Below are 144,179 nucleotides of genomic sequence, written 5' to 3' on the forward strand. Positions count from 1 at the left end.
AATAGGGTTCTAAAGTACAGGCAGTACTGAGAAGCCAGCCTGAGAAATTAGACTATGCAGTGCCCCCTAACCCCCATCCCCTTCATTCAGGAAGACCCACTTCTCATCAGGTAGCTGTTTTGTGGACCTCTGGGCAAGGGATGGAAGAGGGAGTTTTGCCCTAGTCATGAGGGGTGTTGCCTGCAGGTCCAGAGCATTCCTGGGCATAAGCAAATCCCATATCCAACCCAGGCAGCTAAGGCCCAATAGGGCAAACCCTGAAGGAATTTTAAATACTCCTGGATTCTTGTTCAAAATAATTCCTGCTCCCTTAAAACTTTCTTTCTATAGCCACTACTTGACAACACCCTCTCAAGAACCCACATTCTTGTTATTTCTGACATGTTTGATTATGGAATAAAAGTAATTTGTATATATACAAATACTAATATGGTCATCTACCTGGAAAGATGTTGTAACTTTTTGCTTTATCTAAATACTCATAACAAGATAATATATCAAGCACCATATTTTTGCAACTATTATTAAAAGAAAATAGAAACTCTAAAAACCACTCATATCAGCTTACAATAGAAATTTTAAAAATATGTACAGCTTGTTACCCGAGAGATTCTAACCAACACTGAAGCAACTCTCGGTTTGTCAGACAAAAAGGCCCCAGGAATGAAGGAAGATGCTTTTACATCACCAGGCATCTTCCCTGCTCCTTAGTTGAAGCCATTTGTAAGGATGAGAGCCTCATTCTCCAGCAAACGTCAGTTCAGGCAGAAAGCTGTATTTGCACCGCCTCTTTCTCCTTTTCCAAATGTAATTTAGTAACTGTCCACTTAGATACCTAAAAGCACTGCTTGCTTCTCCATTTTCCTCTCCAGTAATTCTTTTAAACTCTCATCTCTGTGCTTGAAGTACAAGTAATCAGGGAAGGAGGGACCCCGCAGGGTGCCCTGCAGGCGCCTGAGGCTGGCACATTCTTCTCTGAGGCCACTTTCCTGGCTGCCCTCCACCCCGCTGCTGTCCTTGTTGTTCTCCTGACCTTCACTCTGCTCATCCTCCTCCTTCTCCTCCTCACTGGCTTCCCCCAATGCTCTGGGAGCCTGCTCAACCTTGGCAGATTGACCCTGGGGTGTGCAAGGTTCCCTGCTCTGGGATGCTGGGCCCAGGCCTTCCTGCTCTTCATCATAGCAATGATCCTCCTCTTCATCCTCCTCATAGCAGGAGCTTCTCCTGGCACTCTCTCGGTCAGACTGGAATACTGACCCCTTCCCTGGGCGCTTCTGAGAAAGGTCGAAGGGCTCCTCCTGTTCCAAGCTTCTCAGGACTCCAGTCTGTGACAGGGCAAGTCTTCCCCTTCCAAAACCTGAGAGGACAAAAGAAGCATTTAGGTCTCAAGAAGATGGACCCTTGTGAAAGATCCAGGGCCATTACAGGTATTTTGATTTCGTGATTTTAAAATAGGACATTTCCTGATAAGGATGGAGAGAGGTGCCTTATCATTCATGAGGTCAAAGGTGATATAGTGCTTTCAGATAAATTGATGACACTCACCAAAAGCTATAAAACATAAACTTATATAGGGGTTAGAGTGCATACAAGACTTGTGCTGAACACTGGTTTCACCCCTGTCACCACATAGTCCACAAAGTATCTTCAGTGCAGCCCTGGAGGCCCCTAGCACTGCTGGGATGGTCTAGATAAGCTCTGGCACCACTGGCTCTGAGGAGCACTGTCTCCTTGGGTCCTACAGCTGACTAGTAGGGAACCCTAGGCCTCTTGAGCACACCCATTAGTAGAGTCCAAAATAAATAATAACACCAAAATAAAGTACGATAAAATAAGCATAGTTCTGACCTATCAATCAGACTGAGATTTTAAGTGGAGAAATCCACAGGCAGGGACAACCATGGATCCAAGTTTTAGGCAGTGAAAGAGGGATCATCTCTCTCTCAAATGAGAGGTTTTTACTCTTATCTGGACCTGTTTCTATGATAAAAATGTCTGGAAGAATGGTCCCCCAAACCAGGAGCGATTTCTGAGCACATAGCCAGGAGTAGCCCTTGAGCTTCACTGGGTGTGGCCAAAACCAAAACCAAACAAAACAGTACAAAAAATGTCTGGAAGAATATAGGACAAAATCTCAAATAAAACTTTTCACTTGAAAAGTTTTCTGTTTTCACAGTGAGCATATACTTTATCAGAAAAATAATAATGTATTTTCATCTTGAATCAAACAACAACCCCAAAATCAGAGAGTTCACTGCCAGCCATTACACCAAGGGCTCCTCAGGGCAGAGAGTTGCCAGGAAATTTCCACTTGCTTCCATCCCTCTTATCTAACAATCAGGGTTGTCTTTGAAGCACAATGATGAGAGAGGGGCTTCTTTTATATTTCTGGGGGATGCCCTGTGGAGAGTTTTTTTAGCAGCCACCAGAGGCTGCTATCACCCACCCAAGTTCTGTCTTGAAGGCCTTACCATCAAGAACCAACAGTTCATATGAACCCCTGAGAAATAGGGTAGGGGTTGAAACAGAAGGTGGGATCCTGGTGCTCACCAACACTACAGCTTTGTGAGAGGTCCAACTAACAATGTGGGACCCACCAGGAATTCTACTATCCCCTCAATCTCTGTGAGACTGTCAGCCCATGTCAGCTTTGATCTTGTCTTGGCCACAGGCAGGGCTTCTAAATCTGCTCTGTGATCCAGACTCCATTTCCAATAGCAGAATAAAAGGAATACTAATCCCTGTGGTATATAAAACATGAAAATTGTTGAAAGCCAGTTTCAAACTTTCAAAGTAAGTCTCTGCTGGACAAAGATGTGCTTCATTTCCTGGGTGATGGCAGAGGTGTTTGATGCCTTTTAGAAACTGAGAGTTTATCTGTGCTCAGTTTTGGGAACCCATTTAGGCTCTCAGGTGAAAATTAAGCACACATCACCTTCTGGAAAATGCCAAGCTCGGGAGTTAGAGGTGTCCAAAAGCAATGCACCACAGGCCAGGAGAGATGCAAAAAACTAACTCAAATGTCTCAAGAATGAAAAAAAGACCCAAGAAGTGAAGGTTCCTGACAATGTCATACCCCCATCTACTTGATCTCACTTTGATTGCTACTTTTAGCTGTGACCATGAGGTTTACTGTAGCGACATCTTAGCCAACTCTTGCTCCTCCAATGTGGCCTTGATGGTGGTACTCTCTGCTTCCACAGTATGAACAAGCCACCATCTACAGGACAGCTCGCTGAAAGCCCGTCTACTTCCAACAGTTTGTCCAGGGATAGTGTTACCTTGAGCATGCAGGCCGCGCTCCATAACCCCATGCTTGACCTTCATGTGGCGTGTCAGGTTGCCCTTCAGTGTGAACTTGCTGGGACAGTAGAGGCACTTGAAGGGTTTGCTGTCAGAGTGCAGGTGCATATGGCCCATGAGGTTGTGCATACGGTTGAACTCCTTCCCACAAAGCTGGTGAAGACAGAGACAGGGAGAACTTTAGTGACTTGAGGAAGGAACTTCACTCCAGGCAACTCTTAGCAAGGTCTGAGTGAGGGCTAACATGCTAAGAATCCAGTTTAAATTGTAGCATTTGATCTGCTTCCCCAGACCAGGGAATGCTTGGGGTAGCCTTGGGCAAGTATCAGACTTGAATCTGAAGGGAAGATACCAAGGATCCATGGCCTGCAGTGCCTGGGTTTTTCAAGTCAAGGAAAAAAGCACAAGCACATAACTTCTTTAGAACAAAACTTCAGAGAAGGAGAAAAGCTTTGAAGACTGGAAAAGATCTAAAAGTAATTGGTCATAGCCTGCTTCACTCTAGTAATCAGGATCCAACAACTTGATGAATAGTTTGTATTCATATTTCCTAAATTTAAAAATATATAAATTAAGTAAATGCAATAGAGAGACCATTGTTCTAAGTCTGTCTTGAAATTATTTCTAGGAGATGGGTGCTTTTGTCACAGCCACTCAACAGAGAGACAAAATGAGGTATCAAAGCCTTAGACAAAAGCAATAGTTGGTGGGTGCTGGAGCAGGATTGAAATTTAGACCCCTGAACCCCCAGACACTGGACACAACCACCACCCCATCTTGTGTGTCTCTAACAGAACTCTTCAGTTGGATGCTATCAGGCATTGCTTTCCTGCTTTTCTCAACTTGTTACTTCTTGAAATGGAGTTGAACATGAAAAGGAAAGAAAGATAATGGAAAGGCAAGATTCAATTGTGGTCTCCCTGGGTCAAGATTTTTAGGACTACAGCATTTTCTCAAACATTCCAAAAATAGGCTTGTTTGGCTCATTTCTTTATAGTTCATTTTTATCTATTGCCAACTAAGTGCAGAGAGTAAATGGACCACCATAGTGAGTCCTCACTATCTTGCTAAGAGTAAGACTCTTTGCAAAGACAGCACAGAAGCAATGACCCTGAGGGCACTTTCCTTCCTGTTTTGGTGCCCAGCCTCCAGCAGAGCAAGGTTTGCAAGTTCACACCCTTCCTTGAGAAAGGTGAAAAGGACTGTGCCAGCATGTGAGGAAGGAGCACATTCTATCCCTCCCCACACTGGATGGCTGGGTCTTGAGAGAGGAATTTGGTGAGAGATTCTATGGAGAGAGGACTCAGGATGGGATCCCTGTAAATTGACACCAGTTTTACTTTCTCAAAAATCTTTCCTTTGGGGTGGGCCCAAGTTTGAGGTTCTAGTGGAATATTTATTAATAAAGATGAGGTTCTCTACAGGAGGCTTAGGAGGTAAGAGTTGAACTGACCCTGAAATCAAGGAGACCTAAAAGTGTCCTTAAGAGATCAGCCTAAAAGAAAGGGATGATAGGAGAAAGCCAGTGATTACATGTGTCACGAACAATCCATGAATGGCTGGTTCTCTATTTTTAAATGATTCATAGTTGGGGCTTTTAAGAACTTTTCTGCTTTTTTAACTTCCTTCCAGCAAAAATGAATTCAGCACACAGTAATCTTCAGAGCACTTGCACCCACATTCATTGCGAAAAAAAGAGGATCCAACTTGGGGAGAGGCTGAATGAGTTGGTTTAATTTCCAACTTCCTCAGGAGACATCTGACATCAAGAATGATGCTTAAATCCTTTGCTTCTAATGAGAAATATTTTATTTGGCTCTATCAACCCTTGAGGAGTCTTTAAGATAGGTCAGTGTGGGTTTTTTTTGGTGGGGGGTTGGGTCACACCTGGAGGCGGCGCTCAGGGGTTACTCCAGGCTTTGTGCTTCGAAGTTGCTCCTGGCAGGCTCAGGGGACCATATGGGATGCTGAGATTCGAACCACTGTCCATCCTGAATTGGCTGCATGCAAGGCAAATGCCCTACCTCTGTACTCTCTCCATCCCCCAGTGTGGGTTTTTCTATTTTAATGTTTTTTTCAATTGCATTCACTCATCCTAAGTTTTCTGGGATGTTTTGGTAAAATACAGGGCCTTATGATATCAAAATGATATTTTCCACTGAAGTCTAGGCCTTTGGCCTCAGAGAATAATACGTCATACTCTGCAGGAATAGCAAGTCAAATATGCCATCATGTGTGATCAGTAAAGGTAAAGCAAAAAAGATTTGTATGTGATTGGCAGACTTACTTTCATAGACCCAAGTTATCCCTCATGCAGTGGCCAAATGGACCAGCCAATGAGTGTTTCCCTGGGCATGAGTGTAGATGTTCCAACTCAGAAAGCTGTCTGGGATACTAGAAGGTGTCCCAGTTAGCATCCAGAAATGCAAGGGTTACCTTCCTTTTTCTTTGTGGCACTCTCAGTATTAAGCCAGGGGTTATGCACATGGTAATGCTTACTGAATCATTAAGAATTTGATTAGCAGAATACATAAACAAGCCAGGACAATATCAGTATCCCAAACAAATAACGCAAAAAAATTGAAATTTGGTCATTATGGGTTTCTTTCCTTTTCCCTATTAAATCTATTCACAATGGCTTGTAGACTCCTGCCCTGTGTTTCATCAGGAGAGAAGCAATAAATTCAAACCTTGGGTACTTGACTTGAACACCACTTCCTTCTCAGTGGGAGTAATCTTTTTCCTCACTCTCAGCCTCTGTCTGATCCTTGGACTCTTTTGTTCCTTATACAGAACACTTGGCCTCTTTTTCTGTCATGGAAGGTTGTGTTCATATGGCAATATCCGGGCCCGGAGAGATAGCACAGCGGCGTTTGCCTTGCAAGCAGCCGATCCAGGACCAAAGGTGGTTGGTTCGAATCCCGGTGTCCCATATGGTCCCCCGTGCCTGCCAGGAGCTATTTCTGAGCAGACAGCCTGGAGTAACCTCTGAGCATCGCCGGGTGTGGCCCAAAAACCAAAAAAAAAAAAAAAAAAACAAACAAAAACAAAACAAAACCAACAAAACAAAAACATATGACAATATCCATGTGTAAATAGTTTATTTCAAGAAATTCAGAGTGGAAACTTCTATTCCTTATGAGTCCTTCCAGTCATTATTGAGAAAGAAGATGGGCCAGTCAGAAGTGGTGCCCTTGCCTGAGGTTGGAGAGGTGAGCTCCAAGCAGAATCACCTTAATGAGGAAGAGGGATTAGACTGGAAGAAGGATTAAAGGAAATAGCCAACCTCATGTTTCTTGTCTTAGATAAAAAGACTAGTTAAAATCTAGATCGAATTAAGGGATGCTGTCTTTTCTCCTGCCAAGGGTGCAGAGATTGAAACAGGGCTGAGTGTTGGTACTGGCAGTTGCTGCGGTGATGTTTTCATCTTGCAGGTGTTGTTACAACTAGTGCACTCCTACATGAACTGTCATTTTTCTCTCTTGATTAGTACTAGTCATCTCTGACATTCAATCTAACTTTTCCTCCCCTCTAGACTCATATTGATACCCATTATGTTTACAGGTGCCACATCTAAGATGTGAGATGGAGAGGTTCAATTTGATAGAGCTATGGGTCAGTGGTGCACAGGCAGGAGGTAATCAGGTGACACTGGAACTATACTTGATGGAACTCAGGGTCTCTGCTGTGCAAGGGACTGTGTTCAGGGTTGTTCCCATGCCACACATGTGCTCTATAACATGAGATAGACCTCAACACTGAGGATAAGTGAGGATAAATGTTTTGAAGTCTTCCTTATAAATAGGTAGGATGGTGGACAGAGAAAGAACTCAATTGACTGGTCATAATGTTTGTATGTGAAAGGCTAGTGTGAGAGAACCTTGGCACCTGAAGGTCCACTGAGCACCCTTGGTTGTAGTCCAAAACCTAAAAAAATTAAGATTAAATTGGGTTGCACTGATCATTTAATTTCAAAATAATGCAGCAGAGAGAAGAGGATGAGGCTGGAAAGTGGAAAAGGGAGGGGCATCTCTCCATGCTTCTCTACTGCAGGTGTAGTTTTCAGTCAGCTTTTCTGATCATCCTAGTTCTTAGGGAAAAGAAAATGAGATCTTTTGATATAAACAAACCATCAAGTAGTAAGAGCTTCATTACCAATATTATTTTATATATGGTGCACCCTTTGACATTCTAGAAAGATCTTTGAAGATTCTTGTGCTGTCTTAACCAAATTATTTGGAGGGGATATAGCAAGAAGAACAAAGGAAGGACGTTGATACAGAAGGCCTTGCCAGGTGCAGTTATGCCAATGCAACACTGAAAAATCAGGATGAAAAGTACACAGCCCTCCTAGACTGGAGGGTTTGGGAAATGTCATTTGGCTTTCTAAGGCTCAGTTGGCTACTTACTTTGTAGGAACAACTGAATTTAGGGGGGCATACCTGGTGGCACTCAGAGCTTACTCCTGGCTCTGTGCTCAGAACTCACTCCTGGCAAGCTAAGATGCTGGGGATAGAACCCCATATCTCCTGAGTCAACCACATGCAAGGCAAATGCCCTACCACTGTGTTATCTCTCCAGCCCCCAACTGAATTATTTTATAGAGCTCACAGCTGGTGGTGCTTGGGAGACCAATGAATTTTAGGGCTCAAACCCAGATCTTCACATCTGTAAGACATGTCCTTCTCTGCCACTTGAACCACCTCTACTTCCCTTCGTTAGCCCTTTAAATGGCTGGCAGATGTGCTAGTAACTGCAGGCCTCCTAGTTCCTTCATCTTCTTTTTGCTATAGCAACAAATCTGTCTGGGGGTTCTCCTTCCAGGTCCAGGGCTGAGGCCTCCTTAGGCCTCTTCCCTGAATGCCTGGCACAATGCAGAGAGCCAGAGGCCAAAGTCTTCACCATTAAGTGGGCTGTGTGGAGTGGGAGGAATGGCAGCAGGCAGTCTCTCAAACGCCAAGAGGAGGCCCGCCGCTTGGAGCCAGCTAGCTCAAAGAGAGCCCGAGGCCTGAGATGCACCAGGAAGCCTGTGTTTTCCAATTTGGAGAGAGAAGGTCAAAGAGCTGCGGCCTGCAGCCCTGTGGAATGGCCTCCACTCCGCTGCCCTTCCCTTCCATTCTTCTCATTTGCTCACCCTCTTTTAATAAGAAGGGTGTTCCTTTCCTCAAAGGGAGAGAGAGGGAGGGAGGGAGAGAGAGGGACTGTAAACTGTCCAAAAGGACCGTGAGAAAACAGGAAGCTTCGAAAAGTACAAGAGAAAGCAAGATGAAATCTATTTGCAGGCGGGCCCCTGGGGACATGTGAGGCATTGTTAAGCAGGCAGTTCATACAGCTATATCCTTCCTTCTGCTGAGGAGGGATTTGCTGCCAAAAGGCAGCTATCTGGTCACTGCCTTAACCCCCTCCACTCCAGCCTGAAAGCCCTGAGCCCAAGCCCTGGACCCCTAGATATCCACACTGGGTCTTCCTCTCCTTGGAGTACATCCAAAAGCTAGGGGGAACATTGGGCCCTGATGAGTAGCAGAGTTGGGCAGAGCGTTTGCAGGGCAACCTTGTCCTCAGTCTTGTCATCTCCTTCAGACTAGGCTGCAGAGGACCTGGTGATTCATAGCTTAGGCAGCTCCGGCTTCACCCATCTCAAAGGAGAATTTGTCCCGGAAATTCTGGATGGTTGCTTTTCCTGGACAGGTTTCCCAAAGACAGCAGCTGGTTCTTTGCTCTAAAAGAGAGTGGTTGCCACAGGACCACAGCAACCCCTGCGTGCTTATGCAGAATAAGGGAAGCAGATTTCTGAGATGAGGCTGAAGTATAGAGGTGCAGCTCTCTGGAGAAATTCCAGATGGCTCTAAGAAACAAAGCATCCAGGAGTCAAACCCAAAGCAAAAGAGCCCAGAAGGGTAGACTCATTTTTATTAGAAAGAAAGGGAAAAAATGAAGCAAAACAGAATGGAAAACTTTCCTCTCCTCTGTTTTCCCATCCATTGTTAATGCCTATGCTCACAATGAAAGAGCAATTCTTTTTGATGTGGCCAGCTCTAGCCACAGAGCATCAGGAGAACCAATAATTCACCTAGCAACAGAGGGTGGTCCTTAAGGTTAGGAAGGTAGTTTAGTGGTGAAAAAAAAGTCTCCAAATCTGTGGCATATAGAAGCTCCTTTTTTGGTTAAGTTACGGATAAAGGACCACTAACTCTGGGAGAAACAAGGTTCTTGCTCCCTTATTCCCATGATAAAGTGTGAGCCTAGTTGTCTGCCTCTTCTCTGACACCACAAAGCAAATGGCGTGTCCATAAATGCTGAACAAAGTCTTCCTTTTCCTTCTCAATTCCTTCAATCAGCATGCAGGACCTGACTTCCAGGAGTTCAGCCCTAACGCAGACCAGAAGTATTTACAAGGACAGGACGCAACCACAGGCAACCCAAACTGGGGAGGAATTAGGAGCTGGTCTCCAGGGAACCTTAGAATATCAATTGAAATAACACGTTTCCAAAAGATTGTTAAAGTTGAGGAAGTATGCTTCTGGCACTTTCCAGAAGACTCTCGACACCTGTTCGTATTTCACAGAGAATGGAGATGAGACCTGGGTGGAAATACCCTTGACATCATTTTGTTTGTTTGGTTCTTTTTCTGCTCTAATGATACAAATACTCTCCTAGGAACCTCTTGACCTAGTGTGTGTTCTCCTGAGAAGACCTGCCCACCAGGAGTAAGTGACTCTGCAGGTCACTTATCTCATTCCTATGCTGGGTTACCAACAGAAAGGACAGCTTGTGCTGGATGGCAAAGCTGTCCTTCTTAGACACCATTTGCTTATGGGATGCAATGGTGTAGCCAGACATCCAGCACCTAATCCATCCTCAATGAGAGTTTCTGAACAGTGAAGTTAACTATTAGATGCCATAGTGCTAGGAGAAAAGGGATCCAAAACATCTTGTCAAAGGTGACTCACTGCTCTACTGAACCGGGAGCAATGTCATGAATATTTGCACATGGTACCAGAAGAACACTAACATTTCCCAGACATTTAATTTATACCAGATATTCTACTGGATCCCCTCTGCCAAGGGCCCTTGAAGATAGAGAAGTAAAACTGTCCCTGGATCTCCAAATACACAGAGCCTGCAGGCCTACTTCTTATAATATTTTTTACCTCCAAACCTCCCTGATTCAAGCACATTTCATCACTAATACTGAATTGAATCACAGAGGCAGAGGAGGAAGATGGCTGGTTTGAGTCTTAAGGGAATTGTTAATTATAATAACTGCTCCCTTCACAGGAGCAATAATGGCTTTAGGTTTTTGGCTACCAGTTGACAAGGTAAAAAGTATAGTTGATTAATGTCATCTAATCAACTAATTGGGTGGTGGTATAATAATACTGCATTTCTAAAGGAAGCACTATGGTCAATTGAGATGCCTTAATTTAAAAAGCTAAAAATTCATGCTCAAAGTGCAAGAGTAAAATGAACACAGGAGTAGAGAGAGACACCTTCATTGTGGGATATAGTCCACAGGGTAGTTGTGCTACAGAGAGGGGCTCCAAGGTTCCACATGGTAGAATGGAATTGAAGCATCCAGAGAGGAGAGAAGCTCTGGTCTATGAGTCTCTGGGCTCCCACTGTCAAAAGTGGCTTACCAGGTACTTGATCTGGCCATCACAGAGGGTCTCCCACTCCATAGGGATCTAACTTTGGCTTAGTGATCTGTTTTTAACTACCTTGAAATGCTTCTTAGCCATTGAATAAGCTCCCACTCCTCATCTTTGCCAATTTCATTTTGCATTAAACTCTAAAGATGTTGGGACTCATCCTACATACAATTTCCTCCTACTTGAGCTGGAATGATTCAAGGTGGACATAAATTGGCTTTCAACTGCTGGAAATGTGAAGGAGAGGAGGGGAAACAGAAGTAGGTGGCAGGAAAAAGGGCTGGAAAGAGCAGCCTCCCTCCTTCACCTCCGGAGATGCCCCCAGGTCTAGGGAAGCTCTGCTGCCTGACCCTGCTCACCCCATCCCAGCATCGCCAACACAGGAAAGAAGTGAGCGTCATAGGGGGTTCCTACACAAGGACATGCTGCAGAGGGATGGCAGCTGTGATAGTCCTGAGAAACCTGTGACCCTATTTTAGAAATGGGAATCAATGGTGTCTCCCCTGTATACCCCATTAGGCAGGGTAAGAGCACAGGGAAATGCTCTTCAAGTAAATACCTGCTTGCAATCATTTTCTGCTCCTGTCCTCAGCACTCTTCCAGGATAGGCTGATATTTATCTGTCCATGTCTTGAATGACACACTAGGGTCCTCCTTATCTCAGAATTAGGGAAAGGAACCAGGTAGGAGGCAGGAAGGAGGAACCCTGACAGCCTGGGTACTTTGGGGTGATTATAGGCAGTGCTATGGACTTCACTATGCTCACACATGATCTTATCTTAGGTAATGAAAGATCCAAGCAAGCCTATTGGACAGAGAGATATGAATGAGGCAGATGCAGCTCCGGTCTCCATGAGGGATGAAGGAGGCATGCAGAGAAGGCTGTGCTTGCACCATTAGCTCAGAGCTACCGTCTTGAGGTTCACTGTGCCTGGGGCTCTCATTCTCTGTGGGGACCTGCTCTCCAATGCTGCCCCTCAGCTCAAGAAAGAGAGGATGAGAAGAGGGGAGACAAAGGGAGAGGAGTTGAAGATCTATCTTTAGCTCCTTATTGAAATATGAGGGAAACAGAGTGGCTACACCCCATCTCTTCTTTCCAGCACATGGTTCTTTACAACAATGCCATCCTCTGCAACCTCCTTCCCAAAGTGGGGTTTTCTGCCATCAGATCTTCTCTGTCGGCTGCCCTCATGCCTGTGTGCTGGATGCACAATGAGACAATCAGGGCAGGCTCTTTTCAGGGACTAGCTGAGGGCTGCCACAAGCCAAGAATGATGCCAAGAGGACAAAGCAAGCACAAGGGCTGCAGCCGGCTCTGGATTTTTTCTGAGTCTCAGTGGGTACCCAGAAGTTCCTCTGTATCAGGTACATACTCATATCTCTCAGACCTTCTCTCTGGAACATGCCTGCCAGACTAATACCCACCTTGCATTTGAAAGGCTTCACATCTGAGTGGACGATCATGTGTGCCTTGAGTGTCTGTTTCTGCACAAAGCTCTTGTAGCAGAGGTGACACTGGTAGGCCCGGATGTTGGTGTGGATCAACACATGTCTCTTCATGTTGGCCAACAGGGTGAACTCCCTCCCACAGATGCCACATTTGTGCTCCTTTACACCCTGAGGAAAGACACAGTGGAAAAACACGAGGGTTAGTAAGTCATATGCTTTCCTTGGATTGGGGCTTTTCAGTTTTCTTCTTGCTAAATGAAGAGTTTGGGGCTCAAATTAAGTTCCATATGCTGTGGCTTAAGCTTTCTTCAGTTGTTAATTTCTTGGAAAGCATTAATTACATAATTTTGTTTCTTCTGAGAACCATTAACTAATCAGACTACTGAAGGAAAAGGATGCTGCTGACAAGCTAGAGAGTAGATTTTGCATGCAGGAGGCCTAGCTTGATTTGACAGCTGAATGGTTTCCTGAGCAATGCTGGGAGAGACCCTGAGTACAATGCTATGAGTAGCTCTCAGCCCCTATGGGTGTGGCCCCAGAACAACAAGAACAATAACAACAACAACAAAAAATCCCAAAACAACATGAGAGCTTTGATTTTTCTTGCTGCTTTTAGGATCAATTCTGTGGTGACAATACTCAAGGATTGGGGTGAGAGAGCACTGTAGAATGAAATGTAAAATCAGTCTATAATCTTGCTTTCAGAATAATAAAAAAAAAATACTCCCCCAACGGATATGATCATCTCCCCATACAAAAACCAGTATTCTCTTGTGTTCTCATTAGCTGAGTTGAAAATTCCAGAACAATTCATAGCTACACTTCAGTAAATTATAGCAAACTCTGTGTGGTTGGCTAAGGAACATTCTGCAAGCCAACTCTTCTACACAGAAATGCAACTGAGGAAGCAAGTTGTCCTAGTTTTACCTCCTGTTTGTGAAGAAGGATTTGCATAAGCATTGGTGTCTCCAGTACAAAGTCTTTCTAGGGACTCATAGCAGGTGCACAGCATTAGCTAACCTTCGAATGAATAATCAGCTTCTTTACAAGATATCTTGACCCAGAATAATATCATGGAACAAGAACTTTTGGATTTAAAGCACACAGATTAAATCATGGCAATAAAGGGAGGGTAATGGGGTATAAAGGTAACTCAAAGGGATAAAGCACATGCTTTGTATACAGAGATACTGAGTTCAATCCCAGCACTAGTTACTTGCCTTGAATCCTACAATACCACCAGGCCTGAACAGCACCCAGTACCACATTAGGTAGGAAAGTCCCACTTATTTGGGAGGGAGGAGTCTTTGACACTCACTGATATTTTTCTGTTAAGCCATTTATTGACTGTGTCTCCTTAATCAACTTTCCTGGTTTCTCCTGGTGAAGACCTGCTCCTCTCAAGATTAATTGGGGTGGGTCACAAACATTTGGTATTTTTTCCAACTGGAAGAGTCTTCTAGGTGATTGCTGAGCATGGCTTTATACTAATGGACAGATCTAAAATTTAAAGTTCTTCTAAAAAGCTAAATTTTTAAGAAGAAGTGTCTATTCAATCAGTGAATTGAAAATCATGACCTATGCAAAAAACTTTTCCTGATGAATTTTTCCATTTACTCCAGTCTCTTCTTCCAAAAATTGACCTTGGTGAGGACCCAGTTGTCCTTATTATAAAATTCTCTGATGAGAAGCCTGTGTCCACATGAGGACTGGCCTAGACTCAAATGTCCAGGAGTTTGAACACTGCTTTGAGAGACAAAGGAAGCTCCACTGTCTCTGAGGGGAACAGAGAAATCACAGAGTGGAAGCTTGCTGAAATTTAGGCTGATGGGGAGCAAAGTGGCCTAGGGTAAGTCTGGCTAATAATGTGCAATAATATTTCAAGTGCTTTCATCTCTACCTAGACACTGCTCTGTGAATATGGAATAATGTGATGTTAGCAGGAATAAACAAGGGATAAAGCAAGTTCGGCACCTGTCACATCAAACATGACCCCATATACTCCAGACCAGTTGCCACTTTGAATTCCAATTCACATTTTTTAAGTGTCACTTAGTTAAGTCATTAGGCTGTTTTTAACATCATGACTTCATGTTTTTGATGGTCTTAGAAAATGTTTGTTCTGAAATGCACCTTTGATTTCTTTCCCACACACGTAGGAGTCCCTGAATACAGTGAACAGTCCCCCGGGGTAGGTGCTTCTCCTCTAGGTTCTTTCTTGTTTCCTGTCTGCTGCAAGAACTTCCTCTCTGGATGCTGTGTATCATCAGGGGCTTTGGAGACACACAGGAGCTATTCCTGCAGAGCCAGAAATTGCCCAGTGTTTTGTTCTTGCCTAACAAATGAAACTCTTTAGAGCAGAGCAAATATGTTATGTTGGCCAGGTAAAAGTCCTCTACTGACCTTTCAGAGTTAAAGAATGTTTCAGAAACTGACTTACGAGAGGCCTCTACTGCCAAGAAAGCCTTTCAAGGTGAGAGTTTGAGGGTAAAAGTGAGTAGGGAAAACTTCTTTCAGAAGTTCTGTGTCAACCCAAGACACCCTCTGGGGTAAAATTTCAGGGATACCTCTGGGGCCTTTTTGAAGTACAAGTTCCAACAATTTCGTGACTTTGGTTGCAAACTAGGTGGAGCTGAGACCTATGAACATGCATTTTTTTTTTCTTCTTGAGCTCCAGGGAGAGAAAAAAAAAATCTTTCACTGTTTTCTCTCTTGATGTTTCTATCAATCAAGAGAAAGATATTCCATTACTCAGAACTTTTACAGTATAAACCACACAACACTGGACTGGCGAAGCTTCACAGAGACACACAGGCACTGCTGGACCTGAGGAAACTCTGCTCTCACGCCCTCACCCCTCCTGCACCTAGCCACCTACATATAATGCAGATCTTACAGTTGAGTTACCCCTTGCAGCAGTCAAAGAAAGAATTTTCTTAAATGTCCTAGAATCTGGTTCTAACTGGTTTATCCCACATCAGTGTTCTAGAATCCATTTCTGATTGGTCTGCCTAGTACCAAATGAATGCTAGTGCCCTACAAGGAGTTTCCAGAAAATGAATTTGAGGGTGGCTAGGGGACTAAGATGCCGTAGCCGAACCACCTTTTTAGTTCCCTTCATCGTTCTTTGCTTTCCTCTCAAAGGTCTCTGATGAGCCAAAATACAGATCATCAGACTTGCATCTTCTCTAGGCCAACCTCAAGCTCTAGTCTAGACAGTGAGATGGGAAAGCCGGCCTCATTCTCCCCCCACTTCAAGGAAAAGCCTGTGGGCCCCGGGAAGGGAAAGATGGGAACTAGGGGAAGCACCCGCCTTCCCTTCCCATCAGAGTTGTGGGCCAAAGCGATCTCCCCAACACTCACCCACCCTACTCCCTCACCCTCAGGCCCAGAAACCCCAGCCTACCTTATGCGTGAGCGAGTGCTGCTTGAGATGATGCGGCTGCACAAACTCCATGCCACACTCGGAGCAGATGTAGGGCCGGATGTCCTTGTGCTTCATCATGTGGTTCTGCAGCTGGCTGGGGTACTGGAAGGTCTTGTCGCACTCAGAGCAGTTGTACTGGATGGGCCCCCGGTGCGTGGTGAGGTGGCGCTTGAGCTGAGCCAGCGTGGGGAAGTCGAGGCCGCACTCCACGCAGATGTTGTCGCGCCCGCTGGCGTGCTTGGCCTCGTGGGCCTTGAGCTCGCTGGGGTAGGCGAAACCGCGGCCGCACACGCGGCAGTTGTGTGGCTTCACCTCGCTGTGCTGCATCATGTGCCTCTTGAGGTGGCTGGTCTGCGTGAAGGCCTTGTGGCACACCTGGCACTTGTGGGGCCGCGTGCCCTGGTGCGTCAGCATGTGCGTGTGCAGGTGGCTCAGCTGCTTGAAGAGCTTGCCGCAGCGGGCGCAGGCGTGCGGCTTGATGCCGCTGTGGCCCAGGATGTGCGTGACCAGGTTGTACTTGGACGTGTAGGACTTCTCGCACGTGGGGCATTGCCAGCGCTTCTGCGTGCCGCCCACGTCCACGTAGTAGCTGTCATCGATCTGCACGTTCACATCCACGCGCTCCACCTTCTGCTTGGCATCCTCGCCCTCCTGCATCTCGGCTGGCCTCTGGGCCCGTGGCTCTGGCGGCTGCTTGGGCAGGAAAGTTTGGCGACTGAAGGGGTATGGGGAGGACGTGGGCATGAAGAAGGGGAACAGGAGGCCCGGAGGGACTTTGGGGTAGTAGGGGAAGGGGCCGGGCAGGAAAGGCGGAGCAGGGGGCTGGGGCCACACAGCGTTGGGCTTCAGGGGTTCCTGCTTCACCGGCTTGCCCCCCAGGGGCTCCAGCGTGCGGTAGAACTGCAAGCCCACGTTGCACAGGTCGATCATGTGCGAGTCATACTTGGGGCGTGGGGGCTGCGGGAACAGCAGCGGGAGATTGGGGGTGGCTTGGGGTTTGCTCTCCTCCTGTTGCAGGGCCAGGCCGCCTTCCTCAGTTGGCAGGGCGCATGGCATCTTGGTGGGCATGCTTTTCCTTTTCCGAGACCCTCCGCCTTCGAAGGCACCAGGGAAGCCATCGAGGTCCCCTGGAGAAGGTTCGTAGCGAAACTGAGGGAAAGGCCCCCGGAGAGTTTCTGGGAAGAGATGTCTTGAAGGGGCTTTTTCTCTGGATAATGCTGGCTGCAGACAGTACGGGTAAGAGGGAGCCCCCTTCACACCCACGGTGAAATGCGTGTCTTCGTCTTTGATCATTTTCATCTCCTTCTGCATCCTTGGCAATTGCCCTTCAAGAGAAAAAAATAATTGTACTGTTTTTTGTGTGTGTCTCTGTGTTTAATTATGATTTATTTGTTGGCTTTGGTGGCCACACCTGACAATGATGTACAGTGTTCAGGGTTAACTCTTGGTGGGTCTTGGGGAGGCATATGGGATGCCTCTGATCAAACTCTGTTGGGTTGATGTCAATGCAAACATCCTACCCTGTTGTTCTATGGCTTTGCCCCTGTGTGTGTATGTGTGTGTGCATGTGTGTGTGTGTGTTTGTGAGAGAGAGAGAGAGAGAGAGAGAGAGAGAGAGAGAGAGAGAGAGAAAGAGAGAGAGAGAGAATCTCCTTTTCTCCTAAAGGTTTTTGTTAGATATTGTGACCCTCAATTATATTGTGGGGTTTCCAAGGATCCCTGATACCTCCATGCCTTTGAAAATTCAGTTATTGATGTAGAAAACACTGACCTTCCAGGTTGGGACCACAGGACAGAATCAAACTAGGATCTAATATTTCAAAATAAATGCTTAGTTGTAAGCCTTGGCTTATATAGGGGATTTGGTAGAGGATTGGGTAGTTGCTAGTAGACTGGATTGGGAATATACCTGAGACTTTTCTGGCTTTGATCTCTGTTTAAGATGAGGGTGCTAAGGTCTAGAGAGACAGAGGGCATGCTTGGGTCATTCAGATCATTCAATCTTTCTCACTGTAGGAGGCAGAACTGAATTCATCTGCTGGGAGATGGAAGTGCAAGTGCTAATGGTGATTGAACATTGTCTGTTAGGGTAATATCTTCTCTAATGGAGTTGATTGCCACTGACTCATCCCATCCTGCCCCTTTGCTGCTAGAGGACAGGGCTATTCAGGGTCACTACATAAATGCTGAAGTCATACCTCATATTTCAGAGTAAGGTGTATTGCTGAGAGCATATGAAGTGGATGATATCAATGTTATTCAGTAAAGCATATAACCAAGGGTACAAAGTCATCTCTACAACTAATCCTTCTATCATAAGCAACTTGAGGTGAAAAAGATCAGGACTGGGAGGCTCTAATTTTGTGCTGACTTCACCCCCTGTATTCAGAGCATCCTGGCTGGTGATCACACAAGCTTGTCTGGGAGGCTGAGGCTAAGCCAGTGACAATGCTTCCTTCTACATGGCTCCTTGTCATTTTTCTATTTGTCTTGTATGGATACAGAACCAAGTGACTAACTCCAAATTTTCAGTGGGCATCCTTTTAACACAAATTTGCTGAAGTTTGAGTAGAGGTCCTCACAGAGCCTGTCATCTTGGCCAGGTATGAGGTCTGGACCCAAGTCACTAAAATAGGGCTGGGCTTGGCCCTGTACTAACCTTGAGCTCTAGCCTACAATGCTAAGCTGTTTAGAGTGAGGTGTGCAGGGATAAGAGTGTTAATAGTGGGGCCGGCGAGGTGGCGCTAGAGGTAAGGTGTCTGCCTTGCAAGCACTAGATAAGGAAAGGACCACAGTTCGATCCCCCGGCATCCCATATGGTCCCCCCAAGCCAGGGGCAATTTCTGAGCATGTAGCCAGAAGTAACCCCTAAGCATCAAATGGGTGTGGCCCAAAAAAACAAAAAAAAAAAAAAGAGAGAGAGAGTATTAATAGTGACTAGGAGGGATTTCCTTGATCCTTGGTGAGGCAAAAATGTTTTAATTGGGGGGAAGGTGCCACACCTACATGTCCTTCGAGCTTACTTCTGACTCTGTGCCAAGAAATTACTTTTGGTGGTGCTCTGGGGTCTATATGTGATGCTGGAGATCAAACCCAGCCTGGATACTTGCATGACAAGTGCTCTATCCACCATTTTATCTCTCTTTAGCTCCTGCAAATGAAATTTTTACAGTTTTGGCTATTCCCAAATTGCATGTGGTCCAAACATAAAAATCTTTTATCAACAGTTAATATCAGTCTGTTTGATGATAATAACTTATTATTATTTGTTAGGACCCCCAACAGTTTCTGAAAATAATTGGCTTTCACTTTTTCAGAGAATGTGGGAGGAAATATTCTCTGGCATCTCACTTTTTCCCAGGGTTGTTTTTATAAACTTTGCTGAGGATAAGCTTATTTGATTATAAGAACCCACAGCAGAGATTATCCATATACAAACTGGGTTTGCCCATTTTATTTCGATCTGGTTGAAAGAGGCAATAATTCTTACTTTCTATTAAAGAGTTTGGTTGGGTAACTAGACAAGAAATGAGCCATGTCAGAATATGAATGGAACAGAATTTACTGAGTTTTTGTTGCTCAGAAGGTATTTAAAATTGCATTACTAATAATGTCAATATTTGCATATATGTATCTTATACTAGAAAGCATTTTATTAAAAGTTTCACTAATTTGGAAAATACGGTTTTGTGATTTTTTTGTTTTGTTTTATTTTTGGGTAACACCTGGCAGAGCTCAGGAGTTAATCCTGGTTCTACGCTCAGAAATCGGGCCTGGCAGGCTTGGGGGACCATATGGGATGCTGGGATTCCAACCACCGTCCTTCTGCATGCAAGGCAAATGCCCTACCTCAATGCTATCTCTCCAGCCCCCAGGTTTTGTGATTTTATATATGCATCATTCTTGCCTTTATTTATTATATTTTGTTTTATTTATGTCACAGTCTACTAATTGATTTATTTTAATGCATTTAGAGTGACACTGCATATAATACTAAGTTTAAAAGTTTAGTTTGGGGCCAGCGCAATAATAGTACATGGGTAGGGCATTTGCCTTGCACACAACTAATCCATGTTCCATCCCTGGCATCCCCTATGGTCTTCTGAGCTTGTAAGGAGTAATTCCTGAGTGCAGACCGAGTAGTATCCCCTAAGCATCACAGGAAGTAGCCTCCCCTATCCACCCCCCCCCCCCGCAAAAAAAGAAAAAAACAACAAAAAACACATGTATTTAGTAGTTTTAGAGTTTGCAACACAACACTGTTAACACACTGATGTGCATTTTGGAAACAAAGTTCCTCAAATGCAGAGGGACTTACATCTATACAATTCAATTTCTTCTCTCTCTTTATTTTGTTTTATTTTATTTTATTGAGGTTTGGGCCAAACTCAGTGGTGTTCAAAGTTATTTCTGCCTCTACACTCAGGATTCACTCTGCCAGGCTCAGGGGACCAACCATCTGGGATACTGGGAATTAAATCAGGGGTTGACTGCATGTAAGATAAGCATATTGTCTATCTGACCCCCATATTCTATTTTGTTGTTGTTGTTTTATTTTGGGGGGCTACACCCAGTGACGCTCAGTGGTTATTTCTGGCTATGCTCTCAGAAATCACTCCTGGCTTGAGGGATCAAACCTAGGTCTGTCCTGGGTCAGCTGCGTGCAAGGCCAACAGCCTTCCGCTGTGCTATCACTCCGCCCCTCCTTCTCTATTTTATTATTACAAAACATCTCTGCATATTTTCTCCTTGTATATATGCATATTTACTCTTCAAAACAGTAGTCTACTTGTTCCAGAATAAAATCAGGGAACTTTAAAAAGAGATTGGGACTCATCTATGTCTATTTCTCCAAGTCTTTAAAACATCATAAAATGCTTTTCTGCATAAAGATCTTAAGGAGCATTGCCAATGCCTGCAAAGATCAAGGAAACCCCTTTGACCCCCTGGGACCTCCTTCCTCTTGGCCTTCTGGATAGAGAACTTATTCATGGCTGCTGCTGGTTGTTAGTATCCTAATCACTCAAGTATAAGAAGCTAGAATCCCTAGGGCATAAAAACACACATTCCCCAAATCAAAAGCATATTGTAGACAAGAAGTTCTGAAAGAAAGAACTAGAAAAAAGGTTTTATTTCTCAAGAGGTAATTTATCTTGATATAAGTAAAAATAATAAGATTCCTAGAAAACCTCAATATGTTCCACCCCTAAGCTCAACCTTTCCTCTAAAAATAAGCCTGGAGTTATCTATGACAGATAAGGGATTCCTTTGCAGGAGGTGAGAGAAACTTGGAAGAATAGTATTTACTCTGCCATGGGAGGTCAGGGGGTAGGGAGTTATTGCGGGGGACCCTCTGTGGGTTAGTAATCTGTGGCTACTCTCAGAAAACCAGGGGATGGTAATTCCCCACTAAGACAATTGAAACAGCAGGCAAAAAGGAAGAAGTGAAATTGTGAACTTAACAAACATGCTTGTAATCATGGTGCTTAAATAAAGATTTATATAAAAAATTAATAAAAAGATCCGTGAATAGTAACAGTTATTCTGAGGCAAAAAGATGGGGAGTATACATTTTCTGACTTTAAATTAAATAATAAACTATTTTATTAATTAAATAAAAATTGTGAATTTAGGGATTAGAGAGTGGTAAGAGCCCTCATTTATAGGCTGGAGATCTGGGTTTGATGCTATCTTTGTGAGAACAGCTGTGAGACTTGAGTAAGTTTATTTTGGGTCTTGATTTTCTTATCAAGAAGTAGAGCTTGGGTTAGCTCCATTGGTCTGTTGGAGACTTTAAAAAGCGTGTTTATGAAAGGGTATTACACCTCAAAACAAGGTGTGCCACAATGGTAAGAAAGAGTAAATGCAAGAGGAGGGATGGGGAGATCAGTGGGTTAATGTCAGCTGCAGCTGTCTCTATTTTCCATGCTGAAGCTCCTGGTAACCACTGGCATCAGGGTTTTGTAAGTTCAAAATCAATACATTACCCATTTATTTTGATTTCATATTATCATAGCAGGGAATGTGAATGAATAATAAGTAAGGTGAGGCCAGGATAGATGTACTCATTCAATATGAAATCAACTGTGTTCTTTCATAATACCCTGTCCCGTATCTTTGAGCTCACATTTTTAATAACTAACTCTTTTAGCGGCTCTATGAAAAATTGAGGGATTGTATCTAGATTTTGTTGTTGGTTGTTTGTTTGTTATTAGAGCTTCCCTTCTCAGAGGTAAAAGGACCTGTTGGTCCAGTGGAGTCTGAGTCTGCAGTAGTGCTGGCTCAACACAGGCATATTGGCTCCTGAGATTCCTGTTAGACAGTGAGAGAAAAAGCACTTGCTGTATTTCCGAGTCCCCAGCTCATTGCCTAAATGCCTCACTTCTCAGTAAACCACTGGCAGCCTGAAAGAAGAAATCAATGGCTTTTGTTTTGAAAGTCTCCAAAATGGATTGCTTTAATTTGTTTTGTTCAGACTGTTGGTACTTGGGGGCATCCTCACCAAATCATCAGCATACTCACGACCTTTTAAAGAATAGTAACTTCATTGAGAAGAACTGGGTAAATGTACCTTGCTTGGCTGTGGTTTACGCTAGTTTTCTAGTCCCCATTCTCAGCATTAATCTGCTCAGAGATTAGGGTGAACCTTCAATCCTGTTTACACTAATATCAGGAAGCCATCTTCCAAAGTGCATGAGGTTCACGAGGTAACTCAGTTGGAAAACAGGGATCTGAAAAGTACAATAGGTCAGAGTGGACAGGAATGGGGTGAGGAATGGGGCAAAAGAAAGACCCCTGGATGGATAATATGAAGTATAAACCTAAGTCAGCAGTTTTCTTATTTTCTTCCATCAAGAGGAAATGTTTGTAAGATTAGCAAAGGCCATCACCCTGTTTTACTAATATGGGAGGGAAGGGCCTTAAAATAATCACACATTTTTATTATTGTGGTGAGAGAATATTCTAAGTTTCTGGCTTTTTTTTCATATGTTTCCAATTACTAAACCCAATAGGTTACTAGTCAGGAAGCAAACAAATAGGTTGAGGAGGAAAATATTGAACAAATTGTCTGAATATTGGACAAATAGAGGACAAATTCGTTATGAGACTGTGGATCTTAAAAACAAAACAAACTCCTCTTTAAACTCCAGTAGAAATGCAAATGCTAACCAAGATGAAACCTCTTCTTTTGGGGGAAAAATGTTTCTAATAATAATGCCCTTTAATTGGGAATTCACCTCTTGCACCCAAAAATAATATTCCCCAGATAAAAATTACTGGTATTTTGTGGTTCTCATTGAAATTGAAGGTCATTCCAGTAGAGCCTATTAGAAGTACAGTGAGTCAGCATTCTCTAGGCAGGCCTCTAGTTTCCACTCAGCAACATGGAGGTCTGTCCACCTGAAATTCCTTAAAGCATTATCACATGTGAACTTAAGAAAGCGTATTCCATATTCCTTGAAGATTGCCATGGTTTTCATTGCAAACATGTCAGATGTTAACTCCTGGAGATACGAGCTTCCCTTTTAGTTCAAGGATAGCACTTTACTTAGGAGGATCTACCCTCCCCCACATAAAATCAAGTTGGCAGCAGTGAAAAGAGAGAAAAAGTTGAAGAATAAGAAGCAGTGCTATGGGAGGCAAAGCATGGGGTGTTGAGGGTTGCTAAAAGGAAGTCAGGATGGAAAATGTCTGAACAGACTGATCATGTCAATCTGTTCCTACAAAAGTTTTATTAGGATTCTTGGAAGTGGGATTTCATTTTACCATTGGGTTCTTTCCAAATCTTTGTTAATAGAAGGAGCTTTGAGCCTTAGATGAAACATTCTGAAAATGCAATATCATTGTTTTAATATCTTTGTAGTGCTATTGTTGCATTTTTCATCGGCAGGTATTTGGCAATGGTTGAATCTTGCATTCCTGTAACTAGTTGATTAATAAGGTCTCCTATGCATCTGACAGGAAGAGAAATCCATGGTACAGAAATTAAAGTCCTGCTTTATCATTCCCAGTATTTGTGATGAAAGCCAGAAGTTGTAATAGGATTCCTGGTAGCTAAAATCCCAATGATTCTTCAGAATGTCCTTGAGGCCACCATTTAATTTGTAAATCGAAATTCTTCCCCCCCTCCAAGAAAAAATATTTATTTGTCAACTCATGACATGAATTGAGTCTCCTAGATCACTGGAAATTACTAGTTGGTCATGAGACCCCAGCCAATTAAACTCGAATTTTTTTGTTTGTTTTTGTTTTTGAGCCACACCCGGTGACTCTCAGGGGTTACTCCTGGCTCTGCACTCAAAAGTCGCTTCTGGCTCAGGAGACCATATGGGATGTCAGGGATCGAACTCAGGTTCGTCCTGGGTCAACTGTGTGCAAGGCAAATGCCCTACCACTGTGCTATCATTCCAGCCCCAAACTCGAATTATTTTAAAAGTTCTTAAATACCACCAAGACATAACATAAAATCAAGTCGACAGTATCCATTATGAGTATATGTAGATACCATTAATAAAAATACTTAAAAATAATTTGGACTACACCTGATGGCATGCAGGGCTTAATCCCTAACTGCTCTTTAAAATTACTCCTGGACCATACGAGATTCTGGGGTTCAAATCCAGGCTGACTGCTCACAAGTCAAGTATCCTTACACTATTTTCTTGATTCCCTCAAGATACTTTTTCAAAAGCCTCTTCACTATTTTTTTTTTTTAAGATTTAGGGTGATATTCAGCAGTTCTCTGGGAATAGTCCCAGCTTTGTGCTCAGAGATTGCTTCTGGCAGTGTTCAGAGTAGTGCTGAAGATCTAACTAGGAACTGCTGCATGCAAAACAAGTGCCTTAACCCATGTACAATTTCTAGGCCCCCAAAAGAAACTTTAATATTTGTATCTATTTTTTTCTGGTGCCAAGGATAAGATCCAGATATGCCTTTTTGCATATAAGGCAAGTGCTTTTCTACTGAGCTACATATCTTATTGTAAAGAACCCTTTAAAAAATGTTAATGTGGGGGGACTGGTTCATGCCCAGCAGTGTTCAAGACATGGTTATGTGCTTAGGCACCACTCCTGACAATGCTCAAGAACCAATATGTGGTGCCATGGATAAAGTCCTGGCCATTCAGTGCAAGGCAAATAACTTTCCTAGTGTATGATCTCTAAAGGCCTGAAGGGCCCTTTTAAAAACAACAAATTCAGCTAATAACTTGTATAGGTTAAATGTGGATGCAGATTTTATTTAGAAATATGCTTAGCACTTAGAACACCATAGTGAATGAATATTATTAAGCACTGGAACAACTTCTAGTATGTTGGGGTTATCTGTCCTTATGACCCATTTAAAGAAGGAAGTAGATATGACTTAACACTTCTCTTTCCCAGTCTTCAGAGCTAATGTATCTCTTGTGAATGGAGCTACAACTGGAAGGTTTTTCCTCCAACTTTTGAAGGAAAAATGCTCTTTTAATGCATATAATGATTCATGTTCAGAGACGAAGAAAATTTATATACTGACTGCCAGTTAAGCAAATATGCAACCTATACATACAACATAAGTTCTTATATTTTGTAAGATATAAGTTTTATTTTGTCCATTTTGGGAATAATAATATATTTGTTTCAATGTTCTATCCAGACAATATTGTCCTCTGTGAGCTAAACTGAGTAAGAGTCAACACATAATGGATGATGTTAGTCATCTGAGGAAAAACATATTATAGAAGTGTAACTCTGGTTGAGGAGATAGTTCAAGTTCTTGGCACAGCCTAGAATATTCAAGACTCTGAGTCTAATCCCTAGGTACCACATGGTCCCTTGAGTGCATTACCAGAAGTGAGTGGCCCAGCTTATGATCCACACTGCTTTAATGGCCTTTATTAAAAAAAAGAGAGAGAGAAATAAAATGTAAGTCAAGGCAGTACTATTGGGAATGAGAACATGTAAAAGGGTTTTGTATATTGGTCATGGTGGTAATTACTGAGCTCTGCCAGAACTCATAGAATTTAAATATTAGTTTTACTGTGTGTGACTTAAAAATTTGTTAAAAAAATGTAAAAGAAATATACAAAAAGTTTTATTCTGGATATATGGGAAATATATGACAACAGTCAAGGTAGTGAGATTCTACCTTTTAATAAATTGATGTATATGGATTTTATTTAATAATATGAATATGGTATATAAAGAGGTTTTAAGAATTTGATGATATTAATTTCTACTCTCTTTAAGGAAGATTGTAAGTATGGCAGATATCAGGCTGTGTTTTGGTTTGGGGTTTTTGTATGTTTGTATATATATATATATATATAATTTTTTATTTAGCAATAATACTATAGAGTAAGGATAATACAATAAGTAAGCCTTCAAGTCTTTTAATCCTTGACACGTTTCAAGTTCAGTATACAATCTCCTATAATTACTCCAGCATTTACTGAAAAGTAAAGCAGTTTCCCATCAGTGGACAAGTTTATTTTGGCCATCATAAAATATATTTCTCTCCTTAGTGAATCAATAGGCTTGTCCATACTCTTGGGCATTATTTTTCTGAACCTGATTAACTGAGTTGTTTTATATGCATCTTGCAGTCTAAAGCCAAAAATTTCAGTCTCAGACTTCACCAGGAATGGCTCTCCTAGAAGAGCAAGTTGCCCCCTTTCTTGGGTATGTCTTTCAGACTTTCCCAAGATTCTGCAGGGTGGAAGATAGAGAGAGTCATCTCTGGAGGCTTTGCAAAGACTTAGGGGTAAAATTCTCTTTCCACCAGAGTTACAAGAAAATGCCTCATTTCTTTGAAGTCACTCATATTTGTTTGATGCCTCCCTTTGTTACCGAGTGTCATGCTTCTAGGAACTGTGTGTGTGTGTGTGTGTGTGTGTGTGTGTGTGTGTGTGTGTGTGTGTGTGTGTGAGTGGGGATGAGTTTTCTCATAGGGTGATTCAAAAGTTGTAAACTTTTAAGTAGATGGAATTAATAACTACTTGGGAATTTATTTGGTAAAAACCATCTAGCTTACTCTTGTTCCATCTTCCCACACAGAAATTTGGTATTACCTCAAAGAAGGAATAACTAGCTAAATTGGCTTGTCCCAAGCTTTTGTATATATTAGTTTCCAGAAACATTCTCACTAAAGGAGGTGTTTTAGCTAGGCTAAAGTGAATACTACTATAGTATTCTTTAGAAAGGATGGACCATTCTAGCTCAGGATACTGGCTAATAAGGGGCATATTTGTTTTACCTGAATGATAGAATATCTTGGTACACTGAAGTCATAAGAATTACTGACGGAGGGCTATGGAAATGCTTATGTGAATGAGTTTCTGAAGAGAGTCTGTTGCTATAATAGAACATATATTCATATTCTAGCAAATAATGACCCAGACAGGTTGGTTATAACCATTTCTTATATTCAAAAATTTGAGTTCTACCATGATCCTGCAAACATATGCTCTTCTTCCCAAAGCCTGATCTACTTCTGCTTTCCAGTGAATGATCACTCTTCTTCCTGGATATCTTTTATCCATTTATAGTTTTTAGTTCAAGATTTTATTATTGATCTGCTCTATGTGGAAAGTTTTTATTGATTTTGCTTACTAAACATTTCTTTAAAAAGTTTATATATTTGTATATACATACATAGTAAGTACCTCATGCTCACATAACTTATCTCTGGGAAGTTATTCTGGTAATGACTAGTAAAAATTCTGGTAATGCAGTGGCCTTTGGGAAGAATGGCTATGACTAGGGGTAAAGGTTGGAATTATTGTTGCTGAGTTCAATAGTATTGTTTCCATAATAGTGTATAGGGAGTGTACTTACAGTTTTCAGTTCCCTGAGTATAGAGGCAATTTATACCCCTTCCACCTATACTTTTTAGTTATCCAAATATTTGTGTTAAAAAATAAAGACCCATTCTGGTTTTCAAACTGTAAATATTCTGTCAGTATTAACTTGGAATTGCTTTTTCTTTTAGCACTGAAAAATTCTCTTAAAGCATTTCTTGGATTACTTAATTTTTATGCCCAGGATCTTTTTGCCCAAGTTCACCCTGGTTTGGAATCTGGACATACAATTTTATGACCCACCTGCATGATGTCATGGAAATAAGTATAAGCATCTACAAAGACTTGGAATGGAAAAATCCTGCCCATGGGCACTCATTAAAAACTGCCTCAGGTACCTCCTCTATACCCACTCTAAGCTTAGGGCCAAAAAAGCAATATCCAGTATATAAAATGTCAGCTACAAACAGTCATCATTGGGAGAAGAAAACAATGAATAGGTGTAGATAAAAAATTCTTTGTTCTACAAAAAAGGAATCTCCAATGATAGATTGATTGACTGAATGGGGAAAAACTAGAAGCAGAACTTTTTTGTTTGTTTGGTTTGGTTTTGGGTCACACCCAGCAGCCCTTAGGGGTTAATCCCAGCTCTGAGCTCAGAAATTGCCCTTGGCAGGCTGGGAGAATGGGACCCCATATAGGGATGCAGTGATTTGAACCACCATTTTTCCTGAATCGGCTGCATGCATACTACCGCTGTGCTATCTCTGGCCCATAGAAGCAGAACATTTTTACTTAATTTTTTTTCTCCAAGATTATTATTTTCTTTCTTATCATTAAAACTTTGGTGAGAACAAAATTAACTCTAGACTTGGGGGGAAACTACAGTGGTTACCTTGGGAGAAAGAAAATAGATGGGAGGAAAGGGTAGAGGGGTGGTAGAAAGGTTTTAGAATTTTGGTGTTGGGTATTAAATTATATATACATGTATGGAGACAAAAAGATGTACTATTGCATGCAGACAACCAGGTTTAATTCTTGGCACCACATATGGTAGACCAGAAATGATTATGGTAGACACCAGAAATGTGTGTGAGAAAAGAAAGAAGAAAGAAAGGAAGGAAGGAAGGAAGGAAGGAAGGAAGGAAGGAAGGAAGGAAGGAAGGAAGGAAGGAAGGAAGGAAGGAAGGAAGGAAGGAAGGAAGGAAGGAAGGAAGGAAGGAAGGAAGGAAGGAAGGAAGGAAGGAAGGAAGGAAGGGAGAAAGAAAAAAAGAAAGAAAAAGAAAGAGAGAGAGAAAGAAAGAAAGAAAGAAAGAAAGAAAGAAAGAAAGAAAGAAAGAAAGAAAGAAAGAAAGAAAGAAAGAAAGAAAGAAAGAAAGAAAGAAAGAAAGAAAGAAAGAAAGAAAGAAAGAGAGAGAGAGAGAGAGAGGGAGGGAGGGAGGGAGGGAGGGAGGGAGGAAGGAAGGAAGGAAGGAAGGAAGGAAGGAAGGAAGGAAGGAAGGAAGGAAGGAAGGAAAGGAAAGAAAGAAAGGGAGGAAGGAAGGGAGGGAGGAGAGAAGGAAGGAAGGAAGGAAGGAAGGAAGGAAGGAAGGAAGGAAGGAAGGAAGGAAAGAAAGAAGGAAGGAAGGAAAAGAAAGAAGAAAGGGAGGGAGGGAGGAAGGAAGGAAGGAAAGAAAGAACGAAAGAAAAAGAAAGAAAGAAAGAAAGAAAGAAAGAAAGAAAGAAAGAGAGAGAGAGAGAGAAAGAAAGAAAGAAAGAAAGAAAGAAAGAAAGAAAGAAAGAAAGAAAGAAAGAAAGAAAGAAAGAAAGAAAGAAAGAAAGAAAGAAAGAAGAAAAAGGAAGGAGAGGGGGGAGAGGGAGGGAGGGAGGAAGGAAGGAAGGAAGGAAGGAAGGAAGGAAAGAAAAGACGAATAAAGAAGTAGATAAAGAGGATAAAGTACATAAAGAACTAGATAGGTCTGATGTGAGGATTCACTAATAACTGAAATAAACCAGCCTACTTCCTCTGTTCTATCTATTCCTTGCTCTTCCTTGACACCTCTCTGTGCTGTAAAAGATCAGAGAGCACTAGGGTAAACCCTTTTAATTGAGGCATAATTTTAGGTTCTCTTCCATAATACTACAATAGTGAGGTTGTTTAGAAGTTGCTTTCAGGCTGAAAAAAAAAAGTTCGAACCTGCTTCCAGTACTATGGAATCCTAAACTGTCAAAGCACAATCCACCCAGTGACCCTGTTTTCATCAATCAGCATGTTGGAGGCCCTCCATGGGGTGATGACTCTCCCCAGAATATTACAAAAGTATTACAGTATTATTATAGTATTACAATTTATCTCCTTACAGTACTGAACTAATCCCTAAATTTTGTTTGACCTTTACTCGATGTACAGTGAATGAGCACTTAATGAGCATTTTTAAGTACTATGTTTTTAAATTACAATTATTTTTAGTGTATTTTCACTTTTATTTATTTATTTATTTGGTTTTTTGGGCCACACCCGTTTGATGCTAGGGGTTACTCCTGGCTAAGTGCTCAGAAATTGCCCCTGGCTTGGGGGGACCATATAGGACCCAGAGGGATTGAACCATGGTCCTTTCCTTGGCTAGCGCTTGCAAGGCAGACACCTTACCTCTAGTGCCACCTTGCCGGCCCGTGTTTTCACTTTTAAATAGTAACATTCATTTGACAAACAATATTTTGTAGACAAATTTCTAAAAAGAAAAGAAAATTCTGATAGTCTTTTCTATTCTTTTTTTCTTCTAGCAACTAGAATGCTTCATTGAAGGTTTGTTTGGGATTACTTGTCAAAAGAATATCCCTTGTTTATAGATTGGTTCATTGCTAAGAAGTGAGTCTGATGGACTGCTGTGAGTTATATTGTGTTCAGGGTCCCCCCATCCCTCAGCTCACATTCCCAGGTTACATTCATGCTTGATTTTTCTGAGCACACCATCCCATCCTTTCCTTCACCCTCACATGCTTGCTACCTTAGATATAGTAATAACCCAGATTTTGGTTTTGCTCCAACCTGTCTGATTGTATATTTTCTTTATCCATTGTTCCTTTCTAATCACTACTCTTCCATCTATACCAAATGTTAAAGTTATACATATGGAAACAACTAATAAGGAGCCAAGGAATCAATTCTCAACACCTTTCATCTTGATTATTCACAGATAAGTGGTTATTACAAAATTTTGGATACTATCAGAAGTTAACTGGTTTTCCATTTCTTTTTATTTCTCTACCTAGAACTATAGTTCAGGAGGCCAGTCCTCCATGACTAGGTTCCTTTCAGCAAATTTTATCTACTCTTCCAGACCTTTCTAAATCTTCCTTCCAACGTTTTGAATTTCAAATGCAAAGCCTGTTCCTTAAAAGGCCATCACTCCTATAACCCTTACTCCTGGATTTTGCTTGTATTGACAATGTATTCAGAAAAGCCTCTTGGTTTTTTGATATCTTTCAGTGAGGGACTGCCTCGAGCCCCTGTTGTGACCATGAGAAGAAAGCAGGATGTTAAGCATTTTTGAAGAAGCTTTTACATTATTAATATAGAAACTTCCTACACTCTACTTTCCTGTTATTTTTATACCCATAATGTGGCTATGGAGTTGGGAACAGCATAGCCAGATGGAATAGTCAGGGAGCCACAAGTACACCCATTTAATACCAGCACCTTTCCCCAAAAATGGTAGCAGGGAATGTGTCAATGTGGTTCTATTGATTTGAGTGGTGCTGGGCTTCTGATTATGTAAGAAAGTAGTGCTCCCCTCTGCTAAGGAAATCACTCCTGGCATTCTTGGGGGGACCAGATGGGATACCAGGATTTGAACCAATGACCTTCTGCATGAAAGGCAAACGCCTTACCTCCATGCTATCTCTCCGACCCCATAAGTGAAGTTTTATGACTTGTAGCTAAGCATAATCACCAAGTAAAAAAAATGAACATGTGAAGTGAAAATTTCTTTCCCTGACTTTAAAAATTCTTGATAAAATATGTTCAACTATTTCCGTTTCTTTCTAAAGTTCTCTCAGTCCCAGTCAAACTAGTCTTTAACTATTCCCTCCCTGGGACAAACACATTTCATACTTCTTTGCCTTTGTTTAGTCTGGTGGACCATCTAGGAATTCAAGTTCCCATAAACATTCAGCTTCTTCCTAGAAACCTTTTTACCCTACTCTTATATCCAAAAATTACCCCTTCCTTCAAGTCCTATTGCATCTCCCCCTACTGAGCCCATGGTAAATGCAGCATTTCCTTCTATTGAACATTAATTTTTCTATGATTTATATGCCCAATCACCATGCAAACTTTCTCTAGCCCTGAATTCATTCTCTCTTCGCACTTTATATAGTAAAGATCATTGTGAAACTACTCAATACAGAACTTCTGTATTGTTTATTGCCTGCTTGGGATTCACTAGGTGTTGTTCTATCTGCCTTTTAAAACATGTTTGTAAATTTAAGAGCATACATCAAGGTCAGTTATATTGCTAGCTAGTAAGATAAGAGAACCATTGGTAGCCAGGTCAGAATTACTATGAATTAATTTGCTATGAAGAAGAAGTTGAAGCATTATACTTGCTTTGACCAATCTGTTGGTTCTCATCTTTTTGGTAGAGCATTTATTGGGATTTTTTTTTTTTTTTGGTTTTTTGGGTCACACCTGGCAGTGCTCAGGGGTCACTCCTGGCTGTCTGTTCAGAAATAGCTCCTGGCAGGCACGGGGGACCATATGGGACACCGGGATTCGAACCAACTACCTTTGGTCCTGGATTGGCTGCTTGCAAGGCAAACGCCACTGTGCTATCTCTCCGGGCCCCATTTATTGGGATTTGAGATCAACCTCAAGGTCCTTACATAGGGGGTTTTGATGTCAAAAGGATGTGAGATTAGGACACTGTGACCCAGTTCTTGACATCTTAGAAGATACCTTAGAAATACTACAAACAATGACTAAAAGACTTGACTGCTTTTAGCTGTTTCATTGAATTGGGGGTGAAGTGTACATTAGGTGGAACCCAGTCTAAAAGTCTCCTTGAAGGGGCCGGGCGGTGGCGCTCGAGGTAAGGTGCCTGCCTTACCTGCGCTAGCCTAGGAGACGGACCGCGGTTCGATCCCCCAGCGTCCCATATGGTCCCCCAAGCCAGGAGCGACTTCTGAGCGCATAGCCAGGAGTAACCCCTGAGCGTCACCGGGTGTGGCCCAAAAACCAAAAAAAAAAAAAAAAAAAAAAAAAAAAGTCTCCTTGAAGGTAAAGAAATTGTTGTTGTTAACTAATTTCCAGAGTTGAATTACTTCTCTATGAATTTAAAAGAAATACTTGTCCTACATTTTGGACTGTTCTGTGAAAATCACCAAATTCAGAAGTGAAAGCTATTTTTTATACTATTTGTATACACTATTTTTCTTCAATGAAATATCAACACATTCATATTCTCTTATTGGGGGAGGCCACACCCAGCTGTGCTCAGGGCTTACTCCTTGCTTTGTGCTTAGGGATCACTACTGGCAATACTCAGGAAACTGTATATGCTACCAAGAATTGAACCCAGATTGAATGAGTGTAAGGCAAGTGCCTTAACAGTGATGCCCTACTAAATTGTTTATATCAATATTACCCATTTCTTTATCCTCTAATACATTTTTATCATACTTTATTTTCTTGGTAAAAATATCAGAAAAATATGGGGCCAGAGAGATAGCTTGGAGGTAAGGCGTTTGCCTTTCATGCAGAAGGTCGGTGGTTCGAATCCTGGCATCCCATATGGTCCCCTGTGCCTGCCAGGGGTGATTTCTGAGCCTAGAGCCAGGAGTAACCCCTGAGCACTGCCGGGTGTAACCCAAAAAACCAAAAAAAAAAAAAAAATTCAGAAAATAGTCCATTCATTCAAGCATACATAAACACTATTGGGTCCAAAAAAAATAGAAAATTCCAGGAGAGCAGGTAGTTTTCATTATTGTACTCACCTAGAGGGGTGCCCCTCTCAAAGTAGGTGAGCACATTAGAATCCCTGTCTATTAAAAAAAAAAAAAAAAAAAAGCAAGCAATGCTTCAAAGCTTCTAGTACCTAAATCCTGCCAGGGCTTCTAAAGTCAGAGCACAAGTATTAGTGTATTTTAAGTGATTTTCCTGGTCAGCCAGGGTTAAGAACTACTTCAGGGAGGTGCCTGATAAAGCTCTCTTGAACATAAATTACCAAGTGTGTATAATAGCGGCAATGTAAGAGGGGCTAAGATGGTTGAGAGAATCTGATGTAAGACTTAGTTCTATGACTGATCCTTTCCTTCCATCATCCATCCACAGTAGTAAGGGGCTGTGGAAGGAAGTGAGGGGTGGATTCTTCTTCCTGCTAAGACTGGAGTTCAGGTAATCTAGGAAGGGAGACATTTTGGATCCGGTCTGTGCACCACATTGTGGTGGCAGTGTGTGGGTGAGAAGCTCCGGGGCAGTATTTATGTACATATTTGTGAGTTTTAGCCTGATAAACCCTCTCCATCCCTTTGCTTTTTTCCAGTCTTCCACCCTGTATCCCCAGGTCTTGTCCAGTCACCTGTTAAGAAACTGGGTTAGAGATTTGGCATTCCTTCCTAGATATTCCATGCCTTGGGCTTTCCAACCTAAAAAGCCTGGCAATGAGGAAGAGGCTAAGAGAAGGTTATCTCTCTTCATGACTATGATGTTTCTTAAAGGTTGAACTGTGGATTTTTTTTTTCACTTCTCTTTTGGAAATCACCTCATTTTCTGATTGGACTGTAGGATAAGACTTCTTCTTTACATTGGGAAACATTTCCCACTTCAGTTAGGCAGCAAAGTAGAACTATCTTCTGGTTGGTTAATTTTTAGTTTGTTTGTTTTGGTTTGGATTTTTAAAAGCTTTCTTAATGGCATTCAATACCACTTGTCAAGATTGGTTTTCTTTTAAAAAATTTTAAGCTTCTAACAATAAACAGCTAAATGAAAAACTCTCTTTGCTTTGATTGATGGTTCACACCTTTTAGAATATCTAGCTTGTATTTTTAGAAAGAAGCAGCTGGCATTCTTGACATTTAATTCCAACAAAATGCCTCATTCAATTCTCCCTCTCCCAGACAGGGTACACAGTCTATTGGAATATTGTCATATTCAATGACACTGCTCCAAATGTCTACATTAAGTGTGTAAGAAAGATGGAGTATGCTTTTTAAAACCCTGGAAACTGCCCTCACAGCATTGAAATGACCAATCTTGAGAAAACATGTTAGTAGCAGGAAACTATTTCAGTCACTATTGATATCTGCAGGGGGTAACCTTTGAAATGAGGCTTGCACAAACAGATTTTTGTTACTGGGCCAAGAATCATTTTAGCCAGTGGGTTTTGTAATAAAGCAGTGGTCATAATAACAGTTATCATTAATAGTAGACTGTAGACTTATTATATGCAAGGGTTTTTTTTTTTACAAGGAATAGCTCTTTCTATTACTGTTATTTCTTTATTTTATACATAGGGAGTTTGAGACACAGTGAGAATAAATGATTTTTTAAAGTCAAGTTGCCTGAAGGGAGTAGCTCTTAACCAGGGGTTGGCAAATTTTCACCATAAAGGGTGAAAAAGCCCATAGTTTGGGCTTTGCAAGTGCTAGAGTCTTTTTGGCAAGAAATCAATCCTGTCCTTGTAATGAAAGCAGCCATTGTGGCCATTTTAACCAATGAGTGACTATGTTCCAAGAAAAAAGTATTTACACCAAGGGGAATAGGAAAGGAAGGGGCTGGGAAGCATAGATTGGACCTCGGGGCTGTAAATTTTCTAAAACCTGCTCTTTATCTATAAGAGCCAACTCACACTTGAGACTTACTGCTAGACTCTTATTTCAGATTTACATATGAGCTGTTGTAAATACTAAGTGGCCTATTGGGTAAATGATCAAGCATTGAAAATGCATCCCATTCCTTAGTGCCAGCAACACTCTAACTGAGATGATGGGAAAGGGCTTTGGATGAGTGGGATTATAACTACACAAGAACCCTTTAGAAGAAAGTCTCTGAATGTAATTTAGTTATCAAGAATCTGTAAATGGGCCTGCTGAAGGAGGAGCATGATTTCTGGAGCATGAACTCCACATTATGCCTTAAACAGTGATTCTCCCTTCTTCATTATCTATAAGCACATTTCAAAGTAATATTCCAAAACACACAACACCAACAAGAAAAAAAGTTGAAGATAACATAGCATTATATAATTTTGTCCCTACAAAATCCTACAAGTCAAGTACCCATCCACTTTATGGTTTTGCTCTGTTTTTTTGTTTTTGTTTATGGGCCACACCCGGCGGCACTCAGGGGTTACTCCTAGAAGGCTTTGGGTACCATATAAGATGCAGGGGATAGAACCTAGGTAATTGCCCTAGTCCCTGTGCTATTGTTCCAATGCCCTACCCGTTATGCTATTGCTCCAACCCTCCATCCACTTTATGCATGAGAAATAGAAGATAAGAAAGAAAATGATTTGCCTGAGGTCAGAGGTTGAGTGTCTGCTTCTCCCTAAGATAGGCCCAATTTTTCTGCCCATTCGCTTTCAGGCAGACCCCTCTGCCTCTTTGCATGGACTTGCATGCCTCATTCTATTTTCCAACTCAGTTGAAAAGTGGGTTTGGAAAGTCAGTTAAATGTATAATTATACTTACTTCTGCTCTGTAAAAAAAAAAGGAGAATAGGAAATCTTGATGTACCCTTTAGGCTCCACACCATGCTGTAATAATCAGACCAGTGGAGGATGTGAAAGATCCTAGCAAAGGGAGAAAACTCAGCAAGATGCAGGGGGTACCCTGTGTCAGCAGGCTCCGACATCTGTGGGCAGGCCCTCTCACCTCTTTTCGACTGAAAGGGTTCCCCTATACCCAAAGCACCTTGGCCACTGAATCATTTAGATGGCTCATGTTTCTGGAGGAATTGTCCCTTCCCAAAATCCCCTGGAATCAGCCTAAATCTCAGAAATTTGGAAAAGGTTAGAATACTGATTCAATTACTAGTCATATCAATGACTCTTAAAAGCACATACAGAGTGACATCACCAACCCTCCATATTCTTCCTTCCTCCTGAGAGCCTGTCTTCCTCTGTCTATTCCTCTAATTTCAAAATGAGCTCTTTCTCCTTGGGAAGAGCATAGACCTAATATTTTCTTCCAGGTATCACACTGGGTGGGCAAGATTTCATCATCATGCTGAGCAATACTGGTCAACTTTGTGAAAAGACTAAAGCTCTCGGGCCAGAGAGATAGCATCATGGAGGTAGGGCGTTTGCCTTGCATGCAGAAGGACAATGGTTCGAATCCCGGCATCCCATATGGTCCCCCGAGCCTGCCAGGAGCAATTTCTGAGCGTAGATCCAGGAGTAACCCCTGAGCGCAGCTGAATGTGACTCAACAACAAAACAAAAAAAGACTAAAGCTCCAATTTATGGCTATGCTTTTGTCTTTTATCTGTGACCTTCCAAACGTTTAGACTAAAAGTTGGAATCTAGGAAATTCTAATAGCTTAATTACATAGGAAGGATTATTTTATAACACAAATTAAAATAAATTTTAAAAAGAAAGGTTAATCTGGAAAAAAGTTGCAATCTGACATAGAAATAGTATTTTTGGTATTCATGAGCTTCTACAAATCTCAGTGACTAAAGTGAAAATTTGAGCAAAAACCATGAAAGCACAATGTACAAGAATAATTTTAAAGACACAGAAAGGAAGAAAACAGTTTTGGCTACTTCCAAGTAATATCAGACACCATGCCTTACTAGTATTATGATGCTGAGACAAAACATGCAGAATCTTTTCTAGTATACTTAAGTTTTGTGTACAGATTGTGTCGGAGTGCACCCTCACACACAGGTCTGTATAAACTCACACTTGCCTGAAACAGTTTAAATGACTGGAAGAGAAAGATAATATAATGCAAGAATGGGACTGAATTTATATTTCAAATGTATGAAAACAGCATACACGTATATAGCCAAGATTTTAATTCTGAGAATTTGGACAAAGGGAGGAAAACAATTTATCTATAGAAAACTATGGAAATATCAAAACTATTTGTTGTGTAACAGTATCTGGAATGAAGTATACAAAGCTTAAGATTCATCAGTGGTAAAATCACAGAAGAGGAAAAAAATTCATTCATGAGATGAAAAGATTCTAATGCAAATGACATTTCATGAGTAGAGACCAAAACCAAAGTGTGAAGGACATTTTCAAATTAATGTAAAAATGTGCAGAAATGGATGGTTCTAAATGGAATGAGAATTGTGTGACAAATTGATAAGCTGGCTGGTAGAAAAAGGCAAATGAAGTTACTGAAGTGTCTTTCTGAGAGTAAATGCTACAAGACCAAGTCTATAAGATTATGAGTAAAGAATATTTCCTTGTAAGGGTTGCGGGAAGGGGGAAAAGTTATTATAAGTGTTTTTCCATGACCTATTTTCTGTTCCTTGGAGCTTGCTGTCTTTTCATGATTATGATTTGGTTTTGCCTAAGCATCTCTCAAACTACAGTACCTGCCTCCCTCAGGAACAAGTCAATTCTGGATGATCATTAACCACCTCTGGCTTTCTTATAAAAGGGCATAGTTTGAGAAACGACCCTTTTTGGTATTTTTCTTTGTGCTTGTTGAAGAAATGTTAATTTAAGAACATAACTAAAAGGTAAGCAATGAAAAAACTTAAAAACATAATGAAAAGGGGCCGAAGAGATAGCATGGAGGTAAGGTATTTGCCTTGCATGCAGAAGGTTGTTTGGTTTGAATCCCGGCATCCCATATGGTCCCCTGAGCCTGCCAGGAGAGATTTCTGAGCATAGAGCCAGGAGTAACTCCTGAGCGCTGCCAGGTGTGACCCAAAAACCAAAACCAAAAACAAACAAACAAAAAACATAATGAAAAAAGGTTCTACTGAAAGTATTTCACCTGGTAAGAGGTAACTCATTTGGATCCATTTATAACAAACAGATTAGAATTTGAACAAACTCAATCTAAAGTTTAGGAAATTACTTATAGTTTCTAAAGGATTTGGATTTCAGAGTAACAGCTATTCCATAAAGATTAGTAGGATATGTAATGGGAGTAGCAACTATTCCTGCTGTAGAATTTCTTTGGGAGAAGTAAGCAAGGCGGGCCCGGAGAGATAGCACAGCGGCATTTGCCTTGCAAGCCGATCCAGGACCAAAGGTGGTTGGTTCAAATCCCGGTGTCCCATATGGTCCCCCGTGCCTGCCAGGAGCTATTTCTGAGCAGACAGCCAGGAGTAACCCCTGAGCATCACTGGGTGTGACCCAAAAACCAAAAAAAAAAAAAAAAAAAAAAAAAGAAGTAAGCAAGGGAATGAGTCCCCAGTATATACTGGTCTAAGAGAAATGGAATGGGTGTTGGCCCAATTCATATCATGTGAATGTTATAGAAAGTGTTTGGGCTTTTAGAAGAAATAGCACCATATGTGGCCCACCTTACAACTGTAGATTACTCAGCTCAGGAGCAATTTAGGCTGCTGGCCAATATATAGCCCACAAAGTGTCATGTTTTGTAGAAGAGAAAAAAAAGGAGAAAAAAAGAGGAGGAGGAGGTAGAGAAAGAGGAGGAGGAGAAGGAGGAGATAAAAGCAGCTGAGATACATAGGCTGTGAATCTAGACTAGGCTGACACCAACATTAGATGAGATGAGCATCTCCACAGTATATTTTCAGAGACCAAAGACAAATTTGTTATCTTAGTAAAACACTAAAATTCTGAATTGTTTAGAAAAGGTCATGAAATAATATCTCCCCTCCAGAACCCAAAGTATTATGGGATTCTTTTAAGTTTTCTATGATATGCATCATATATTTTCCTTTACAAAATCTCTTTACATCTCTTTGCAATAAACAAATAGCAACACAGCACACAATTCTATACATAAATCTTGGTTGAATCATTATCATTTCCTTGGATTAAATTATCTAGGATTGTTAATTAAAATATATATTTTTTTAAATCATACTGCAACTTTCTAAATTGATTTCCAGAAAGGTCAACCTGACTTAAATTACTTATGCTGTTAAAGTTATCTTTTTACCTTGTAGAAATTCTTTCACTTTCCTCCTGAAAAAAATTAAATTCTTAAACTTCACCTAGTATTTCAATAGGATTAAAAGTAAATTTTGTGCAGACTTAATCTGATCTATTTCTCAATTTAAGGAAAAACTTTTATGCCCATTATGATAGATAGCTCGAATTTCCACACCACCCCAAAACCCTCATGAAATGAAAAGCATGCATTAAACTGGGAAAGAGTTTTAGAAATTATGTTCTTTGGACTTTGTCAATGTTTCCATACAATAGAAGTTTAGGAAAGACTTAGTACCTAAGTAAGTGTCTGGAACCTCAGATCACGTATTTTTTCCCTCTACGTGGCCTTAAGTAGATGGTCTCTGTCAGCCTTTGCTCTCTCCCTGCATCTTCTAGAAGGTATACCATCAGTTTTCTCCCTGTAACAAGGATCTGCAGGTAACTGGAAATCTAAACTCATTAAGTGAGAAAGAACCCTCTTTTGTTTTTGTTTGTTTGTTTTTAATTTGTGGGGCAAATCCAGAGGATTTGCTCCTGAATCTGGCTCAGAATCACTCTAACTGTGCTTTAGAGACCACATGGGATGCTGGGAATCAAATCCAAATCAACCACATGCAAGGCAAGCACCTTAACCACTGTACTATAGCTCCAACACCAACAAGGCCCTCTTGAAATGAAGTTTATTTGTACTGTAGCTCAGTGTTTCCCACTCTTTATCCCACTGTGACCCCCTTTCCAAACTTGTTTCCTTCCTTTACCTCAGCCCAATCTCACTAGTTGGCCCCTGGTCTCATTCTACTGCCCCTCATTTATGTAATTTTCATCTCTGACTTTGAATATCTTTGAAGTCATTGAGGACCTTATGGTCCACATTTGAGAAATACTGATGTAGATGTTGACTTCAAAATAATCCCTAAGTACACATGGATGACAGTGATCCAATGGAGCTTACAGTGAGGCTGTGAATTTAATAACCTGGAAATTTATTTTCTAAGGGAAACTGACTAAATAGCAAAAATAACAACTCTTAGTATCAGACTGCTCTGACCACAAGAATTGCAATGTGGTAAAATAAACTGGAATGAATCTTTTCCTTCTGATAATTTTCACCTTCCCATAGAACTTAGATAGTAAGAGTAAGTTCTGTAACTAAATGGGAGGAATCCTCAAGGAAAACCATCATAGCTCATTCCATCCTAAAGATTTGATTTGGACATTCTTTGCATATTTGCAACATCTGCTTGCTGCACTATGGGATTGCATACAGTGTCTAGAAGTTAAACAACTCTCGGTTATGTTTTCTGGTTAACCAAAGCTTCACTATAACCTCTGGCCATCTGTTGTCTTGTTTTCTCCAAGGGCTCATATTTATTTAGGAACATCTCAGTAGTTTTTGGGTTTTTTTTTTTTTGTCTTTTGTGTGTATGCTATTTTAAATTCAGATAAATTAGTGCTTAAAATGCCTGACATTTAAGAAAATCTGGCACTAGATTTCTACCGCTAAAACCGAGTGTGGCATGTGTAGAAAGTGGCATAGTTTAGCATGCTGTGTGTGCCAAATCTTCCTTAAAATTAACATTTTCACCGTATGTTGGTACCCTAAACTCAGTACTCCTTTGGCTAATGCAAAATGCAGAAAAAATGTTCTCTGACTGGATCCTACTCTCTTTCTTTGTAAACACTGTTTCATGCAGACATTAGCAGCCATCTCTGCAAGTGGTTATGAGTACCTGCTCTATCATTGTGAGAGGTCAATGCCAGAAAATCTGCTCTCACAAGGAAGAATTGTCTGATGGTATATGTGCCCCCACCATGATCTGTTTCTTCAGACTACTATTAACTTCTTCATAATGCCATGAGCAATGACTAGAGATAGAAATGAGCTCCCTTGTGATGTTCTAGAGGTCAAGGAGTGAAGAGGAGAAGAGCAAAGATCCCATAAAACTGGGAGAAAATATTACATCAGAAAGTCAGACAGTGCTCAGGCAACCCAAGGGGGGTGGGGGAAAAGACCTATCCTCAGACCTTTTTTGTGGGTACCAATTACAAGGACTCCTGGTCTTTGAGCCACATGTTTTCTGAGTTCCTCCCTCTATCCAAGCTTATCTTCATGGCATATAGGGTTGGTGGCATGAGAAAGAAGCAGCCATGTGTACGTGTGTGAGCTAGGTGCCTACACCCATGTGCTAGTGCTGTGCTTTGTGCTTTGATAATTCAACAGACCCCCGTACCCTCTCTGCTTGGGTTAGGAAACTCGGGGCTCTCCTAGATTCATAAGGTGATAAATGTTGATTTATCCTCCCGGAATCAATGGGAAGATCAGAGGAAAAAATATTTAACCACCAAACATAAAAGGTATTTAAGAGATGATGAAAACTGATTGCCTGATGCTAAATTCTACTGTAGTAATCTATAAGAATTGGATGCTATTTTATTTCATTTAAAATATTAATATAGTTTAGGTAATATATTTATAATGGTATTAGCATTTTTCTATATCATGTTATTTTTCTCCATGCATATATCATTATCTGTTATTATTTGATAATTTCCTTTTTCTTTTTTTCTTTTTTTCCGTTTGACGCTCAGCGGTTACTCCTGGCTATGCACTCAGAAATCACCCCTGGCTTGGGGGGACCATATGGGATGCCGGGGGATCGAACCGCAGTCCGTCCTACACTAGCACTTGCAAGGCAGACACCTTACCTCTTGCGCCACCTTTTCAGCCCCAATAATTTCCTTTTTCTTTCTTTACTTTAAACATTTTTATTACAGTCTAGGTAGTTACTGTAGTCTAGGTAATATTGCTAATGTTTACGGGTTTGCAATTCAGAGTTGCTGCACCCTATCACCACTAAAGCACTTAAGATCCTCTGCTACTGTCCTTCATAATCATACAACCTATAGTCCACCTCTTCATTCCCCCTCTACGACCTGCCCCCCAGAGCTTGGCAGTCTCAGTTTTGTAATGCAAGGCCAAAGGTTGTCATCATTTGATACTGTCTATTCCTTTGCTTTGTTTTCTGTTCACCACAAATGAGTGAGTTCATCCGGTATTTGTCCTTTCCCTCTGACTTATTTCCTTTAAAACGATGTCCTCCACTTCCATCCACAATGTTTATGGCTTTGATGTACAAAGTTACTGCACCTTACTGCCACCAAAGTGCCCATGACCTTCCACCAATGTGAGAAATGCACTTTCTTAATGCTCAAACTTATTTTTACCTTCTGTACCATGAGGCATACACAGTACATAAGGCCCATGTCTGAAATCACTGATTAGTGGACCAGGTATTCAATTTTTAATGTAAGAGAACTTATTGAAGGTATTGAACTTATCTTTTAAGCTACTATAGGAAGACCTGTATTTCCAGTGCTTTTCACATGGATTTATGTTCTTTCTGTGGCTTAGTTGTACTTTGATGGTTTAGAGTTCTTCTGTAAAATCTACTACAAATCACTGTATGTGGTCAAATTGGATTTAAGACATGTTAAACATAAAATTTACACATTGGATCGCAAAAATTTAGTTTAGAAACTGAAATACCACATAAGTAGTCTAATAAATAAATACTTTTATTTATTTGGTTAAATATGTGACTCCATTTAATTTTTTTACTTCTTTTTACTTTTTAAAATATGCCTACTTGAAAATATGAAATCATATTGTCTCCCATTGTATCATGTTACCATTGATCTACACTGGTTTAGATTGTGTTTGCAATGGATTCCATTAAATTTTTCTACAACCAAGCCCCTGAGGGATTGGAGAGCATTGGTCTAGGTAAACTATTCTTTCTTTCATTAAAGGTTGGATACTGATAATATCATCCTGTTGTCAAGCTAATTTTCAAAAGTTGATAAAAAATATATTTCTAACTTTCTCCTCGGCTTGGATAATACAAATAAGTGAACCCTACAAGTGGGGGACTCTTATATTCACTTGTAGAAGTATTTTACTGTTTGTTTTGCTTCTAGTTGGAGGCCATACCCAGTGGTGATCAAGAGTCACTCCTGTTTGTAATGGGGGAATCATGCAGTGCTGGGTATTGAAGGAAGTCCTCCTATATGCAAAGTATGTACTCCTGCCCATTAAGCTATGACTCTAATCCTGTGCATGTATTTTAAACTGAGCAGTAGGAACTTAAATTTTTTATCCCCATAAACCTCACACCTGCCGAGTCATATTTTCTAATCTCAAAATTCTGTGTTTATTCAAATCATATTATCTACTACCAATTCCCTGCCCAACCAACCATGATCTTATTTGAGTGGCTGTATTTTCCTTGCCACATCACTTTTGCCTCATGCCCATAATTTATTCTCAATGAAGCAACCATGGTAAGGTGCTCAATAGACACACATGACCACGTCATTCTTCACTTGAAGGCCTTCAAAAGCTTTCCACTGATTTCAGGTAAAAGTTCAAATCATCAACATGGCTTCGAGTTCAACAACTATTACTCCTGCTACATTTTGTCCACATTTCTGGAGCTCTGCATTTTACTCGTACTGGCATCCTATATGTTTCACATCTATGCTTTACTGTTCCCATCTTCAGAGCCTCCACCCATGCCATTCTGTAGCTTGGAACACTGTTCCCTTCCCTCACTTCCCTCTGTTTGGTTGACATATTTGCTCAGATCTCAGTTCAAGCATCTTTTTCTTCTAACTGCGTAGGACAGTTATTAGAGTTTTAACACTACAGACGTAGACTAGAAGGGCATTCCAGTTATTTATGTGACATTAGAATCCCTTTGTATACTGTTTCATGAGAGCACCAGTACTGTTAACTCGGATTCCCCTTTAGCACAATGTCTGGCATATAATGGACCCTCAGCTGAAGGACAAAGGAATAAAGTTGAAGTGGGTGTTTCAATAAAAATCCTGTCTCTTTTTCTTTCACTACTCTTTAGTGGAGAGGAAATACCCCTTGTCCCAGATCACTTATTTACTCCTGGACAGATTAGCTGAGTAACCCATGTAATAGATTAAAAAATTCTATGACATCTATCTTCTATGTCCAAAATCTAACCACTGTCCCTACCCTGGTCTAAGTCATGATGTTGTTTTAGGAACTTTGGTTTTTACTCTGAAATAAGTAGGGAGAAAAAACCTCTAAATGGCCTCTTAATTTTTCTTCTCAATTTACCTCATATCTTTCTAGAGCTTCCTCAATCTAGAGTTAGACTGATTCTGTCAAAATACAAGTTGAATTTTGTTATTCAAAATTGGAATTTGCTCAAAATCCTCCAACTATCTTTCATCTAATTCAGAGTTAAATCTATGTCCACACAGAAGATAATAAGGCCCTCTAAGATGTACCAATTCTGTTGCCTCATACCCAACCACAGTCTCTCTCCCCTCTTCATGATTCTCTTCCAGCTCCACTGGCCTCTGCTATTTCTACCATTCATCAGCATTCTTAACTTCAGGCATTTGTACCTGCCCCTCCAAAATCCACATTACTTGTTCTTTTGCTTCCTTCAATATTTTGTTCCATATCACTTTTTCAGTGAAGCTACCCAAAATCCAATTTTTGGCTCTCCCATTTAACATTCCACACCATGTTTATTTTTCTTCACAATCTTCTAGATACTAGAAAACACATGTTCCTTTTATTAATTGTTCATTTCCCTCTGAGTGTAAGCTCCATGCGCACAGAAATGTTTGTCTTTTGTTCCTACATTTTACCTAGTATCTGCCAGAAACTTGTTGCCCCATAACCATTTGTTGAATGAAAAGCCAAGGCTCTGAAATGTATCTGAAAATAGTGAGCCTGAAACCCATGTGAACATGCAAACTGCCTGTGTGGTAAGCAAGGCAGACTTGGCTCCACTTTGGAACTAATTCAGGAGACTTAGAGGGTTCCTCCATCCATGCCAGCTATCCAGTCTTTTGGCTTAATTCTGACTATGGGGCCCAAAGAAGCAGTTTAATTCCAGAGAGCATCTAAATAACTTCTCTCAACATCCTACTTTTCTCCCTCCCCCCCCCACCCCCACCATATACAAATAAAGCCCAGCACCATCTCTTTCCAAGGACACAGCTCAGGCTATTTCTAAAACTGAGATTCTGATCCAAAACAGGAGCCAATACATAGTGCATCTCCACGTGCACAGGAAAAGACAGGGGGCCTCTGAGCAATTTCCTGTCCCTCTATTTTTCCATTCCAGTAAGTGAGGCCTTCTTTAGCTCAGGAATCTCTCTCTGAACCAAGTTCTTGCTTTTAATGATGCATGCCATTTGTTACTGCCTGGATTTGCTTCTTTGTTCTTTTATTTTCTGTTTTAAGTGATCAATGTACAGGTTCCTTCTATCATACAAATTTGACAACTATCTCTGCCAGGTACTGACTGTTAGTTAAGGCACTGTAATGCTAATGGACAGTTTCCATCCTAAATAGACTTGTTACTAAATAATGCATGATGCTTAAATTGTGCTCTTTGTCTTCAAAGAGTTTTGAAAACATTAAGCTGAGTAGCATTTAAATTTATATTTTATGGCTGAGAAACCAGTGAGGTTAAACAACCTGCTGAAAGGCATAGGTAGATGTGATTGGACAAAGTATTGTCTTTTTTTTAATAGATAATAGAAAAATAAATACAATAATAGTTTTCTAACCACTGTTTTTATCAATGCATTAGTTTCCAGCTCTCTCCAAGTCCTATTAGGATCCTCCTGGAGGTTTATTGGCTCTTCAGGTCGTCAGATACTGTTTCATGTTCCTTTTCTTCCTTCTCTATTACCCTAACTCCTCTTCTTCTTTATCTGGTTGGTTTCTTTACCTTACTGGGTCCCCATAATTGCCAAAGGGAGCACACCATATGCATAATCTGGCAATAACCTGCTCCCTCTCTATATATAATATTCTCTTAGGTAATAAACATATTGCTAATTAATGGAGAAATCTTGAGATCAGGTTTCTAGGGATGGTGAAAATCATCTATGGTGAATCCTTCTGCCTATTCAGTTTTATAGAGGGGTGCATACTTTAGAACATTACAAAGGTAAACAAATATGAGTTTATTATGGAGCAAATTGCAAAAGACTGGAACAGAGTAAAAGCTAAAATTTGCATGTACCAGTCACTTACAATTTCTTTTTCTGATTTTTCTTTTGCATTCTGACTATTTAAACTAGAAATTTCTGAGAGGGGGCCTGAGCTATGGTGCCATGGTAGGGCACCTTGCACGTGATTGACTCAGGATGGACCATGGTTCGATCCCCCAGCTTCCCATATGATCCCCCACGCCAGGGGCAATTTCTGAGCACATAGCCAGGAGTAATCCCTGAGCATCAACCAGGTGTGGCCCAAAAATTAAAAAAAATTTTTAGTCAGAGGGAGAGAGATAGATAATGAATAGTCTCACTCATCTATGGGTTTAAAAAAAATAAAAGACATTTTTACAATAATTCAGAGAGACAAAAGAGAGGAGGGCTGGAAGGTCATGCTACAACATGAAGCTCACCACAAAGAGTGATGAGTGCAGTTAGAGAAATAACTACATTGAGAACTATCATAACAGTGTGAATGAATGAGGGAAATAGAAAGCCTGTCTAGAGTAGAGGCAGGGATGAGGTGGGGAGGAGGGAGATTCAGGACATTGGTGATGGGAATGTTGCACTGGTGAAGGGGGTTGTTCTGTACATGACTGAAACCCAACTACAATCATATTTGTAATCAAGGTGTTTAAATAAAAATATTAACTAAAAAGCTTTTCTGAGAGAGACTGAGGTAGCTTAGTACTTTGTCTAGGCTATAAAGCAGGGGTCTCAAATTCAATTTACCTGGGGGCCACAGGAGGCAAAGTCGGGGTGAGGCAGGGCTGCATAAGGGATTTCACAAAAAAAAAAACTCCTCAAATGTCATTATTAACAGTTTTAATTATTTCTTCTGAACATGAATAGAACATTGTGTGAAGATCATGAACAGTTCTTCTGAACATGGCATCTTTTGCCTATTCCTTGCTGCCAGAGACTTGACAGCGCTTCTTCTCACAAATCTGAACCACATTTGGCCTTAGAGAGGAAGCAGTTGAGACCCTCAGTATGGCTTGAAGATGATCATCATTAAGTCTAGACCTGTACTTTGACTTATTGAAGTTCAATGTGGAGAATAACTTTTCACACAAATATGTGCTCCCCAAAACGCACATGGTGCACTTGAACATTTGAGAAAGCTCAGGGAAGCTGGGGGGCAATTCTCTCAAAAATTGCCCATGCATGTCTGCTTTTCCACTAATCTCCCTGAACTTGGCTTTAAGATCAGAGTTGTACTGCAGGTCAATGAGCTCCATTTGAAGCACAGGAGGGGCATCTTGCACATCAAAGGGAAAGGGGTCCACAAAAATTTGGAAAGTGGCTCTGTGCTTTTTGAAGTCTGCAAATCTGTGATCAAATTCCTTCACTAGCTTAAAAATAGCATCAACATATTTCTCACCACTGAATGGTATGCCTGCATTCACAAGTTCCTTACATGGTGGGAAATGACAAAAGTTTGTCTGAGAGAGCTGGGATTTCCATAACACAAGTTTTGTGGAGAATGCTCTCACGTTGTCATAGGCAGCACTGATAAGCTTCCCCGGGCCTTGTAACATCTTGTTTAGTACATTCAGCTTATGTGTGATGTCAACAAGAAAAGCTAAGTCCATGAGCCATTTGTGACCACTCAACTCAGAAACAGCATTCCCATCCTTCTCCATGAAGGCTTTCACTTCTTCTCTCAACTCAAACAATCTTTTCTGGACATTTCCCCTGCTGAGCCAATAAACCTCAGTGAAATAGAGCACATCTCCATATTCTGACTCCATTTCCTCTAAAAAAGCATGGAACCTCCTGTGCTTTAAGCCCCTGGATCTGATTTGGTTGATGCATTTTACAACAACAGACATCACATTGTCATATGGCAGGCATTTACTGCAGAGGACCTGCTGATGGATAATGCAGTGAAGAGCAATGGCCTTCTCTACACCCTCCTCTTCAAGATTTTTTTGAACAAGTGCCACCAGTCCATTTTTCCTCCCTGTCATCAATGACGCTCCATTGGTTATTATTCTAACAAACCTCTTCCATGGCAAACCAGCATTCTCAATGGCCTCACACAGATGCCGAAATATCTGAATAGCGGTGGTCTGACCATGCTTTGGAATTATTGTGAGCAGCTTCTCTGTCAATTCAAAAATGCAGTCAACACCACAGACATAAATTGTGAGTTGCACAATGCCTGTTATATCTGTGCCCTCATCAAGAGCAACTGAGTATGCATCAAAACATTTGGCTTTCTCACACAGTTGATGATAAATGTCACTTGACATGTCAGAAATGCGCTCTGCCACAGTGTTGGCAGAAAGGCTGATTTTGCTAAACTGACCTTTCTTTTCCGGACAGATAATACTTGCAGCCTGTAACATGCATTTTTCAACAAACTCTCCTTCTGTGAATGGTTTCCCTGCCTTAGCAATCATCTCACTAACCATGTAACTAGCTTCAACTGATGCAACATTCTCTTTGCTTGTTTTCTTGAAGAAATCTTGTTGCCTCATTAGACATGCTTTAAGACTAGCAACCCACTTGGCTCTCTCATTTCCTTGATATTTTGCACATTCCTCAGCATGTTTAGTTGAATAATGGTGTTTCAAGTTGTATTCCTTGTGCACTGCAACTTTCTCTGAGCAAATAAGACATATGGGGATGCCCCTGTGCTCAACAAAGAAATACTCCGTCTCCCACTTTTCCTGAAATTGTCTGTGCTCATCATCAATCTTTCTCTTCACTGCAGGCTTTGATGAAGTCATGATGAAGGTATGACAAAATCTAATTCTATAATAAACTTCTCTCCCTTAGGCCTCCGATAATGCAAGGGACAGCCGGCAGGAGCAATGGAAATGACATCTGCACTAGGCGCAAAGTATTCGCGATTATTTGCTTACTGAATATTCGCAATAAAAAATCGCATTAGTAAAAATAAAATTGCAAAACCATCCCATTAAACATTTGCATACCCTGAATGAAACTGCTTGGGGTATGCAAATGTTTAATGAAATTTTTTTCTTACTAATGTGATTTTTATTGCGATTATTAGGTAAGCAAATAATTGCAAATACTGCGATATTTGAAGGCCGGCCACAAAATGTTGTATGGAGGGCTGCAAACGACCTGCAGGCCACGAGTTTGAGATCCCTGCTCTAAAGACATCAAATAGTAGAAAGATTTTTTTCCTAATGGTTAGTAGAATCAGTCTTGTCATTTCATTGTTCCTTTTAGCAAGTTGTCTTTTCTTTTCTTTTATTTTTCTGGAGATTTCCATTGTAAATAATGGAGGGAACCCACGGTATCCTTTTGCTGTATCTTGATCATCCACTGTCTACAACTACTTAAGGAGGAATTGACCTTTCTTTACTATTCAACAAACAGAAGCAATCCAAAAGGAAACCTATTACATGTGAGACTGGGAATAAAAACAGAAAAGGCTGGCATGGGTTCAAAGATGAAACTTCTGTTACATAATGATTTCCACACTGAATGTGTTGATATTTTTGAAAGAATAGAAATGTATAAAACAACAACAACAACAATAAAAAATTGGAGCTACCCAGATCTCCAGGGCTTCCCCGGGCCACATGCCTGGGCAAGCCAGTGAGGTGGGTCCCTTGGAGGAGCTTGTACATACCCTAGGCTTTCCCCCATTCCCCACTTGGCTCCTTAGGGAGGGTCTGAGTGGGGCTCTGAACTTCCGGCCTCCCAGCTTCTTGAAGCAGTGGCTGGTAATCTCTTACCAGTCTATATTTTCAAAACTGCACGGGGGCTAGTGCCCCCACATGCACAAGATACATTAATAGTACTCACTATCATTGAATTATGTTTTTATGTATGCAGAATGTCCATTTTGTACTCTGCCCTTTTGCACATCCCTACAAAAGATAGTTTTTCTCTTTAACTCTCTTACCCCTTATATCATTACTCCACATTTACCCTTTTTAACTTAAGTACTGTAGGGTCCTAAGTCACAGACCAAAGTGGTGCCTTGGAGTTAACACCAACCCAACTATTCCAAAAGGCATAAAAAGGACACATATGTCTTTTCAACATTTTATGCGTGTGTTCTTTGACGGCTATAACTTTTGCTGAATATTTTCTTATACAGTGACGATCCCCCCCCCCTTTATTTTATCTTTTCTTCTCTTTGTGAACTGTTCAATAGGAAATTTGGTGAAATAGTCCCTCAGTTTAATGCGTATGTTTGAACCAAGTCATGGGTATTGTTGGACATGTTCTTATGCCCCCATATACTCTGATATCACCATGTGGCTTTATTTCTTGTTTGCATAGGTACACTAAAATGGGAAAATACTATACATACAAATAAGTTCTTATCTAATATTGATGGGAACACACAAATCTTGTAGTGCAATGGGACCTTACACCCTGAACATTGACATAAAGACCTGGCACAGACCTCAGAAGAATGGGCATTCTCCATTCACCCCTGATCTAGGGAAAACATCTACGAAACATCCAAGGTTGTCTATAACATCACCTGGAGGCAATCCTCTACCAGGGAAGGACCCTACCGCTGCTCTGACATCAACCTACTCAAAAGAGATTTTCCTTAACACTGAGAAGACTTAACAACAACCTGCTTACTGGACAGGGCTTTCTGTATTGCCCCTTAATTGTGAGGTGAAACTAGAGGATACTCCACACCAGCCTGACTTCAATGTAGGATGTGCAGATTCCAGGATCTTTAATACAGAAACCTGATGCCAACAATAGAGACTGCATGAAAAATAAACTGTATTGGCACTAGAGACAATGACTTGGATTGAATAAACTAGTTTTCCTGGAGCCTAGAGTTGGTCTTATGCCACGAAACTTCAGGGGTAGGGTCTCCTTGTATTTAGACCAAGGCTTTTCCTTTCCATGTCCCCCATATTTTGGTGGGCCTATGCAAACAATATTTGCCACTCTAACACCGTTTTTACTATGCTCTTTTGTCTAACCCTAAAAAAAAAAAACTCTTAAACTTTTGATGTTAACTTAAACTAATATGCATGTGCATGAAAATATAAAAAAAAATACAATGCCTTCAATGTTTAAGGAGTCACATAAAACTCATGGCTTTAGGTTGCTTTGTGTACTGCTAAGAAATGTTATAATGTACTACAATCTGGAGACTTGTGGACAAAGTAATTGTACATGGGTTCTGCCTTATTTTTCTTAATGTTCTTTGACTGTAAGTTCAATATTTAGGCATCAGCAAGGGTATTTCTTCTGAGAACTCTGTTTATGGATGATTGTCCTTTCACTGTAACTTTACCTTGTCCTTTTTGCATCATTGTTCTCATAATTAAAAATAAAAATTAATTAAAAATAAAAAATTGGAGCTACAATCGTTTGGATATGCCTATCCATATGAGATCTATGTGCAAACCTCTTGAAGCACAGTTTTGTATGTAACATGTTATTGCATGCACCTATTATAGCAAGAGGGAAAAGAATCTGAGATGAAATCTGACACCTGGCTTACATCTCATATCATCCTCCTCCTATTGCAGCTCCTACAACCCACCACCAACCAGCTCTTTCTCTAAATATTTTCCACTTTAGGAATCTACTACTACTTTCCTAAACCTCCATTTTCTCAGCAATACTAACAGAATATTAACATGTTTTGCATCAAATATTTCTAAGTCTCTAAGTCAGATTATGGTCTTATAGCTCCATAGTTTCCTACATGGAAGCATGACCATAAAATTGCTTTGGCCTCCAAAATGAGTAAAGTGGCCCATGTCATTTCTCTGTGCAATCTTTAAGACATAGTTCATGAGTCCAGGAAAATTTTTCTCCCTCTGTTACAGATACCTTAAACATTTCAACTAGTCCTGTCATTCTAGTACCTGACAACATGACAGCCTAACCAAAGTCAGAGCGGATCATGTAATAGATATCTAATAGAAATGATACATAAGTCTTGTTATCTTTATTGTTTGTTTTGGCCATAGAGGTTTGGAGTTTTTTTTTATTATTGAAGCATAAAGTTATCTGTCTCATGTCATGAATATGGACTAAGAATAAAGTATTATACCTAATTAGATAGCATAAACATAAATGCAAATTAATGTTAGTTCTTGGATTCCTTTCCAAATATCTCAGTCTTCTGATTATTCTTAGTCGTTACCATATCTGAGCTATGCTGCGCTGGGGAGTTGTTCTCAATCTGAGAAGAATGAAAATGAACTTTGTTTTAAGATTTCTCAAAGTATTTTTAGCATCCTTTTAAAAAATGGGAAACCTTGAGTGGATAAGAATTAGAAATTCCTAGGATGGGAAGTGAAACTTTTTTCTGGAATTTATAGAATGAAGAACAAAGCATTGTTTCTTGTCAAGGAAATCAATTAACTCTGAAAATGGCTAACCACTTAGAATACTGTCCCCTATAGCATCATGTTCCTCCACTGTTTGGAATGAAGTTCAGATACTTCAACAGATAATATATCCTGAAGGAAGATGCAGCCTTCAAGTTACTTAGTACAATTGCTCCTGAGTTTTCTCAAGGCAGACCTTAAGCTTTTAACCTTTTCCTCATTGGCTCATTAAAACTCAGTACAATGGTTAGGGTACATGCTTAACATGCACTCAACTAGTGTTTAATTACTAGTTCTATTTCAAACACCACCAGTTTGTAGCTTTGAAACCTCCAGCATCATGAGGGTGGCACAGGTGTCCCCAGAACTGCAGTGCCCCAGCACCATAGCAGGACCCCAGCAGCATATTGTCCTAGGACCCTTACTTTAAACTGATGGCCAAGTTGGTCAAGCATCAGTGGTGGAGCTTCCAGCCTTCTGAATTTTCAATGAAACCAACATCCCATTGGCTTAAATTTACCTCTTCCCTTCTCCACTTGACCAAGGTGATGGTATTATGGATCTGAAAGGGAGGCACAGGCATCCTATTGCCCCCTACTTTGGCCAAATCACTTGATGTCAATCTCTTATCAACCTATTCATTAGGCCATCACTCTAATATCTTTTTAGGATGTGTATATCCATTTTGGAGAAAAACAATATGTTCTTTCTTAAAGTTAGTCTAGAAATACATGTCTTTAAATTTTTGCTCCAAGAGCAAACAATAATTGATTCATTTAGTTCATAAGACTTTGGGTCTTTTTTATTGAAAGAGTTGAGAAGCATGGTAGGAGAGAGGAATGGAATACAGATAAAATCTTTTATGTGGAGGCAAGTAGGCTATCTGTCATTATTTCTAGATGGAGAATAGCATGCAGAAAAATAGAAAAGGTGAAAATAACACATTAAAATATTTGTAGTAAGTATCTATGGAGGGACTGACACACTGGTGGGCTTTGAGGGACAGTGATTGGAGGACAGTCATGGCCCTGAACTTTGAGTGTAGCACCTGTTCTGGCTTTTTTGTGTAGATTAATTGCAAAACTTCAGCGTTCTTTCCCACTCTCAATTGCTAGTCACTGTAACAACTGAATAGAATCCATTCATTTTCAAGATACTCCTATGGAGGAATGGACTACCATAGTGAGATAAATAAACTTAATTATGATTATTGTGCAAGGTGATCAGATGAAGCTTTTACAGTTAAAAAGTACCTCAGTGAGGCTAGAAGAAATCAAAAGAAATATACCCTAGATCTTTTGTCTCCTCTGATATGGCATTTACTATGTATCCTCTGACATATGGTCTTAAATATGATAATTTGGCCCGGAGAGATAGCACAGCGGTGTTTGCCTTGCAAGCAGCCGATCCAGGACCAAAGGTGGTTGGTTCGAATCCCGGTGTCCCATTTGGTCCCCCGTGCCTGCCAGGAGCTATTTCTGAGCAGATAGCCAGGAGTAACCCCTGAGCACCGCCGGGTGTGGCCCAAAAACCAGAAAAAAATGATAATTTAATGAAAGATAAGAAAGCAATAACAAGTGCAGTTGATTCAAAAATATTCTTAAACATCCCTGGCAGTAAGTTAGTTGACCTAATGGATTGATAAGAGCCCTTTAGAGCTGAGTCATTTTCTCTTGGGGAAAATTTTTCAGTCAGGTGTTTGGCATATATTTAGCAATTAAAAGTCTCTATTTTCTTTTTCACATTGCATGTGATAAAAAATAATAACCCATCTCATGGGGGTTATGGGATTTCCTGAAACAAGAAATCACCTGGTAGTAATAAAAATGAGCCTTCAACAAACAGTAAAAATGCATTTGGTCTACCTAAATCTCATTGGTGAGATATTATCCTTGCTGTTAAGAGGAAAAAGAAAGACCTAAGAAATCACAGCTGGGGAACTAGAAAAATAATAAGGAAAAAACTCACATCACTCCAAGTTCATCAGGATATTTTCTCTTTATATAGTCTTACGAAAGAAAATTTTTGTAGTTGTGATAACTTTGAAAATGGGCCCCCAGATAATCCTTTTCTCTTGTGTACTGTTCAGACCAGTGGGATGGGGGAAGGGAGGTTGTGGGGTTAAAAGGTATGGACAGAGGCATACTGATTCCACACAGAGGAGTGACTTCTGGTCAGAGTGTACAAAGAAACATTGAGATAGTGAAAGGAACCCAAAATGGTTCAAAGAAGGTGTGTTTTAAGTATAATCAAGAAATTAACTATTAGAAGGGCTTGTTTTGTTGAAGATTTGTTCTATGCCATCTCAGTGGGTTGAAACAGGGACAATGGAAACATATTCATCTCTATTAAGTATACCATTCTTTTTTAGGATACATTTCTAGGATATATATTTAGATACTTTAAAACCTGTAGTGTTAACTCATTCTCTTGCCCACATGGAGCAGCCAAGAACGTTACTAAGATTCTTACTGCCTGGACTTGGCAAAGATAGATAATTTCAGTAGGCTGACTGTCTCATTATTTTGTCCATCTGTCTGAAACTTTTGTTACAAGCAAAATGAAGCAAAAATTACCCAAAACTAAATATCAGAGTTGTCCATCTTTTTATTTTTCTTAATTTTGAGGGCCACACAATGATGATTAGGGACCATCAAGGTTACACCCAACAGTACTGATTGGGAGATAGCCATTCAATACTATTAAACCCCTTAAAACATCCCCAGACTTCTGGCCCATTTTTAAATGTCTTGCAAGAGGTGTTTCCCCTACCTTTACCACCATACCTAAAAACACTAAAAATTAATTCATCTGCTTCTATTCAGTATAAAGTTATTTTTGTAAAAAGCAAAAATATCTACCCATGAGATGATCTGGAAGTGAAATTTTAAGCTATATGAACATTGAGCTTACTATGAAAGGTCATCTTAACTTCCTTTTACCCTCCTATAACTGCGCGCCACACTTTTTTTGGTTTGTGGCAAGAAAGTATTGTTTTCTTCTCCTATTTAGACGGTCAACTAGTCTTGTTTCCTCTTAGAATTTTTAATAAGGAATAAAGTTTGCGTGTCACATCAGTTCCAAAGCCAAACTCTTTCTGCAGATACAGTACATATATGTCCTGATGCAACTAGCACATAAAACTGATGGACTTGTAAAGTCTACTGGACCAGAAAATACAGAAAACTCATTATCTCCCTAGTTTGCACTTGCAGAAGCAAATCTCCTCTATCATAATATTTGCATAAAAGCAACTGTCCTGACAGTTTCCTGTGATGAAGAACAGGAAGATGAGAAATTACACATCTAAATTGTTCTTTATCTCCATTTCACATTCTCATTTTTTTTATTAATTTATTCCATAAAGGACTCTTAAGCCCCATCTATGTTTGCAGAGACAAATGTTGCCTAACTCAGCAACAATAATATTTGCTGAATGTATCCTGTGTGACAAGAGTATGTTAAAGACATTCTGCACATTGCTTCATGTGACTATTCACAGCACCCACTGAAGTAACTATTGCTCTTTCCCCCATATTATTATTGAAGAATCTAAGACAAAAATAAAATAAGCAAATTGCTCAAAATTATACTGCAGGTAATAAGGGAAGAATTTAAAAGCCACAGTTTTTTTCCCCTAGATATTTGTCAAATATGCAAACTGGGCCTAGGTAGCAGTTTAGAGATGAAAATGCTCCAAGGAAGACCTAGACTTCCTTGCACTTTATTAGTGAACCCAGATTTGACCCACTGCAGTGGTTTGCAGCTTTCTCACAATAGAAATTCTCTGGGAAAATGTTTAAAATAAGTACATGTTTAAAATGTTTAAAATAAGTGCATTTCCTAAGTATGTTTGGAGAAAAATATTCCAAAAAGCTTATTGAATTTAATAACATTGTAAAATGTATTTATATTTGATTAATTTTCATGACATAATCAAATTCAAAATATATACATCTATGTCTTTCAAAATATTATTTAGTATGCAAATGTTTAGCACTTGACATCTGAATCTAGACACTTTGGTGTAACTTTATGTCTTCTCAGATTCAAAAAGCTGTAGGCTTTTAACCAAATTATTTATCTTCCCTGTGCCTCAGTGTCCATGATCATCTGTAAAGTGGGGATAATATGATCCTTTCTCAAGGATCTCAGAATTCATGTGAGATCAGCAAGAACTCAGATTGTATGTGACCAAAAACATCTAAGACAAAAATGTTTCATTGAAGCTTGAGAGAGTAAATAAATACATAAATAAATAAATAAGCTTGAGAGAGTAAATAAATAAATGAATGAATAAATAATTGAGGCCTGCTACAATTTAGGCTCTGGAATGAGACTGATGGTTTTTAAGGTTGAGGGCATATGCAAATACCCTTCACTGTCATTCACACACAGTGGAAATGTCTTGTACTTAGTACATATCAGAGATTGTGTGTGTGTTTATGTGGCTCCAGACAGTTACAGGGACCCACATATTGGCCCATCCTTGGCTGTGTGCCCTAAGACTATATAACTGGGGTACTTTTGCAGAGAAAGGGAAGGAAGATTTTTGGTTTGATTTAAAGCACAAGTCATGTTTATTAGATGACTCCCATGGAGCGGAGGTTAGACAATAGCACTAGTTTTAATATTTAATGACTTTTTGATCCGAAGTTGATTTAAAGCACATTTATCATGTAAATTGAAACTTGCTTTCTAACTTAACTGGCTCAACACTCCCCCATTCTTCTTCCCCCTGCATAAATGTCACAATCTCATAATTTACAATCTGCATTCATCACATTTTAAAGATAATTGTCTCTCAGGGATGTAATCTCAGTAGGAGTCTCCCTCAATAATACTGGTTTGTAGAATGCAGGAATTACTCCAGGTACTCCTTTCGGGTTAGGATTTAAAAAACAAAAGGTCATTTCATCATTTCAGTATTCCAATTCATAGTATCAATGAGCACACAAGATAGCATAGGTGCCTCTCTGCCTCCCTTCCCCCAAGAAAAGCTCTAATACTCAGAGCAGGAAGAGTACAGATGAATGAGTAAAAAGACAAACAGAGATTGAGCATCATTTTTTCTATGAAGCAGACTGCTGCCTCACAATTACATGAATGATCACAACAAACCCTAAAGGGATGGAGCTATTTATACCTGGGAGGTAGATGAGGAAATAGCAACTCCCTTGGGCACAGAGATGGAAAACAAGAGGATTAGGACTTGATGGTAAACAGTGAGAGATGGTCACCATTGAAGAATGTCAAGGTTCACAGAATTAAAATTAGATTTATTCTTTCATAAACTGGTCCAACCCTTTTGTTTCATAAATAAACTATTTGCCTATGATCACAGTATGGAGTATTGTCAAACCTGGAACTCGAAACCTTCTCTCTACTTCCTCTTCTTCATTAATTGTTTTAATTGAGTACTTAAATTGAGTGAGAAAAATTGTTCTTGACCCCTGTCTCCTAGCTGACCAAAGGAAAATTCTAGAAGCTGGTCTAGTCCTGAAGATATTCTTATATATAATAAAAATACAGTTTTTTTTATAAAAATAAAAACACAACATAAGAATAATAATAGTCTAAGTTCTTATTTTTAAGAACTTAACAGTTTTTCTTATTTTCTTAAAAAAAATACAACACCTATTTACATAGTTCAGAGATTTTTTCATTATCAGATTTTTCCATTGACAGCAGTGTCACCCCGCACCCATCTTCCTGCTTAGCCTTACCTGATGGTAAGACCTGCCCATTTCTGGGAGGTGTCTTTGGAAGGTAAGAAAAGGATTGCCTGAGGAGTGTAAAGGGGATTGATTGAGAGAGATTCAGCTAGAAGCAGGATGGAGGGAGAAGAGACAGGTTGAACTGATTATGAAGCCAGTGTAAAAGGTTATGATTGAAGCCACACCTGTTGGCTAGGGCCTTAAATAAAGCTTCATGTCTCCTGAAACCTGACTGTCTGTGGATCGTTTCCTCACAGCTACCCTGAACTATCAGACTCACCAGCTAGAAGGAAGGGGTTGCAGGCGCGAGACCCAGAACTCAATAATTAATATGTTATTCTACACGATTCATTCTTATATTTTCAGCAGTTTTTATATGGTATTTTTATATAATAGAAGGTAAATTTTGGTGGGTTTTATAAAATATATCATTTGCAACAATTACCAAAATTTATCTTTGGAATAATTTCATTATACCTCAAAAGTTCCGTGATGTTCATTCCAGCTTCCAACTCCAGCCTTGGGCAACCAAAAATCTACGTTTTCCCTCTAGTTTTGTGCTTTTCAGAAAACTTTATAGAAATAAATAATTTTCCATTTATTGTCTGGCTCTCTTAGAAATATTGGTTCTGGCTTTTTTTTTTCACTTATCAAGATGGTTTTGAGATTCGTTCATGTACTACATATAATAGTAGCTAGGTTTTTTTGTTGTTGAATAGTATTCTATATTGTCCTGGCTCACTTAACATTGAAGATCTAGACTGAAAGTTTTGTCATTTGGCAGTACCACTGCTGTGGAAATATTACAAGGTCAACCTACACAATACCTAGGCTATGGATAGATACCACCATGATTCACACAGTCTGTATTTGCAAGAAGCAATATTTTGTAATATATAATTACTATGTTTTCTTGATCTACTCACCAAAGAATGCTTCTTTTAGTTGTTTTCAGTTTGGGGCTATTAAGAAAGTATGATTCTGTGAACATTTGTATACAGGAATTGATTCTGTGAACATTTGTATACAGGAATTTTATTAGAGGGTAAAATAGCTACTCATAAGTACACATATCATGCAAAACCAATCTAGGTTCAATCCCCAGTAACCCATAGAGTTCCCCAAGCTCAACCAGGAGTAATCTCTGAGCATAGAGCAAGGAGCAAGTCCTGAGTACCATCAGATGTGGCCAAAAAGTCAGAAAAAAAATTTACTATCGAGGCCGGAGAGATAGCATGGAGGTAAGGCTTTTGCCTCTCATGCAGAAGGTCGGTGGTTCCAATCCCAGCATCTCATATGGTCCCCTGAGCCTGCCAGGAGTGATTTCTGAGCATAGAGCCAGGAGTAACCCCTGAGCACTGCCAGGTGTGACCCAAAAACAAAAAACAACAACAAAAAAAAATTTTACTATTACACCAGCAACATATAAAGTACTATCTAGAGCTCCAGAAATAAATATGCTAACAAGGGTTTCTTCTTTTATTCATCAAGTAGGTAAAAAGGGCAATCACATGGTTTATAATGCATATTCTTATTCTGAATTACTTTTTTAGTACAAGTAAAAGTCAACTATATTTCATTCAATATGAAATGTGTTAAATATCATTTATATTAAATTTTTTGGGGGTGAGCCACACCTGTTAATGCTTAGGGGTTACTTCTAGCTATGCACTCAGAATTCGCTCCTGGCTTGAGGAGACCATATGGGACACTGGGGGATTGAACTGCAGTCCACCTAGGCTAGTGCTTGCAAGGCAGATCCCTTACCTCTAGCACCACTGCTCTGGCCCCATATTAATTTCTTTTTATGCACATTAAAAATGGTTTCTTGGGGTTTTGTTGTGGGTTTTTTGGGGCGGTTGTTTTTGTTTGTTTGCCTTTTGATCTTGTTTATGGAGTTTAGGCCCATTGGACATTTTCTATCTTTACGAAATCAGGAGTACCAATACTAAGTAAAACTAGAAAATGCCCCTTACTCCAAGATTTAAAAAAAATAAAGATTTTCTTTATTCTAGGTTTATTGGGGGGGGGGCATACCCAGCTGTCCTCAGGGATCACTCCTGGTGCAGATGAACAAGGCCAGCTATAATACCAAACAAGCAGCTATACCCCATACAATCTCTCCACCCTCTGATCCATCTTTTCTAAAACCTGGACTCTGCACTCCTTCTCCACCATCCCTGGATCCAGTTGCAGTCAAAAAGAAGATCAGGATTCTCCATCCCTAATGACCACAAAGGAGATGGCACGGGATGGTAAGGGGGTTAAGTGGCTGGGGTGTTTATGGGGTACAGGCCACATTGAAGGATATATCAGTTTGCTTAACTGTATAACTGAATGTCTCCTGTGTGTAGGGAAAGACAATGGCCATGATCCTCCATCATGCCCAGCTCTCAGAAACACCCAGAAGAAAACAGGATTATGGATCTATGGAGCTTTTTGCCCACTTCTCACTGATGGTTTAGTTCCTTAATGGTTTAGTTCTTCGCTCTACGTAGTGCTCACTGGGTTTCTCTTAGGATAGTGCTGGACACCATCTCTTCAAACGTGGCTTTATAACTGAAAGATGCCTCTAGGGCTGAGGAGGAAGGGAAAGACACCCCTTGACACTCTGGGAAGGAAAACAACCTGAGCTGGAAACAGCAAGAAACAAAATAGGGGCCTCACGCCATCAGTGTCCACCAGTGTTGGAAACGTGAGGTTCTCCGTCTCCCCACACTTCCCATGGAAGAAAGCCAGAAGGCCCCTGCTGGAGGGAGAGAAGCCACATCTCCATGAAGGCCGAAGCCCAGCAGAGGCCATTCCGGTCCTCTCCCTCGCTCTTATCCGGTCCTGCTTCCTCTCCCCACCCCTCCAACAATAGCCCCCTCTTGATTTCTGTTCCAAGGGAGAACGGTGAGTCCCCAGCACAGAGGAAACTCTAAGGATTTCGGAGTGGAAAGAGTGAGTCGTGTGTCCTGGTCTCTGTTTCTGGACAGTGGGGCAGATACTCAGACCCCCAACTCTCCTCAAGAAAGACACAAAGCAGTTTTCTTGTTGCTGCTTTTTAACTTTCTAAGGAAGAAGCTGGTAGAGGACCTTTTCTCTGCTGAGAACTCAGAGGCTGTCTCTCATCTCTCTCTTTCTCTGTCTTTCTCTTTCTCTGTCTTTCTGTCTCTCCTCTCTCTTATATCTCTCTTTTTAAAATTTTTTTTATTTTTGGGTCACACCCGGCAGTGCTCAGGGATTACTCCTGGCTCTATGCTCAGAAATCGCTCCTGGCAGGCTCGGAGGACCATATGGGATGTCAGGATTCGAACCACCGACCTTCTGCATACGAGGCATTTGCCTTACCTCCATGCTATCTTTTCGGCCCCTCCTTATGTCTCTTCTCTCTCTCTCTCTCTCTCTCTCTCTCTCTCTCTCTCTCTCTCTCTCTCTCTCTCTCTCTCTCTCTCTCTCTCTCTCTCTCTCTCTCTCTCTCTCTCTCTCTCTCTCTCTGTTTTTACAAATTGCTGAAAAGCAAAACGAATACCCACTTGGAGTTCTGTCTCCAAAATACTTATCACCCATCTGTCCCCCGCAAATACCTAATTACAGTCTGCCTCACCCCCAACTTCCTTACCCTGAGCCAGGAGCCCAAAGCCTTGGGCCCCTCCCCAGATTCCTTAGATCTAAGGTTGCTACTAGGCAATCCTGCACACCAGGGCTTGTAAACACCCTTGGAAAAGAAAACACCAGCCCTTTCCCTTCTGAGACTGTCAAGATTCCATAGTTCAGAGTTAATTTGATGGGGAAATCCACACAAGCTCTATCCAGAACAGTGCTCAGAGCGAGACTTGCATAATCACATGGCTGGCTGTCACATTGTATTGGACAAAGTCAGAGTTAACCAATGACTTTGTAACTGTTTAGAACCAGGATCCACATTCTGAAATTCCATTCCGCATACCGAGGTCAGCAGCCCAAGCCAGTGCCGCCGAGATTGAACACGCATGAATCACAAATGCTCAGGGTAAAAGGCTGCTCTGACTCAGCAGAACTGGGTGCGGCCCCAGAGTCTGCCTCTGAGAGCCGCTTCCAGGTGATATCATTGCTTGGGTGTTTGAGTTTCTTTGGAGAAGTCATGTCTTGAGGGATACTTAATGAAAGAAATATTAGCTACACATAATGATTCCTCTTTAATGAGAAACCTGCTTTTGAGAAAAATCACTCACACTATCACAATGTGGTTGCAGTGTTTATATGGCAATAAGTGGGGGAAAGCACCTGCTTTTACAATGGTGAAAGGATGGATGCAGCGGGCCATCCAGGAGACACTGGGCCGTGACTCCTCCACCCCGGGTTGACACTGTTTTGGCTGGTGCTGCTGGGGTTATCTCCTTTTCCCTTTTAATATCCTGGTCATTGTCAAAGCAGAGCAGAGCAGAACAGGACCAAAACATATCAGAGGAAAATAGCAAAAAGGTTTGAAATTGCCTTTGTGTGCCCTGGTACTCAGTACTAAAGATATAGGTTTTGTCAACATGAAAAAAAAATCTTTTTTCAGCTTCTGCTGTAAATCACAGAAGCCTTCAACCAGCTGAGTAGAAAAGATTCCACCTCTCAACTTGTTATCACATACTTACTTACATTTGTCACTTTGAGTTTGCTCTGTAAGAGCCATGCTACTCAGCATATGTTCACTCCGACCATCCGTCCTGGCTAATTATGTAAAGGAAAGGACATTTTGTTCAGCATGGACATCACATTTCCCTCCCTGCATTCACACCATGCTGTTTGTATAAGTTCAGCCCCTGGCGTCCCTTTAACTTGGATTTACAGCCCTGCCTATAAAATACCAGACAGCTCTGAGCATTTCCTACAAGGCTGAATCCTGGCTCCCAGCTCTTTGAGTCAAGGAAAAACAAATGACCATTCTCTCTCTTTCTCGCCAAAAACAATTTGCTAACCTATCATCTCCCAGAAAACAAATGGAAAATAAAATGCAACAACAGTCTTTTCTGTGCATCTGATGAATGTCTATCTCCCACAAGCAAGTGGGTGGGGTTCTTGCCAAGTTGACACATTAATATATGTGTAGCAGTCCCATGCACACAGTAGTGGTCTAAACTATCATTCCAGGCCTTTGGGCGGGGAACACATTTGTCTAACTGGCACTTTGGTATTGTCTGGAACTCTGCACCCCCCAAAAAACAAACTTGACTAACTCTTTCATTAACTGCTGTATTTGGCAAAATATAGAGAGAACATATTTATATGCAGCCCACTTATTTACTAAGTCATCTATTCAGTAACTATTTACCATGATGATGACATGACTGGTATTTTATTGAAATATTATTGTGTTGCCTAAGTATATTTGACTCTTACGTAGTTGGAAAGATCATTTGTTAATTGGCTAGCAATTTCTGAGACAACCATTTGTATCTTAGATACCTGAGTTTGTTGCTACTCTATATCATTTGCTTTGCACCCTAGTAAGATTTCTCAACTACATATAGTCCCCTAAACACCACCAGTAGTGATTTCTAAGCCCAGAAGGAGAAGTAATCCCTGAGTACCACTGGTGTGGGCCAAAACAAATGCACAAAATTTAAGTTAATAGAAAAAAAGGTATTTATATATTTTAATAAAATGTAAATGCAGGTCTACTGTAAGATATAAACCATATAGAAATGTATAAGTCTAAAAGTAATATTAAAGGTGGGAGAAAGTACAGCAGTAAGGTGCTTGCCTTACCTGTGGCTGACCTGATCTCAATTCCTGGCATCCCATATGAGCTTCCAGGAGTGATCTTAAGCACCACCAGGAGTGCCACTTACCACCAGTGAGTGTCAAGCCAAGAGTAACCCTTGAGCATTGTTAGGTGTGACACAAAAACAAAAACAAATTAAATAAAATTTAAAAAATAAAAGTGATGGGGCTGAAGAGATAGCACATTGGTAGGGCATTTGCCTTGCAAGTGGTGGACCCAGGACCAATGGTGGTTCAAATCCTGGCATCCCATGTAATCCCTCATGCCCTCCAGGAGCAATTTCTGAGCAGAGAGCCAGGAGTAACTCCTGAATGCTGCCAGGTGTGACCCCCAAAAAACAACAACAAAAAATAATAAAAGTTATATTCGAACAGAAGAATAGAACTTACAGATCTAAATAACTGACCTTTACGTCACTTATATGTTGTTATAGAACACTGATCAATCTAATCAAATGGTTTAGTATATTCCTTACTTATGATAATAGTTTCCAGACTAACAACCGATATTCAACGTTGAATAGGAATTTCTATTTAAAAGCAGGATTCTTAGAAAGTACATTTATATTTAATGTCAGTGGAACCTTTCAGACGAGGCTACAAGATCTGGGTCCTCTGTTTGGAAAAGCAGAGGCTATCAGTACATCAAAATCTTCACCTTCACCCCAGAAAACAGAGGAATGTAAAATGAATCCCCCTCCACTCCCACTCACAAACCACCTTGAGGATCACTGGTTTGGTCCAACACCATCATTTTACAGATGGCAAAACTGAAGTGCAATCGACAAAAGAAACACTTATGGGGAGTGGCAGAAGGGTTGGATTAAAACAGAAGTGTTCTGACTCACAGTCGACTCTTAGCTCTGTTGTTCTTGACCCTGTGAGAAGACACCTCATATTTTCATGGAGGACAACTCACCTTCAACTTCCTTTCCCAAGGTTAAGTTACCTGAACAACGTTCTATTGAATCAGAACCCCCTGTTCTAACAAAAGCACTTCACAGGTTTGAGTTTTCAAACCACAGAAAGTGGTGATAATAATGTTCTATTTATCTGGGTGAGGGTATGTGACTCACTGCTAAAATGCTTTGAGAAGAGAGCTTGCTTACTGCACTTAACCCTCTGGGAGGAGAAAATATGTCATTCCAAGGCCTTTTCTTTATGACCTTTTCTACCATGACGGTCACCTCAGAGAGTTGCCAGCTCTTCATAGCCAGGGAAAAGGTCACCATTAATACAGAGCTCAAGAATTAGGGGAAGTGGGTGAAAGGGAGAATGAAACATCTACGGTAAAACTGCACCCTTCAAATATTCATCATCATTGAAAACGTGATCCCAAGACAACCTTTTCCCTGCACTGATCTCTGCTGAGCACAGCTGACATTTTAATGAGACTTCATCTGACTTTCAACCGTTAACAAAGATGAACATCAAAGCATGAAACTCTGCCTTTCTTTATTTTACACAGATGTGGGTTCATGATATTTTCATTCAATATGTACCCAACTGGAAATCTTTAAGAAGTAGTTTTTATTTTGATAAATACTTGCTAGAGTATTGATGAATAATAATGACACTAATTGTAGGAGATTGTAGTCACTATATTAAAAAGTATTAAGTTTTAGTATAGAAATCTCTAAGAATTAAAACTGACATTGATTGACTCCTACTACCTGTCAAACATTGTACTAATTGCTTTACAGAAGTAGTGTTATCTAATTCTCACAACTCTATTATGTGGATGCATTTTTACATTTGGAGAAATGAGGCTTAAATAGTTTAAGAATCTAACCCGCAACCACAGCCAGTGACAACCAAATTCTAATTTGACAATAAAATGTGCATTTGATAGTTGGTTTATTCTAATATGATTCCCATTTCAGCACCTAGGCCTAAAGGAACTTTCCTAAATTAACACAAATAAAACCACATTTTCATTTCATTCTATGTACAGTTTTAGCAGAAAATAATGAGTGGAATCTGTGCTTCAAGTTCAATTAGAACTCCAAGTTTGGAGTCCCTGGTGCTATCACAAACGCGCCTTTGATGATCCCAGAGAAGAATCCACTCTGTAAGTTTCCACAAATGCCCACTCATTCCTTGAAGTGGAATAGATCTTTTTACATTAGACAACTAAAAAAAAAAAATCCACTCTCCCTACCCTGCCTCCAATATCTACCAGCTAGTTTCATAGAAATGCCCATATCTTGAACTGTGTATGTTCAATATATGGAAATGATGAATACATACCTTTTTCTTCTAAACAAAAAAACATATTCCAAGTGCATTTGTCTCAGGTCATGGAGAAGACCCCTGGCAGCCAGAGTGGTGGCTGATTCTGTGCCACCGGCATACCCACCTTTGCCGCTCCATCCCTGCACTTAGGGCTGTGGGACTGCTATCTTTCTTTATCTGTTGCATCTGACATTTTTTTTTCAATAATCAAAACGAAAGAGTATCCTGCAATGCTTTTTTTTTTAATTGATCAAAAATTAAATAATGTTATCAAGGAGAAATGAAACTGAAAGGAGCTAGTGAATCTTGCAGATCGAGTTTTTTACCGGGGCTACAATAGCTTAAAAAATAACTCTAAAATATTTAAAGTACTGAAGTTGATTGGTTCTGGCTACCCTTAGACCTAAAAGTCTATGAAGTAGGGTGGTTAAGGTAAGCGAAAGGGGAGCTGAAAACCACTTTCAACTGTTATATTAATTTTGCATCCACCAACAGGCAAATGTTAAACTTTTTCTTTACTCATTTTAGGATGCTCCTAGGGAAAGTCTCTTGAAAAGAAATAAAGTCGAACTAATGAACTAATCTCACATAGCAGTCTAATTCTGTCATATTTTCTTGAACTTTATTAAGGCAAAGTCTCTGTTTCAAATAGAGATTAATTACTTGATGATGTTTAATGCAAAGTCTGGCCAATTAACTTGTAAATGGGAGTCCAGCTATTTTTATCACATTCCTCACCTCCCATGTGACTTACATCAATAAATTTCATGAAAATGAATAAAAAATATATAGTTGTGGTCTTTGCCTTCCATCCTTTCTGAAGTAAATGATCAAGATAAGCAAATTAGATCTATCTACCCGAGCACCCTCACTGACCTGCTTATGACAGTGTAATCTTGGCTTCTGACTTGAGGATGAACCCTTGATATTATCCTTTCTGAAAGATTTCACTGAAGCATGTTAGACTTTTAAAAAGTATCTGTAAGCTTGACTAGCTTGCTGTGTTCCCTTTAGTGCTGGGAAAGCCAGGCACTGGGGGAATTTTTTCACATCTGTAGCTTCGTTTGTCACTCTATCTCACAATAAGCAATTGAGCTCAACCCTCCTGTTATAGGTGTTTGCAGCATTTCAAGCTCTATAGCCCCACATCTACACCTGCGTGTCTATGCATGGCAAATGCCATCTTGCATTGTCAGTCAGTAATCAATTTACACTCATATTCCATGTGGAACCCGAGCGCATCCAACAACCCCTCCATATCCCCAGGCAGTACTAGCCAAAGCGCTGTTGCCTTCTTTTTCCCTCCTGCCTCCTACCTGATACAGAATAAGTTAGACATTCATATTCTTCGACTGGAGGTAAAGGTTCAGAGCAGAAAGAAAAGAACAAAAAGAAAGGCATCTCAAACTAGACAACTTATAACAAAAGCCCCAGAACAAATAATGGTTCTCAGCAGACTCTCTGATAAGGTTTCAGGACACAGAGCTAAGAGTGAATTCTTCAGTGAGCCATCCCGCACTCTTGTGGCTCCAAATTAACCCTGCTGCATTACCCCTGCCAAAATTCAAATTTAACACAATATCCTCCTTCATTTTTTTTTTTTTTTTTTTGCAATTCTTTTTCTAGTTTTGCCAGCCTTGGCTCTGCAAAGATCAGTATTCTCTTTTTTTTAAAGAAAAGGTAAGAGCTTACATTCTGGGCCATCTATCAGTTGTAGCCTTGGATTAAGGATGACACCCGGTCAACATTGCTATTGAAGATGCCCCGGCAGTACCCATCACAGGGATGTGGAAATGGAAGGAGAAACAATTGCATGGCAAACTTACCAGCTCCTGAGGCTGAATGACTGCAGCAACCCCCGTGCTTTACCTGATCCCCTGCTGTCTGTCTCTCTCCCTCTCTCCCTCTTTCTCTTGTGTACAGATTGCAGGGGACTTAAAGAACTCGCAGGGACAGTGTTTCAGATGACTTAAGAAAGAGAACAGGAACAATACTTCGTTCTCTTTTTCTCAGATGAGTACCTTCGGGAAGAAGGAAGGAAGGGAGGGGAGAGGGAGGAAGTCAACAACCCTTTGCTTTCCTGAAAAAAAATAAGGAAACAGAAGATAGACATCTCATTTTCTCTTAAACAAAATGTTCGAAGGGGTAAAAAAAATATCTTTGAAAAAAGGAATTCCTTAAATATGTTCTCTGCCCTGGGAGCTTTAAAGAGATGAAAAGGCTTACTGGCCTGGCCTGGCCTGTCCAAACAAACGGTGTTCCAGAAAGCAGCCTCTCCTGAGCACGCAGCACTGGTAGAGGTCTGCAGAATGGACACTGCTGGTGGGGAACAAATCATGGCTTGTTGAGCAGACACACAGGAGAGTCTGATGGGCTGTACTAACTGAAGGTGACCTGCAACCTGTGACCAGGACATCTATTTAGCTCTTTCTAGACCCTAGAAAACAACAGCGTTGCACAATTCCTTAACATAATTCTAGGTCCTGAGAGTTCTTTCTGCACAGGCTAGAAAATGTATGCTCTTTCCAGCCTGTACTTGGTGCCATGAAAGAAATCAAGCTTCCATCTTGCTCATGCATTTTAAAAAAGACAACTTACTGCACAGTTGTTTGTCTAGTTGTCTCAGAATTATTGATAGTGTCCTATTCTTTACTTTCCTAATGCTACTTGCTTGCATTTAGTCACCTGGAGAGACTGGAAGATGAGAGTCTAATCTGTTTTCAAAATACTGAGAAGCAGCAGAGTCTTAGATAAGACTGGCATGGTTTTGTAAGAGGGAAAGAGCGTTTGGAGAGAAGAAAGTGGCAAGCATGCCTTTCACCCATTCAGAGTTCATGGGGAACACAGCAGGTGGTTGTGAGCCCTGGATAGGGTTCATGGCATTTAGGAATAACCTTGGTTTGAAATTCTCTGTTTGCATCGTGTGTCTCTGTTCTCCATTCATCTGGATAAGAGCATTTATGCCACCAACAGGAACTATCAGTTTCGTGGGTCTTTGTGGCAGCAAAAGAAAAACCACCTCTAAGGTACTTCCTTGTTTCATCAACTGTGGCAAAAAGGGGTGGAAAATTGTACCTGAGAGTAAATTTATGAAACTTTTAGTTTTGGGGGGAAGGGATAGTGTCCAGTTTATCTCTAAGAAGAGTCTTTTATCAGAACTGTTTAATTCTCCCATCGATTATCAACTGTCCATATAACCTCTGTCACTGTCTGTGTATAATAGGGAGTACCTGAAGATAGTATTCTGCAGTAGGTATGCAAGAACCTGATGCAGTCTTTTTGCACCTGATATGGCACTTATGTTAGCATATCACAGGACATTGTGTTCCTAGCATAAATTCCCAACTCCGTCCACAGATGAAAACACTACAACCCAGAGAAGAATCTGTGCGCTTTGCCCCAGGTCACTGACTTCAGGGGCAAACCCCAGAACCCTCCTCCACTCCCCTTGCACCAAGTCAGCAGTGCTCTTTGCCCTCTGCTGGCCTTCCTCTGCATCCTGCCTTTGTAGAAATGGGAAGGGAAGGAAAAAGCAAGCCTAAAAGACAGAGAAGAGTCTGTGAGACTGAAGTGAGGAAGGATGGGAATGGGAAACAGATTTTCTTAAAGGAGAAGCAATTTTGGGCTCCTTTATGCTTGGACTAACTACAAGGATTAAAAAAAAAAAAATCTCACGTTTCTGGAATATATCATGAAAAGGCAGGGTGGGAGTTGGTGAAGAGAAGCAGAGAGAGGCTGAATAAGGGTTCTGTGGCCTCAGTCATGGAGGAAGCCCAGACTCCTCCAGGAAGAAATATCTGAGTTCCTGAAGCCTCGGGCAAGCCTGGGGTCACCTTTTTCTGATTGGTTTCTCCTGCAGCCCCAGAGACAGGCCTGGACTGAGCTCCAGGAGTCCTAGTGCATCCAGAGGATTTCCCTTGCAAATTTGCAGAAGGTGGGGTTATCAGGGCAAGGATTGTGCTTTTTGGCCAGCGCTCCTTCAGGGCAGCCTACAAGGGACTGGCTGCTTATCTGGTGTAAACACAGCAGATCAGGACCCTGCTACATCCCCTTTGAGCCCAGAAAGGCTTTGTTCCATGTAGAGCTTACTCTTGTCATGCCAGTGGAGCTCTCACACAGGTATAAGGTGTCCCTGCCCCAAGTCACAGCCAGACTGTTCCCTTCTCCAGGAGCTGCCAGTTTCTGGCAAGTATCCTCAATGCTGGAGAAATTGCTCTTGGGTATTTTTCTGCTGAAAGGCCTCCACCCCTCCCTAAGGTTTAGAAGACACTGAGTTCTAATCCAGTTTCTCATGCTGGGGAAGTGGAATCCTGCTCTGTTCTGGTTTCTCCCAATCCTGAGTGAAGCAAAGAAAGACAAGCTTGGGGTGCAGATGGCTGAGGTTAAGTCATGAGAGCCACACCAGCTATGGAGCAATTGATCTCACACTTATGAGGAAGAAACTTTTTGCCTCTGAACTATACAACTCACACCCATTTCTTGTCTTTCTTGCTTACTTTCTTTTTTGCCTTTTCTCTTTCTTCCTTCCTTCCTTCCTTCCTTCCTTCCTTCCTTCCTTCCTTCCTTCCTTCCTTCCTTCCTTCCTTCCTTCCTTCCTTCCTTCCCTCCTTCCTTCCTTCCTTCCTTCTTTCCTTCCTATCTTCTTCCTTTCTTCCTTACTCCTTCCTTCTTTCCTCCCTCTTTCCTTCCTTTTCTTCCTTCTTTCTATCCTTTCTCCCTTCTTTCTTTCCTTCCTTCCTTTCCTTCCTTCCTTTCTTCCTTCCTTCCTTTCTCCCTCCCCCTTCCTTCCTTCTTTCTTTTCTTCCTTTCTTTTCCCTTCCTTCCCTCTTTCTTTCTTTCTTCCTCCCTTTCTCCCTCCCTTTCTCCCTCTCTTTCTTCCTTTCTCCCTCCCTTTCTCCCTCTTTCTTTCTTTCTTTCTTTCTTTCTTTCTGTCTTTCTTTCTTTCTTTCTTTCTTTCTTTCTTTCTTTCTTTCTTTCTTTCTTTCTTTCTTTCTTTCTTTCTTCTTTCCTTCCTTTCTTTCTACCTTCCTTCCTCCTTTCCTTCCTTTCTTTCTCCCTCCCTCCCTCCCTCCCTCCCTCCCTCCCTCCCTTCCTTCCTTCCTTCCTTCCTTCCTTCCTTCCTTCCTTCCTTCCTTTCTCCCTTCCTTTCCTTCTTTCCTTCATATCTTCCTTTCTTCTTTACATCTTATCTTTCTTTCTTTGGAGGTTTTTTTATAACACAAAACTTGGAGAGGAGGATTCACTTAAAGACATTATTGTGTAAAAATAAGGAGGAAGTCTGGGGTTTTTTTTTGGGGGGGGGTCACATCCGGTAGTGCTCAGGGGTTACTCCTGAGCTTAGAAATCACTCTTGGCAGGCACAGGGGACCATATGGGATGCTGAGATTCAAACCACCATCTTTCTGCATGAACAGCAAACACCTTACCTCCATGCTCTCTCTCCATCCCCAGGAAGTCTGTTTTATGCAGACAGGTGGAGATAATAACAGCAAACACCTATGTTTGATAGTATCTAGCAGGGGTCCTCAAACTTTTTAAACAGGGGCCAGTTCACTGTCCCTCAGACCATTGGAGGGTCTGACTATAGTAAAAACAAAACTTATGAACGAATTCTTATGCACACTGCATATATCTTATTTTGCAATGAAGAAACAAAACAGATACAAACACAATATGTGGCCTGCGGGCCATAGTTTGAGGATCACTGATAGAGGGTTTGAAGCACTGTTCTAAACACTGTCAGCCAGCCCAGTGGCCCCATGAAATCAGATTGGTAATGCCTTAATCTGTTGATTATCAGTATATATATATATATATATAAATGAAAAAACAGAGGCTTAGGGAACTCATACTCTTTCCCCACCATTACACAGTAAAATGTTCAACTCAGAACATTCAGATTCAGAACCTCCACTTTTTACTAGCAAATCAAGTTGTCCTGCTTTCTGAATAAGCATTGCTTGCCACACAGGAAAAACTCAATGAATAAGCCCTGAAATAGGGACATAATATGTTTCATGGAACAAAAGACAAAAAATGTGTGAAACCAAGGCTAATCAGACAACCATTGCTTGAGCATGTTTTATGGATCAGAAGACTTCTTGCTCCTTTGGATCACATGTAGTTGGCTTTTACCTCATGGTAAGGAAGAGACATTAAATGCATTAAACTGATTATACCTAAAAAATTACTGTATCCAAAACTCTAACAAGTAAAATGAGAGTTAGGGGAGGGTATAGTTAGATGCCAGCTGTGGAAGGCCAAGAGAGAGGTCTTCCTGTGACCATGGCATATAAGCTGAGACTTACCAATAGAATAGGCAGGAGACAAGCAAATCTAAGATGGGAGCTCATGTGAAAGCCAGCCAAGTTGCCTGAGTTCCGATTATAATATGGAAGGGAGATTGTCAAAGAATTTATCTCTCAATGTTTTTCTTTCTTCCCTCCCCTTGGTTATAGACTCACTGCGAGTCTCTTATTTTCACTGTAGCACTCATCCTTTTTCTGACTGGAGTACTCCTAAGAGTGCTAGGGTTCTCACACATGTGATCTCTGAAGTCTCATTTCTGGGTACTGTGTTCACACATCATTAGCTTACAAGCTTCCGGGCTTACACTTTAGCTAAGTGTAAAATAACTCTCCACATTGTGAGATCACCCCAGGCACCATATCTTCAACCCCAGACAGATGAGACTGAAGAAGGTAGAATAGTAGTGAATGTCAGTCAGGAGAGAGCCATGGAGTCAGTATGAATCTGGTAGTATCTCAGAGCACCAAGCAGAACTAGTTCACGCTTTCTTTATTAAATCAATTCCCAATTCACCAGAATGGGAAAGGGAGGGAGGAGGGAGGAAGTGAGTAAGGGGGAGGGGGAGAGAAAGAGAGAGGGGGGGGAAACTGGGGACATTGATGGTAGGAAGTGTGCACTGGTAAAGGGATGGTTGTGGAACAATATATAACTGAAGCTCAACTATTAACAACTTTGTAACTAAGAACCTCACAGTAATTTAATTTAGAAATAATAAAAAATGTTTAAGAATCCCTGACCCCTCCCCATGAGTAGATTGCAACCAGGTTAGAATACAGGCTTCTGGCAGTCACATTATCTTTTAATTTTTCAAAATTATGAAATGTTGTTTGATTTCCATATTTCAAATTTGAAAACACTGCTTTAAACCATAGTAAGGACCTTCTATTAATTTGGGAAGTGTGGTAATAGTCTTGTACTTTGCTATCAAAATCTACAGTGAAGGTGTCCAGGGCATAACTCAAATGGTAGAACACATAACTAGCATGTATGAGGAGTTAGATTCCCTTCACCCCTGAGCATTTCTGAGTGCACTCTGTAGCACCAAAACAGCTCAGAGATTAGAGTATTTGGTTAGACAATCATCTGATGTCAAGACCTGGCAAGAGTGAGTAGCTACTTAAATAAAAAGAAAAGAAAAAAAATATACACACATAAAGTACAATATTAACAAATGTAATTTGTCTTTAAATTCTATAAAGAAAATAAGTTATACATATGAAAGAAACTTAAACTGAACAGGTTTGTTTTTTTTATTTTTAATTTTGGGGATTGGGGCCAAACAGCAGTATTCAGGGCTTCCTCCTGGATCTGTGCTCAGGAGACAAACCTGATATTTTGGGTGACCATATAGGGTGCTGGGAATTGACCACATGCAAGGTAAAAGCCCTATCTGTTCCAGCCTCAAATTGGACAGCTTTAACTAAAGAGGTAACTCCAAGGTCTAGAGCACATGTTATGCATAGGAGACCCTAGTATTGATCCCTGGTATTGCACGGCCCCCTACACTCCATCTGAGTAACTGTTGAGTACTACAAAATTGCCCTTCCTCAATTTTTTGAATATGATGTTCTTTACTTTGAGAGAGGAATTGGATAAAGATGCCTACAAAGGACACATCAAAGCCATCTCCTCATTGACAAAGGTGGGAGAGAAATAAACTCATTGATGGCAACATAGTAATCTGAGTGAACTGTTAGAGTTTACTATACCCTGGCCAGGATATCTATTCTCTTCTCTTCTCAGGGGATCCAGACAGGATAGAATTAACCCCATCAAGCTGTTCCTGAACTTCCAGACCACATACACTGTGAAATAGTTACTAGATATTCAGTTTTTAAAGTCAATTAATTTTAATGTAATTTGTTGTGCCTCAAATGATATTACACTGAGAAACAAGGAAGCTGCTAGTTTACAGCTAGCCTAACATTTTCGAACCAAAAATCAGCAGAGAATTATTGACTGGTTTCACTGAAATGTACCAAGTCTGCTAATGGTCCATTCCTTGAGATCTGATCGCTTAAACTTAGTGATTTGCTCCTGAAAATTGGAGGAGGCAGCAGTGACAGAAGTGACTTAGGAAAAGAGAAGATGGACATTGGTGTCTTGGACACTTGAGCCATCTGTGAACCCACCTGTGAACCCACCTGCAAAACATCCAGGGTTTCTGGTAACTGCTGTACTTGTGTCCTCCTGGAATAAGATCATGCAGACCATAAATGTGACCTCAACCACATTCCAACAACAACCCTCTTAGGATACCCAAGCCACCCCCACCAAGCTGCTCCTGAACTTCCAGACCACATACACTGTGAGATAGTTACTAGATATTCAGTTTTTAAAGTCAATGAATTTTAATGTAATTTGTTGTGCCTCAAATGATATTACACTGAGAATCTAGGAAGCTGCTAGTGTACAGCTAGCCTAATAGTTTTGAACCAAAAATCAGCAGAGAATTATTGACTGGTTCAACTGAAATGTACCAAGTCTGCTAATACACACAAACTATACCACCACCAGCCAAGAACACCAACTTTAATAAACTTCCAGATTGATTCTATTCTGTCTGGATCCCCTGAGAAGAGAAGAAAATAGTGACCCTGGCCAAGATATAGTAAACTCTTTAAGGGTTCACTCAGATTACTATGTTGCCATCAATGAGTTTGTTTCTCTCCGATCTTTGTCAGTGAGAAGATGGCTTTGGTGTATCCTTTATAGGCATCTTTATCCAATAGATTTTATTTATTGACTTTTCCATTATTATTCCCAATTTCTTCCCTCCCTCCTCTTTCTTCTCCACTTTAAATTCTCTTATACATGCACACTGGTTTCTCTTTTTATTTAGTTTTGTCTGCTCATCAATTTTCTAGCCTTCAATTGCACACCTTGATGAAATTATTTAATACTTGACTTATTTTCTTTTGACTGATTTCACTTGTAATAATTCCACTGAACTCCTGTTTTACTCCAATGCCAAACTTTCAGCTTGGGTGGGGAGGAGGAGAAGGCAGCATTGTTTTAGCCACAAACCATCAGGTTCAAGGATTAATTTTGGCTCTTTGCTTCTGGCTGTGTTTTGGGATCCATAGGTGGTGCCAGCCATTGAACCGAAGTTGGCCGCATGCTCAGTAAGCATTTTTAACTCCAATTCTATCTCTTCAGTCCTAAATTTCAGGGTATATTTTTATAGCTGAGTAGCATTCCATTGTGTAAATGTACCACATATTCTTTTTCCAATTATCTATCTATCAATTAGACATTTTTTTGTGGTTTCCACATTTCCTGTATATTTGAAAATGCCAAAATAAACATTGGGGTCACTATAAATTTTTATGTAGATGCTTTTGATTTGTTAGATAGATATCCAGAATTGGATTTACCCTTTTTCTGTCTTTCCAATACTTGTCATCACTGTTTTTGATGTAAAATATTCTTACAGGTATAAAGTAGTAATCACATTTTAACTCAATGAGCATCATCCTAATGATCAATGATGTACATTTTTCATATCCTTATTGGCTATCTATGAATCCTTTTTATGTTTAGTTAATCAAGTCTTCTATACATTTATTGATTGAGTAGCTAATTTTTTGTTTATATGCTATATATCAACTCTTTTATGTATTTGGATATGAAACTCTTAGCAAAAATATGATGTACTAATACCTTCTGTCATTCAATGAACTGCTTGTTGTTCTATTCTGTTTTTGTTTTTGTTCTGCTTTTATCTCCTGTTTTTACTATTACAAAAAGCTTTGAAATTTAAAGTGATCTCAAACGTTTTTGTTTTTGTTTCTGGAGATGCATTTCCCCCAAGCATCTCTAATTTTTATAATGCTATCTTATGTTACTCTTATGATTTTGAGTCTTACACAAAGTCCTTAATCCACCTAAAAAATCCATTTAAAAATTCATTTTTGGGGGCCGGAGAGATAGTACAGAGGCGTTTGCCTTGCAAGCAGCCGACCTAGGACCTAAGGTGGTTGGTTTAAATCCCCAGCATCCCATATGGTCCCCCGTGCCTGCCAAGAGCTATTTCTGAGCAGAAAGCCAGGAGTAACCTCTGAGCACCACTGGGTGTGGCCCAAATACCAAAAAAAAAAGAAAAAAAAATCATTTTTGCACATCAGAATAAAGTGTGGTCCAGTTTTATTCTTTTGCATATGGCTGTTCAGTTTTCCCAAGACCATTTGTGGAAGAGAGTACTTTCTCCATTGTGTGATCTTAAGAGTATTTATCTTAAATTGAATACCAATAAATGTGTGAGCTTCTATTTCACAATATGTATCTTTTTCCTTTTTGTGGGGGTTAGTTTGGGGGCCACAACTGGTGGTGCTTAGGGCTTACTTCTGATTCCACATTCAGAGATCACTCCTGGCAATGCTTAGAGGACAATATGGAATGCCGGGAATCAAACCCAGGTCAGTTGGATAGAAGTCAAGAGCTGTACTATCTTTCTGGCCCCATTTTTATTTTTATTTTTCAAGGTTTTTAGAGCCATTTGAGGTCTTTTATAATTTCTTATAAACCTTAGTATTTTTAATTTTGGTTCCTTTAAAAATGTCATTAGAATAGGATGAGGCTATAGTACAGTGGATAGGGCACTCGCCTTGCACAGGTCAATCTAAGTTTGATTCTTGGCTTCCCATATGTTATCCTGAGCCCTGCCAAGAGAGATCTATTTGGCACAGAGCCAGGAGTAAAACCTGAGTACCACCAAGAGTAACTCCAAAACAAACAAACAAAAGCCATCTCCTTTGTTAAATTTAGTGCCAAAATAATTAACTATTTTGACAATTAATAAAGGTAAATTTTTCTTATTTTTTTCATATTTGCATACAGGAATGCAAAATATTTTTATATATTAATTTGGTAGGTAGTAACTTTGCCATACTCAAATTTTTTTATCATTGTTTTTTAATGGAGTCTTCAGGGTTTTCTGTAAAGTGCATAATATTTTCAAATAATAGAAGTTTCACTTCTGTTTTGACTTGAATTCTTTTTATTTCTAGCTGTTGTCTAATTACTTCCTTAAGATCACTAAGGTTAAGTTAAAATGAGGCAGTCCTATCTTGTTCCTGATTTTTTAAAAAAAAGATTTCAGTTTCTCATAGCTATGTTTGACATTAAGTGTGGATTTAAACTATATTATTTTTGTTGTGCTATTGTATTCCTTTATTCTTGTTTTATTGAAAATTTTCATAATAAATTATGCTGAATTTGTGAAATACTTTTTTTTGGGGGGGGGTCTTGGTTTTGGGGCCACTCCTGGCTCTTCACTAAGAAATCATTCCTGGCAGGCTCAGGGGACCATATGGAATGCTGTGAATCAAACCCAAGTTGCCTGCCTGCAAGCAGCCTACCATTGTGCTATTGCTCTAGCCCTTATGAAATACTTTCTTAGCATCTACAGATATTATAGATGATTTTTGCCTTTCCTCTTTGGTATGGTGTGTTGCATTGATTGTTTTGAATATGTTGGTTGAGAGATGTCCTTCCATACCTAGAATGAAGTTTATTTGGCCATTTATGTATAATCCTTTTGATATTTCATTGAATTCAATGTTAGTGTTGAATGTCAGTTACAGTGTTTTGCTGACATATTTTGTATTTATATTTTTCATCAAAAGTTGAGATATACCATTTTTGATTTGTGTCTGATGTCCTTGTCTGGTTAACATCATACAAAGAAGGACAGATTACTTCTGTACTTTTTGGTAGAAACCAAGTTGACTTAAGTTCTTCTTTACATGTTTGAGGACATTTGACACAAATTAACTGTTAGGAGCATAAAGATCAGTTCCTAATTCATTTCATGTATGGTAAAATCTATAGTTAGTGTGGTGAATAGCCAGGTGTTAAAAATATTTTGTTCTCTGTGAAAAAATATGAACAGAAATTGTTTCTCAAACAAATCTTACCTGAAAACTAAAAAAGACAACAGGATTCAAGTTCATGGAAATTTGAATTTTATTAGTTCATGGCTTCATCTCTTGGATATGGAAATCACCGGAACATGGAAACTGCTACCAAGCATTTCTAGAGTGAGTTAATTAGAGAGTGAGTGGGTGAGAGTAAGCAAATGAGTGAGAGAGTGAGTGAGTGAGAGTGAGAATGAGTAAATGAGAGAGTGAGAGAGTAAGAGAGAATGGGTGAATGAATGAAAGTAAGAAGAGTAAATCCAAAGCAAACAGACTTCCCTGGGAGAGAGAGAAAAGAGAGAGGTCTATCTTTTAGAATATCTTCCTTTACCCTTGGACCCTCTCAATCTGTCATCCTCACCCAGTCACCTCTGGCATAAACTGAATAAATCCAAAAAACCTTTGGATGACACATGTGATCCCTGTCCTCCAAGTTAACAGACTCCAGGGCCTTGGCAGTTGACCTCAAAACTCTTCTTTGGCCTGATTTCTTTTGATACACAGGATGGACTTAAATGCAGACGTGTGATGAGTTGTGTCCAGGTTTCCCCTTCTTTTAACACCCACCTGAGGGAAGGAAGGATGCAAGTCGCCTCTGGGAAGGTGCTTTGAAGCTGAGCAACTTTTGAGTCTTGTGGCCAAAGGTGCAGAGTTTGATAGCTGACCTTTTCCCAGAGAGATATAGAACCAGTCCTTGAAGAGAGAGCTGCTTGTAAGGCCCAGACACTGAAGGCAAGAGATAGAAAGAACAAAAGAAAAAAAAAAGAAAAAAGAAAGAAAAAAGAAAAGAAAGGGCAAAAAGAAAAAAAAGGCAGGCTAGGGCTCCAGTTACTTATGCTACCTACCCCCCTCCCAACTCCTTCCAGCCAGTCCTCAAACAACCCTGGGGACCTCAGCCAAAAGAAAAGTTAAAAGCTTTCTTTTGGTAAAAGAGCGGTTTGCTTAGACTGCAGCTGTTTACCTTTGGTAGGACAGCGATTGGTGGTGAGTTCAAACACAGGAAAAGGCTCTGCTTACAGGAAGAGCTGCAGACGCCCCAGGACTGGTGGGGATGCACAGACTTGTGCTTCCACACTCCTCCCACCCCTTACCTCCACCCTGCACACAGCCACTGCCTGCGGCTTGACCACAGACTATTCAGGCAGCCCGGCAGGCAGCCCAGACCAGGGCAGGCAGCTGTTCTTCTGGCATGCCTTTCACCTCCCTTCTTTCTCACAGGATGAAGAATCCTAAGGTAGAGAGGAGGGATGGTAGGTGTAGGTGGGCAAGGAAGAGAGAGCCAAGCTGAAACAAAAGATGAGTTGTACGCAAACAAAACTGTCATTCTTACTTCTAATATGGAAAGTGTAATTGAAGCAAACAGCAGGCTGTTTGGTTTTCTGTTTGTATGAGTGTGGGTGGTAGGGGAAGAGTTAAAATTTGTTTCTCGTCAAGAAAACCTACCATCACTTAGTTAAGGGAAATATGCGTTTCTGCAGTTAACACCAGACTCTGCACTGTGCTTGTGAGGGGGGTGGGGAAGATCTGAGCAAGAGACATCCCCATTCTGAGAAGGAAAAGAGCAAGGTAAGAGGGCAAGCCAAAGGACCATCAGGAAACACAAGCTGTCAAGTAAGCAAATCTTCTAGACCTTTCTCATTTCCTCCCAATTTCTTTTCTCTGATTCCATTTCAGAAACTCCCCTGACTCCAATAGCACTAGACTTTCTGGTCAGACTGTTCTTGAGTTTACCATGAGGATCTCACTTCTCTCTTTCCCTGCGATGAGAGTTATTCGCACCACAATCTTCCTGTATACTAGAGATACTCATCTCCTCCAAAAGACTTTGCCCCCCAGAAAAGGTAATGAAGGGACTCTTTGTCTTCAGCCACCCACTCGAGTCCCTGATTCTCTTCACATGCACCTGTGCCAGGTACTTAAAAGCAAAAGTTTGCCTTCACTGAAGAATTTCCCTGACACTCAAGAATAATTATCTAAAACATTACTGCTCTAAGTTCCTTGCAATGGAGCAGGTCTATAAGATTGTGGAGTTCTTTCCGAAGTTTTCCTTTTAATTTAAAGAGTGTTGGCATCAATTTCTAGTTTTTTGAGAAATATCCATATTTATTGTTTTTTTAAAAAAAAGGCTAATCCAGTCTATATTACCAACAGCAATGAATGAAAGTCTCTTTTCCTCACATCTGTGCCAGCACTGGTTATTCTTGTTCTTTGTTATGTGTGCCATTCTCTGCAGTACCAGATGACACCTCCTTGTTGTTTTGATTTGCATCTCTCTGATGATTAGTGATGTGGAGTAATTTTTCATGTGTCTTTCGGCCATTTGTATTTCTTCTTTGACGAAATGTTTGTTGATTTCTTCTCCCCATATTTGGATAGGGTTAGATGCTTTTATTCCTTTTTGCTAAGTTTTATCAGTGCCTTGCATATCTTAGATATATACTAATAATGAAAGATAAGAAAGAGACATTAAAGAAACAATCCCATTCACAATTTTGCCTCAGAAAATCAAGTACCTCAGAATCAACTAAAGAAATGAAAGACCTACACAAAAAAAACTATAAAACACTAATTCAAGAAATAAAAGAGGACGCAAGGAATTAGAGACATATACTCTGATCATGGATTGGGAAGATTAAAATAATTAAAAATGGCAATTCTTCCCAAACTGTACAGATTGAATGCAACTCCTATAAGGATAGTCATAACATTTTTTCAAATAAGTGTATTAAATGCACTCTTGAAATTCATGTGGAGCAATATACATCCACAAATAGCTAAAAAAATTCTTGGGAAAAAGAAGATGGGAGGCATCATTTTCCCCAACTTCAAACTGTACCATAAAGCAATAGTCATTAAAACAGCATGGTAGTGGAATAAAGATAGCCCTTCAGATCAATAAAATAGATTTAAATAGTCTGAGACTGACTCTCAGATATATGATCAATTAATATTTAATAAAGGAGGAAAAGGAGGCTTGAGCAGTAGTGCAAGCAGTAGGGCATTTGCCTAGCATGTGCTAACCTAGGATGGACCGTGGTTCAATCCCCCAGCATCTCATATGGTCCCCCAAGCCAGGAGCGATTTCTGAGTGCATAACCAGGGGTAACCCCTGAGCATCACCAGGTGTGGTCCCCTTCAAAAAGCATAAACAAAATAAAGGGGCAAAAAATACAAGGTGGGGCCGGAGAGATAGCATGGAGGTAAGGCGTTTGCCTTTCATGCAGGAGGTCATCGGTTCAAATCCCAGCGCCCCATATGCTCCCCCGTGCCTGCCAGGAGCAATTTCTGAGCCTGGAGCCAGGAATAACCCCTGAGCACTGCCGGGTGTGACCCAAAAACCACACACACAAAAAAAAATACAAGGTGAGGCAAGGAAAGCCTCTTCAACAACGGTGTTGGGAAAACTGGTCAATTAAATGCAAAAGTTAACTCAGACCTCTCTATCACCATGCACGAAGGTCAAATCCAAATAGATTAAAGACCTTATATCAGATCTGAAACCATAAGGTACAGAAAGGAAAATGTGGGCACAACACATGGGCATGATATTGAAGCTAAAGGCATTTCCAAGAATGAAACACCACTGGGCAAGCAGGTGACAACAAAGATAAACAAATGGACTACATAAAACTGAGAAGCTCTGCACCTCAAAGGAAATGGTGAATAGGATACAAAGACTTCCCAGGAAATGCAGGAAACTAGTCACTCTTTTTTTTTTGAGGGGGGGAGGGTCACACCTGGCAGCTCTCAGGGGTTACTCCTGGCTCTACACTCAGAAATCGCTCGTGGCAGGCTTGGGGGACCATATGGGATTCGAACCACCGTCCTTCTGAACGCAAGGCAAACGCCTTACCTCCATGCTATCTCTCCGGCCCCACTAATCACTCTTTTTACTACTTCCTCCTCCTCCTCCTCTTCCTCCTCTTTCTTTCACTTCTTCTTCTTCTTCTTCTTCTTCTTCTTCTTCTTCTTCTTCTTCTTCTTCTTCTTCTTCTTCTTCTTCTTCTTCTTCTTCTTCTTCTTTCTTCTTCTTCCTCTTCTTTCATTTTTCCTTTTCCTCCTCTTTCTTCTTTTCTTTTCTTCTTCCTTCTTTTCTTCCTCTTCTTCCTTCTCATTTTTCTTTTCTTCTTCTTCCTCTTCCTCCTCCTCCTTCTTCTTGAATGTCTCTTCTTTCCGTTCTCTATATTAGATACTTTCTGTTGTGCTACTTTAAAGTTCATTGACTTTCCCACTGTTATCTCTATTTTAGTGTTAAGTTCAACCAATAACAAATTTAACATTGCTCTTTTCAGTTCTAGAATTTTCAGCTGGTTCTCATCTTAAAACACAATTTTTGTCTCTTTACTAAACTTTTCTATATTTTTGTATATTATGCCTAAATTTTCCTTTATGTCTCTAAGTTATAACAACCATTTCAATTGTTCAAACAAAGTCAGTTCCTTTAACCTGTGCTCATTTGCTTGAGATCTGTTCCATACATATGAGATCTAGGGATTAATCATAAGCCTATAGAGAGTTTAGAAACAGCAGTTTGGGGGCACAATCACTCTTTCTCTGTGCTTGCCTGTGTCTGTCTCTGCCTGTCTCTTTGTCTTCATCTGCCTCTAATTCTCTGTACTTATCTCACTCTTGCTCTCTTTCCTGCTCCTTCATATTAATACTTCCTAACTATCAAAAGCTATGGTTGCTTTGAATATCTTTTGTTCTTCAAGTCATGAAACTATAAGTTTCTATCAAAATCTCAATCACCCTATTGCACCAACCATATAACCTGCTTTCAGGGTAAGAAAATATAAAAGACATATAATAACTTAAGTCTAGACTACCCCCACTTTTATTCATTCTTTAATACCCGGAGGTAACCATTTTTTAATGTTTTTCTAATAGTTTTATTATCTGTAGAAAAGTTATTTTACATAAGCTTATTGAGCTGAGACAGAAGGTGGGTTTTTCTTCTTTTAGTTCTTACCTAATAGCTCACATTGCCAGTTCTGTTTCTTAGTAAAAAATTTGCCTCGGACTTTTATTTCATTTCAAAAGGTTGTGACTTAAAGGTTGTGATTTAAAACTGTTCCATTTTTTGGTAAAGAGTGGTATACATTCAATGACTGAAATCCAACTACGAACATTTTTTTGTAACCATGGTGCTTAAATAAAGAAATTATTGTTTAAAAAGCGTGTTCTATTTTCTAATAGTTCTGAAACTCAGCAGTTTGAGTCAACTATAAAATTCTGCTATACACATGTGGTGGAAGTCATCTATGACTTGACTGGGCCCATGTGCTCTAAGACTTTGTCTCTTACTGACTTTGGTACAGATAGCTGGACAAACCCATATTCTCTTTCATCCTACGGAGGCTCCCTGAGTGAGTGTCTTATGTTCCATGACAGTGGAAGCTGCAAGACTCATTGTATTTGAACCAAACATACATATGTCACTTCTACCATTATCTGTTGATTAAAGTAGGTCATGAGGCCAGCCTTCAATTAATAGAATGTGTGTTAGCCAGCATATGTTAGTATAGAGATAGGAAGAATTTGTGGCCATTTCTTGTAATCAACCAGACGATTATTTTAAAAAATGACTTGCATAATAACATTGCTAGCAATCTTGTTCAAAGGTACTATAACTTCTGATTTATTACCACAGTCATATGGCAAACATTTTTCTGAGAAAGAGTGGTATGCTTTTTTTTTTTTTTAGTCATGCTTTATATCTAGAGAAACCAAGAAATTGAAGGTTTGAAAAGATTTAGCAACATTGATGAGGTCATTTCCAATAAAATTTTTATACATAATGTATAATATGCAAAAAAATGAAGAACTGGGCTGAAGAAATAGCACAGAGGTAGGCCGTTTGCCTTGCACACAGATGATCCAGGACAGATGGTGGTTTGAATCCCGGCATCTCATAAGGTCTTCAGTGCCTGTCAGGGATGATTTCTGAGCGCAGAGCCAGGAGCAACCTTGCTGGGTGTGACCCCCTGCTCCCCCGAAAAAATAAAATGGAGGATGACAGGAGCAAAAAACAGGAGGAGATTAAAAAGTGTGAAATTGGAGGGCACTTGCAATTTTAAACCAGAAATTTAGGAGAGGACTCATTGAAAAGGTTAGGTTAGAGAGAACATGAAAAGGTTATGGACTAGAAAGAGATTTTCCTGCTATGGGAAAAGTTAAGTGTCTTTCATTGCATATGATACTGGGAATTTTGGTTACATATAGATCGCTGCATTTTTCCTTTCTTGGTTGTTGGTGAGTTGGTAGGAAGGAAGTTTATCAAAAATCAAAAAGGTCAAAGTCATCATCTCTCTCTTAAAACTCTTATAAACTCTTTTTTCATGTCATACAGGATTATTTTGATTTTTTTAAAAGAGCTTAATGTGTACTACATGATTTGATTCTATAGGATATAGTGTAGCTTTGGCACTTATAAAGAACTTTACAGACTAATAATTTTATAAATATGAAGCTGAAATTAAAAAGTATGAAAATTTTCATTTGCTCTGATAAAAACATCAATTGTAACTCCAACTTTCAGTTATTGATGATTAGGAAATTTGGGCCAAACTTTCTACTAAGTAAATCTAAAATGGATTGTTTTAATCTTCTTAAAAGCTTCAAAATGTGGGGCCGGGCGGTGGCGCTGGAGGTAAGGTGCCTGCCTTGCCTGCGCTAGCCTAGGATGGACCGCGGTTCGATCCCCCGGCGTCCCATATGGTCCCCCAAGAAGCCAGGAGCAACTTCTGAGCGCATAGCCAGGAGTAACCCCTGAGCGTCACAGGGTGTGGCCCAAAAAAAACCAAAAAAAAAAAAAAAAAAAAAGCTTCAAAATGTGGGATGAAAAGATAGTACAGCAGGTAAGGCACATGTTCTGTACACATTGACTTAAGTTCAATCCCCAGAATTTCATACAGTCCCCTGATGTTGCCAAGAGTTCTCCCTGAGCACTACCAGGTGTGGTCCCAAATAAAAAACTAAAAGTATCACATTAATAAGATACAGAGAATTTTCAAAGCTAAAATCTACAAGAGGAGAACACAGAAAACAAGACCAATATTCAAAGCCAATTTTTCTCTAAGTGCATTTATCAACCCTAATAAAATAGCTATAAAATTGAGGTATAGTTTTGGCAAATTTCTAGGGCCATAGATCAAAAAGCAAGATGTGCAGTCATTTTAAAGTAGGATTCCCCAAGAGTGATATCTTTAGCTACGGTAAATCACAAGTAAACCAATTTATGCAAAGAATTTCTATATAGTTTTAATCCTTCTAAATGGTTCATAAAATCTCATCTTGAACTTGGCTTGAGAGTTCATAGCAGTAGTCCTTTCTTTGGATGGTATAATTGGACTAAGCTCAAATCAATATTTGCTAAATAATTTTAAATTATAATGTCTAGCATATTGTCAAATATAGCTAGTCATATATATGGAAATAAATGTATTGAGCAAGAACCAGATGAAACATCAAACAACTAAAATAAACTCATAAGCTCTGGAGAAAATATTTTTGGAATCATTAGTCATAAACTATAAAATCATCTTCCATGTTTAAAGAAGAGATATGAGGCTGAAATATAATGGCTAAAATATTCATAACTAATGAAAGACATTAATCTGTGGATTCAATGTCACACATATTTTCAAACACATCAAAGTAAAATGATAGGAAGCTAAAGAAAGCAAAATAAGTTTTTGCCAGATATTAAAGCAGGTATATGAGAAAAATAAATGAGATCTGCAAGAAGTAAAATTAAAGTGGTAACTGGCATCTAAAAATTAGTAAATATGGGCAAAAGCAATATAGTATATTGTGTAGGGTGCTTTTTCTTGCAGATGGCTAAACCAGATTCAACCCCTGGCACCATACATGCTACTCCTACACCTGCCAGTAGTGGTCCCTGACCACAAAGCTAGGAGTAACCCCTGAGCATACTGGGTGTAATCCAAATAAAGGGGGGGGGATCAGTATTGGCATTCAAGGGTTACTCCCAGCTCTGTGCTCAAAAATCATTCCTCACAGGCTTTGGGGACCATCTGGACTGCCGGGAATCAAATCCAAATCAGCTGCATGCATGGCAGTTTCCCTCTTCACTGTGCTATTGCTCTGGCTCAATAGACTTTTTGTTGGTGAGAAAGTTTGAAAAATTATAGTGATGTATCAGAAAAACATAAAATGACCCTGTTGGAAAGCCTGGGATGCAAGAAAATACAAAGATAACAAATATGCGATTTTTTTTTTTGTGTGTGTGTGTGTGTGTGTGTGTGTGGTTTTTGGGTCACACCCGGCAGTGCTCAGAGGTTATTCCTGGCTCCAGGCTCAGAAATTGCTCCTGGCAGGCCCGGAGGACCATATGGGATGCCGGGATTTGAACCGATGACCTCCTGCATGAAAGGCAAACGCCTTACCTCCATGCTATCTCTCCGGCCCCCAAATATGCGATTTTTAAAAATACCTGTGGGATATAAAATTTCCTAGAATTTAATTGTTTTTGTTTTTGTTTTTTGGGGCCACACCCGGCAGCACTCAGTGGTTACTCCTGGCTATCTGCTCAGAAATAGCTCCTAGCAGGCATGGGGGACCATATGGGACACCAGGATTCGAACCAACCACCTTAAGTTCTGGAACGGTTGCTTGCAAGGCAAACACCGTTGTGCTATCCCTCTGGCTCCAGAATTTAAATTTTTTTTTTTTTTGGTTTTTGGGCCACACCCGGCGGTGCTCAGGGGTTACTCCTGGCTGTCTGCTCAGAAATAGCTCCTGCCAGGCACGGGGGACCATATGGGACACCGGGATTCGAACCAACCACCTTTGGTCCTGGATTGGCTGCTTGCAAGGCAAACGCCGCTGTGCTATCTCTCCGGGCCCAAATTTAATTTTTGACAATAATAAGAAATATATTAAGATGTGAATAAATGAACATCGAGTGTTTGGCTTGGTTTTGATTTGGTGTATGAGTCACACATCATAGTGCTTGGGGGATCATGCAGTATCTGGGATAGAATCTGGGATCATTCTGTATGCAACACATTTGATTCCGCCAGGTGGGCTCTCTCTCTGTTTTGATGTTTCTGAATTGTATGGTCTAATAATAAAGATAAGTAGTCATATTATATTTGAATAAATTAAAACATTAAGTTAAAAATAATAGAAATCAAAAGTGTTAGAATAGAACTAAATAATAGATAATTAATGTAATTTTACAAATTAATAATGAAGTAACATAATTTTCAAAAACTGTACTCAATCCAGAATATGCCAGGAAACAGAATAATAGAAGAGGTAGGACATATCAAAATCAATAAATAAGATGTTAGGTCAATAAACAAATATATCAGTGGTTACACTAAAAGAAAATGGGTTAGCCTTGCTTTTATACTGTATATTAAAGGGCACTCAAGAGTATTAGGCCTGAATCTAATTATCAGCCATGGAAATTTGAGCTGGCCTCTGAATTTAAGTTCTCCCAGAAAGTGAGGACTTCCCATAGAAAAAGAGCAACCTTTGTCTAGTCCTTAGAGATATAAACACATCGTTCAAGCTTTCTATTGCTAGGTAACCTGTTCCTAAGATCATAGCCTCTTGTTGCTTGGGGATATAGCAATCCTAGAAGGAAGGGACGCCCTCTGCTGAAATGAAACTGAATTTGCTTCAGCCTCTGCATTAGTCAAGGTATTTGAAAGGGAAATATATGAGAGGGGTGGGAGCAGAGTAATATAATACATCTTTAAATAACTTTACTCTTGTCCAAATCTCCAATATTGTATTACTTGAGTTAGCAAATGAAAAATACAACTCATTGTTCTCTGAGGAAAAGGAAAAATATAGTGTGCTCTGTTGTTCATTGTAACACTATTCATAATAGTTAAGATTGGGAAACCACCCAAGTATCCAAGAACAGATGGCTGGATAAAGAAACTGTGGTATATATACACAATGGAATACTACTTGGCTGAAAGGAAAAAGTCAAATAATGAAATTTGTAGCTACATAGATGGAACTAAGAGGGTATCATGCTAATTAAAGTCAGAGAAAAAAGGACAAATACAGAATGATCTCTCATATGTGTGATATAGAAAATCATACTTTGGTCAAAGACAACAAAATCCAAGAATGGTTCTACAGAACTGAGTTTAAAAGATAGGATCTTCCCCCCACGCCAGACGGGTTTTCAGGGCCACGCCTGGTTAATCGGGTCCTGGGGGAAGGGGGGAGAGAAATTTCTCCCTATGCATCCACAAACTACAGAGGCAGGGCTGCACCCAGAAGACTCCACTTGCCAGTTCTTCTGTTTCTCTTCAGCTGGTATGGTGGGGGATCTGGGAAGGACAGCTAGCCATAGGCCCCTTGGGCTGACCACTTAGTTCAGGGGACTGAGATCCCCCCACCCCAGACTGGACCCCATTCAGGAGTTCTCTTCTTACTATTATTCATTTTCATTTCATTTCATTATTCATTTCATTATTCATTTCATTTTCGCGACATATATACTTTTTAACAACACTCAAAAATATTCTTAATTCTTGACTGTTTTCAGGGAAAAATGGAATTCCTTAGATTTGGAGGATAATATTCAAATAGGTCTCTAAAATCAGTGTATTTGTAGACATGACTTCCTATACAGTGGTCCTCTCTGACTGCCAAGCCTAATCCATAAACAATTCATCTATACAATGTATATAACCCCTCTGATATATTTTCCCTCCTCCACGCCAGAGCCCCTCTACTTCCTCATCTCCCAATCTGGATTCATTATCTTCCCCTTAATTACCCCTCAGTTCTTTAATTTGTTAGGCACCAAGATCGACTTCCTGCCCCAACAGAGTCTGTCCTTTCGCACACCCCTACAAAGCTCATTATTACTCCTTAATTCTCCCACCTCCAACCATCAGTACCTCACATTTACCCTTCTTAACTTCAGTACTACACAGTTCTAATCACAGACCAAAGTTGTGCATTGGATTTAATAACCCCCAATTATTTCAAAAGACATAAAAAATGGATACATATGTCTTTTGAATATTTTATGTGTATTTTCTTTAACAGCTATAACTCTTTCTAAATATTCTTTTACTGTGACGATTCTACCACTGTTTATCTTGTCTTCTCTTTGTGAGCTGTTCAATAAGGAATTTTGGTGAAAGAGTCCCTCAGTTTAATGCTTATGATTGAACCATGTCATGGAGATTGTTGGACTTGTTCTTATGGCCCCCATATGCGCTGATAACGCCATGTGGCATTGTTCCTTGTTTGCATAGGCACATTAAAATGGGAAAATACTATACACACAAATAAATTTTTATTTAATAGAGATTGGAACACACAAATCTCGTAGTGCAATGGGACCTTACTCCCTGGACATTGATATAATGACCTGGCACAAGCCTCAGAAGAATGGGCATCCTCCATTCACCCCTGAACAAGGGAAGCTATCTACAAACCATCCAAGGTTTTTTTTATAACAACACCTAGAAGCAATCCTCTACCAGGGAAGACACTATCACGGCTCTGACATCGACCTGCTCAAAAGAGTTTTCCCTTAACACTAAGAAGACTTGACAACAACAACGACCTGCTTACAGGACAGGGTTCTCTGCATTGCCCTTTAATTGTGAGGTGAAATGAGAAGACTCTCTGCACCATCCTGACTGCAATATATGATATGCAGATTCCAGGATCTTTAATACAGAAACATGATACCAACAACAGAGACTGTGTGAAAAATAAAAATGTATTGGCACTACAGACAATGACCTGAATTGGACAAACTAGTTTGCTTGGAGCCTAGAGTTGGTCTTATGTCAAGAAACTTCAGGGGTAGGGTCTCCTTGTACTTAGGCCAAGGCTTTTCCTTTCCATGTCCCTCATATTTTGGTGGGCCTCTGCAAACAATAATTGCCATTCTAACACCGTTTTTACTGTGCTCCTTTGACTCTAATCCTTAAGAAAAACAACCCACTTAAACTTTTGAGGTTAACTTAAACTAATATGCATGTGCATGGAAATGTAAAAAAGTACTTTGCCTTCAATGTTTAAGGAGTTACATAAGTTTTATGTCTTTATATTGATTTGTGTGCTGCTAAGAAATATTATGTACTACAATCTGGGGACTTGAGGGACAAAGTAATTGTACATGGGTTCTGTTTTATTTTTCTTAATGTTATTTGGCTGAAAGTTCAAAGTTAAGATATCAGCAATGGGACTACTGAGAATTCTGTTTATGGGTGATTGTCCTTCCACTGTAACTTTACCTTGTCCTCCTTCTTTGCATCTTTGATCTCATAATTAAACATAAAAAATTAAAAGAAAAAGATAGGATCTTGGGGCCAGAGCAACAGCACAGTGGTAGAGCGTTTGCCTTGCATGTGGTTGACCCAGGATGGACCTGGGTTCTATCCTAGGCATTCCATATGGTCCCCCAAGCGAGGAGCAATTTCTTTTTTTTTTTTCTTGGGTCACACCTTGTGATGTTCAGGGGTTACTCCTGGCTATGAACTCAGAAATCACTCCTGGTTTGGGGAACCATATAGGATGCCAAGGATTGAACCGAGGTCCCTCCTGGGTAAGCAGTTTGCAAGGCAAATGCCCTATGACTGTGCTGTCGCTCTGGTCTCAGCAATTTCTGAGGGCATAGCCAGAAGTAACCCCTGAACGTCACCGGGTGTGCCCCGCCCCAAAAGATAGGATATTAGGACACGGTGGAAGGAAGGAAGCACTTTGTTGGAACATTATACGCATGAATCTCTATGACCAACAGTACTGAAAATTGTGTTGCCTCAATAAAAGTTGACAGAAAAGAAAGATGTGTAGAACTTCCAAAGTTATTTTTATGCATTGTCCCTGTAAGAAACTTTGGTTTATCAACATTTGTTATGCCTAATAACACTGATGCCCTTATTTATTCCACATTTAAGGTGTTCATGCCCTGTAATCAGAACTGAAAATCCTGAGTTAAAAGAGGAATTCTATTCATGGAGTGATAGATCAGTACGCCTGGCTTTATGTGTATTATAAAATAATGCAGGCTATATATTGCCAACTAATCATTGGTATAATTAAAAAGATTCTTGCAAAAAATTGCAAGTAACAGAATATGAATAGTGCAAGCTTAAGCAAAGAAGAAAAAACCTGTTAACATTTTTCCTGCTCCTTCAATCATACCACAAAGTAAAAACAATGAAAATTTAAATAGATCTGCAAAGAATTATAATGAGAAAATTAAACACTATCTTTTTGAAACAGAGATTTATGTTGTTATTAAGCAGCCTAGGATAGAATGGAGCCATTGTAATTAGTAGGAAACCTTAAAATGTGTTTTCTGACATTTTGCCTGCTCTAAAATAATTCATTTAAGTTATTGAACTTTGTATTCCTCTTCTCTCTACAGATGTGGTTATAGTGACCAGATATGGTATTACCTGACCACCTTGTAGATACTGTGCTTAAGAATTAGGGAGTTTGGTGCTCACACATATTGATGCCTGGGGCTCACCTCCTGGTCACTGTACTTGATAAATCTTTTTAGTTGCAGTGCTCATGGGAGGTTGCACTCCTTTCCTTGTGGAGCTCACACACTCCTGATTATAATATGGCTGGAAATCACTTGTTTTATCCTACATTACTGTAGCATTACAACAGCAGTCCAGCACCAGACATAAGAAAGACCTTAATCAACTATTATCAAAGCAATTAATATAAAAACCACCCCCAGTGAGGCAGCATCTCCCTGATGCTTTATCTCTGGCCCTGACAGGCCAGCAGGCTCTGCTCTGGACTCTACCCTGGCACCCTCTCTCTCAACTGTTAAACGGTTTTTCTTAAATACCACTGGACCATTGTCCATTACAGGAGGTGGGTCCAAATCCAATTCAAAGGGTGTGTCCAGGTCCAATTACCTTTATAAAAGGTTAACATTATATATATATAACATTATATATATATATATATATATATATATATATATATATATATACAACAACTTTCAGTGCTAGGGAAACACTGATATCAGAACAACCAGGATCATGTTTGGTACTTGTGGAGGCCACCAAGGATTAAATTCTTGGCCTTTTGCTTGCAAGGCAAACACGAAGACACTGAACTACCTCCCAACCCAAGAACCATTTCCCCCCAATATTTTTTGGTAGGCTACATTCAGTCATGCTCAGATCTTACTCTAAGCTCTACCCTCAGTTATTACTCCTGGTGCTCATCATATGGGATGATGGAGATTAAACCCATTGACTCGTGCAAGTCAAGTGCCCCCACTATACTAACTCTCCAGCCCACCGCCAATCTTTTAAAAATCTTTTTGTCACTGGTGGAGGGAAGCAGGTTCTCTGGTGATGGGTGAGGTATTGGAATGATGTCTTCAAGAAGAGTGTGATTAATAGCATTAAAATTCCAACACCCTGGGCCCGGAGAGATAGCACAGCGGCGTTTGCCTTGCAAGCAGCCAATCCAGGACCAAAGGTGGTTGGTTCGAATCCCGGTGTCCCATATGGTCCCCCGTGCCTGCCAGGAGCTATTTCTGAGCAGACAGCCAGGAGTAACCCCTGAGCACCGCCGGGTGTGGCCCCCCCCCAAAATTCCAACACCCTAATTCAAAATAGTTTTTAAGAAAATTGAAATATCTTTTTGCTTGTTTATAATATATAATTTGTGATGATTTATACATGATTAAAAAATAAAGAAGCAAATAGCTTTTTTTTTTAAAAATATATGCTCTTATCAGGTGTAGCAGGGAGTTATACAAAGATCTCTGAAGACACAAATGTGGGTGAGAACTAGATCCTTGGACTGACTCTCAAGTGACATGACTCCTAGGGTGCCTAGGAACTGAGTAGCCTCATGCCTTGAATGGAAGGGTTGGGCACTGTGGAGTGGTAGCTCTGAAGGAAGACTGAGTTCTGTTCCAACCATGCACTGTCGCTTACTGAAGGATGAGGAGCAATAGTGATATTTGGAATGTAGTCTACATCAAAATCAGACATTAACTAAAAGATATACTTCTACTTTGCCTTCTCTCTTATCTTCCTGGCCCAGCATAGAACGTTTATGAGCATCTCAGAGCATGACTGAGCTTTTTTGTGTGTTTGTGAATCATTTTCTCATCCCAGTGTGTTTTGTGTGATACTCAAAACGTCATGAAGTACTATTTCTCTTTTATAGGTCAGAACAATAAATACAGCAGATTTGATGCCCCCACCCTCAGTAGCTCCTACTCCTTGGCCCTCCCTAACCCTCTCCTGCCCTTCCCATACTTAAGTACAGCTTTTGTGATTTGCTTTAGGCAGACAGAAGTGGACAGAGGAACTGGATTGTCACTTTTGATCATGTAATGTGAATGAAGGACCACCGTTGTTGTCCCAGCCCCTTGCCTAACTTAAGGAAACTTGAAACCTGATCCCCAATTTGCAGAGATGCCCTGATTTGCTCCATATTTCCAAAGGATCTTTGATGACACCTACTTTCTCCTGTCTCATTACTTCAATTTGCTGAACTTTGCCTATTAGGGTGGGCCACAATCTGCATGCTCAGGGCTTACTTCTGGCTCTGCTCAAGGATTACTTCTGTCAATGCTCGGAGGAGAGGGAGGATCAAATTTGAATTGACCACATTAGAGGTAAGTTATTTAAACCCTATAATATCTCTCAGGCCCCTACCTATTCTGACTTTCAGATTTTTCTCTTTTGTTTCTATGCAGGATTTGTATTTTTTATGTTTTATACTCCATTGAACATGCCTCTATTTTTATTAGAGGGAAAGGTTTGTCTGTGATTACTTTACCTTGGAACTCAATATCTTTTATTGAAAGGCTTGATGGAGCCCAAAGTGTTTAGTGGAGTGTCACTCTGCACAGCAAGGGGTATGCAGAGCGCCAGGGTGTAGACCAGAGAATGCTGCTCTTTCCATTTCGCTACAATGAGCCATAAGATTTTATCTGCTCTGTTCATCTATGTATGTAAAGTCAGTTATTAAGATTCTATGGCCTGAGGATACAGGATATCATAGCACAACTTATGTGTTCCAAACTAAAATCAGCTTCAAGGCTTAGTGGACTATTTAATAGCTTTTGTGAAACCTGTGTGCTGAATTGTCCAAGAACATAAGGGCTGATTTGGTCCAAAATAACCATTCCTGCTACCATGATTCTTCTCTGTACAATAGATGTCTCACTTCAGATTAGTCCAACCATTCACCATCCAATTATGTAACCAAGGAGGGGACTCTGTGACCCAATCCTATACAGTTAGACATAAAAGCAAGAGTGGAGGAGACTGTAACCAGGAAAGATTCCTTCATTCTGGGTGAGAAAGATATGAATAAGAAAACACCCTTTTGTTTCCTCTAGTCTAAGAAAATATATGCGTGTGACTTTGGGCATTTCCCCGAAATGCTTTAAGCTTAAACTGAGTCTTATGAAAGAAGAGATGATAAAAATTATTCACAAGTTGACATAAAAGCTAAGATAGCCAAAAGGGGATTTACGTTCATTAGAAATATTACAGCACTACTAACAGCACAGGAAATAAGGCTGATTTAAATAAGATTAAGTTTTTTTAGCATTTCATGTTCTCTTTCTTTTTTTCTTTCTACAGATCCCAATGCCCGAACACAACTGTTTTTCGTTGTTCTTGAAAACAATTAAACTAGAATCTCTGGAGGAGAGACTCAGGTGCAAGCAGTTTCTAAAGCTCTCAGTTAGTTGCTATGTGTAGCTACTAAAGTCAGGAGTGCAGAATCATGTGAGGACCAGTGGTTCTGAGAATGAGGGCCTCCAGAGACTTGGTATGGGTACAGGGCAAGAGATGTCAGCATCCATACAAACCACATTGTTCAAGGATCACCTGTACTTTGAAAACTCCAAAGGCACATGTAAGCCTCTGAGCATCATCTATGAAGACCATCGTCAGACAGTTCTCAGTCCAGGCACATATTGGGTTACATCTTATTTCACCTAAAACAAAGTTTATCCCTGGTTCCTTTGTATCTATTTGTTTACAATTTGGTTTCACCCAAAACAAAGATTGTCTTACTTGTAAATCTAGGTGAGTTTATTGTTCCACCCATGGGTGATCTCTGTACTCAATAAAAAATGGTAATTCTGGTAGGCAGCGAGCTCCTGACTAGATAGAAGTCTGCCAGACTACACCTATTTCACCCTCAGCCTGGTCTGGATTATTTCTTGTGCGACCCTGATTCAGACTTATTCACCTGTGCTTGGAGATACAGCGTGTGGGTGATTTTACAGGCACATATGAAAATCGCATGAGTCACTTAAAAAAAAAATAATAGCACAGAAGCCTGAAGATGCCTAAATGGCTTAAAGCACTTAACCTGGCAAGTTGTAGGTTCAAACCCCTGTGCCACCACATGTGTTGAGCTGCTCAGAACAGTCCTGCTACTTATAATTCCCAGCAAGAAGGGCCCAGAAGATGGTTCAATAGCTCAAAGTGCTTTCCCAACAAGCACAAGCTCTGAGTTCAAACCCTACTGCCATGTGCAAACACTGAGATTATCCTAAGAGTTCTGCTATTAGAAATGCTCAGTGAGAAAGAGCATTAAAAATGAGCCAGTGATTTAGGAAGTTCTCAAGACAAGAGTGAGGTCTTGAGCTTAGTCAGCAATATAGACAATGCACAGAGGCAATCCTGACTTGCCCACAGAATTCAAGGGAAATAGGGAAAATGACAACATACAGGCCTGCACCCATCGGTTTCATTATGCTAACGTGTGTCTGGGATAAAATCAGTTTCATTGCTATAAACAAAGCTAGGGGGCATGGCAGACCCAGAACTGCTTCTAATAAACATATGTAGTACATTTGATCCAAATACATCAAATCCTCAGATTATGTATCAATTTTATTCTGCTAAAAGCTCCCCCTATTCATTGTATTGGATATCTCCTCTACTCATCTCCCATGGACTCTGTAACAATTTACCACAAATGTGATGGCTTAAAAAACATGAAAATTTATGAACACACTGTTCTGGAGATCACACATGAAAATATCAGTTTCAGGAGGCTAAATAGCAGGTTTCATTAGAGTCATATATCCTCCATCTGTTTCTTGCTTGTTTGGATGTAATGAATGGCTACTGACAATCCTTGGCTTGTGGCCACACCACTCCTCTCTGCTTTGTCTTCACTTCACCTGTAAGTCTGGTTATTTTCTGGTAGTATCATAGATCTCTCTCCTAGGTTTTCCTCCCTTACCTACTTTTTCTTATTTCTCTCCTCAAGATGTTCAGCAAGAAAATAAATGCCTGTGGATTGTGACATTCACGGTGTCCATTATTTTTGTTTGTTTGTTTTGGTTTTTGGGCCACACCCATTTGATGCTCAGGGGTTACTCCTGGCTAAGCGCTCAAAAATTGCCCCTGGCTTGGGGGGACCATATGGGACGTCGGGGATCGAATCGCGGTCAGTCACCATCTTTCCTTATCTAGCACTTGCAATGCAGACATTTTACCTCTAGCGCCACCACGCCGGCCCCGACGGTGTCCATTATTAACAAAGACATTAAAATATATTAATTTCCAAGTAGGATAATAAAAATATCCTGGTGAATTGAGGTTGAGGATTGTCTACTCAAAAAATTCTTCTGGAGGCCAGAATGAGAATACCATGGGCAGATTGTTTATACCTTCCATCCATCAGACTTGGGCTTAATCCCTGGCATCCCATATGGTTCCCTGAACACTTCCTGCATCCAGAGTCAAAAGTAAGCCACAGGATATATCCCTAGGAGTGGTATAGCTGGATCATATGGAAGCTCAACTTCCAGCTTCTGGAGAAATCTCCATATCGCTTTCCACAAAGGTTGGACTAAATGGCATTCCCACCAGCAGTGGATAAGAGTTCCTTTCTCTCCACATCCCCACCAGCACTGCTTGTTCTCATTCTTTCTGATGTGTGCCAATCTCTGTGGTGTGAGATGGTACCTCATAATTGTTTTGATTTGCATCTCCCTGATAATTAGTGATGTGGAGCATTTTTCTCATGTGCCTTTTAATCATTTGTATTTTTTTTTTGTCAAAGTGTCTATTCATTTCTTCTCCCCATTTTTTGATGGAGTTAAATGATTTTTTTTCTTGTAAAGTTGTGTCAGTGCCTTGTATATTTTGGATATTAGCCCCTTATCTGATGGGTATTGGGTGAATAGTTTCTCCCACTCAGTGGGTGGCTCTTGAATTTTGGGCAATATTTTCTTTGAGGTGCAGAAGCTTCTCAGCTTAATATAGTCCCATCTATTTATTTCTGTTTTCACTTGTTTAGAGAGTACTGTTTCCTCTTTAAAGACACTTTCCTCTTTAAAGATACTTTAAAGATACACTCATAGGGATATATCCTAGGAACACAAAAATACAATACAAAAATCCCTTCCTCACACCTATATTCATTGCAGCATTGTATACAATAGCCAGACACTGGAAACAGCCTAGATGCCCCTCAATGGATGAATAGCTAAAGAAACTATGGTACATATATACAACGGAGTATTATGCAGCCTTCAGAAGAGATGAAGTCATGAAATTTTTCTATACATGGATGTATATGGTATATTATGCTGAGTAAAATAAATCAGATGGAGAGAGATAAACACAAAATGGTCTCACTCATCTATAGGTTTTGAGAAAAATAAAAAACATTTGTGTAATGATTCTCAGAGAAAATAGGGGAGGACTAGAAGGTCCAGCTCCCGACATGAAGCTCACCACAGGGATTGTTTGGTGCAGTCACAGAAATAATTACACTGAGAACTATCATAACAAAATATGACTGAATGAGGGAAGTAGAAAGCCTGTCTAGAGTATAGGCCAGTGTGGGGTGGGGAGGAAGGACACTTGGGATATTGGTCATGGGAATGTTGCACTGGTGAAGGGTTTTATATATATATATAAAATCAAAAAAATAAAAGAAAAGATAAGGCCTCCCAATGTTTACCCACAGGCTGTGTTCTTTACACTGACTGTATAGAAAGACAGGCTGTGTTCTTTACAATGACTGTATAGAAAGAGGAGGTACAGTAAATGTACTCCATAAGCCACAAGCACCAATGAGTGTGGCCCAAAAACTATAATAAATTTCTTCTAGCTTCTATTCCAGTAGATTTCCCACTTTGCTCAGCCTTTTTGAATGTTCACATGCTTCAAAGAAAAAATCATGATTGGCCTTACCTTTTTGGCAGGAGTAAGATTTGGAATGAGAACGCTATAACCAAATGATAAACAAACTGTTAAAAAAAAATAAGTAGACTTGGATCTAAGAGATTATAGAGCAGGTAAGGCATTTGCCTTGCACACTACTGACTCAAGTTTTGTCCCGGGCACCATGTATGGTTCCCCGAGCTAGCCAGGAGGAATTTCTAAGCACAGATCCAAGAATTAGTCCTGAGAGCTTCCAGATGTGATGTTCCCTCAAAAAAAATCAGATTTGAGCAGTCACTTCACAAAAGAAGACATAAAAATAACAGATAAGCACTTGGAAGATGATCAACAGCACTGACACTAGGAAAATGCAAATTAAAAGCATAATACTTCAATAATGACTGAAATAAAGAAAGTTGAAAATATGAAGCACTGGTAAAGATCTGGAGCAAGTCAACTCTGATATATTGTTGGAAGGTGCCTTTTAAGCCAAAAGCTTTTCAGAACAACTGACTGGGATGTGACTCAGTTAGAGCATATGTATGTAGAGCATATGTATGAGTTTCTGGGTTTAATCCAGAACCAGGTCATGAGCACTGTTTCATGTCTTCATACTAACAAAATAGAGTCTAACATACTAAGAAAATATGGTATGAGCTATATTTTGAGCTAATGTTAATGATACTATTTGAAGAGGCTCTATGCAAAATCTTTGGTGTATATTTTCACATTTGAGCTTAACAAAAACCAGTGTGACAAGTATAATTAGTATATTTATTTTAGAGTGAGACAAGCTCAAGTTTCTATAAATTAGATAATGAAGCCTAAGTAGACTAGTGACTGTAGTTTAAGCATGAGGCAAATAAAGTAAAATTGGATTTTTGTCTTCAAATTAGTCATAAAATTGGGCGAGCATAATACTCAAAAAAAGATACTAAATCTTCTTAGCTTCTTACTCCAGTTTTATACACAGCATAGTAGAGTAAGATTTTTATGGTATTAAATTGACTATAAAAATTTAGGCTTGAGCACTGAGTCCACAATATACCACTTCAAAATAAAATTACTTACCCTTGGTTTCTTCAACTGTGAAATGAAGATCTAATTTCTGCCTTCTCCACCTCCAAAGTTATCATAAGAACAAAATTAGCATTGCGTTTGAAAGTCCTTAATAAACTAGACAGCTCCATACTATTGCAAAATCATTTGAGTGAGCAAGAAAATCTGGTGGAGATGCCACACTAGTTTGATTTCCTTCTTGGCATCTCATTTCAGTTGAAAGGATGTGCAAGTACTTTATTTACTTTCCTGCATTGCACGAGTGAACCAGTTAGCTGGTATGTATTGATTCTATGTTTCTAGTGCTAAACTGTGGTAATTACAAAAAGATTTTTCATGCTTTGCCTTTCCAAGATTATGGTGGAACCAAAGGGTAACAACAACATGATCAAATATGAAATAAATAGAGTAGTACAATTTATAGCTGTATGAAGACTAGGAAAATCCATTAGGATGTGTATCGTAGGAAAAATAAGATCTTCTATATGTAACACTTAAGAAAAATATAAAGAAATTATTAGAGAATGAGAACTTTTCTAAAAGAGAAGGATAATGATGAAATGGACAATTCCAAAATCAGGAAGAGACAACAAACCATCCTGGTGAGGATCCCTCTCTGCTCAACATTCCATAAACAGAAACAAAAAAAGAAATGCCCTAGAGAGGTACAATTTTTAAAAAAATATATAGAAAAAAGAAATTCAGAATACAAAGAAGAAATTAAGACACATGATTTTTTTACCAAATTTGAGAAAATATTAAACCTAGTCATTACTAGGTTTATATATTAACTATATAATTAATTACATGTTATGATTAAGTGATTGTTATATTAATTAATGGTTAAATATATTGGGGTCAGCTACCACAAAGGATTCACTTTCTCATTCCACATTAGCCAGATCTTACCTCCTTTCTCATTTTCCATCTTTATCTTTCTGCCTCATACCCCTCTCCCAAGAAACATTTTCCCTTTTCTAGGCTGCATTCCTGGACAGAAACTCAATCAACACCCATTCATTTGCACATAATTAAGCAGCCTTTATTCATTAACTCAATTTCTTGGTTTAGTATATCTTCATAGTAAGATAAATGGATTGTATGAGTGAAATCATTTATTTTGATGCACAAAATATGCTTTGTTGTGCTTTTGTGGATCTCATTTCTCTCACATCAATAAGTGCCCCAAAGAGAGGACGTCTCTTCCTCTTTTGTTTTTGCCTCTTCATTAGGGCAGTACAGAAGAAAAACAAATTAAACCTAAATGTGATGAGAGAAGAAGGCAGAGACATGCTTTAATGAGATCATGCTCAATAATGGCTTCAGAATGTGGCTACAACTCTGTGTAGGCTACTGTGTCCCCTTCAAGAGTCTTCATTTTTGAAAGTGAATCAAATATCTCCATAGAGGTTCTGATCAGGAGCAAATTCATTAGCTTATGTAAATAACAAAGTGTCTTGCACACAATAGTCACCAGGATATATTTATCTTCTTCCTCGTGGAAAGCAATATAATTAATATTCTGGCAGAAAAATTAACCTTTAGGTCATTTTACTCTCTTGAGTCCAGAATAAACTTGAAATTCTCTTACTGGCATGAGTTCCTAATATTCATACAGATATCCAATTTACATTTATTTCCAATTCCCAAATAAACTCCCATCTCTATGTATATTGTTCATAAAGTGAGAAATGTTTATCCTAATTAATCCTTTGTGGTTAGGGATAATTAAAACGTGCTCACACTCCATTAGGGGATGGATGCAAATATAGGAAATTTGGTTCATCATCTAAAAATGAAAACCAAAAACACATCCCTTTCAGGACAGAAGTTAGTGAAAGTTACAATGCATGAAATAGAAAGACACATATTAAGTGGACCCTGCAAAAACAGAAATTTCCAGGGCTCTTCCTGATGTAATTCTGCCTCCAGTTCTTTCAAACTCTGCACTCCAATTCTCCAGCTTGTTTTGTTTGTTCCATCTCTCTGATATGGCTGTCAGGCCCTGTGTCTGCCTGGGGGTTCTTACTAGTAAGATGTCCTCCACCTGTCGTGGACATCTATGATATAGCAAAAGAAAATTCCTCCTCAATGCATCTCTTCCTTTCACAAAAGGTTGAAAAATTAATTGTGGCATAGAGTTGCTGGAGTTACTAAATTTCATTTACAGAGGGAAAGGATGGGAATAAAGAACAGATTTGCTTAAAGGAGCAGCAAGTTTGAACTTCTTCTTCTTCTTCTTCTTCTTCTTCTTCTTCTTCTTCTTCTTCTTCTTCTTCTTCTTCTTCTTCTTCTTCTTCTTCTTCTTCTTCTTCTTCTTCTTCTTCTTCTTCTTCTTCTCTCTCTCTCTCTCTCTCTCTCTCTCTCTCTCTCTCTCTCTCTCTCTCTCTCTCTCTCTCTCTCTCTCTCTCTCTCTCTCTCTCTCTCTCTCTCTCTCTCTCTCTCTCTCTCTCTCTCTCTCTCTCTCTCTCTCTCTCTCTCTCTCTCTCTCTCTCTCTCTGTGGTTTTGGATCACACCCGGCAGTGCTCAGGGGTTATTCCTGGCTCCAGGCTCAGAAATTGCTCCTGGCAGGCACAGGGGACCATATGGGGCGCCGGAATTCGAACCTATGACCTCCTGCATGAAAGGCAAACGCCTTACCTCCATGCTATCTCTCCGGCCCCAAGTTTGAGCTTCTTTACCTTAGAACAAATGGGAGGGTAAATACTACTCTGCTGAGGGCTCGAAGAGGATCTGAAGTCAAGCATAGATCCAACATCAGTTTCTTTTTGGGAGGTGGGCCACATCCAGCTGCACTCAAGGGTTACTCCTGGTTCTGCTCTCACAAATCACTCCTGGCAGGCTCGGGGGACCATATGGGATGCCAGGAATCGAACCCGGGTCCGTCTTGGGTTGGCTGCATGCAAGGCAAATGCTCTACCATTGTATTATTGCTTCAGCTCATCAACATCAGATTCTGAACAGGTTTTTTTGTTTTTTTGTTTTTTTTTTTAATTTTTATTTTTGGGCCACACCCGGCGGTGCTCTGGGGTTACTCCTGGCAGTCTGCTCAGAAATAGCTCCTGGCAGGCACGGGGGACCATATGGGACACCAGGATTTGAACCAACCACCTTTGGTCCTGGATCGACTGCTTGCAAGGCAAACGCCGCTGTGCTATCTCTCCGGGCCCAGATTCTGAACAGTTTTGACATCACTTATGTCAAATATAAAATTATACAGTGCATACATAGTTGAATCATAGACATGTTTATATTATTTTTGCTGCTCAACCTTATGTTATAACCATTGTTATGATTGGTTGACTCTTTCACTTAACACTGTGAAAATATTTGGTTGCTTAAATATCCTTCTAAAGAGGGCATATAGATTGGCCTGGTTTGTAGCCACTTGCATAGTGCTACAAAGCCCATTTTCATGCACAGCCCAGTTCATGATATTTTTCATGTTTGGTTTTAGGGGTTTTGGGGAAGCTAAGCCCAGGTTGTGACCAGTGCTTACATCTGGTTCTGTACTCAGGGATTACTCCCTGCCAGGGCTTGGAGATCAATCTGAGTTGGTGTGTGCAAGACAAGTACTTTGACCTCTGTACTATTTCTCCACTCTCCCACTGCCCCAGTTCATATTTTAAAAGTTGGAAGTAGCACAGTTCATTGCTGCTTTGATCTCATTTACCTCTTTACCTTTTGGTTTGCTCCCAAGATTCACATTTTTGAAGTTAATACCTTATTCTTATTTTATAAGGGAACCGGCTCAAATGATACATAGCATTTTTTTAATTAACCCAGTTTAACACATTGATATCAACTCATATCACCAATGACTCACACTTGAGTGTGCTTTAATTAAACAAATTGCAGCACTGGCAATGTTGTAAATGTTTACTCACCTCTGCTTGCCCATAGTACTGTGTTCTACACATAGCTATGTACCACAGCATCTAATCATTTGATTATTTGAGATAACTCTACCCCCACACAACACACGCATAATTTCTTCATCTTTTAATCTCATTTAAATAACATACTATAAATCTCTTAACTAATTTTTAAATTATTTTGTTTTGAAGTTTCCAGGATAAAATAATTTTGGAAAATTTTGTACCCTTTCACACATTTTTCAGCTGGCAGCTAACATTTTTTTTTTTTTTTTTGGTTTTTGGGCCACACCCGGTAACGCTCAGGTGTTACTCCTGGCTATGCGCTCAGAAGTTGCTCCTGGCTTGGGGGACCATATGGGACACCGGGGGATCGAACCGCGGTCCGTCCAAGGCTACCGCAGGCAAGGCAGGCGCACCTTACCTTTAGCGCCACCGCCCGGCCCCGGCAGCTAACATTTTTATCCTTAGTTTAAATAAATGCAGAATCCAATTTCTGCCATATTGTAAATTGTTTAATACTTCAAAATTTTTATACTTTGAACCACAAGTTTAGCTCATAAAATTTATAGAAGTCTAAACATAAAATTTAAATTTGAGCATGAGCATTAAACATGATACTTAAACATGCTGTAACACCATATCACATCACTGGCAAAGTTGTCCTCATTGAAAAATTAACAAAATAAGGCTTACTTTTATTAAAACTTGGCTTTCTGATTTTTCATCTACGAAACATCCAAGGTTGTCTATCACATCACCTGGAAGCAATCCTCTACCAGGGAAGACCTTACCGCTGCTCTGACATCGACCTACTCAAAAGAGACTTCCCTTAACACTGAGAAGACTTAACAACAACAACAACAACCTGCTTACTGGACAGGGTTTTCTGCACTGCCCTTTAATTGTGAGGTGAAACTAGAGGATGCTCCACACAAGCCTGACTTTAATGTAGGACATGCAGATTCCAGGATATTTAATACAAAAATCTGATGCCAACAATAGAGACTGCATGAAAAATGAAACTGTATTGGCACTACAGACAATGACTTGGATTGAACAAACTAGTTTGCATGGAGCCTAGAGTTGGTCTTATGCCAGGAAACTTCAGGGGTAGGGTCTCCTTGTATTTAGGCTGAGGCTTTTCCTTTCCATGTCCCCCATATTTTGGTGGGCCTATGCAAACAATATTTGCCACTCTAACACCATTTTTACTGTGCTCCTTTGACACTAAACCTTAAAAAAAAAACTTTTGATGTTAACTTAAACTAATATGCATGTGCATGAAAATATAAAAAAATACTACGCCTTCAATGTTTAAGGAGTCACATAAATTTCATGGCTTTAGATTGCTTTGTGTACTGCTAAGAAATGTTATAATGTACTACAATCTGGGGACTTGTGAACAAAGTAATTGTACATGGGTTCTGTTTTATTTTTCTTAATGTTCTTTGGCTGAAAGTTCAAAGTTAAGATATCAACAATGGGACTACTGAGAATTCTGTTTATGGGTGATTGTCCTTCCACTGTAACTTTACCTTATCCTCTTCCTTTGCATCATTGTTCTTATAATTAAAATAAAAAATTAAATAAAAATCTTGGCTTCCTGATTTTTATTTTTATTATCCCAATGAATATGTTAAATAACATCCCTTGACAAACAGTATACCTGATGCCTGATTCTAGGATGTATAGATGAGTGGATGATATATACATTTATATATATAAATATATATTTATTATATATATTAATATATATTGAATATATATTTATATAATATATATTTGTATATATTATAAATATATATTTATATTTATAATATATATAGACAATGTATAGATGAGTGGATGGATGGGTGGATAAGATGAAGGAGCTGTGAGCATCAATGAACCATTCTCCCTGAAGAAACAAAGCATCACACTTTTAGTGAGGCTATTTTTATTTATTTATTTTTTACTTTTCTTCCATGTGATTCCCTCTTAGAAGATGTTTTTGCATTAAGTGAGTGCCTGAGAGTCTTTTTTACTCCAGGGTAATAATGCTTCATAGTAAAATGGTGAAAGATTAAAAATCAGAGGAAAAATATGGAAAGGGGACATGAAATCTGTGCCCAGAGTCAATTTGCTCTACCAGGGTTCTCAAACTCAATTTACCTGGGGGCCGCAGGAGGCAAAGTCGGGGTGATCCTTGAGTGCAAAGTCAGTAGTAAGCCTTGAACATTGGGGGGTGTGACCCAAACAACTAAAACAAAACAAAACAAAACAAAAAAAGATACCTCTAGGGCAGGGCCACAAAATGTTGTACAGAGGGTCGTTTGCGGCCTGCAGGCTGCAAGTTTGAGACCCCTGCGTCATGCAATTGAAAAAGTAATGTTTTGAAGATGTGAAATCTCTTTTTTTATGCTTTTAAACCAAACTATGGCTCATTAGTTCTACCTTTATATCATAAGTAAAAAACGATAGAATCTAGAATCTAGACAAAAGATTGTTTTCAGAAAGTGGACTGTAAGGGATTTCATGATAAGACATTTGCCTACCTGGCATTTGGGGGAAAATTAATTCTCCTAAAATATTTGGTTGTACTTGTTTATGTTCAGGTGTTTTCTACATAGTATTATATGCTGCATTTTCATCAGTTCTTAATTATCTAAAAATGTTCTGTTCATCACCAGAGGCCAATTTTTTTTTTTTTTTGGTTTTTGGGCCACACCCGGCCATGCTCAGGGGTTACTCCTGGCTGTCTGCTTAGAAATAGCTTCTGGCAGGCACGGGGGACCATATGGGACACCGGGATTCGAACCAACCACCTTTGGTCCTGGATCGGCTGCTTGCAAGGCAAACACCGCTGTGCTATCTCTCCGGGCCCCAGAGGCCAATTTTTAATTCAGAGTGACTTTTACCTGAGGTTTAGCTCAACAAACATCTTGGCTCATTTGCCCCACTGCTCACCTGGTCTGTGCTCATGAACTGTAAGATAATTTTAAAATGAACAAGGAACTCCATAGGCTAGATCTTGTTGCAGCAATATCAATAATAATAATAATAATAATAATAATAATAATAATAATAATAATAATAATAATATAAAGAGCCAACTAATATATTGTTAACATATGGTACCTCCTATGCTGCAGAGAAGCATAGCCCTAAAGATAGCCCTAAAGATAGCCCTAAAAATAGCCACAAAGATCTCAGGAACTGATCCTCTTGAAACTTTCAATATTTAAGGTTACAGAAGATATGAGCATCTAGCTCTTCCACTGGACAACAACACACTCCCTGGGTCTCTGAAGATAAGAGAAACCACGAATGAGCAATGTCAAACAAAACCCAGAAGTCAAGACTAAGTGGATGACATGGGGTTGCTGGTTGTAAGGTGTATAGAAAAATCAAAGAAAGTTATTTTTGTGTGTGTGTATATGTGTGTGTGTGTGTGTGTGTGTGAGAAAGAGAGAGAGAGACAGAGACAGAGAGACAGAGAGAGAGACAGAGAGACAGAGAGAGAGACAGAGATCATTGGTAATAAAGAGAAACCAGAGCAATTACAAACCTAGAACTATTGATGAGCCCAGAAGAGATTTATTCCCCAAGTGTAGAGAAGAGACTTAAGGGAACCTGGAAAATAACTAAGAAAAGGAGCTGTATACACGATAGATTTTCTTCTAGCTCAGTCATAAGAAAAGATTAAGTCATGCAATTCATTGATACATGGAAGGATTTGAAGAGTATTATGCTGTTGTTAGAGGCAAAGAGGCTGGCACAATGATTTCTCATATGTAGGATATAAAGAAACATAATGGCAAAATAGTGAATGCACACACAAAAAATGGAAACAAACAATATGAGAAATGGTCCTTAATAGAAAACAAGTCCCTTGAGGGGGCTTTAGGAGGAGGCTTTGGAGAGTGGCATTGTGGTGGGAGGACACCTATGTTGGAGGGAAGTATTCAGGAAGAAGAGGTAGTGCTGTAAGGTATTAAAGTGTTATGTATGAAGTCCTATCAGTAACAATATTGTAAGCCACAGTCAATTATATATATGTAATTTTTAAATGCCTCTTATAGAAACAGACTGATAGAAGCAAGTGGTGGAAAGGGTGAATTGGTGGAGGGAACTGAACACTGGTAATGATCGGTATTATGCCTGAAACTCAATTATGAATAACTGTGTAATTTCATAGTTACTCTATAATTTTTTTATCTTTAAAGAAGCTATAGCTATAGCCAATAGGGCAGAGCAGACTTGAACTTTCAGCATCAGCCCTGTGTCCTGGACACTACAAAGCTCTGAGTACTTATGAATGGTAAAGTAAAGGTCTTCAAGTAAAGGTCCTTGTTCCATAACTATTCTTAAGAATATGAAATCCACTCTTGGATCTCACCAGGGGAAAGGAAGTTACTGGTAAAACTCATGTGTATTACAATGTGATTTAAAAACAGATGTGATAAGGATGTAAAATGACACAGTCACCAGTCCATTTTTTTCATGGACCATAAGCTCTCCTGCTTCTTTCTGCATGTAAATGCTATACTTCCCCCAACAAACACTTTGTCTACTTTGTCATAATAAGTTAGCTACTTACATTCATGGGTCTTTGACCCCAACTTTTATATTACAAATATTACACCTGGACTTTCCACATAAATCTCTAGTTTTGTATAACTAGTTACTGAGCAGTTCTTTTGTCCAACTCAAATTTTAAAGCCAGGTGACAGATCCATGATTATTGGCCATTGTATAAACAGATTGCTTTGAAGACAGGCATCAAGTTTGATTAAATCAGCTGCAACCAGATGTTTGAAAGAGTCATATTAGTCAAACAGGGCACGATTCTACCCATTAGTAGAAGTTATAATGACCAGGCATTATAGAATATTGTCTAACAATACCCTGAACCAAGGTTTAAGGAATATTCAATTTGTTTCATATGTGCTATTAAAAAAAGCAGAGGAACTAACTATGATTTTTGGTGATATTTTAATTTATAAAGGAGTACCTTTTCAATTATTCCCAAAGTTCACTATTCTGAATCTTCACTTACTCTTAGAGACGACTAGATAATCTTTCTTGGATGGGATTTTTTTCTTTATTTTTTAAAAATAGAGTATTTAATTGAATCATAATGATATACCCAATTGTAAAGTTGTTCCTTATTGCATTTCAGACAATGTCCAACACCTTTCACCAGTGCATATTTTCAACCATCGGTGTCTTGTTTCTCTCCCACCCTTACCCTGCCTGCCTCTGTGGCAGACTTCTCTCTCTTTCTCTCTTATTCTATCTCTCTCTTTTTCTCTCTCTCTGCCTTATTTCTTTTAAACACTATAGTTTTCATTATTGTTACTGAAAGGCTATATCATACATATAACTTTATATGCATATTAAACTTTATTTATAACTTTGTCTCCTTTAGCTTGACCCATTCTTGTCCAGAGTAATAATTTCCAACTATCATAGTCATAGTGGTCCCTTCTCTGCCCTAATTATACTCCCCTACTATTTGTGGCAAGATTCCTACCATGAACTGGTCCTCTTGACCCTCTTCGCTATTATCTTTGGAATTTATTACCATCTATCTTTTACTTTCCCTTAACTTGGGGAGTTTAAACGATGATTGTAGGCATTTGTTAACCCAGTTTTCCATTGAATGTGCCTATATTTTTAAAACTGGAATGGGTGAGAATAATCCCACCAAAATTTCTTATTACTTTTATTATCTGATTTCATTACCATGCTTATTTTAAGCATGGTGATTTACAATATTATAATGGCAGGGTTTGTGGCTTCTTCTTCTTTTTTTTTTTGGTTGCTGGGTCACACCCAGCAGTGCTCAGGGATTACTCCTGACTCTATGCTCAGAAATCACTCCTGGCAGGCTCGGGGGACCATATGGGATGCCGGAATTCGAACCACCATCCTTCTGCATGCAAGGCAAATGCCCTACCTCCATGTTATTTCTTCGGCCCTGGTTTTGTGGTCTCTTAATTCTTTTAATCTAACCTTTCTCCTCGTTACAGGGATGTGGACCCATCTTTCCTGGAGTTTTTGATTTTATTCATATTTTTGTGTTTATTTTGGGGCCACACCCAGTGATGCTCAGGGGTTACTCCTGGCAATGCACTCAGAAATCGTTCCTGGCTTGGGGGACCTATGGGACGCTGAGGAATTGAACCAAGGTCTGTCCTAGGCTAGCGCAGGCAAAGCAAATGCCTTACCGTTCATGCCACCGCTTTTATTCATTTTTTTAATTTTATAAATTAAAATACTATGTTTACAATATTGCTAATAATAGTTTCCTTGCACACAATTCCAACACCACACATATCACCAGAGTGCCCATCTCTTGAGTCTTTCTTTGACATCAAACCTAAAATTTTTATTGACTAAATAGTTTTACATCATAGCTCACAAACATATAAACAGGACCTTGGGCAAAAATGAAAAGAAAATAACCTTTACTTCTATAATAATGATATCATTTTTTAACTCAAGATATAGCCATACTTTAACAGCCAGTGAGAACAAGGTGGTATTAATCATTAAATTTTTTTTCTACATACCCGTTTTCTACCTCTGCCAAATCACATCTCTGATCTGTCAAGTCCTGCCCTGTCAGCAAAATTCCTGAGAGAATATTGTTTGGAAGAAAGGCAGCATCCCAGGAAACAACTGGGATGAAGAACTATTTCTGTAGCCAACATAAAGTGGGACTGTAGGGAGAAAATAGCTGACATTAAGGAGAGACTGAAATCAGGACCAGAACTGTTCATAGGAGCAGTCTCATCCTTGGAACAGTTTTGGAAGCTCTTTAAGAGGGAAGAAAATACCTCAGTTCTAGAACGTCAAACTGATGAGCAGACATGCCAGAAGCAGGCATTATTGGTGTAGAACATAAAATCTCAATGCAAACAATACAGGACATGGTTGCTGACTGGGCATTTTGGCCCAGCAGGTATATCTTCGCCTCTGCTGACAAGGGGCAAAGATGGACAGATGCAGGTTTGCTTATACTGTGAAGTGGAAAACACAGCTAATAATAGGCATTGGATATTTGAACTTAGTTTTCAATTTCAAGTAACTGAGAGGCAGAAATGTAAGATTTGACTGATATTTCTCCCATGAACTCTTGATAATCAATATCATATAATTTTACACATTCTTACTTTGTCTCTTCATCTAGATAGTGCTCTTTTGATTTCCAAACTTAGAAACCTATTCAGACTAACTCAAACTAAAAGGATATAGGGCATGGCAAGAATATAGAGCAGTTTTAGAGGAATCTAGGGGCTGCTAGACAGCAAAGAAAACAAAAGGAGAAACCAAAGAAGACTAGAGATATACCATTACTCATCACCATTCTCTTTGATGGCTTTCCTATTTCTTTCCCTGTTCACATATTTCACCTATGTTGCCTTTATGCCTAACTATTTCATCTGTATTCCACTCTCAAATCCCAGAGTTCTCCACATTGCTACTCAAACCTGACTTTATGTCTCCAATTTGCTGAGTTTGGGTTTCCCAAATGTAGGATCCTTATTAGAGAACTATAACTGAATCAGGCTTGGTGACTACATGTAGAGCAGGTGTCTACTTCAAGTGGTCTATACAAGTGGGCAAAACCCATTGTATTGAGCAATGATGGACTATGATTATAATAGATGATAGCATATACCTCTAGAATTTATTCCCAAGACCTAGGAGATCTGGATGGTGCATATATCTCTTCCCATATACCAATGATACTTTTGTTATAGTTACAAATTTTAATTAATTATTGTAAATTCAAAGTAAATGTAAAAATACAACTGCTTGCTCTATAAAAAAAAATCTAATCTGAATGCTTTGAAAGACTCAGATATACACACACATACACACAAAACCTCATTAGGTGTGATAAAAGCAATTCTATAAAACTAGGGAAAATGTCTCAAAACCTAGATGTAATGAGCTCAAAGGTTGTAGGTTTGCAATTGTGAGGTCACTGAAGTCTTGAGCTTGGCCCCTGTTATCACTGCCACATATTGAGTGTAATTCTAACAACCTCACAATTTGGGATCTTTGAGGCCACAACTAAGAGTGTGATCTCTGGTACCCCACAACAAAGTGTGTGGCTTCTGAGCATAGCACAAACAACAATAAAAAGAAGAAAAGAGGAAAGGTTTAAAAGAAATTTTTTAAAACTAGCTATATTCTGCATGCAATTTACTTAACAATAACCTTTATGTGGTTGAATCATTTGAAAGAAACCAAAACTGGAAATAATAGATGATTTATTTGAATTTATACCTTTCTAATAAATTATTTTAGTAAATTATTTAGTAAGTTATTTCTAGTAAATTATTTCAAAAGACAGTACAGAAATCTAATCAAAGACCTTAGCTTTATGTAAAAAATTGGCATGTAAACTTATATGTATGCATATTTATATGCATTGAGTTAACATATTAATTTGCATGTAGATATTTATTTAAGAGAAAACTTTGTGGGCGATATCATACTTTCTCTGTAACTACCTATTTTCAGAAGGATCATATTGGGTGGGAGGATTTCTGCCACAATTTTCATCTCATCTTTCTTCCTGTTCCATGTTCAGTGACTTGCTTAGTTTGTATGGGTACCACAAATATTGTTCCTTGATAGCCTCAGAAGAGGAAATAGCCCAAACACTGAGAACTAAATCTGGTAACCAATATTAAGCACAGAATTCTTCATATCATATGATCTCTCCCCTCCTATTTCTTCCTATTTGTTCCAAATCACAACCTGAGTGATATAAGAAACTCACCTTACACACAGCTGACTCAGGTTTGATCCCCAGCAGTGTACATGGTCCCCCAAGCACTGCCAGGAATGATACCTGAGCACAAAACTAGGAGTGGTAGCAGGGGAATTCGAACTAGAAGACTCTATTAAAATATGAATAATTGATCTTTCTTCCATTCTGTTCTGCAGTAAAGTCCCCTTTATTCAAAGATTTCTAACTCTATGCAAATCTGTTGCAGACAAAGAAGTTCCCCAAGGTGTTGCCCAAAGGAGGGCAGATAAATTGCAAAGGCTAATTCTGGCTGGGCAGTCTTTTATTGTTGTGTCCTCTTGAGCCCCGAACCTTGTTCTTTTTCAAAATCACCTTCTAACATGTAATTTGCTATTTATAATGCTTTGCTTTCTTTGTTTTCTGTTTTTGTGTAATTTTTTGTGTGGAAGGGGCAGGATGTTTATTCATTAGAATAATTTTGGCTCCTATTAGACAGTCAATAATCATTTCTTGAATTAATTTGTTTAATTAGTATTTAAGAGAACAAGACTTCCCTTCAATTTTGGTAATGTCTTGAAGCCACTAGCAAGATCTCCAAGAGGAAAGCCAAACAAAACTTGAGCAATGGATTCTAATTTGTAGTTTCCCACAAAGTGGAGAGCAAAATTGGGGGGTAGGCATGGGGTGCTTTCCCTTTTGGCTGCAGAAGAGGCTGTGGCAGTAACTAAGGATAGAGTAATGTCCCCTGAACTTGCTGTGTCTCCTCCTCTAACTTTTTGCCCTACCTTGGAGATCCCATTTCTGGGTTTTATAATGTGTGCTTGTTTCCAACATCAACGTTATTTTGAGTAAAAAACAAACAAACAAACAAAAAAAAACCTGAAGAATGATGAATGTATTTCTTACCCACATATCTTTTCTACAGCCTATTTGCAGTTACTGGGATCAAGTAGGGAGGGGGATAGGAAACACAAATCTTGAAGCTGAGGTTTGAAAGCATCATCTTTAGTTTCAAGATAGTGATCTGAGAACCCAGGTGGTCTGCAAAACTGACTTTGGGAGCTGGTGGGGCGACTTAATCTAGTGTAAGGGGTGAGGATAAAGAGGTTTGAGGTGTGTGAGCTGTGGGAGGAGGAGGTGAGACTAGAAAATGTGCGATGGGGTAATGCAACCGGAAGCGAATGCCTGGGAAGCTGCTCTACTGAACCAGAGGAAAAAGAAGCAGATCTGCTTGCAGCAGGGACTGAATTGCATGCTGCTGAGAGTGAGGGGCTGATGTAGAGCCATCTTCTGGCTTTTTACCCTACACTCCAAGGCACAAAGCTCCGCGTGCCCCTCCTTTTTTTGAGTGCAGTGTGCTTTTGTAATTGCTGTGTTGTTTAACTCAAACCGAGCAAAGCAGCCACTAATTGGATGACTTTGGGGAAATTCTTTGTTTTTCATGCAAAAATGAGATTTCTGAGGTTCCTTCCACCATTAAAAGAGAATTAGACAGGGCCAGAGAGATAGCATGGAGGTAAGGCATTTGCCTTGCATTCAGGATCGTGGTTCAAATCCCGACATCCCATATTGTCCCCTGAACCTACCAGGAGCAATTTCTGAGCGTAGAGTCAGGAGTATAAGCCCTGAGCGCTGCCGGGTGTGACACCCCCCACCCCCCAAATGAGAATTAGAGTTGCTTTGCTTACTGGGTAAAGCTGTTTTGGTTACATTAACTTGGAGTTTACATGCCCTATACCTAGAAATCCAAAGTGGGGGTCACCAGGAAAGAAGAGACAGCAATAACCTCTAGTTTCCTCACTCTAAAAACCCTCTCCATGCCCCAGCTTTTCTGAAACTGAGTCTCCAAGTCTGTGCATGTGGCCTCTGATACTGGTCCGGATGTAGGAAGCACTTTTCCCCACAAGAGTACAGCTGTGATAAACAAAACTTTTAAAAAGACATTTGCAGGGAAATAATAAATCATGAAAACACAAAATCTTAGAAGCAGCTATGTAGAACCCACACTAACAAAAGGCAAACATTGGTTAGTGAATTACAGGCAATCTTTTTTTTTTATTTATATATTTTTTTCTTCACAGAATTATTTATGGTACATAGTGACAATGAATGAGGGATATTCCCACCACCAGTGTTGTCCTTCCTCCACCCCCATTCCCAGCATGCATCCCATATCTCCTTCCTTTTGCCCCAGAAAACTAGTGTAACTGGTCTCCACTTTACAGCTTGTTGTAGATTATCTATTCTGTTGTCCTTTGGGATAAAAAGGATAAGAAAAATGGGGCCGGCGAGGTGGCGCTAGAGATGAGGTGTCTGCCTTGCAAGCGCCAGCCAAGAAAGGACCGCGGTTCGATCCCCCCGGTGTCCCATATGGTCCCCCAAGCCAGGGGCGATTTCTGAGCGCTTAGCCAGGAGTAACCCCTGAGCATCAAACGGGTGTGGCCCAAAAACAAAAAAAAAAAAAAAAAAAAAGGAAGAAAAAATTTGGTAGCAACTACCCCCCCAAAAATAAATAAATAAATAAATAAAGAGAAAAAGAAAAAAATGCACCCAGTTAATAAGAAAGAAAAAAAAAATCACCAAATAATAACCACAGGAGTGAAAAGGGAAAAGTGGAAGAAGAAAAAGAAGGAAAATAAAGTCAAAAAGTAACAAATCAAAACAAAACAAAAAAAAGAAGGGGTGCTGCTGGAGTGGCAGGGTTTGGCATTCCCTCCACTATAGGCAATCTTGAACCGAGGTCATCTCCCTCTGCTGCCTTCTGGTGCCCCAAATATTCAAACTTCCTTATGGCTAAGTCAGAGGCATCCCTTGCCAGATCTACACCAGGGAAGGGGATGGACTTACACAAGAATTTTACTTTGGTTTAACCTTTCCTTCTCTGTTTGGTCTTTGATGAGCTTTCTATTATTAAATATATTATCATAATGAATACTTTTTTTCAGGGCCATGTTCAACAACACTTGACCTGGTTTGGGGACTCTTGGTTTGGGGACACCAAGAGCACCCTTGTAGGGGGCAGGCAGTATAAAAATCAAACTCAGGACTGCATACATGTTTGGCATGGGTACCACCACTTGAGATATATCCCTAACCTTGCACAAGCCTTTTATTTATTTATTTTTTTGAAGGGAGGGATAAAGAGTGAACACCTAGCTGTGCTCAGCACTGACTCCAGGCTCTCCACTCAGGAATCACTCCTAGCAGGGCTCAGAGAACCGTATAAGGTACTGGGGATGAAACTCTTGTCTGCCATGTACAAAGCAACCTCCTTACCCACTGTACTACCTCTCCAGCCTTAGCAGGTCTTGCACTTCTCTAATTCTCTCTTACTTTACTATGAAATGAGTAAGAACTTCCATGCTGTTGAGTGGGATATATGTTACATAAAATTAAATACAAAGTCAGAGCTCTCTTAGTGATCATAGAACTTACTGTGTTAGCTTAAGCACAAAAGCAATTTATTAATGACAGAATTCTAAGAACTCAGTGCCTGGAGAAATTACTGAGCCAGCCTTGGAGGCCAAGAAGCTAGGTGGCACTTCCCAGTACTCCTTTGCCACAGCAGTGGGCATAGGCCACAGAGTTTATACTAACACCCTCAACCTGCCAAAGCTCCTCAAAGCTTCTGCAGCTCCTGAGTGTGGGGTTTCCCATGGCACTCTGTCTTCTGCACCATTGCCTTCCAACCCAGTCTTCCATAATCTGAGACTTCCCCCATCCCACCTCACTATCAGTCCCCAAAGGTTTTACTCTGGTCCTGACCTGACATACCCTCAATACTTTCAACCACTTTTCTTTTTAAGACAATCACTAGGGTAAAAGTCAGGTTTTTATCTTTTATCTGAACTAGGAGAGTGTGACTTTGGGAGGAAATACCAGCATCCCCTGCAATCAAATAAATTTCACTATCCCAGTTTTCAGGTGAGCATTCTTGCCATTCCTAAGGAAGTCCTCTGCGAAGTGGGTATTACATAAGTAAAATGATGCATTCTCTTGTCTACTTTTTTATTAGGGTGTTTCTAGGGGGATTGGGAATCACAATGCTCAGGATGTACTCCAGGTTTGTGCTCAGAGATCCTCCCAGAAGTGCTCAGGAAATCACCTGGGTCAGCTGCCTGCAAGGCAAGTGAAATACACACACAAAACATACACACACACACACACACACACACACACATACACACACACACACACACACACACACACACACACACACACATACACAATCTCTCCAGATCCCTTGTTTGCTTTGAGTCAAGTTCGCTGCCAGTACCTGTACAAGGGATCTTGGTCCTTGCTGTATATTTGGACTCAAGCAGACAAGAGGCTGCTGTCTGGAAAATTGACCTCATTGATCTTCTTTTTTAATATTTTATTTAAACACCTTGATTACATACGTGATTGTGGTTGGGTTTCAGTCATGCAAAGAACACCCCACATCACCAATGCAACATTCCCAGACCTCATTGATCTTGAGTGACTTCAAATGTAGTCTTCCCTGTTTATTGTCTTCTAAAATCCCATCAGGCTTTTACTTATCACACTGAAAGTTTGAGCAAGGAATGAAATGTAAAGGTAAAATAACAAGAGTAGAAGAAAGTAGTATGTTCCCAATTTCTAATAATCATCTGCAAATATTCATTTTTGAGTTAATAATGTTGCAAATAAGGGGAATGATTTAACTTTTTCGGGGCATTTCAACTGCAGAGTTGGAAAGTCATATGAATTCCTCCAAGTCATTGTGTGCTTATTAGATTGAATTTAAAATGGAGATCTGGGAAGAAATGGTTTTTGTTCATAGACCACAAGGCCTGGTTGTACTGTCTCTTCAAGTGAGAAATAGAAACTATAATTTCTGTAGGTTTTGGACCAGTACACAGACTTCTCTGCCCACTTTTATCAATAAACTTGGGTTAATAATAATACTTACCTCATAGGGATCAAACAAGGTTTAAAATAAAACATGTTTAACAATTAGAAAGAGTTAGACCCAGATTAGGTTCAACTAAGGTTAACTATTGTCTTTTGTATTCACTTCCTGTTCTTTGAAACCCTATTGATAGAAAGATCTTGAAAAAAAAAAGTCATCTAAAAACAAAAAAGTGAACTTAAAAAAAGAAACAGCTAACCAGGCCTATTTCTGCAAAGCCTGTGCTGGAAGTCATGGCTGCTTAGGGTCCTAGGCTGGTCTTGAGCATCATGTCAGTGTTTCATACTGATGAGCTAAGCATTTGTTCTCCAATGGTCAACTAGCTCCTACAAGTGAAAAGTGCAAGTCCAGGAGACTTGCCTCAAAAAGCTGGAGCATATGCCTTGCATGTGGGAGTCTCCAGTTCTATGCCCAGAACTTCATGGTCCCCTGAACACCACCAGGACTCACCCCAGAGCACTGCACTGAGAGTATCTGCAGAGCACCAGTGGGTGTGACCCCAGATCCCCCCCTCCAAGGAAAGAATAATGTTCCTGTGTGCTGGAGTGCAGAAGAGAGGCCAGGAGTCCATCTGGCCTGCCGCTCTGGGGTCCTAGCTTTGCTCCCATGACTCCTCCTCATCTTTCTGTGGTCATAGTTATTCTCTGCCCACAGTCATATCTGTGCTCTTGGCCATGCTACTTCTCAAGTTTCTGTGGAAGTGTTCGCTCTATAAAGAGACCTTCTCAGACCACACACTCACAAGAGCTCCTAGCCACCATAGGACAACAATTACAATCTTCCTCAGCCCTTGGGGTCCCTCACAGGTCTTTATCTGTTTTTACATATCCAAGGTATGCCCCTGCATGGGCATACTCATGTCTGTAGGTACCAAAAGAGCAACATTCTCAGCTGTCTGCTTTCTCCTCTGTCACTCATATCACCTACCTACACAGTGCTGATGCTTAACAAATACCAAATGAATAGTCAATGAATTGAACATCTAGAGTCTAACAGATACTTCCTCTGAAACCTTCTGTTCAGAAGAGAGATGAAGAGAAGGGATCTGAGTGAGAAGGTGAAGAGCAGACTTGTAAAGGAGGACCTCTGTCTTTCCCTTGACTGTGAGCATGATCCAGCTTCCCTGATCTAGGGCAGTCAGTCACAATACAAGGAGTGACCTTGAAGATCACTAGACAAAAATCTGAACTGTGGAAACCAGAAAACTTTAAATCTTACCTTTGAACTTTTTACTCAGCAACCATAGTTGAGGAGTTTAATCATATGCAGAGGCTGATAAGGCATGAATGGGAATCATTAGAAGAGATTGTGAGTAAGGTTAGGGACAACTTGTGATTTTTTTAAAAAAGATTCTATTTACTTAGAAGCATTCAGAATGCAAATAAAACAGCTGCAGCTTTCTTCTTCTGTTTCTTTTGCAATCACAGGGTGGTTTGATTAACAGAACAAATATTTCCTATAAGCTGCATTAAAGAAAACTGAAGAGGAATACATCTTCCATCCCATATATAACTATTTTGTGCTATACATGAACAAGAACCTGCTTTAAATTTCCATGCCAATTTACAACCCTCATACTGTATCTGGCAAAGCCAATGGTTATCGAAAATACCACCCGAGACAGGGTTATCTAAAGACCCATTTGGTAGTAACTATACAAGCAGACTAAAGCAGGTACAGCAGGTAAGGCACTTGCCTTGCACTCAGACAACCCAGGTTCAGTTCCTGGCATTCCATATAGTAACCCCAGCATCGATAGCAGTGATTTCAAAGTGCAGAGTCAGGAGTAACCTCTGAGCATCACTAAGTGTGGCCCAGAAACCAATTAATTAAAAGACATTGTACAGTTTAAAAAAACATATTTTATTTTATTTTATTTTCTTAAGACCATTGTGATTTGCAAAGTCCTTCACAGTTGGGTTTCAGACATACACTAGATCAGAGTCAATCCCACCACCAGTGTCAATCTTCTTCCAACATGTTTCCAAAGTAGATCCCATACCCCACGCTTTGTCCCCTAGCCTATCTGTATAACAGGCCAATTTACAGTTCAGATGGTTTAGAGTTTGGGTATCTTGATGTCATTGTTGTTGACTTTGACTTGAATATTTAGTTCTGTCCCCCCTTTTTTTAATCTCTCCCAATGGACCTGAAACCACTAGGCCCCTGACCCCCATTCTTTCATATTTGTGTTTCTCCTCCTCCATTCAGTTTCTTTCTTCCTCACTGTACACTGGGGTCAAGAGTATTCTTGACAACTCCCATTTAGACAATTGAATTTCTTCATGCAGTTATTCTAAATACCACATATAAGTAATATTCTGTATTTATCTTCTTTTACTTTATTTAACATAATATTTTCCAGATCCATCTATGTTGCTGCAAATTGCATGACTGCATAATTTCTTAAAGCCCTGTAGTATTCCATTGTATATATGTACTACATCTTTATGATCTACTCATCTGTTGTTGGACATCTAGGTTGATTCCAAGTCTTGGTTATTGTTCTATGTGCTGCAATGAATAGCAGTGTGCATCCATCCTTTTTGGATGAATGTTAAAAACAAATATTTTTCTTTATTAATATCTTTATATATACTATCTAATTACAAACATGATTGTAGTTGGGTTTCAGTCATATAAAGAACACCCCCTTCACCAGTGCAACATACCCATCACCAATGCCCCAAACCTCCCACCTCACTACCCTCCCCGCCTATATTTGAGACAGGCTTTCTACTTCCCTCATTCATTCAAATTGTTATGTTAGTTGTCAGTGTAGTTATTTCTCTAATTGCACTTACCACTCTTTGTGGTGAGCTTCATATCGTGAGATGGACCTTCCAGCCCTCATCTCTATTGTCTCTGAGAATTATTACAAAAATGTCTTATTTTTCTTAAAACCCATAGATGAGTAATACTATTCTGTGTCTATCTATCTCCCTCTGATTTATTTCACTCAGCATAATAGGTTCCATGCACATCATGTATACAAAAATTTCATGACTTCATCTCTCCTGACAGCTGCATAATATTCCATTGTATATATATATATATACCACAGTTTCTTTAGCCATTTATTTGTTGAAAGGCATCTTGGTTTTTATAGAGTCTGACTATTGTAAATAGCACTGCAATGAATATTAGTGTGAGGAACGAATTTTTGAATTGTATTTTTGTGTTCCTAGGGTATATCCCTAGGAGTGGTATAGCTGGATCATATGGAAGTTCAATTTCCGGGGTTTTTTTGTTTTCTTTTTGTTTTTGGGTTTTTTTTTTTTTTTTGGTTTTTGGGCCACACCAGGTGGTGCTCAGGGGTTACTCCTGGCTGTCTGCTCAGAAATAGCTCCTGGCAGGCAGGGGGACCATATGGGACACCGGGATTCGAACCAACCACCTTTGGTCCTGGATCGGCTGCTTGCAAGGCAAACACTGCTGTGCTATCTCTCCGGGCCCAATTTCCAGTTTTTTTTAAGGAATCTCCATCTTGTTTTCCATAAAGGCTGGACTAAATGGCATTCCCACCAGCTGTGAATATGAGTTCCTTTCTCTCCACACTCCCTCCCCAGCACCAATTGTTCTTTTTCTTTGTGATGTGTGCCAGTCTCTGTGGCATAGAATGGTACCTCATAGTTGTTTTGATTTGCATCTCCCTGATGATTAATTATATGGAGCATTTTTTATGTGTCTTTTGGCCATTTGCATTTCTTCTTTGAGGAAGTGTCTGTTCATTTCTTCTCATTTTTTGATGGGATTAGATATTTTTTCTTGTAAAGTTCTGTCAGTGCTTTGTATATTTTGGATATTAGCCCCTTATCTGATGGGTATTGAGTGAATAATTTCTCCCATAGTGGGTGGCTCTTTAAAAACAAATCTGATATAATCTCACATTTCATTTTTTTTCTTCAAAAGGAGTGAGTTGTGCACAGGGAAATTAAATATTTTTATAAACAATAAAAAAAAGCTGTGATCAAACTGACTTACTCATTTTCATCTTCTTCCTCCTCTTTCTTTTTTTCCTCATTTTTATCAACTTTAACATCTCTCTTTTTGACTAATTAGGTTTTCCTTGAGCTCTATATGCAGCAATATCTTTTCTGTATTTTGCCTTCAGCTCAGCAGTCTTCTTTTCATAAGGCTGCTGTCATCTGCAGCGGTGCTGCTCCACATCTCCCTTAGTTTCTTTGCAACATTACCAACAGAGGCCAAGACACTCTCCTTTGATTTGGGGGCAATACTCAGAACAAGACAAGAAAAAGCCTGAAAGAGGCCTCTTACGTGTAATGGGATTCCTTGAACTTCTTTTCTGTTTCCCTTTGGGAAGTTTTTATTTTTCTTCATACTGGGCCTTGTCAGCCTTTGCCATGTCTTCAGATTTTTGTCTTTTTGTAATAGCCATGTTCCTCCCTGAGCACTTCTTAGAAAACTCTGAAAACTTTAAGAAAGCATCTGGGTGCTTCATCTTGCCATCTTCCCAGAAAGTTTTCACAAAGAATTTGTATGATAACATTCTTCCTCTTGGCTTCTTAGGATCTTCTTTACCCATGTGGTGGTTTTTTTTAAAAAGACAATGAAATTTTTGCCATTTGATATAATAATATTCATGGGCAAAGAAACATTTTATACATTTGATTTCAGTGGATTAACAAGGGAAAATACATAATTTTGAAAAGTGATGTAAAAGAAATTGTGACAGGAGACTAGAGATATAATACAGTGGCTAGAATACTTGCCTGTCACACTGCCAATCTGTGTTCAAACCCTAGCATTCCATATGATCTGAGCACCACTGAGACTAATTGAGTACAAGCCAAGAGTAACCCCTGAACATTTCCAGGTGTAACCCAAAAACCAAAAGAGAGAAAGAAGTTGTGATAGTAATCCAGTTCTAGAGCTATACTGTTGTTTGTTTTTGTTTTTGTTTTTTTGTTTTTCTTTGCTTTTTGGGCCACACCCAGTAATGCTCAGGGATTATTCCTGGCTATGCGCTCAGAAATCACTCTTGGCTTGGTGGACAATATGGGACACTGGGGGAATTGAATCATGTTCCATCCTAGGTTAGCACGTACAAAGCAAATGCCCTACCTCTTGCTCCACTGCTCTGGCCCTCGAGCTATACTGTTTTATAAGTTCTTCTCATAGGTGGTGCTTTGCATTAAGAAATCAGATATTTAACTTGAAATCTAGTAAGGAACCTCATCTCTCCTCCTTACCATTAAAAGTGTCACCTAATACTGCTTATACTGCTTATACAGCTTATAAGCTTCTTTCCCAGATCATTACTTTCTCATGGCCACCTTGTTTTCATACTGACAGACAGAGATTCAGAACAGAAATATTATCTCAGTAGTGGAGCTGAGAAATCCAGTTATCTATGTTTTTTGCCTCATCAAGGCACAGAGTCTCAGCATGTCCATCAGGCCCTCAATTTTCCTAGCACTATGTCCATGGAACTCAATGTCTGCCTCTTTCTTGTGAGAGAAAAAAGAAAACAATTTGGGTGCTAAAACTATTCTTTTTGAAAAGGGTAAACCCATTTTTTTCCCTTTTTTTTTTCCTTCAGTGATATGTGTTTTGGTTTTTATTTCTTTAGGTTTAATGCAAGGTCCAGAGGCAGCTTTGGGTTCCATGCTTGGGCCCTGCAATGCCGGGGATACCTGGGTTACTGCACCAATGCTGAAAGGCCCCAGGCTTAACCAGGAGATGTTGTGGGGACCATGTGCTATTGAGCTTCTCTTTCAGCCCAGTGGTGAATCCAATCTTGTGCTGACTCAATGGCAAATGGGTGTTGAAACTGAAGCTCAGGCAGACTCTTGTCTAGCCTTTGTTTTGCTGAAAAGAAGAGAGAAGCCCTGACACCACTATGCAAATCGGGCCCACAGGGATTCCTGTCTCTACTCCTGCCATCTCCTCTAGCACATGTGTAATTCGGCACATTTTGGCTTGGTCCCTTTGACCTGCCAGGTCCCTTGTGCATGTCATGAAAGCTCAAGAGACAGTTTGTCTATATGACATCTGTTTTGGAGGCAAGAAAAATCCAGAGAGATTAGATAAGGCCTTTTTTTTTTTTTTTTTTTTTTTTTTGGCATTGAAGCAACCTTTATGAGAAAGTTCAGCCAGAATATTCCCAACATGAGTGTGTCCCCTTCCTGAGGACCTGTTCTTCTCCCTTGAAGGTTTATATGCTGACAGGTAGCAGAGGAGAAGAAAAAGCAATGGTTCTCCTACAAAGTTGGTACATCTCAGGGTTCATTTCCCCTAACTCCCTCTCCTTGGGAAAGAGAGGGACCCCCCAATGATTTGGTCAAGAAAGTACCAGGTAAAAGTACTGTCAGGTCATCTAAGATTGAAAAGAGATGAGGTCTCCATTCACTGAAGATTTTGGGTGCTGCTCAGGATGTAGGGAGCAGAGCTTAATTGGTTGGTTCTGCCTTTTCCTCCTGATGTCCCATTTCTTTCTGAAACATCAAAGTGCAAAGAAACCCTTTGCTGGGTCCTTTTCTTTCAAGAAAGTTTTATTTAATCTACAGTCAAGCACCTGGGCAGTTTCCCAAGGTTCTGTATATTACTAGTCCAACCTTGCTCTTGATTCAGTGGGCGGCATATTTGTAATTTGTGGCCAATTATGTCATGAAGAAAGTCCATTACAGGAAAAGGAACTTGTCAGGATTCACCCTCAATTCAGTCTTTAAAAATTGCCTGAGCTCATTAATTTCATCACTTAACTCATTCACTGGCCAAATGTTTGGCTGTGTGTTGACTTTCTTGCCATTGTTGTTTTGTTTAAATTAGAAGATCATTGGATATTTCCTTTTTTAATCATAATTTTTTTATTTAAGCACCATAGTTACAAAAATGTTCGTAGTTGGGCTTCAGTCATAAAATGTAAACCACCCTTCACCAGTGTAATTCTCCTACCACAAATGTTCCCCCATTTTCTTTCTCCCTGACCCACACTGCCTGTCCTGGAGACAGACATTCTATTTCTCTCTCTCATTATCATTGTCATGGTAGTTGTTAGTGCAGTTTTTTTCTCTAACTGTGCTTCTCACACTTTGTCTTAAGCTTCTAAAAACTACAAACTCAAATAAAAGAACTGAAAAACTTGGTAAATAAAAAAAAAAAGAAGAAGAAGAAGAAGCAGCCAGGAAAACAAAAGATAATCTAGACTCTTTTGCTTTAATTGTTTTAAGAAAGGAGCAGAATGTTAGCCCATCCCCAATTCTTCTGTAACCTTACCTGCTAATAAGATCTGCCCATTTCTGGGAGGGGTCTTTGGTAGGTAACAAAAGTTTTGGCCTGAAAGGCAATAAGGGATTGGGAGAGAGGATTAGGGAGAATGCTGCAAGAGAGAAAGCAACAAAAGGAGAGATGGCTGAGAGACAAGGTACAATGCAGGGCAGGTTATGATAGGCCACACATGTTGGCCAGGGCTGAATAAAGATGATATCTCCTGAAACAAAATGGAGGAGAAAGGCCCTCCATCATCCCTCCATCACCATCCACCACCATCCAGTCCAATCCAAGGGCTTTTTACTCAACATATTGGCATCCGGATGTTGACTTGAATCCTGGACCAAGATATCATGGTGAGATTCCTGTTCTTGTGTTTGATTTTGGCTCTTTTCAGCTTGAGTGAGCCCAAAACCTTTGGCCACATGGAGCCACTTATAAAGATGGCCGAGACCCCTTCTGGGGGCACAAGGACCAGTGAAACAGGGGAGGTGAAAATTTGGAACACCCCCATTCGAGGACCAGAACTGAGACTTTGTTGCAAAAAGTCCTTTTTTCCAAAGACCTTTCCAAAGACATATTCAGAGACTGATGGAGAGCCTTGATTGGAAAAGGACAAGAAAAAAGACTGTATTGAGAGCGAACTAAATTCTGATTTATGACCTTCAGCCTGAACATGGATTTCGACTTTGGAAATTTTGAACTCTCAGCTTGGACCACTTTGAACTCTGGACACCCAGACGCACCCTGCAGAGAAGCTGTGGCAGCTGCAGTCACAAGACCTGCTTCCAAAATACCACCTGGAGGGGAGAAGAAGCAGAAGCTGCAGCGTGGCAATCAGAGAGAAGCATCAGAGACTGCTCTATCCCTCCTGATGCGGCAGCTTGAGTCCTGCTTCTGCCGTCTGGTGGGGCAAAAAAGCTGCGGAAAGCTTCCAACCAGGCCAGAGGTGGCAGGCACACGTGCCCGAACCTGCCTGCAGGGGTCCGGGACTCCATGGAAGTGAAGCCATGTGATGAGTGGCCTGGGAGAAGCCCAGCATTTGGACAATTGGTTTTAGATGAAGGGATAAAATGGGAAGCCCACAGACTTTTCACGTTTGGACACTTTGGTGGTGGTATTTAAAAAAAAAAAAAGGAAGTAACAGTGAAGCCCAACTGAGATATCTGATTTAGAACCACCTGCATCTAACTTTGATCATTTTCTTGCTGATTTAAATGTGCTTTATAGTTTTGTTTTGTGTTTTGTTTTGTGTGGTTTTTGGGTCACACCCAGCAGTGCTCACGGGTTATTCCTGGCTCCAGGCTCAGAAATTGCTCCTGGCAGGCACCGGGGACCATATGGGACGCCGGGATTCGAACCGATGACCTCCTGCATGAAAGGCAAACGCCTTACCTCCATGCTATCTCTCCGGCCCCGCTTTATAGTTTTTTATAATTAATGTTCCCAATTGCCAAATGTTTTACAGTGTATTTTGATGTAGTAGCCTGTTTTCAAAATGTATGTTCTGTAAAAATGTTCTTGTACTTGCGTTAAGGGAAAGATTAATAGGAACAAAGTTCCAGGGGAAAAAAAAGTTTGTTAAATAACATTAAGAAGAATAGGAACAAGGACGTTCCAGGATAGTGCTTGGTTAAATAAGAATTAAGAAAAATTTTAATTATAGGTGTATTTTGCAGAAAAGTTATGTTTATGGAAAGGGCTGATATATTAATTTTCACTTTAAACTTTGTTGCTATGGGAATATTACCCACCTTTGGCTAAAGGCAGAAGCCAGGAAAACAGGATAACATATGCTCTATGCTTTCTTTTGTTTTAAGAAAGGGGCAGAGGGGCCAGAGAGATAGCATGGAAGTAAGGCATTAGGACAGTGGTTCAAATTCCTGCATCCCATGTGGTCCCTCGAGCCTTGCCAGGAGCGATTTCTGAGCATAGAACCAGGAGAAACCCTTGAGCACTGTCAGGTGTGACCCCACCCCCAAAAAAAAAAAGAAAAGAAAAGAAAAGAAAGGTACAGACTGTTAGCCCACCCCCTTCTTTTTGTAACCTTACCTGCTAATAAGATCTGCCCATTTTTGGGAGGGGTCTTTGGTGGGTAACAAAAGGTTTGGCCTGAAGGGCAGTAGAAAATTTGATAGGATTTGAAAGGATTTGGAGGATAGATGGAGAGAGAAAGCAGGAGGAGGAGATATGGCTAAAGGACAAGGTACAATGCAGGGCTGAATAGGGATCCAGCGTAAATGGTTTCGATAGGCCACACACATGTTGGCCAGGGCCTGAATAAAGCCGATATTTTTTGAAGACTGCCTGTGAGTTATCCTGAAGCCGGCTGGAGGGGGTTAAAGACACGTGGCCCGTGCTGGAGGAGAAAGACCTCTCACCCTCCATCACCATCCACCACTATCAAGCCCCATTCAAGTGTTTTTACTCAACAAATAGAAAGCCTCTCCAACAGAATAATGGTAGCTGAGGACAGAATCAGCAAGCTGGAAGATGAGATGCAGAACAACTACATATAGCAGAAGAAATTGGAAAAGAACCTTAAAGCAAATGATCAGACAATGGGAAAATTATTCAAAGAATGTGAACAGATGAAAATAAAAGTCCATGAGAAGTTCAACAGAAACAACATTAAGAATCATTGAAGTCCCAGAGACCCAGGAAGATAATCCCCAGAAAGAATCAACAGTCAAGGAGGGACATCATTACAGAGAAACTCCCAGAGCTAAATACTGTATGCAACCAAATACTACATGACTGAAGAGTACCAGCTAAAAGAGACCTAATGAAAATCACCCCAAGACACATCCTAGTCACAATGACAAATCCCACAGATAAGGAGAGAATACTGAAAGCAGGAAGATGAAAAAGAGAAATTACATTAAAAGGAGCATCTTTAAAATTTACAGCAGACTTGTCACAAGAAACCCTAAAGGCCAGAAGGTGTGGTGGGACATAGTGACAAAACTCAATGAAATGAATTCTTTACCTAGAAAACTGCACCCAGCCAGACTCACTTTCAGGTTTGAGGGAAGAATACAACAACTCAGAAACTTTACAGACTCAATACCAGCCTTAAAAGAAAAACAGAAAGGTCCACTTTAAGACAAGACAGACCAACAGACACAACAAACTTATATACTAAATCCCATGACAATTATCTCCCTCAATGTCAATGGACTAAATGCACAAGTTCAGAGACACAGAGTGGACAATGGATCAAAAAGTTAAATTCAACATTTTGCTGTCTACAAGAAACACATCTGAATAGTCAGAACAAACATATACTCAAAGTCAAACACTGGAGAAAAATCATCCAAGCAAATAGCTCCCATAAAAAAGCTGGAGTGGCTGTTAATATCAGATGACACAAACTTTAGACTCAGAAAAGTTATAAGGGACTAAGATGGACATTTTGTACTAATCAAAGGATATATAAAACAGAACAAAATCACACTCCTAAATATATATGTATTTAATGAGGGACCAGCAAAATATTTAATACAATTGTTAACAAATCTTAAAGAAGATTTAAATAGCAACACAATAGTAGTGGGAGACCTCAACACTGCCCTGTCATCTCTTGATTGGTCAACTAGGCTGAAACCCAACAAGAATATACTAGTTCTGAAAAGAGAAATGAAAGAAAGTAGACTAGTAGATATATATATAGGGCACTCCATCCCCAGAAACATGGATACACATTTTTCTCCAATGCACATGGGTAATTCTCCAGTATAGACCACATGTTGGCCCATAAAACATATCACTATAAAGTCAAGAGAATAGAAATTTTACAGACTACTTCTAATAGCACAAGGCACTGAAATTAGAAGTGAACTAAAAAGGGTCACAGAAGAAAACCTTTAACACCTGGAATACTACTGAACAACCAGTGGGTCAGAGAGGAAATCAAAACATTCCTGGAAACAAATGACAATGAAGACACAAATTACTGGAATATATGGTACATAGCAAAACCAGTACTAAAAGGAAAAATTATAGCTTTGCAAACAGACATTAGAAAGGAAGAAGGGGCCTACATAAATAGCTTAATGACACAGTTTATAAAATTACAAGTTGACCAACAAAAAGAACTAAAAATAGGCAGGCAGAAGGAAATAACAAAGCTTAGAGCATAAATCAATGAAATGGAAAGCAATAAAATAATCTGAAAGATCAAAGAAAGAAAAAGTTGGTTCTTTGAAAAAATAAACAAAATTGATAACCCACGAGAAAAAGTCACAAAGAAATGGAGAAAGAAAATTAATAAAACGGATTAGAAATGAAAAGGGGAGATCACAACAAATACTACAGAGATTCAAAGGGTAATCAGAGACTACTTTGAGAAACTATGCCATGAAACATGAGAACCTGGAAGAAACAATAAATTCTTGGACTCATAATCTTCCATGGTTAAACCAGGATGATCTAGCATATCTAAACAGACACATAAGTACTGAGGAAATTAAAATGGAAATCAAAAGTCTTCCCAAAAACAAAAGCCCAGGCACAGATGGATTCATTAATGAATTCTTTCAAATCTTTCTAGAGGAACTATTACCACCCACAGAATGGGAGAAACTATTCACCCAATACCCATCAGAAAAGGGGCTAATCTCAAATATATACAGGGTAGTGACAAAACAAGAAAAATATAATACCATCAAAAAATGGGGAGAAGAAATGAACAGACACTTTCTCAAGGAAGAAATACAAATGGCAAAAAAAAAAAAAAGACATGGAAAAATGCTACATATCACTAATTATCAGGGAGATGCAAAATAAAACAACTATGAGGTACCATCCTATTTTACAGAGACTGGCACACATCACCAAGAACAAGAACAATTAGTGCTGGAGAGAAAGGAACTCTCATTCACTGCTGATAGTGTAGTCCTGCCTTTATGGAAAATAATATGAAGATTATTTTTAATAAAAACTGGAAATTGAGCTCCCAGGTGATCCAGCTATACCACTCCTGGGGATATACCCTAGGAACACACACAAAAAAAAAGCAATCCAAAAATGCTTTCTTCACACCTATATTCATTGCAGTGCTATATACAATAGCCAGACTCTGGAAACAATCAAGATACCCTTCAACAGATGAATGGCTAAAGAAACTGTGGTATATATACATAATGGAATATTATGCAGCTGTCAGGAGAGATGAAGTCATGAAATTTTCCTATACATGATGTACATAGAATCGATTATACTGAGTGATATATGTCAGAGGGAGAGATATAGACACCTAATAGTCTCAGTCATCTCTGGGTTTTAAGGAAAATAAAAGACATTAATTGTGATAATGCCCAGAGACAATAGAGTAGAGGGCTGAAGGACTGACTCACGATATGAAGCTCACCACAAAGAGTGGTGAGTGCAGTTGGAGAAATAACTACATTGACAATTATGGTAACAATATCAATGAGTGAGAGAAGTAGAATGCCTGTCTTGAACACAGGTGGGGATGGGGAGATTGGAGACATTGGTGATGGGCATGTTGCACTGGTGAAGGGGGAGTGTTCTTTTTATGACTGAAACCCAACTGCAATCATGTTTTAGTTGCTTAAATAAAGATAAATTTAAAAAATATCTAGTCAAATTTTTCTCAAAATGGATATCACTGTCCCCACAGGGAGCACAGAAATGACTCCAAGGAAAGTAGTACCTCGGTTATATTGGGGGTGGGAGAACTTTCTCTAAAGAAAAGAGATTTCCAAGGTGACAATCATATTTTTTTTCCTAAAAAGGGGAAAAGGAGACCAAATATATTTGGGGGATTTATCATGTTTTGCTTTTTTTTTTTTTTTTCAAAAAGCATTGCTGTGACATAGAAAACAGCAAAGTATGTTTAAGACAGGATAAATATCTCTATTACTAAAGTAAAAAAGAAATTACATAGAATGGAGGGGGAGAAATAATTGAGGTTTGAACTCAAGTCAGCAGAAGAATCTAAACATTCTTGGATCCTGCGCAGTTCAGGAACCCTAACTATCCAGAGACGTCTCCTACCCAGACAGGCGAGGCCACCTGATGGTGGCTCACCAATTTGACCCCTTGCTGAGAAGTCATATTGGGCCTGTCACCCTGCCCTTCTGTCCTCCAAGTTCCAGGCTGGTCAGGAGAAGGACATCTTCACTTCATGAGCATCTAAGCATTGGGCTCTGGAAGTGGAACTTGAATGAAAAGAGCTGTCCTTTTAAAAAGAACAAACCCTATAATCTTCCAATGCAATTAAATTGTAAAATATGTGTAAATGTGGACCATTTTAAGTGGACAGTGAAGTTGAAAGATTTTGAGGCAGTGAAGGCACAAAAGATCTCCATATGGGTTACCATTAAGCCAAAGTCAGCAAGAAGCAGAATCTCAAAGGTCCCAAGATAAAGAGATGCTTTGGAGAAGTTGTTATCATTCAGTTAAAGAGGCAACCAGACCCATCGACATACTGGGAGCCATAGTAATGTTGAAAGCAAAATCCAAGAATTTGTAGAACTAGGCCAAGTGTTTTTTATGTGGGAGCTCTAGTTTTGAACCCCATCACTATCTGGCCCCCAACCACTACAAAAGTGACCCCCCATGAAAAGTGAAATTATTTAACAACTACCAATAATATTTACAGGAGCACTCAAGATTTCAAATGTCTTTCCTATTTCAGGCTCCTGTATACTGCTTCGGGCATTGCAGCCCTTCCATCAAGGACTGTGGAGCTGACTCTCCCCAATTACCAAAAAGCTTGACCCTGGGTTCAGACCTCACAGATACCTTGATAAACGTCTTCCTCCCTGCACCCCAATCACTGGGAAGTTCTTTGCATAAAATTATTCCTGAAAACGAAGAAACTCCAAGTGAAACTTACATCAAGTCATTTTACCTTTCCCACATCCCTAGAGGAAGGAATGATATTGCTACTCTATAAATGGGGAAAGTGAGGCCACAAGTCATAAAGCAGGAGGTATGGACTGGCCATTTGTTGCTCCCACATCTTCCCCAAGATCTCTGCTACTTGGTGGGCTTTGGATCCATATTTTCCAGAGTCCCTTGCTAACTAGCCTCTGCTCATCAAGAGATTTTTCTGGCAGACAACTGAAGACGGAATTAGGAATGAAGAAACCAGAATTTTTTTTCTGTACTTTGGACAGTATCTCTGGCAAGGACTACTCCTTTTTCTTGCAGTCAGGTGCCTTTCTTTCAAGTCCCTGCTCATGCTAGGACCTAAGAGTGAAGGAAATGTTTTGTTTTTATTCATTTTTTGTGTTGGCTTGACCATGTTCTGTTTAGCATTCACCTCTTTGATTATATTTGTAATTAGAATGCCATATAAAATCCTTCTTGTTAATGGATACAACCGTTTTCCTGAATAAACTCTGATTGATACAGTGGTTAATGAAAGAAGATGAGTAAGGCATCAAAGTTCAGGATGCTGGATTCTAGAATATACACTCTGAACACCATGTTATGTTAACAGTGAAATGAGGGAGTGATTTTTCTAACTTCCATACCAGAGAGTAAGCCATAGAATGGGCTTCTCACTTCATGTTCCCAGGGTCACATACTTGAGTTAACTTTGCTCACCTTAGATGTAAGAGACTCATAACCAAGGGCTTCCTAGGCACCTCACTGTACACACTGTTCTGATTCTATTCTGAAGGCTCAGAGCCAATCTAGGACTGGATTTTCTTTGAGATGAAATGTTCTCATGGCACTAAGCTTGCAAGACCAGTTACCATGGCAACTGGCCCTCTGATAATGCCAGTTGAAATCCACTTGACCAATGGGTTTGGACACAGAAACACTACCTGTGGTTTCTGCCTACTGCTCTGTGCTTATTGCCATTCACTAAACTTCAATCCCCTGAATATGTTTGTTTTTCATAATAATTCACCTTACCTGCTCTTTCAGTTGCAAGAATTCTATTTGCCTTCCGCACTGCCCAAGTCTCTCTGAATCTCTTTCTCTTCCTCTCTTTCTCTTTATTCCTCTCTTCTTCATCAACTCCTTACCCTACTCCCCAGATTCCTAGCTTTCTGACAAATACAATGGAAGCTACACTGAGCTTATGGAAGTGAGTCATGCATTCACAGGCTGGCTTTGCCAGATTCATGTCACTCCCGACAAGCTCCCATCATCTGCTCAGTGATGCAGTAAGTCTGCTTTTCTGCAAAGTGTAGAAGAGGGTAACTATCAAATTTACAAAAACGAAATGCTCTGCCAAAGGAAGCAGAACATTCAGATCATCTTTCCTGAAAATCTAAAAAAAATATATATTAAAAAAAGAAGTTTCAGCTATAGAGTCTTTAAATAAACCTATAAATATTTCTCTCCTTGTGCATGCCTCTTGCACCTGGTCTTGATCCTTTAAAGACTAAGTTTAGTCCATTCATTGGGGAAGGTGGATAATTTCAGCATTCAATGAACAAGTGTTTGGTGGGAAATATGCTAAACTCTTGAGATTTGTACTCTATAATATCCTATAAATACAGAAGAATGACAGTCTGCTTTACACAGACCACAGTTGGATAATTTCTATGATCGTTTGTAAAAATAACCAAGCCTTGTTATAAAAATAGGTGTTAAGTTTGGCATCTCTCTCCTAACTCCCTCCAGCTACCACCTCCCACAACCCAGCTGTCTCCTAATCCTGAGACGTTTTGCTTCCCAAAAAGCTTTAGAACCTTCTGTGTTCTTTTAGTTTCTCTCTCTAAGGAAATTTTAGTATCACCATAGACTAAAATGGATGGCCATGTGTCATAGGGAATGAAATATTGTCTATTCTCTGTCTTCTGAGCTCCTCTTTCCACTCTCCTTTTCTCTAAGTGGGAACACTTATGAACCATTTGAAGTAGTGCAGAAATATGCACAGAGTGACCCAAAGAAGGTTCCTCTTCCATCCCACTTTTACTCAATGCTCAAGCAGGCCCCAGGAACAAGGTACTATCCTTGGACACATATTCTTCAACTTCAAACCTAAAAACAGGGACTTAGCAGTAGCTATCTTCATTTATAGACATAAACTTATATATATCACCTAGATAATGCCTGTCAACCCCCATAGTAAGGAAGGCCCATGAATATTTACATACCTCCAAATAAATTTCATTGCAATGATGATATTAGGAGTCTGTAGCAAATAAACTTGGAAAATGCTGGGTGAAGTAGATATCTTAAATATAGCACTGATTGAGACCTTTAAAATGCAAATGGGCATAATAATCACCAGCATTTTGCAAACCATATTACCTAGATGGAACCTTTTTTCATAACATGCTTTAACATGTAGAAAAACTAGTGTTTTGCAGAATATAGTTCAAGAGGGTCAATATAATGAATAGCAACTCCTGTCTTTAATGCTATAGCCAAAGGGTCATTGACATTAGAACTACAATTTCAGGGGCTGGAGTGGTGGTGCAAGTGGTAGGGCATTTGCCTTGCACGCAGCTAACCTAGGACAGACCACGGTTCAATCTCCGGTTGTCCCATATGGTCCCCTAAGCCAGAGCGATTTCTGACTGTATGGCCAGGAGTAACCTCTGAGCATCCATCGGTGTGACCCAAAAACAAACAAAAAAGAACTATAATTTCACATGACCTTGGAAGAATAATTATAATTATGTTCTAATACTTCAGAGTGAAATAATATATGGGTGAGATTTTGGCTAGAGATAAATTTGAGGCTGATACACCAAAAAGGAAGGAGAGATGAGAAGGAAAACTACCTTACAGAGTGAAGTTATGGAGTTCCAGTTAAAGTAGAATCCAGATCGCCTAGATTTATTTCAAACTGCAATCTACCTTGAATTTAAAGATTACAATCAAAAGAGATTTTACTAAAAAACACAGTCTTGGTAAAAAGGGAACAGTTAAAATTCTCCACCAAAAAGTTGGTGAGATAGTACAGGGAATAAGGAAATTGCTTTACATAGGACCTATTCAAGTTCAAGACCAGGCACTGTTTTTGAGTACTGACAGGAGTGATACTTAAGCAAAGATCCATGATAAGTCCTGAGTACCACCAAGTGTGGCCTCTAAATAAAAAAGCTCCTCTCCCCAAAATTATGATGATGAATGAATGAGAACCAGTATGACTTTCTCTGGGTGCATCTTTTGCAGATACAAGACAATAAGAAAAAGTATAGGACCTTGAACTTGCATATGTAACTGCACCAGGAGCTTTGTTAAGAGAACACGAAGTCTGGAAATGATGAATTTCAGGTTCCATGGGGTTGCATCATTCAGAAAAATGGTCATATACAACAGTATAGTTTACTTATCAAGATAAAAAAATATATACAATTTTTAGCACTTGGTAAATGATTTTTAAATAAGACAGGGAGACCAGCAAAGGCTCAACTATGACATCTTATTCAAATGATCAAGAAAGAAGAAGCTGGATGTTTCTGATGAAACTGGCCCAGGCTCTTGAATATATGAAATAAACAACCTGGAGTCTGTAATCTCAGCCCTAGTCTACTTGTGTGTTCTCTTTTCTTTGCTCTTGATCTCTTCCATTTTTGGATATTCCCAGTAACTCCCATATTGCCACAGGTAGTTTTCTCTGAGACTGTCCAACCCCTCCTTTGGTTCTAAATAAAGAGTTTGTTTCCATTACTAACCAGAGTGAGAAGGGTTCCTTAAGCTCCAACCAAAAACCATGGCTTCCTAGGGAAACCTAACTCCTTCCAGAATCCTCTGAAGAGATTCATTTAAAATACAGTCCAGAGAACAAGAAGAATCTTTAGCCTGTGTTTTTGGTGGAAGAAAATATTTCCTTCTTGGGGGTAGGGGGACAAATCTGTAAATAACTTGATATAAAGCTGTAAGATCTATTTGAAGGCACCCTGCATGCTTATTATGGTCACAAACCACTACCTTATTTTTAAATCCTATTAATTGTGATTCTGTCGTTTTTATTCATTAATAAAGGTTTTTCATGCACATAATTTCAACACCAAAGCCATCACCAGGGTACCCACCTCCCCTCTTTTTAAAACCCAATATTTCACCCACTCATTCACCCCCATCCAACTCAATTGTCTGGATTAGTTCTCCCTTTATGTTGCCACTGCATGTTTGTTGCCACCTTGCTGTATACCTTCAAGTCCCACATAGGAGAAAGATCATTCTATAACTATCCCTTTCCCTCTAACTGACTTCATCCAGCATGATATCACCTAATTCCATCTATATTTCTGTAAATTACATGGTTTTGCTCTTTCTTAGAGCTTTATATATTCCATTGTGTATATATACCACAAACTCTTGATCCATTCATGAGTAGTTGGGCATTAGAGTTGTTCCCATATCTTGGCTATTGTGCTGCAATGAAAGGTATGCATACATCCTTTCAAATTATTTTTTTTTGTGTATTTGGGGTGGGCAGATGCCAAGAAGTGGCAAACCACTATTTCTAACTCACGGCAAGACTCTTTAAAGGAAGTCAAACTCCTCTCTTCTTCCTCTTAGGCTTAACCTGACAAATCATCCCAAAAGGGGAAGCTGGAATTGGCGTCACAGTCTTTGAATTCAGCCTGGACTTCTCCCTCCTACTTTCCATCTTTCTCACCTAAACAAGGAAGCTACCATCAATGAGAGTCACGTCCTACCAGTAGTTTCCAAGCACCTTTGTTAATCATCAGAGGATTTTAAGTTTGGCATCTTTTCTGGACAGGTTTCCATGGACACAGCCCCATCAGTTCAGTTGGTCATTTACACAAGCTGTAATTGAAGAAGAGTCTGTTACACCATAGCCTGTCTCTACTATAGACCAGAACAGGACCTGGTTAGCTCCCTTGCCACAACAGACTCTAGAAAAAGGGAGGCAGTCTTTATCTCACCACCAATCCCAGGTGGTCCAGAATCTCCACGTTCACCTTTCATTTGTTCCAATGGGAGGAAAAATAGATTTTGTTCAAGGTTCTGTTCAGGAAAATTATATATCTTTTTTTCTGGAGAAAGGGGTAAAGAATCTACCTTTGTTACGTAATTAGTTCCCCACCAATAACTAAAGTAGACATATATTTCAAGTACAGAAATTATAGTTGGTCAAATATAGAGAAGGAATTTGTTTTCATTTGAGATTGAATAGAATAGATCATAGGACTAGCTTGACTTTTTTTTTAAATAATTTTTATTTTGACCACCGTGGATTACAAATCTTAGGTACATAGTGACATTGAATCAGGGGCATTCCCACCACAATGTTGTCCTCCCTCCACCCCTGTTCCCAATATGCATCCCATATCCTCCTTCTTTGCCACCCCAGCTGCTAGTATAAGTGGTTTCCTCTGTGTCTAGCTTGTTGTAGATTGGGTATCAATTCTGTTGTCATTGGCTTTGGATTTGGTGTTTAAGTCTGATCATATTTTATTTCTACTCTATGTTCATATGACTGTATGGTCTTGGTACCCTCCATTATTTCTCCTCCAATTCGTGAGGCAGAACAAGATGGTTCAAGTTATGTGGTTCTGTTAGAAGGAAAAAAGGGGGGCAAAAATCGAATAAGCAAAAAAGCAGGAGGAGTTTTTTCTAGAGGCTATAAAAAAGCAAACAAACAAACAAACTGAAAAGCACCACAGCAATAAGTACCACAGCAATAAAGACAACAACTAATCAATAACTTTGGTCCTAAGATAAAAACAAAACAAAGCACAAAAACACAAGCCAAAAAAATAAGCAACAACAACAATAACAAAAAATTAATTAGTGTTTTTTTGCATGTGCACAGTAAATATTAGTGAGATTAGAAATTCTAATTAGAAATTAGAATTAGGAATTCCCTTGGCCTAAGAGATACAGGGTTTTTCTGCCCTTGAAGTATACTGTAAATGGAATAACTACAGGTTCTGTTTATGCTCTTACTCTCTCCCTTAGGGTTGTTTTTTGTTTGTTTGTTTGTTTGTTTTGTGATGTCTGGAAACTTTCCATTCAATCGTGGATGATAAAAGCAGGCCTCTGTAACTAGAGATCTTGGTATTTGCACAGGTCATAGGATGGAGACTAGGATGGAGTCTTTCTTTATGATTCTAGAAGATCTATTCCATCACTGTTGTTTTAATCAGTCTTCTGTAATTGGTGGTCTTGTTTTTTGCACCAATCCTAGGGTGAAGCCTAGGATAGGATTCTTAATTTTTTAATTCACTTTTTCAGCCTTGTTGAATATAATGGCACATATTTAAAACATGTGCTTCTTGAAACATTTATTTACATTTTACTTTTTTTTTCCTTTTGGTTTTTGGGCCAAATCCAGTGACACTCAGGGGTTACCCCTGACTATACTCTCAGAAATCACTCCTGGCTTGGGGACACCGAGGATAGAACTGAGGTTCGTCCTAGGCTAGCACGGGTAAGGCAGACATCTTACCCCTTGCGCCACCACTCCAGCCCCACATTTACTTTTTTTGTGTGTGTGTGGTTTTTGGGTCACACCCGGCAGTGCTCAGGGTTTTTCCTGGCTCCGTGCTCAGAAATTGCTCCTGGTAGGCACGGGGGACCATATGGGATGCCGGGATTCGAACTGATGACCTTCTGCATGAAAGGTAAATGCCTTACCTCCATGCTATCTCTCTGACCCCCACATTTACATTTTAAACAGCAATTTTAGAATGTCTAACTTTAGGAGAAAACTGCACTATTAAGTATTAAATGTAGTTTTTGGTCATTTAAAAATATAATCAGTTGCAAAATTCATTAAAATTTTATATATCTTTCTGTACCTTTTAAGTTAAAAATTTAATATATGATTTTGTTGAGGTATTTTTATTTATTTCTTTTTATTAAGGTAACACTAGCTTTTATTATTGTATTGTCTTGGAATATAACTTTATATCTCTTAAGATTTGCTTTGTTGAGGCCAGAGAGATAGCTTGGAGATAGTGCATTTGTCTTGCATGCTGAAGGACATGGTTCGAATCTTGGAATCCCACATGGTCCCCTAAGCCTGCCAGGAGTGATTTCTGAGTGTAGAGCCAGAAGTAAACCTTGTGCACTGCCGGGTGTGATCCAGAAAAAAAAAAATAAAAAAAGATTGGCTTTGTTTCACCCAAGTACTTATATGCCTCTGCCTCCATCAGCACTCCTTCTTCATCTCTCTAAATCTCTTCCCTCTACCATTTTGTTACCTAAATTCTGTGACCAGATTTCAAGGGTTTGTTTTCAATGAACATTGGGGAGATGTCCCCAATCTCCCACCTTCCCCCTGGTCTGTATTCAAGAGAGGCGTTTTACTTATCTCACTCATTGACATTGTCACCATAGTTATCCGTGTAGTTATTTCTCTAACTGCACTTACCACTTTCTGTGGTGAGCTTCATATCATGAGTCAGTTAATCCAGCCCTCAACTTTTTTGTCTCTGGGCATAATTACAATAGTGTATTTTATTTTTCTTAAAATCCACAGATGAGTGAGACTATTCTATATCTATATCTCTTCCTCTGACTTATTTCACTCAGCATAATAGATTCCATGTACATCCACGAATAAAAAAAATTTTATGACTTCATCTCTACTGACAGCTGCATAATATTCCATTGTGTATATGTACCACAGTTTCTTTAGCTATTCATCTGTATGTTTCCTTGAATACCACCAGGAATATCATTGGGTTTGATCCCAAAACAAACAAAAAAAGCATCTCACTGAAGAATTAGTTTGGATTCATGAATTTCCATGGGAATGTGTATTTAATTTGGATTATATTAAGGACTAGGATAAAGTCAAAAGGAAATAGCCATGACCTTTTAGAAACTCTGTTAATAATTAACATGTTTTTAAAAAGCATCAACATGGAGACAACTTTTAACCATGGGAAGAACTCAGGGCCTTTTCTCCATGACCTATCCCCAGGGATGCAAAGCTTGAAGTAATATGGTTTTCAGGCCCTTATTTAAGCCCTTTTTTTTTTTTATCTCCTTTTAACTCCAAATTCTGAAGCATGTGAGGAGGGTGAGCTTAAGAACAAGGTGCAGAGTTCTGGAACACCTGGAGTTGGAGTGAGTTTAAGTCTATTTGTTTTAGACCCTAAGCAGAGAAAGTTTTGCTCCTACCTTGTAAAGTCACAAAGATGAGAGTTACTAGAGAGAAAATTTTTTTCCTGTATCCCCAGTGAGGCCTGCAGTGCACAACAGGAAGAGAGGCCCACAGATGAATGAACAATGAGTTCTCCAAAGTGAGATCCCTTAAGTTTATTTAATTTTTCTCACTTAGAGTAATCCTAAGACTATCTTAATATGATTTTCAACATTTAAATTCCTTTCATTTAACTTCTTAAGATAAGATGGTAAAAGTTTTTAAAATTACCTCAAGGTCCTTCGCATCAGCTTGATAAAGGTGGGGTCTGAGAGAGGTTAATGCCTAGTAGTATAATCTTTGTCTCCTATCCTTTTATGCCCATTGTTATCAATTTCATATCAACAGGAAGTCTCCTGGCAGGAGTTATCAGCTAACTTCAGAATAGAGATAAAAATTCTGTGAAATATGCAAAAGCTACTTTCTAATTAAATAACTTACCAAAGGAATTTGATTAAAATGGAGTTTCCTCACACAAAGCAGGTACTATGTGGCGCCACAAAGAAATGGCAAGGTGGATGACACCTGAATCTTTGGTGCTTTATTTCAATGATTATGTGCTCACAGATGAATTGGGAACTTCTGTAAGATTATCAAAAGCAGGTTGGAGTGATAGTGCAGCAGGTAGGGTGTTTGCATTGCATGCATTAGACCCAGGTTGATTTTCAGTACCCTATATGGTCCACCAAGCCCACCAGGAGTGATCCCTGAGTGTAGAGTCAAAAGTAAATATTGAACAAAGCCAGGTATGGCCCCAGACAACAAAGAGGATTATCAAAAGAAGATTTTAATCACTTCTAATTAGGTTTGGGCCCTTGTTCTCACCGTTCCCTTTATAAAGAGTTGACTCTGAACCAGGCCAGAATAGGAGTCTTGCTGCTTCCACTCCAGTCAAAGATGCCCTATCACTTGTCTAGATAATTAGAATTCCCTTTTCAATAGATGCCCTTTTTTTCTTCCTTATTTCCTTCTAGTTGGTTCAAAAAACAGCAATCAAAATAATCCTGGTAAGATGTGAGTCAGAAGAGGGAATTCCTCTGCTCAGAATTCTCTGATAATCCCCTAATTTTACCTAAAGTAAAAGTTAAAATCTTTATGGTCTGCAGGGGCATTCCTGCTTTGCTCTTTTTTTTTTTTTCTTTCAGGGAGAAGATGGTAAGAGTGAAGGTACACTCTTGTACTTGGGGCTTGTTTTGGCTCTGTGCTCAGCATACAGAATCAGAGATCCAACTGGGGTTGGCCACAAAAAAGATAAACTCCTCCCTTTTTATACTATCTCTTCAGAAATCCCCCACTTTTGTTATTTTAGTAGGGACCACACTGGGTTGTACTCTGGGTAAACTCTCAGTTGGACTCAGCTATGTGGGAATATACTCAGGTCCTTGAGAATGTGGGGTGTGTGACCTACCACTTGAGTCAACTGTTCATTTCCACTAGCTTCCTCTTTATAGTTCTTTATACTTAGCCAGCCACCCAGCTTACCAGGTTCTTATTGTGTTCTTATTACTCATAGTTTATCCCCCTCATTCTTCTCAATGCACCTTTTCTTACCATCTTGTTGAGTTTCACACTTCTCCAATTTTTTCCACTTCCCTGTTTTATTTCCTCTGGAGCATGTGTGACTTTGCAATATAAAATATAATTTGCATAGCCATCTTTTTTATATTCCCACCCTCTACTCCTTCCCCTGAACACATACTAGAATATGAGCTCTCAAAAGATAAACATTTTTGTTGGATTTCTTCATTGTCTTTTACATTGGTATGACAGTTGTGTCTGCCAATAATTAGACACTCCCCTTGTTGAATAAATAGAGGGCTTGACACATGGATCAGCCACTTGGAGTTTATGTGAGGATGAATTGAGTAGAAATGAAAACCTAAATGACTAAACTAGTCACAACAAAGACAGATATTTTGTGACTCCTCTTGGAGGTGGTACTTAGAGAAGTCAAAATAAAACAATACAAAAGTATAACAGCGGGTTCCAGAGCCAGAGAAAAGATGAGAAGGGAAGAAAATTGTTATTTAATGGGTATAGAGTTTTATTTTTATAAAAGCAAAGAATTTATAGAGATGTTAGGGTGGCGATAGCTGTTTAATATTATGAATCTCACAAAATTAAAAAAAATGGTTACTTAAAAGGTGCCATGTGATGGTGCCAAGTGGTCAGGCATCTGCCTTGCTGTGCTAGCCTAGGATAGACCGCTGTTCAATCCCCCAGTATCCTATATGGTCCCCCAAGCCAGGAGTGATTTCTGAGCGCATAGCCTGGAGTAACCCCTGAATGTCACTGGGTGTGCCCCCAAAAACAAAAAAAATTGTTATTTAAAAGTGGCTATTATGGTACATTTTATATATTATGCCACAATTAAAAACATTTGAAAAAAGAATATCAGATGAGGATATTGCAGTCTTAACTCCCAAGGCTGAAATTCAGGCACATGAGTATAACAGTCTGAGATAAAAATTCCTCCTCCTTCTCCTTTGGGAAATCTCAGCCTCAAATGACTAGACAAGATTCACCCACATTATGGAACAAAATCACCATCTCAAAAATACTTTCACAACAGGGGCCAGAGAGATAGCATGGAGGTAGGGCATTTGCCTTGTATGCAGAAGGATGGTGGTTCAAATCCCGACATCCCATATGGTCCCCCGAGCCTGCCAGGAGCAATTTCTGAGCAGAGAACCAGGAGTAACCCCCTGAGCACTGCTGGGTGTGACCAAATAAAAAACAATAAAAAAATACTTTCACAACAATCTTTGAATTGGCACTTTGCCAAAAAGAGGGACACCATAATGTATCAAGATTGACAGGTAAAACTAACCATTACAGGAGGTGATAGGGTCATCAGGTATATTAGTAAGATTACAGTAGCCTCTTATTATCATAATTATAATAATTAGCCCATTATATTTAAAATTAAGTTACAAGTACCCATATACAATTTTTTAATAAATTTTTATTGTGACCAAAGTGCATTACAAATCTTTCACAGTAATATTTATGGTACAAAGTGACAATGAATGAGGGGCATTCAGATAAAATTAAAAAAAAAAACTCCTCTTGGGCGGAAAAGCATTGGCACGGAACATGGCTGGTGCTAGCCTAGGACAGACCGTGGTTCCATCCCCGGCATCCCATTTGGTCCACCAAGCCAGAAGCGATTTCTGAGCGCATAGCTAGGAGTAACCCCTGGACATCACCAAGTGTGGCCCAAAAAACCAAAAAAACCAACAAACTCTTTTTGTCTTTCTACATTTCTAAGTTATTCAAAGAGCTTTCTAAACATTTAATAATAAAAAATACAATATATTCCAAAATATAATATGATCAATACTATTGATGAAATACGCACAAGTTCCTCCAAAGCCATCTGACTCCAAAATGTCAAAGGTACACGTTTACTTGAATTTGCTTCCATTTTCAGCTAGAAAAATTGGAACAGAGAAAATGTTTTTTTTATTACTTTTTAGACAACACTACCACCAGAACACTATGCATGCGCGCGCACATGCACACACACACACACACACACACACACACACACACACACACACACACACCACAGAGGCACAAATATGATCTTCAACTGAATGGAACCAATTCTTTCTCATTCAGAGAATACTGGGGTTCTCTGCTGTGTGACCTGGAACACGGCAAGCATCTTGAGCCTCCTCTCTGCTGTCCTGCAAGTCTGGGATTTTGATCCTCTTCACCATTGTCCTCTAAGGGCTCGTCTTTTTTAGAGGGGAGTGGCCTTCTCACAGACAGTGAGACTGTTTCTACTGTATGATCTGAAACATGGCAGACATCTCAAGCCTGTCCTGTGGCCTGGGATTTTGATCCCCTCCACTATTGTTCCCTGAGGGCTTGTCTTCTCCAGAAGTGAGTATCCCCTCCACAAAGGGTGGAGCCAGAGGAGCAGGGTCACTCTGCTTCTCTTCACAGCAGCGCAAATCCTCTAGTCCACGAACACCACCTCAACATGTAGAAAAATTCACAATATATTGTGTGACAATGGGGAAACAATGCAGACCAACACCAGGCATAGAGAATGAACATGGTAACTCTCATGACTTGAAAACTGTCAACTACCTAGTTAGTCTCTCAGATATGAAGTTCAGAAAGGAAATATG

General features: G+C 39.8%; 1 protein-coding gene and 1 pseudogene across 1 annotated transcript; both read right to left on the bottom strand.

Moving 5' to 3' along the window:
- Positions 1-802: 802 nt before the first annotated feature.
- Positions 803-68,585, bottom strand: ZNF366 (zinc finger protein 366). Its single transcript, XM_049768761.1, has 5 exons — positions 68,558-68,585; positions 15,808-17,153; positions 12,378-12,569; positions 3,282-3,456; positions 803-1,357 (listed from the first exon to the last, which is right to left on the bottom strand). Exons 2-5 carry the CDS (start codon positions 17,137-17,139, stop codon positions 828-830), a joined length of 2,229 nt encoding a protein of 742 aa, XP_049624718.1. The 5' UTR covers positions 17,140-17,153; positions 68,558-68,585; the 3' UTR covers positions 803-827.
- Positions 68,586-121,714: 53,129 nt separating this feature from the next.
- Positions 121,715-122,280, bottom strand: LOC126001532 (high mobility group protein B1-like; annotated as a pseudogene).
- Between the last annotated feature and the right edge of the window lie 21,899 nt (positions 122,281-144,179).

This window comes from Suncus etruscus, chromosome 2 (genome assembly GCF_024139225.1).
Source record: "Suncus etruscus isolate mSunEtr1 chromosome 2, mSunEtr1.pri.cur, whole genome shotgun sequence".
Lineage (NCBI taxonomy): Eukaryota > Metazoa > Chordata > Mammalia > Eulipotyphla > Soricidae > Suncus > Suncus etruscus.

What these genes read in the sequence shown, in the direction of transcription:
- ZNF366 (XM_049768761.1), bottom strand. Translation starts at nt 17,139, where the DNA reads ATGCAGAAGGAGATGAAAATGATCAAAGACGAAGACACGCATTTCACC. An exon ending in AGCACTCGCTCACGCATAAG is followed by an intron (nt 12,570 to 15,807) that starts GTAGGCTGGGGT and finishes GTCTTTCCTCAG; the next exon opens with GGTGTAAAGGAGCACAAATG. An exon ending in GCGCGGCCTGCATGCTCAAG is followed by an intron (nt 1,358 to 3,281) that starts GTAACACTATCC and finishes TTGTCCTCTCAG; the next exon opens with GTTTTGGAAGGGGAAGACTT.